The sequence below is a fragment of the Pholcus phalangioides genome, unplaced genomic scaffold (assembly GCF_987345545.1).
Source record: "Pholcus phalangioides strain wild (caught in Gottingen) unplaced genomic scaffold, Ppha-v1.0 ptg000018l_1, whole genome shotgun sequence".
Lineage (NCBI taxonomy): Eukaryota > Metazoa > Arthropoda > Arachnida > Araneae > Pholcidae > Pholcus > Pholcus phalangioides.
Window position 1 is genome coordinate 18,848,476 of NW_028301611.1, and position 144,179 is coordinate 18,992,654.

Here is a 144,179-nt window from a genome sequence, read left to right on the forward strand (position 1 = left end):
CTATTACTTTCTCCCTTTGTATGAAAACATCAACTTCCAACCAAGCCAATCTTTGATCTCTGCACATAAATGAGAATTATTATGCACGTAAACAAAACTATCGCTTCATCAGATTTCGAATCGGAAGAAAAAAAATATCCGATTTCTCTCTCTCCAAATAAAAAATTCAAGATTGCAGGGTTGTTCTTTCTCTCTCTCTTAACATGTGTCCTCGATTGTAGTTAGAAAGTTCATAACCGCTTCTTCTTGGTAATAGAGTAAATGTCGGCCACATGTGTGCAGCTAACGACTTGTATCTGGTCTAAAATCTCGAGCGTGCCTTGAACTCACCCCGGCGTGGAGATGAAAAACCTGATACTCAGTCGACTTATCGACGAAGAAGCGCTCGAAAGTCCAGAGCAGTCAGTTTTTGCTCTCTTTCAGCAGCGCCTTCTACAGATTAATACGGAGACCCGAAACGAGGATGAAATCTCAGAGGAACCGTCCCGGTATCAAAATATAAACGACTCATTAAAACACGTACCGTGAATGAGTCACGAGTGAAAATAGACTTCAAGAACACAGAAAATGTATCTCCGAGAAACAAGGAGCCCAGCTTCCGGAATGTTTCTGGGGTTCTGTCTTCTGTTATCCGCGGCGGCCCCGTCTGTCATTTCCCAGTTGTACATACGAAGTCCTGGCGAGAGGGGTCCGGTCATCAGGCAGTACGCTCTCGGCAAATGTGTCATGACAGACCAGTCTCCCGTTCCCGTGAACACTGGAGGGTACGCCATAGAGATTGCGGACGACCCCGAACAATACGTGCCAGGAGAAACATACAGAGGTGAGTCATGTAGTAATGTCACTTTGAAAGTTTCCTAGACACAATATACGTTCATGTTAAGAGTAGAAGTCACGCAAAATGTCTAGTGAATGATTATGATTTAGTATTTTGATACGTATTTCGTTCATCTCTGTTCGTAGTGACGCTGAGAGGTAATCAAAAGTTCAGTGGCTTCGCGCTCATGGTTAACCCAAAATCCAGAACGGACCCGTTTTTGGATACGTCTCCTTTCCGGGTGAGATTGAAATTCTTGTCTCTCTCTTCTGCGCGATCGGAATATCATAAATGCATTTTCGAATGAATGTGCTTTCAAAGTAATTCATATAATGTTTAACTACTGGAGCGTCCAAACCAAAAGGCATATCTCCGAAAATTCTCACGGGGGGGGGGGGGGCGCAAGAACTGCCAAAATTTTTCAAATTAATTTTTGTAATAAGCTTTCTTGTTTAATTACTTCAATACAAATAGTGCAAGGGTAGACGTGTACCACCTCAGCAAAAATTTTGAAACCTCCTTGTGAATTGTACCGTAAACGCCTGCTTAAACACTGTGAGACGACAACCCTATTCCGGAGTGGTTCAGAAAATTTTCAACTTATTCAACCTGATGCACATGTCTAAAATGGGAAACTAAATTTTTCACGGCACATCTCGACACGTGGAACTGAAATCAGTGCCCTAGCAATTTACGTTGCCTGTGACTTGCCACTTAGTGGGTTGCCGTGTGCGATATAACTGAACAGCTATAACTTGTCTCGCCGAGTAGATTGCATAGTTGTGGTTCTAAGCCTTTCGAAACTCACGGGTCGGTTCGCTCAATGCTCGGTTTTACTCGTGTCAGGGGCCCGGTCAGTGCCATTTTAACGCATGGGCTCACCCGAGCACGGTCCGGGGGGCCTCAGAAAAATTAGAAACGGTTGAAATTTTAGAAAATTTTTCAGGTAGGACCTCAGAAAATTTACTTGGCCCTTGGGCCTATGATGCTCTTAAGACGATCCTGGGCCCGGTACCGGGTCGTCGCCCAGCGGTTGAGAAACACTGCTCTAGATAAAAGAAACATGTTGCGATGATTCCTCGATTCGTTTGTGTAGGAGGGGAAATATTGAGAACCTGTTTCGATGAGTCACCGAGTGATTTGCGTGGGCAGTAAAATATCGAGAACCTGTTTCGACGAGTCACCAAATGCATTGCATGCGTAGTAGAGCACGAAAACTTTTTACGATGAAAATCACCAATTCGCTTGCCGTAGTAAAATACCAATACTCTGCTTGGACGAGCCCCCGAGTGGATTGCATGGGTGCTAGATAGATAGAAGCCTGATTCGAGTAGTCACAAAATGGATTGCGTGGATGGTAGAACATTGATACCGTGTTTTGACAAGTGACCGAGTGGGTTGCGGCGTGGTGTAATGCCAAGAGCCTGTTTCTAAAATCCATAGGTTTCAATAATGGATTGGTACGACGACACTTGATCCATTTCCATGCGCCAGATATGGCATTTACGAACCAATGAGTCTAACATGTGCGCGAGTCAGTGGGACTCGATCAAGCTCACGGGCAGACGAAGGTAAAACCGTGTCGGGATCCCCGCCGGTTCTCGCGGCGGGACGCACCGATGGCCTGGGTCATCCATAATTCGTTGGGGACCCGGAGCCAGAGTGTACACGTTGGGACCCGAAAGATGGTGAACTATGCCCGGGCAGGTCGAAACTAGAGGAAACTCTGGTGGTGGACCGCAGCGGTTCTGACGTGAAAATCGATCGTCGAACCTAGGTATAGGGGCGAAAGATATGGTATTTAAGTTTTGTCCAACGGTTTAGCAGTGTTAGACAAAAATAATGTGCCGGAAGATACAGTCCTTTGGAAAGTTTTCACCTACTCTCAGCAGCGATCTACAAAATGAACGTCATTGTCACGGGAAACCTTGACCCTTTGAGTGAAAGACCTATTTTCTTGTGGGACATTCTCAAATAAATTTACAAATGAATCCCAATACTGCACGTAATAGTAACATGCTTTCAATTCATCATTAGTTATTTAATCATGTTGCATATGCGAGTATGAGTAAAATTAATCATATTCTGTGCTATAAAATGGCAAAGCTTTTCAGAGATGCCTTGTCTAAATTCTCGGACGGTTGTTCGAATGCTGTTGTTCACGCTTCCAGCATCCCGAAGTCCGAGATCCAAGTGATGTACAAGGCGCCATCATCGGGGTCTGGATGCGTTCTGCTCAGGTAAGAACACGTTGATTTTTTACATCTCCTTCAATCCCTACCTCTAGGGGTGGGACAGTAATGCATGCTTGATACATATCTCCTTGAAACCCATTGAATTGATGCATTGGGTCCATTGATTGGAAATTTCGTAAGAACTTGCGAGGTTCTTTTTTTCCCTAGCCTGAGAAGTGTCAAATTGTTTTGTACATCGAAGCTGTATCTTAGTGTTTTATTTGTAATGAACTTAATATGTAACTTTTATTAGTATTGTAATATTTTAGAACATAACTCATACAAATACAAATACAAGGCCATAGCAGGCGAAATGGCCAACAAGGTGGCTAAAAAAAAGTTTCCCATAACAAATATGGATGTCATATATTTCTAAATACAGGAACCCAATTAAAAATACAATTACAAAAACTATAATTAATATATTCACATGATACAATATTGTACAATGCCGGTAAAATGTATTTATGGTTGTCTTATTCTAAGTAAGGATAGCTTCTCGATTTTTCCCAACATGTTCAACGTTTTACTTTTTAAACGTGTCAATTGTGTTAGAATTTACTACCCCCGGGGGTGAGCTATTCCATTTTTTAACAACCCTGTTAGAGAAAAATTCCCAGTGGCACCATAACCTAGAATTGCCCCTTAAAAATCGATACTGTTGTCCCCTTGTCGAAGCGATTGATTGATAATCGTAATAATAACTCGTAGTCCATTTTATCCATCCCATTGAAAATTTTGAAACGATTCAATCATATTCCCCCGACACTTGCGCTCATCCAATGAAAACATATTGAAGAAATAAAGTCTCTCTTCATGCCATAAATTTTTCTCACTGTGAGTGAAGCTCAGTAAGTGTATGATTGCATGAAGTGTAATGATTGAATCCATATCGTTGTGTAGGCCTGTTGCTCTCTGTGACGCGACTTTTTAACGGGGGAGATCGGCTAGCATTCGCGCCTTAAAGTTGGGAAGCACAGAAAACCATATTCAGCCGACCAGCGCTGTGGCAACAGTGGGGTCCGAATCCGTCACTATGACCACTGTGGTCCAGCGGCTGTAGATCTCATACTAGAAAAACAAATATTTGACCACTCAAATCTTTAAAAGATTTTGCGACGTATCATTCAGCTCAGAAAAAACTTCCGTTAACAGCGGGGTAATTAATGCTCCAATATTTCTACATTATTTATGCGTTAATATAAAACTACAATTTTCTTTCAGGGCTGCTGTCCAAGATCTCGTGGGTATATGGCACACTGGTGAGAACGGTCTAGTTAAAGAGCTATGTGAAGCTGGTTAGTGAATGGCTCCTCCCCTCTTACATTTGACAAACTCTCATAGATGAGTCGTAAATTATATATATTTTTCGTACGTTTATGTTGATGCGCACCTCAATTTAATTTATAGATTGAATGCACTGAATTTCTTGTTCTTCTCCAGTCCCCCGAACAGATAATCTCGTGACAGAAGCTGCCACAGAAGAGTGCTGCGCATGCAGCGAGGCCGAATATGACATGACTTTCGAAGGGCTTTGGTCGAAACAGACGCATCCCAAAGACTTTCCTACAAGTAAGTGGCGTAAATTAAAATACAATAGACCGTTCAGGCAATTTCAAGGAAAATAGGGACTGCAGTGCCGTCTTAGCACATGCGCGCACCTGAGCACGGCCCGGGGCCTCAGAAAAATGAAAAGTGGTTGAATTTTTTGAGAATTTGCCTGGTGGAGTTCCAGATAAATCCCTTGGCCAGTGACGTAATACTCTTAAGACGGCCCTAAGGGCTGCTATAGTTAGACTTATGAGATGACGACTACACGTTCACATTTTTAATAAAATTACTTGTTTGGTGATTCATGAAGAATATTGTAATACATTCCAGTCATTGATATTAATGAATATTTTTTTTTCATGTCTTCGCACTAGATGAATGGTTCACGCATTTCTCTGATATCGTCGGTGCGTCCCACTCGGCTGATTTCCACATATTTCAGGAAGGCGGGATGGCATCTGATGGTGTGAGACAAGTTGCCACAACTGGATTCGCGAGGAAACTAGAAAACGAACTGAAATCACAGGTGAGATCTTCACTGGTAGATAGCGTGAGTTTTGGCTTAAGCAAGGTATTGGTTTTTCTCTTGGATCTTTATAATCGAGCAACACATTTGAACTGCATGGTATGCTGCAATGTTTTTCAACCTCTTTCCGTCTACGGCATCCTTTGTACCAAATTTTCTTTTTCTCGGCCCCCATGTTATCCTATGTATCCTCATCCTGGAGGGAAACCTTTTGAGTGAATATTTTCAGAGAATTTATAGTGAAGAAAACAATTATGAATAATGCAGATAGAGATATTCATAAGAGATAAGATAGATATTTATAGTTTATTTGCATCACTTGGTTTCGAGTTCAAGAGTAAAGTTCATCGAGCTTTACTCTTGTGATGTTCTAGACATTTCCGTTTCAAAATCATTGACCTACGGGCTAAGTATATTCTGGGGGCTCCGTGTTCGGTTGAAACTGACAGTTTACAGCATACTTATTCTCTAAAACAGATTGCATCATAAAGGCCCTCCTATGAACGTTTCCGAGGTCATGTCCACATGAGTCGATGCGTTAAGATGGCCCCGATTCTGTAAGCGTTTCTGCTGAAATCTGAAAGTACAGTCGAATCCCGTTATAACGAACGCCAAGAGACCGAAGGAATCACTTCGTTATAACGAAATTTCGTTATAAAAGAATTCCAGGTTACCTGGCGTTGTTCCTATGTAAACTTATTTGGGGGATTAGAAAAGTGTTCGTTTAAACGAGATTTTCGCTATAACGGTATTCGTTAAAACGTGATTCGACTGTAGTAGTCGCATTTTCACACCTTTTTTCACTTGAAAGCTTTATTTCTTCACATATACAGTATATTATTTTCAACGCTCTATCACTCACTTAACTATCATGGCTCCCATTTCACATGATTTTTACCCGTGGATCCCTTAATATCCCAGAACAACGGGGGGGGGGGGTGATTATGTTGACTGTTATAAGCCACTATTGTACAGGAAATTTCGTGTCTTTCTCAATGGAAGGATTGAAATGAAAAGTTATGCAAGGGTTCACTTAGAGAGATTTGGGGGTCGTATATAAGAATTCTACATTTCTTATTCTACTCATTTTTTGGAGGTTGCAACCATCACAGAAAACATCTCGTTTTGCTGGTAATTTCTTATATTTTTCTTCAATTTTAGAATAAACCAGAGAACTCATGATACTTTCGGACATTTTCCGTTGGAACAACCTCGAGTAGTTTATTCATTGCATTTAATCTGTTTTTGTTTTCTTGGAATGAAGCCCGACAAGGTCAAGACAGTCATCAAAGCCTCTGGTCTGTGGTTCCCGAATCTGAACGGGCGAACCTCCGCTTCCTTCAGTGTCGACAGAATCCACCATACAATGTCGGTCTTGTCAATGCTTGGTCCAAGCCCAGATTGGATCGTGGGATTGAGTGGATTGAGCTTGTGTCAGAAGAATTGCTCTTGGACGCCTTCGCACGTCATCGACCTGCACCTATACGACGGTGGAGTCGCTAACGGAGTTAAATATCAAGTATATGACACATTTGATATACAAATTTTCAAAAGTATGCCATTATATTATTTTGATCCTGATATTGTTTTATTATGATTCTGATTCAGAAAGCTTTATTCTTTTTCAGGGTGACAATTCTCCGACAATACCTCAACAGCCGATCCGACGGATAACGTCGACCGACCCAGATACTATCCAATCTCCTTTCTACGACCCGTCCGCCGCGCCACTGAAACCATTCGGGAGATTGCACGTGCGTAGGCAGTCCGTGCGTGAAGGATCGTGCGCTGGAGCCGAAGATTCAAGCGGACCATCGAAGATTGACCCAGTGTTCAAGGTGGCTGAAGGCGAGGACAGACGTAAGTACAATTCTTCCCGTTTTTCTTATTTTATGACAAACGGTACTTCAACGGTAAGGCTATAACAATATGTGCAGTAGCCACCAATTCAAAATAGTCCATGAATAACAATACCATTGACCGATACTCCGTTAAGACTTTTCGATAAACAGTTATAATAATAGTAATAAGAACGAGATTGGCCCAAGACTTCTACCTTGAAGAACACCTGCAAAAAAGTTTTTGCTGTAACCAATGTACACAAACACACTGTTATCGCCACTGCCGTTTTGCTTTCAGTGGGCTGCGTTAGAATAGTGTTGTACTTGTGGAACTAACAAGCTATGTAAGTTCATGTCGTGCATACTCAAGATGTGCGTCCGTCTAACTTCTGAGTCAGAGATGAGAAATTAGCAAATCCAGTGAATGCAAATAATTCTAATTTCGATGTAATAATTCTAATGAGTATAATTAACTGTTACGGGCGTACTGCTTGCTGCTCTCTAGAGTAGTCTACTCTACAAGTCTCCATAGAAGTGAGAAGTCACTTTGGAAAAGTCGTTCTTGCAAAAGCTAATCATTTGCAAGCCCAGTCTATTGACATAGAAACAATTCATTACTTATTTTTGACTACGTCAAATCCTTCAGTGTCGATTGGTCAAAGACTGTAGTTATAAGGCCTATATCTCATGTCTCTATCTAATAAGGTCATTCCATGGCATGCGAAAGCTCAGATGCTTTGAATGAGTCAAGCTCGACAATGGTATTAAACAGTTCCGTCTTAAACTAGTATTAATAGTTTGACATTTGAACAAAATAATCGCCATCGGTTTATACGGAGGAAGTTCATTCCCTGTGCGTTTTTTTAGAGATGCGAGTAACGAATGAATCTTATAGACGTTCGAACAGCAGCACTACTGAATATAGGGTGCATAAGAAAGTCTTTCGACCTTAAATAACTTGAGAACAGACAGAGTTTTTAAAGCTATGTAACTTAGATAGCAACATAATAATGTGACTGCGTCATTCAGATGCAGCAAATAGCCGCACATAATATAATTATAGTTGTAAATATATATATAATAGGTTTGTTAACGGCGCTGAATGGAAGAACTCAGTTATGAAAATTTTTTCACTAAAAAATTATATAATAATACTCCGAAAAGTAATTTTACTACAAGCATCTTTCCATTTGGATGGAAACTCACCGAGAAATCGATGATTGAAATTCTTGACTTTTGCTACTTTTGTGTAGGGAAGGCCGGGGCAAGTTGGCATAGTTTTTAATTTTTGATTTTTCTTTTTTTTTTCCCTGTAGTAATAAATCCTGTTACACAGCAAATGTGACCAATGCTGCGAATAGCGGTACTGCTTGTCTACAAGCTAACGATGAAAATATCACTTAAAATTGTATGCTCATTTCGTTCAAATCTGTTTGAAAATTTTTTATAAACTATGTCACTTTCCTCCAGATGTGGGGCTAGTTGGCATAGCCTTCGAAGTGAGTTGCCATACCATAATGGCTAGTAGGATCCGAGGAATAAGCGTAAGGTAGTGACTATAAAATTTCTATTTCAACACAAAAATTCAGAAAAAAAAATCATTTGCATATCAAGTACCCAGCATTTTCAAGAAGAAAACTGTTGCATATTTGTGTTTAAACCCTTAGGTGGCGCCACTGGAATTTTTGTATGCATATATATCCTTAGTAACCGTGTTGCGGGGCTTACTCTCTCGCACGCTGTTTTGCTTGTTCTTCATTGTCTTCCGCGGTGATGCTTATGTGTGTTCGCGTGCTGTACGTTTTAACTGCACTGTGATTAGTTTCTAATGTATTAATAAGTTCACATTAATGAATTAAACCTCCGATGTGTTTTCCTGCATACACTGTTGTCGAGTGCTGCCTTACCACCCGGTCACTACAAAACGAATGTAAGAGAACAGTTACAAAAAAACCAAAAGAAAACAAAAAAAACCAAGCAATTCATCATTCACAGCTTCATGCACCAAAAAGTAGGTCTATCGCTCACTTGAACTGGTGGTTCTAATTTTCGCACAATTTTGTTACTGTTGTACCAAAATCGATAAGTTGGCATACGGCACGTGCTTTATGCCAACATGCCCGCGAGCTGGGATACCAACTTACCCCAACATGACTCTTCGAACAAGAAAGAGGGTTGTTTCACTGTTCCGCAGAAGATTTATGAAGCACATTTCAGCATTTTCAATACAAAACGTTATTAACCACTCTAACCATCACAACACTTGAAAACGTCTCAACATATTCATGAGCTTCAAGAATTTAGAATAAAAGTAATGGGGGAAAAAATACATAGAAGAGAAAAAAAAAATGAAAAAATACATTTCTAGCTGGAAATCAGGAAACTTGCTGTCCTTCTTCTCTGGGAGCTGTCACCACACTGAAACTACAATGGATGATGCAACATCCTCAGGTGGTTCGACAGTGGCAATACTAGCACCCAGTAGAAAAAAAGAAGCTGTATGTCGACTTGACCCTTATGTGCCCTGGTCTTCCCTACTAAAATGACAAAATCCTAAAAGGGGATAAGGATATGGCTGTCTATATAACAAAAATCAAAAAATTTACACACTGGTATATGTCTACGGGAATTTTTCTTCAAGTGTTATTTATTTTATTTTATGTTTTCAGAATAGTTAGGAAGACGTAAATTTTATCAACTGATTTTCTTGGATTGGGGACGGAAAATAAAGTTTAATTTTTATCCCGCCCCCCTCCAAACGATTATTTTACATTGATCGTGTCGCGGGGCGAACGAACTCGTTACTTTAGCCGTGATGTAAAATTCCAATTTAATATAAATATAATTGAATGATGCTGCGTCGTAATACTATTCAAATTAAATAGTTGAGATTAAAGTTACTGCCAGACATAGTACATAGATTACTTAAGAAATTTAGACTTTATTCACGATATCTAAATAACCATGTTACACAACAATCAAATTACAAATTGAATCACGCTCTACTATTAACTAAACATTGTTAATTAGTATTTTCAGGATACTGGTACGCTCCAATCACCTTAATGAATTAAAGTCACTCACCCATCTTGCTCCATCGAAGCTTGGCCCTTTCCCATTTCCAAGAGAGAGTTTACAACGCGACTATATCATTGGAAAAACTTCACTTTCTCTCTGGCGTAAAGCCTCGTGTGTTCCCAAACCAAGTTGGTGAAGACTTCTGCTATTGGTCGAAGGCAATCGCCTGATTCCTGCAAGGGGTTTTCATTGGCCCAGAGGCACAATGTCTGTCTGGAGAGTTGTGATTGTGTTATGTAATAAGTACTTATTCGGTGCTCAAGTGCGTCTTCCTGGTGAGGGAAAGGAGAGCACACGTGTTGCATCCCATGTATGTATGTATGATGTGTGGTTTGTGGTTTTTCGATGGGAAGGAGAGAGAGGAGATTGTGTGTAAGGTGCACTCGTGACAATTGGGCATAGTCAATCAACAATTCCTGTATTTAAGTTTCACGGCCATAACTGAATTCGTTGGAACGTTATTTCAGCTCCTAAAGGACTTTCTTATTCACCCTGCGCGCTCCGGGTTCATAATTATTTATGCTTCTTTCCTTTTTATGTCCAGTTGAATGCGCAGTGACGAACTGGACGGATTGGACAACATGCTCGGCAACGTGTGGAAAAGGTATCCAGATGCGCACCCGGCAGTACCTCAACCCTGATAAAGCAAGCATGTTCCAGTGCACGACCACCCTCATCGAGAAGCAAATGTGCGAAGCTGTTTGCGTCGGGTTAGTAACAATACGAGCTTTTCCCTCTTAGGAAGGGATTACACTATAAAAGTTTTCTAAAAGTTCTTTTATAAAATTTGAAAAATTCCACCAATAAGATTATGGGTTGCATTTTCTCAAATGTAACCTATGAGCTTTATTGGCTGGATTTTTCAAGTTTTATAAAAGGGAGATTTTATCAAACTTTTATAGTGTAATCCCGGCCTTAGTAATACAGGTATGATTATGCAAATGCCACGACCCAAGTCTTTATTCATGCCCATTTCATTCTATGTTGCATTTTATTAGGGACGTGAGCTGCCGAACTACAGACTGGAGTGACTGGTCGGACTGCAGCGTCGTGTGTGGGAAAGGAACTCGTTCCAGGAGCCGCAGGTATTTCGAAAGCAGGGCCAGAAAACTTTGCAACATGGATCTAGTGGAGAGAGAACCCTGCATGGGCATGAAAGCCGTCTGCGATCCGAGCGCCACGGTACGTTATAATTAATATACAAACACCACCTCGGTCAAAGTAACAACAAGGGTAGGCTGAAATTGATAAAATATCTATTCAATGAGGAAAAGGATAGAAATACACAGGGTGGTCATAAAGTTACTTTGCTTACAGGCTAACACCCTAGCAGCCGAAAAAGTCAACGAATACGAATGAAATTCAAGATCTCTGTGTTTCACAGTATGCGCCCAAGGATGAAAAAAATAAACAAAACCTAACTTTCGCAGTGACTGTTATAGCAACAAAAATTCAAAAGTTCAAATGGCAACACTCACTTTTATGCATTGAAAAGTAATTGGCGCAATAAAGAAACATAAATGTCGTTGGACCGGTACCTTTACCATGATAAATGCTGGCAGTAGACGCAGTCAAAGAAGCATTTGTAAACAACCAATGTAGATCACATTACTGCCTACTGCCGCAGGTAGCCCTCTAACTTCAGAGTTTATCACATCAGCCCCTTGGTGAGATCTTTCTCCTTTATCTGCATCCTGCGCCGGCGTTTATGGTGCTACAGACACCGTTCAAACGCCAATCACTTAGCAATGCATAAAAGTAAGTGTTAGCATTTTCGAATTTTTTGAAATTTTGTTGCTTCAACCATAACCGCGAAAGCTAGGTTTTCGTTTCGCTTACATTCCCAAGCACATACTTTGAAGCACTCATATCTCGAATTTCAGTCGCATGCGTTGCTGCCACTAGCAGCTCGAGTATCCGGCGAAGTTATCTAATGACCCACCCTGTATTTGAATGGGAAACGTGTTTTGAAAACAATGAATAATTCGCATTACCATTACCGTTACAGCCCGACCCACGATGTGCCGTCACTCCATGGTCCGACTGGTCACCTTGCACCGTTACTTGCGGCAAAGGCCTCAAAATACGCACGAGGTTGTACATGAACCCACTCACTTCTGGAACTTGCAACGTGGAGATCATGCAGAATTCTCCGTGCATGGCAGAGAAACCTGACTGCACCGTGGACATCATGGAAGCCAAACGTGAGTAGTTATTACATTAATATATTAAACTTGTCTATGCAAAAAGATTCGATGAACAAATTCGTTTCTGCCCTTATAATATATATATATTTTTTTTCTTTTGATCGCTTGCAGATATATGTATGTTGCCAAAAATTGTCGGTCCATGCCGGGGATATTTCCCAAGGTGGTATTACGATGCCAAGAAAAAGATATGCTCTCAATTCGTGTATGGGGGATGCAGGGGCAACCGCAACAACTTCGAGAGATATTCTGACTGTCAAGGAACTTGTGACGAAATATTCAAAGGTAAACATAAATGTAGATTATACAGGCTCAACCAATGAGGCGCGGACCAAATGTGGCCTTCGGAATCAACCATTGTGACCCGTGACCTGAAACTTAATTTTGTATAAAAACTAAATGACACGTTTCTGATCACTTAAGTGACTCGCCGTGCGATTCCACGTCACTTGAGTGGCACGCGACGTATTTCCAGATCAATCAAGTCGCCCACTACACATCTGCAGATCGCTTGAGTCACTCCTGGTGCAGTACCACATCACTTAAGACGGGCCTGTGGCGCAGTCAGATAACTGGAGTCACCAGCAGTAAATTAATTACTTCAGATAACTAAATTACGGGTAATTTTAGTTATCTGACGTGCAATTCCAGAACACTGAACTAGCCCACGGCATATTTAAAGATCACTTAAGTGACCCTCATCGCAGTACCAGATCACTTTAGTGACCCTCGTCGCAGTACCAGATCACTTTTGTGACACCTCGTCGCAGTACCAGATCACTTTAGTGACCCTCGCCGCAGTATCAGATCACTTAAGTCTCCCGCAGCACATTCCCAGATCACTTCATTGTGTGACGCGTGACACATTTACAGATGACTTGAATGAGCCGCAGTATATTTAAAGATAACTTCAGTGACCAGTGGCGCTGTTCCAAATCACTTATGTGTCCCGCGACACATTTACAGATCATTTAAGTGACCTGCGACACCGTTCCGTATCACTTAGGACTTCCGGGCCACATTCCCAGATCACATAGTTGAGTGACCTGCGACACATTTTCAAATCAATGAAATACCCCGCACTCTCCTAAATTAAGAACATGTTTTGATGCAGATAAAACCTAGACGATTGTTGTTTCTTGGAGCAGGTTTGATATTATTCCAATCTCTATCATTCTTTTCCTTTCAGATATGGTCATTGAACCGCCATCCATCGATGAAGACGAACCCCAGGTCTATCCAGAGGAAGAAAACATGCGTAACATGATATTCAAAATCTTACAACCAGAGTCGCATCGTCTTCCATATTACCAACCCCCCGAAAAGAACATGCGGACAACGAACGACGCAAGAGTGGAGGAGGCGCAACCGAGAAAAGTCATGTCTAACGCGGATCACCTGAGAAGTTACGTCCCGGACACAAATGCACCGAGAAACAAAATCATGTCACAGCCACCGGACACGCTGAACAACAGGAAATTCATGCCACAGCCACCCGACGTGCATTCACCCATGATGAAGAAAAGGAAGTTCATGCCGCAACAGCAGCCGCAGAGTGACCCGTATCCACCGCAGCCAGTGGACTGCATGGCTACCGAGTGGTCGGAATGGAGCCCTTGTTCGCAGAGCTGCGGGAACGGCAAGAAGGAGAGGAGGAGGATGGTCAAGCAGCTTCCGGTAAATGGTGGCAAACCTTGTCCAACTAGACTGGTTCAAAGACGAAGATGCAACTACGACATACCATGCAATTGACGCACTCAAATTCGAACTTTTAAAATTTTACTCATTATTATACGACTTACATTTATTTGTATATTATCAGCTCTGTAAGCACCACGTGACTGTGACCGTCGATTACGCAACTGAGCAGCCAGAATAAAAGTTTGTGCCATGGATAATTTTTTTGAAGGGAAACTTCTTTAGTGACATGAGAGTGAAATTTTGTGAGAGAAATAAAACCCATCACAGAAACTAGAAAATTCTTTCTTTTTCCTCATAACCGGTTCCGTAGAATGACTGATTGTGTGATGAAGTTTCGTGAAGCAGAGGGATTGTGGTGGTCGTGGGTTGTCAATAGAGATTTGGCCGAGTAAGAAAATAAAGTTGGATGGGAGGATGGTTTTGACGCTTATTGTCGGACAAAGACAGTTTATTACTTTTCTCTAACACCCATGACGCCGCTGAAATCGCAGAACGTCCCATTTAGTATGGTGGGCGATGCACACAGTTTGGAAGGAAACAAAATTGGGTTAGAGTGGAGTGGGAAGGAGTGTGCGTTCCCACACATTTCCGCAGCCTAAGGGTAAAACAACCTAGAGGCCGTTCAAGTATTACGTAAGCAAATTTTTAGCCATTTTTTACCCCCCTCCTCTCCCCCCCCCCGTCAGCAAAATTTCGTCATCAGCTCTGCCCCTCTGAGTCCTAACTCATATTTTCACAAAGGGTGGTTGATGACGTAAACATTATCCAAACCCCCCTCCCCCCTTGTCAGCAAATCGGAAACCACCCCCCCCCCCATCGATGATGACGTAATACTTGAGTGACCCCCTAGAAGTTTCACTTTATCGCGAGAGATTCTCACGCAGAATTTTTTCATAAATGTTTCAGCATGAAACATACAGGTTTTCTGATCCGCAACATAAAAAATATTCACGATCACCCATTCCCAAGAAAATAAGCGGATAAAGGCTCTTTGGAGTAGAGGCGCACCATCAAGAGTGGGGGAACCACATTTTTAAACTGTAGGTGGGAAGACGATAGTCCACCTACGCCCTGCCTCCTTGTATCCGCCTATCCCTCAGTAAGGGTCTTCAAAATACAGCCTGCGTGGTCATTTGTGAAACGCGAAGCTTCTGACAGTGCCCTGCCGTAGAAAGATTTTACATATTTGCAGAATCTATAGAAACGCTGGGGGGGGGAGGGGAAAACTGAATAATATAAAAGTATTCTAAAATTGTTAAAAGAAGTGATTTCAAGAGTTCATTATTTTTTTCAGATTCAATGAGAAATAATTTTAGAATTATTAAATTAACATTTGCAGAAATAATTTTAGAATTATTAAATTAACATTTGCAGAAATAATTTTAGAATTATTAAATTAACATTTGCAGAAATAATTTTAGAATTATTAAATTAACATTTGCAGAAATAATTTTAGAATTATTAAATTAACATTTGCAGAAATAATTTTAGAATTATTAAATTAACATTTGCAGAAATAATTTTAGAATTATTAAATTAACATTTGCAGAAATAATTTTAGAATTATTAAATTAACATTTACAGAAATAATTTTAGAATTATTAAATTAATATTTGCAGAAATAATTTTAGAATTAATGAAAAAGTTTCAGAATTAATGTCCAACAAGAATTAATAAGAGAATTACTGTATTGAAAGAAAAAAAATTCTAAATTAATGAAAAACACTGTATTTTCAAAATCATTAAATTAAATTAATAATTAAATAATTATAAAAATAACAATGAAATATAATTAATATTATCAAAATAACAGTTGAAATAATTATTAGAATTAAATTTTTACTTGAAAATTATTGAAAGAAATATTTTCAGAATTATTGAAACAAATATATTTTTTGTGAATTAGTAAAAACACTTTTTCAGGGAATTGATGGGAATTATTTCCATAATTTTCTAAAAGAAGTTTTATTAGAAATAATGAAGATACGCATATTATGAGATACAAATGGGAAATAATTACATGGGATTTCTATATTTAAGAATAAAAAAAAAGTATTTCCGAAACATTGAAATCTCATATTTAATGAAAAAATTGTTAATTATAATAATTTCACTTCAAAAATAACAACGATAGTAATTCTTCAACGGGAAATTCACCGATAACAATTCATCGGAAAGGAAGACATTAATAGACAATTAGTCAAAGGGGCACATTCACTGATCAAAAAAACCATCGATAATAAACCATCGTGTGGATATTAATTCATTGACAGAAAATTTACCGATAAATATTCATCGATTGAAAATTTGTCAAAGCATTCAACGATAATAATTTATCGGCAGGAAATTGTGGACATCAAGTGATCGGTGGTAAATTCATCGATAGCAATTCATTGGTAGTAAATTCTTCAATAAAAAGTCGTCAAGATGAAATTCATCGATAGAAAAATTTTCAACGTTAATACCGATAACATTTCACTGACTCTGGATGCTGATCAGAGGTCCACTTCGAGGTTCGGTCGCCATTAGGTTCTGGTATCTCATGTCCAATGAAAAGTGTACGTATATAAGATGAGCTTTTATGGACACTTTTTTTGTGTATAGCGATAACAGAATTTCGGATCCAAAAATACTAAAATTTCTTTCTCAAACTTGTAACAAAATGAGCTTTTTTTATAAAAAAGATTAGAACAGCGAAATTGTGTACCTACCCACTTACGCACTCACTCATGGCATTTGGTAATAAATGTCAACGATATGTTGTTGAAGTACCAGCGAAAAATCTCAGAAACTGGTATCTTTGTTAAAATTTTTGATATGGGGGGAAATAACACTGAGCTAAAGAGAACGGAAATATTTTCCCGTTCTCTTTAGCCACCCTTCTCCTATTTATTTGATATTCTATTCTATTGGTCAAACTGCAGCAAGGTAAAGAGAAAAAAAACCCAGAATCTTCAATAGCGGACACCTAATCTTTTTAGACAATGTGGAGGTCCTAATTTTTTTCTAAAAAATGTATGTGCAAGCAAAGCACAGGACCATGATATCTATCTATGGTCCTCAGGGAATGTGCTAGTGAATTATTGGAGCCAATCGCATAGATTTACCGGATTGGTGGTGCTAAGGGTATCGTCCCAAGGAAGTGGGAGCTTGCAAATTTGGCCCCTGAATATTTAAGAAGGGTTGTAGAGAGGCTGTGTCCAATTATCATCCAGTGAGTTTGATGATCTCCCTCTCGGAAATTTTGGAAATTGTTATCCAAAAGGAATTGGTGAAGTGAATAGACGAGAATAATCTATTGTCGGATAATCAGCATGGGTTCAGGAAAGAGAATTCATTTGTAACTAACTTCCTTTGCTTCTGTGATCACGTGACTAAGGCTTTGGGTAAGGGCAAATAATATAGATGTTGTTCATATTTATTTCCAGAAGGCATTCAATCGGGTCGAACATGGTAAACTTTTGAAGCGTTCGCATGAGATTGGAGGGAACTTTCTGAATTGGATAGAATCGTGGTTAAGAGATGGATCTCAACCGGTCATGGTGAACGGGGAATTCGCTGATTGGACAGGCGTCACTAGTGGACTTCTTCAAGGAGGTGTCCTTGTCCCCATAGTTTTTAAATTTTTATCGTTAAACTCGATCAGGTTACTATGGGATTGTTGGCAAATTTGCAAATAACGTGAAGCTAATGGAAGTTAGTCGTGAATCAAAGCGATAAGGAGTTACTCCAGACCAACTTAAGCAAGATTGGAGCATGGGCAAATGAATTAAGCATGACATTTAGTGTTGACAAGTGCACGGTAGCTCTTCTCTGCACAAGTCTATGGCCCTCTGTAGGTATGGTCCCCAGTCCAGGTTGAACTAAATCTCGGAAAAGCGGAAGAATGACTTTAGGAGAATGCAAAATGTCCTTTTACAGAATGAAACCGGGCATTTTATTCGATATTTTTGTTCACCGCTGAACAATGCTCAGGCAACCTAAGCCGCTCATCAATAATACCCAAATCAGTGTGATCCTGGTTGCATCCAGAATAATCACACCATTAAATTCGTAAGTGAAACGTGGGTTGTTTAAACTGAAATGAGCGGCATGCACTCTTATCAACACTAAAGGTCATGTGGCAATTCATTATCCCATGTTGCAATCATATTCAAGTTCGTCTGTAACGTATCGCATCGCGCCAATCCCTATCGCTTGGATTCACGACTACTCCTATCAGTTTCACGTCATCTGCGAATTTGCTCACAATCCCATCGATAATCTGATCGAGTTTATCGATAAAAAGGGGAGTAAAGTGTAGGGCCAAGTACACTTCCTTGAGGGATTCTGCTCTTCACACCTGTCCCATCAGAAATTTTCCCGTTCACTATAACCCCGTTGTGACCTATGTCTCTCAACCATGATTCTATTCAATTCAACAAGTTGTTCCCAATCTGAATCACGTGTAAACGCTTCAAGAGTTTACCATGTTGGACCCGATCGAATGCCTTCTGGAAATCAAGTTAAACTTCATTTTGAATAAATTGCTGTTTGAATCTTAGCAAAAAAAGAACTATTCAGTATATATTTTCTTAGTTAGCAAATATCTTTTGCAAGATGTTTGCTTAAAATATAATTTCAAAAAGAATGCCTCTTCAAACCTCTATAGTTGTTTATCGATAAAGGCGCAGACCACAACAATCAACATTTCATAAGGTTTAACTGCAGCTCTAATTGTTTTTATGTCTTTTTGCACCCCTTTGTGCCATATCGCTTTTTAAAATAATAACATGTTTAGGAAAATTAATTATTATTTTGTTCAGAACAGATTTAATTTAGCGGACTACTCACAATGCCTGTGGACCAGTAGGTGCTCGTAATTTTGCAATTTTAACGCTGACAATGCCATGAAATTGCGAAATTCCACCAAAATGAAAAAAATACAATTATAACCTCAAACACTCGGACTACAGGCGTCATAAAATGACATTATTAAAGAAGAGGTTCTGTGAACATTTTTGTACATCGCAGACAGCAATGAAATTTCGTAGATGTTCCGGAAAAGATGATCAAATTACAACACATGCAGTGAGGAACCAGTAAACAGAAAGAGAAGAGAGCTTCTAGATTATTTTTCGTTTATCATCTATTTATTTTATTTGCGTTTCGTCATAATCGGAGAGATGATATTCTTATGACGACGGACTCTTTTCCTCAAAACAAACGCGATTCAAAGTCGTGATAGTGATTTAGATCTTGCTTCTCGTTCTCGTCGGATGGAAGAGTTCTCTCTCCCTCAAAAACAAAATACAGAATCTCTTTTTCTTCGGTTAGAGTAAAAATTGCGTAGAAATTGTGTGCATATGTGAATTTCACACCAGATTCTTCTAAATTTCACGCGTTGCATCATGGATGATTCGTTCGGTTGATACGAGTGAAACTTTTTTGTTAGATCAGTACGACTTTTATTTTTTAGTGTGTGTGTTTTTTTTTTGTTTGTTTTTTTGTCAACATGACGAAGTGTTTCGTCGCTCGGTGTTTTCTGTTTACCGTATTCTCGGGGGTGTGTTTGGCCCTTTATTCGGACATGGAATCACGACTTCTACCTCATACTTTCTCGGGGCGATGCCGGAGACTTTTGCCTGGAATAGCGACACCCGTGAGTCCCGGCAACAATGGATTCCAGATCAGGATTTCTGGGAATCCCGACAAGTACCAACCTGGAGAGTCCTATACAGGTAATGGGAATTTTATGCTTTTTTTTTTTTTGTAAGGAATGAAATTAACATAATTTTTGTTTAACACCCTTTGGAAGCGGGAAAAGTCGGTAAACGCTTTTTTCTCTGCGGGAGCAAAAAAAATTTACCTTTCACTCAGATTTAATTTTTGAAATATGGTCCGCACTCAGACTCAGATGTTTCAAATTCAATACAATCGAAAAAAAAAGTGTTATAAAAACACACCATATCCGTCCCATACAGTTCAAGCAAACCTGTCAGAGTATAGAGAAATAATAATAAAAACCTAGAATATATTATTATACATGCGTTTGCCATCTATACGCCATCTAAAGAATTTCATTAAAAAAACAAAAATTTCAAATCATCACAGGGTAATTGAGCAGACTACTACGCTCATCATCTGTGGGTGATTGGAGTGCTCTCTGATGGTTAATATTCTGCTTTTATACATTGTGCACCAGTGTTTGTGAATGTTTTTGTCAATGATGGCCTCCTTTCGACGTTATATGCTTCTCGTGGTGCCTTATTTAGGATCACCTTCCTTTCATTCGGAAGGACGAGATCATTTCTGCTTATTTAATTTGAGAGAAAATATTAGAAAAAATTATAAATATAAGGTCGATCTATGAATCCTTGGGCTAGAGTTCAGCGAGCTTCCTTCTTGTGTTCTATGCAAGGCTGTCTCAAAATCACTTGTTCTCCGGGAGAATCGATGTTCTAGGCCCCGTAATTATCTGTTAGTACTAGTTTACATATTTACATACTTCCGGAAATCATAGGGTGTAATGGTCCAGATCGGTAAGGAACTCGCCTAAGGTACCAAAGGATACTTAGACATATTGCGAGTTCTATACCCGGTTCGTTCTCGTCAAAAACTCTCCTGACGTGAAGGATCGATAGAAACGGCGACATCACCACAGGAAAAATATGCTACCGCAAGGAGTCCCACACCGAGCTATTAGCGCACCAACCACTCGGTGAGTATGAAAAAAAGTTGCCATTCAAAATCGGCATGAAATTGTAGGTCCCGGTCTAATTAGCCTTCGTGTGCAGAAAATCAACAACGAGGGTTGCGGCAACGAAAGGTGCGGCAAAAATATTTCATGATCGAAAATCGTAGTATAGTCCTCCAACCAAGAGATGAAACTTGAATCGTGATGTGACGGCTACGGCGCGTCATATCACGTCGTACAAGTCTACTGTTTTCTAAAGTGACAAATCTCTATAAAAGCTCAGTCACTGATGAGTTCCTTTTTTTTGGTATGCAATTGTTTTATTGAAAAGAACTGAATAGTCTTTTTTTGAAATATGGCAAATATATTACGACGCAACGAAACAAGACTTAGCCAAGTCTCATGTCCTATAGTTGTAGACTATACCAGATCTCATGACGTAGTCGTTCCTATGGACATGACGGCCCAGGGGCATACTCGGAGGGGCCCCTGTGTGTTAAAATAGTCCTGATTTCATAGGCAGTTCTGGTGGATTCTATGAAAATCACATTTTTTCCATTGCATTTTACAACGGGGAGGGGGTGTCTTAAACTTTTGTGTTCCTTGAACCCCTCCCTCCTCTCTGTGCCAATAAAATGGAGGCCATGAACTCCTTTACGAAATAATATTCAGTATACAGGCTGTTCCAAGTTGTTTGTACAGCACATATCTCTGCAACCATTCACTTCAGAGAAACGTACTTTCAATTACAGAAAAAATTTCAAATGGCGTGCGGTTACTGAAAATACCCCAAGAGGAAAAAATATAAGTGGAAAAAATAAATGGGAAAAATAATTCAACTTTTTACAGTCCCTATGTGCTAAAAACTTCATTTGCGAAAGAAATTTTCATATTATTAAATGCAATATATATTTATCGAGAAATTAAATATATAAAATAACTATGGTTTTGGTAACTTATCACTGTGTTGGCAAGTTTTCATTGGCTCAAAAGTTTTCATTAAATATCAATTACATTTTTAAAAAAATAATTTTGACAATTTACAGAATTTTTACAGCTTCGAATTTAATTTACATGTTTCGCAATTTGTGATCCACGCCCTCAATCATTGGAGGCATTTACTGAAAACGTAAAAAATATGCTCGTTAACATTGCATTTAAAAATGTGAATTTTTTTGTAAATGAATTCTCTCAGAGCCGCGTTCACATTTCATTAATTGGAAGTTATAACATACGGGATCTACATAAAAAGTTAGTTTTTCTACTTATTTTTTCTTAACGTATCCGACCCTTTTAACACATTTTGAGATTTTTAAGTAACTGCACGTCATTTGAAAACTTTTGTAATTGAAAATTACAAAAAAAAATTGACTTCTTGTTACGAAGTCAACGATTGCAGAGATATTTTCTGGACGAACAATTTGCGACAGCTTATATAGTGATGTTAAAACAATGAGTTAATTCTTTTCTAATTCAAGCTTACGGACCTCCCAAGGGGTCCATCGACCTCTCCTTCAGAACCCCTGACGTGAAAGCTTCATTCTTTCACATCAATCTTTTTTTTTTTTCACAGTTCTATGTGGCCTCCTTGGCACAGAGTAATAATACTATAGAGTGCGCGCGAGGGGTTACAATGTGAAGCAAAGATCCGGAGTCACGTGACTCCAGTCGAAAGGCTGGTCAGGGAATCTCGTTGGCAATGCTTTCCTTATGGCTGTTCGTATGACGATCTCCAAGTGCTGTCTTATTTTTCATTAGAATGGTCACCACGTGTGCAGCTTTCGGATGTTCGGAACGGTTTAGGAAAGGAGGAACATTATCCTTTCACAAAGGAATACTTTTTTGCTTATTTCCCTTCTTATAAATTAAAAATTGGAATATTAAATTGACGATGCAATGGATTTCTGACGTAATCTCAGTTTTTAACGACTCCATTTTGGATTTAATTCAATTAAAGTTCCAAGTTTTGGTAAAATTCAAATGTCATGAATCATTATTAAATGTTTTAATAGAATTTTTGGCAATAAATGATTGAAATTGTGAGTTTTATGAAGTTTTAACTGAAATATACGTCTCCGCAAGATTTGGCGAGATTTGGCGAGCTGGTGAGTTCATTCGAGTTTTGCTCAACTTGGAAGAAAATATGCTTTTCAGAAGGATAAATTTATGAAAAATATTCTATTTAAATAGAATGTGAGGAAAACTCCCCCCCCCCCCTGGACAATTGCAGTTTTGCATAAAAATGCATAACAACCTCTAAAAATAATAGTATTTTTACCCCTCTTCGTATCGGTTATGTTTGCATATGCTGATAAATACAGCAAAAGCCAACATGAACTAAGCCGATGAAAAAAAATCTCTCTCTATCTTCGCATTTATTATTAATTTAATTTTTATGGCGAAATATGTGTAGTGCACGCATCTCATACGGGCAGAACGAAGTTGTTGAAATAAAGTGATATTTCAGCATGGATTTTTTCCATATTCATCAAACTTACTAACTTCATTTTGAGAATTATTCGATTCATTCGTAAAAAGTGATAAATGCTACGAAATTCATCAAACTTACTAAAAATATTGGTAATTATGCATATATTTACCAACTATTGTGCATAATTTCTGAAGATAACGCGCACTACGGATTTATCAAATTTACAGTAACATAAACATTATATATTTGTTGTATACAATATTTTGTTTCCTGTGTGTGTATAGATATTTAGAAAGCTATTAAAAACTGTGCCAAAAAAATTTATTTCATGAAATTTATACTGTTTATATTCACTTCCTTCAAATATTATATATTCAATTAAAATTTAAAAACCCATGTGTTAAGAAATTATTAAGAATTATCCCTTAATGGAAAATAAAAAAATTCCGTTTTCCAATATTTGTTTATTTTATAGAATTTATTTTTTCAAATCTGATACTCCCTAAATATTTCACATAAAAATGAGTGAAATTCATTGAAAAAATGAAGGAAAGTTTTCATCAACTTGATCGAATTGAGTCAAATTTCGTTACAGCAACATCCTAGCTTCTGCGAAAACGCGCCAAATGTAATAGCGCAGAACCTGTTCTTTCCCCGAAAATACTGCTCATCTTTTCTTCACGTTCGACAAGTTTTATGAATAGCGTGCGCGGTCTATTTATATCTTAAGTCTATGCTCCTTGGTCACTCACGATGGCTTTCATTCCAATTGATTTTTATCCGTGGCCCTGTCAAAATACCTCAGGGCAGCAAGGGGCTATATGGCACCGATTCGAGAACCGTTCTGTATACGGCTCAGGCTCCATCGTCTAGTGGCAATTTGACAACCAATTGTCACATTGGACACCACGTTTCTCATCCTATGGTCCGCGACTATGCCACAAATGGTCCGTATTCAGATTTGATAATTTATTTCTGAATGAAAATAATTCAATAGTTGTTATTGATATTAGTAATATCCATAAGTGTTCAAAGAAAAGATACGCATTCATATTCGTACTTAGGTTCATCATATGGAAATGACCCTCCTAAATACGAGATATCATTGATTCTAGGGGAAAAAAATGCAATTTACGACAAATTTTCGAATTACGGCTAAAATTGCTGAAGGACTGGTTTACTACAAGTCACAATAAACCAAAATGTATTTCACGATAAAAAAACAACAACACAAAAAACACACATTCAAATGACTAGGTAGCCATATCTCATTGAAAAAAAATACGGAAAACTTTTATCTCGAATACGGTAAAATACGGGACATCGCCAATTCTCAACAAAAACGATGCCATAAGTTGGCAAAATCACCAATTTTTGTTAAAATTGCTGAAATCGAAGGGCTACCAGAAATTGGGGGGAATTGAAAAGTAATGCACGGAGAAAACGATGAACTTCCATTACCTGACAAATATGTGAGATGGAAATTTATATCAATAATTTTCATAATATAATTTTATAAGTTATGACAATTTTTTTTATTCACAATTTTAGTAAATATTACGAATTCAAATAAGCATCGGAAAAAAAAACAGGACAAATCAATAAGAAAATCGAAACTAAAAATGAGAGGAATGTCCCGTAATATGGGACGTAATTTGTCCGTCGAATTCTTTCAAACATTTTAATGGCCCTTGGGTTCAGAAAGGTTGAGAAGCGCTGGTCTGCACACCATTTGTAGTTGACCCGTCTTACTACGAACCCACCAGTTATATAATGAATGAGATTTTTTAGTCATTCTCATTGGACATTCTTTTGTTAGATTCGATATAGCGAACAAAATTTCGGTCCCTTGAAATGCGTTATAACGTTGGTTTCTGACGTGGTGTCATTATTTCAGAAAACTTGTAGCGAGAGAGAGAAACGAATTTTTTTAATTGAAATATATATCGACTGAAACGTGACGTCAACTTTTTCTGTGATTCAATGCCTTGTTATCGTTTGCCCATAAATATTTTCAATTCTTTATGAGGAAACATATAATAACGATAAATCGAGTCGATCATTCGTCGACCCGATTTCAAGTACAATTAACAATGTCGACGTCTATCTTGAAAAATGATGACCATCCCCACTCCCAAGTGAGAGTGAATTGCAGTGACTTTCCCACGAGATTTTGACCTAGAAATCTCACGCAAACATTTACAAACACTTTTGACATTGTATAACATTAATCTACGCTTTTTTGTCGTAAACACACTTTTTTAATCTCGTGTCATCTTGAAATCGCCGATTTTTGGCATGAAATTGAGTCTAGAGAACATTGAAACGGAGCGTGAGGGCATCGTTCTCATTTACTGGGGCATTTCTTTAAATGAAATCATAAATTCATTTTTTTTTAAATTTCATCAAAACGCGAGCCATGAAAATATTAGAAGTAATTGGAAATCCCTAATTTCACGAAGATTATCAAATTTATCTAATCCGTCGAAAAACTGGAGGTATTCAGGAGAAATCTGTATGAAAAATGGTATTTTTTATTACCTGCTTAGTACGAAGGGCTAACGGGGCTGGGACACAATCAGGGGCTATAAATTATTGATTATCACTAATTTTAAAATAACTATTTCTTCAATTTACTATTTATTTTGCTTCTGAATTTTCGTCAATTCTGCAATTATTTATTTTATTAATTTCCAATTAATTTTCATTAATTCTGAAAAGAATTCATTGTATTAGTTCTTAATTTTCAACTATTCTGAAATTCTTTCTTATATTGATTCCGAAACAATATATTTCTTTATTGATTCCGAATTTTCTTCATTTCCGGATGAGGTTATTTTCTGAAACAATTTAATTCTGTAATAAATCTGAAATTATTATTTTTGTATATTTTCATTAATTCTGAATTATTTGTTTTTGTTATTTTGGAATTTTCATTCAAATTTGAAATTATTTATTTTACTCATAATGAAAGCATTGGTTCTGAAACTAGTCGTTGTTTATATTTGTTATTCGTTTTCTTCTGGCTTGAGGCGTAAAAATTGTTTTAAACATTCACACATAGACGGTATTTTGTCATTACATACGTAAGCAACAAGAATAGCAAAACTTTTGCACTTAGAGCTTAAATTGCTAAGTATTGTACATTTTTGAATTTAGAACTTTTTAGCACCCCTTTTTTTTTCTACGAGCCACATCCAAACGATCGTTAATTCCAAGTCATTCATTTGCTAACAAGTATTACGGTAGGGTCTCGATTAGGTGCGTGTAGGGTTACCACACGTCCTCCTGCTTTTCGGAAAACTGTCCTTTTGTCCTTCTTTTCCGGTTTCCGGAATTATTCTTTTTTTCTTGATGAAAATTTTCTTTCCCTCAAACATATATCTTCATTGGTATGAGAATTTTTGTGTTTTTTCCACACGTTCCGGCGCTTTGACTAATCGCCGTGGAAATTCCCTGAATGCAAGAATCGAAGTTGCCTCCAAGTCGGGCGAATGCTATTCTAGCCATGGCCCAACTTGCCCCAGGATTCGAAAAAAACTGCAAACTGCCTCCGGCAACCATTACAAGGCGGCTGGAAGTACTGCCGAGCCTCGGCGGTTTGCATCAAAGTAGCAGGTGACCTGTACTTCGTAGAACAGAAATCCCCCTCTTAACGAAATTAGGAAAGCTTCCATGAATTTCAATAAATGTATCAAAAAAACTAGGAGCTTTGTTGAGGATGTGGGGGCGCCATGGACCCTCCCAGCATTGAAGAGACTCTCAAGAGTAACCTAACTTCATATTTATTAAAAATGAAAACAGTTAACTATGAGAACACGTCTTAGCTGAAAAGGCAGAGCTCGAGTTACAACATTCGTTAGGCATTTTTACACAAGCAGCATGACGTCAGTATAACGTCAGCGATACAAATTTGCATGAGTTCACGCAGAGTTCACAGCACCTCCTAGAGATAGAAAGCCTCTGCACTGTTTGCCATAAAGTTCATTCAGACTACCTAGCATGTTTGCCACATTTTGAAACACGGCATCGTATTTCGTTTCTTCTTATTTTGGCGTAGAATCTTCCTGATTGACTCACAAATACCGCATAGTGATTGGATGTGGGGCATAGAAATCGCCAATTCTGAGCCCGATCATTTCTTTTCCTCTCAACGTTGATACTGGCACGAGCGGGGAATTTTTTTTCCCAGAATATTCTGAGGGAAAATGGACTATTTGTTGATCTCACGAGCACCGTTCCGAGTTCTTCTATATCTAGGAGGTGCTGTCCGGTACCACCACAAAAGAAGTGAAATTTTTGCTATTGTCACACCACCAATTTGACTGTGCGGTGATCATTTATTTTCCTCACAACGATGATACTGGCTCGAGCACGGAATTTTTTCCCTGAATATTCTGAGGGAAAATGAACTACTTACTGACGTCACAAGCAGACTGCGGAGGTGCTGGTTCGCGCCTGTTGCCACACTCTCGTTAATACTCAGTTTCCATTCGTACTGGAATTATTTTTTTCATTAATTCCGGTATTATTTATACTGAATCAATTCTTTGACTATTTCTTTCATTTATTCTGAATTTTAATCAATTCTGGAGTTAAATTTCTTTCACTAATTCTGAATTTTCTTCAATTATTTCTTTCATAAGATACTAATTTTCATTAATTTCGCGATTATCTCTTTCATTAATTTAAAATTGACTTCAATTTCCAATTTTTATCAATTTGAAATTTACATTAAATTTGGTTTTTATTTACATTTATTGCGTGTTCATATTTTTTGTCAGAAATTTCTTTTCCCGTATTCTATACTGAATGTTCTGAATATTCTATACTGAATGTTCTGAATATTCTATACTGAATGTTCTGAATATTCTATACTGAATGTTCTGAATATTCTATACTGAATGTTCTGAATATTCTATACTGAATGTTCTGAATATTCTATACTGAATATTCTATACTGAATGTTCTGAATATTCTATACTGAATGTTCTGAATATTCTATACTGAATGTTCTGAATATTCTATACTGAATGTTCTGAATATTCTATACTGAATATTCTATACTGAATGTTCTGAATATTCTATACTGAATGTTCTGAATATTCTATACTGAATATTCTGAATATTCTATACTGAATGTTCTGAATATTCTATACTGAATGTTCTGAATATTCTATACTGAATATTCTATACTGAATGTTCTGAATATTCTATACTGAATGTTCTGAATATTCTATACTGAATATTCTATACTGAATATTCTATACTGAATATTCTATACTGAATATTCTATACTGAATATTCTATACTGAATATTCTATACTGAATGTTCTGAATATTCTATACTGAATATTCTATACTGAATATTCGATCTCTCTTCGTTGAAAAGTCTAGCGTCAGAGAGCAACAGGTCTACACAATAGTACAATTATTCAATCATTAAACTTCAATCACAGTTAGAAAAATTGATGGCAGATGGCCGCATTACACAGAAACGAACTTCAACACGTATACACCCATTTCGGAATTTACCAATTCGTTAGAAATTCCGTAGAGGAATGTGTACGAGGTACATGTACAGTTAAGTAGTTGCAGTATTCTATACATTCAATAATATTGCATGATTTTTTTGGAAGACCCTCTTCAACAAAATCTGTAATATCGGGGTCTAAAAGGACCTCAAATCATTTCTGAGACCCCGAAATTGTCGACACCTCTTGCCTGGTACTCCCCGCGTCAGTTAAGGCCAGCCTTGCATGAAGAAAAAGTTCAAGACAAATTGTGTGTGACCGAAGGCTCAGTTAAATTCCACTCGAGTTACGTGCATGAAGGGCCGCAGTTTGCCGACGCCTTGCCTAGAGTTTCATCACCCTGCATATAGGGAGACGTCAATTCATATACAGAATCTTCACTATAAAATTATTATTATTATTATTATTATGGTCACGTCATTTCCAACACAGAAGAGGCATGTGTTGCGGGCGTTTGACCTTGCTCGGTCATCTCGCGGTCAAAGGTCGAGTCGCATCAGTCCTTTTCTTTCTGTTTGTGTTTTTTGGCAGTTCTTCTGATCGGGTTGTTTACTCGATTCTAGTAACTGATACGATCATCGTCGTCTTGTGAATCAGTTTATATAGAAATACTTCTTTTTTTTTTTTCTGTGTGTTTTTGCTGGCGAAAATCTTCAACTTCATTTTTGTTTTAATAAGATGCACTCGAGATGTTCCTCAAAATGGACAATCGAACTTTTACTGAGAAATTGAATTTTCTTGATGTTATGCCAAAACTAATATTTGGTACGAATAGTGATTTGTCTCCCCGGGAATGGAACCCGGGTCCCCTTGCATACCGAGCTGACCAATTCACCAGAGGCACACACTTTTCAATTCCTTAGAACACGCATTAGTAGCGTGAAGCGGGGAGTGGAGACATAGCAGCTTCCTTTAACTACAGCAATTTTCGCCGCAGTTGGCGTTTTTTTTGTATTAAGAGATGGTATGTGTGTGTGTTTTCGGCCCGAAATATGACACTGGAGACACATGGCCACCCGGGGGCCATTTCCTGAAGTTAAGAGAGGCTACCAATGCCTGTACTTCAGCGCCTCACGACACAGTGCGTGAAATTAGGAAGGCAGATTCATGTGTCTCCAGTGGTGTAGATGGTAGCATGCTTGCCCGGTATGCAAGAGGCCTGGGTTCGAGTCCCGGCGGAGACGAGATGACTTTTCTTTCCGAGCTCACCTCAGCATAATATCCGGAAAATAACTATTTCCTTGATATCTCTGGCTGAGAAAAAAGCCATCTATATCTCTCTATTCTGAATATTCTATGCTGAGAAATCTGGATGTTATGCCGTGTATTTGTTAGCGCACTTGCCCTGTATGCATAGGGATCCAGGTTCGATTACCGGAAGCGACAAATTACTTTTCTTTCCAAATATTAATATCGCCATAACATTCAGAAAATTCAATTTCTCAGTATATTCCGGGCCAAAAACATACCATCTCTTAATACAATCGAACCTAAACTTGAACCGACTACTTTGCCAAAATTTCGGTGATGGCTAAACTTTTTCTTTCCACTGTATCAAAAGTGATGCCGGAAACTGTTTACCGGTGTTTTTCGTATTGAATCGACGATGGAATTTTAAATCGTGGCTCAACGGCAACGCGTATCTTTGGTTGCATAAACATTACTGCTTTCTTGCTGTTGTGTGTATATTCTGCAGTGATGTTATGTGTAATGAATGAATAATTGTAACATGCCTACACAACGTTACGATTATTCATTTATTACACTTCACTCGCTATGAGTTGAAAAAAAACTCATAGTTTAGAAAATTGATTTCAGATGGCAGCACTACATATAACAAGCATTACACAGAAACTTCATGGAAAGTTCACTATACATACACACACATTCCAACACGTACCGATTCCTTAGAAGTTCCGCAGAGGAATATGGACGGGGTGCATGTCTGGTTCAGTAGTAGTAGTAGTAGTGATGTTATGAGGGTGGACCGTTAACTGTATATGGAACAAATATTAAAACACGTTTCGCTCAACATTAGAGCAATGACCACTTGGATCAGAGTGAAAAGTTCAGTGTTGGGCCACGCTTTTTTGAGGGATCTATGGTATTCCCTTCCAGGACACTACCACTACTTACCGCACATGTACCTCGTAAATACTCTTCTGGGTAATTTCTAACGAATTGGTTACATGCAGGAGCGTGTTGTGTAGGTGTGTATGTTTGCTTCGCTCTAACATATTTTTATTTTCAGAGTTATGCTTATTTCGTGTAGTTCTGGTGTTGCCATATTTCTTACGTATTCTGAAGTGACGTGACAAAAAAAATTTCAGAACAGTGGAACACTTTCGACAACACACAGTCTCACTCTCCTCGAAAATTCAGCCATCTGAAGAAGCTGCCACTTTCACTTCTACGATGGGAGACAGATGGCATCACTTCTCGAACACGAAACATGCACGATTCGGCCATCATCAATGAATTAGGGCCCGTGTATATGTTACTGCCAAAGCCCGAAGTTGGCCACTTCGCGAAGTAACCAGCCAAGTTGACTCGGCAAATGTCCGAAATTCAGACTTTCGCCGGGCTTCTGTCGGCCCCTGTATGTCAATCGCTATATATGGATCACTAAGACATCGATATTCAGATTCCTTTGATCGTTAGGGTTGCCATAGTTAACAACAATTATTATGGTTAGCTATGGCTAATTATAAAGTAAATTGTCATAATTATCACAAAAAAATACGCCAAACCGACGATGATCTCGAATCATAACGATCGGTATAAGGATGTATAGGGATCGATATATGGGGACGTTCAAGTATTACGTCGTCATCGATGGGGGGGAGGGGGTTTCCGATTTGATGACTTTTGATGACAAGGGGGGCAAGGGGGGGGGGGTTTGTATAATGCTTACGTCATCAACCACCCCTTATGAAAATAGGAGTTAGGATTCAGAGGGGCAGAGCTGATGACGAAATTTTGCTGACGGTGGGGGGAGGGGGTCAGCGTTTTGCTGACTTTTCCTGACAAGGGGGGGGGGTCAAAAATAGCTAAAAATTTGCTTTCTTAATACTTGAACGACCCCTATAGAGCCACGGCGAAAGCCTCAAATTTCGGACATTATCAGGGTCAACTGGGCTGGCAGCTTCGCGAAGTGGTCAACTTTGGGCTTTGGCAGCAACATATGCTCACCATACGTTCTGAAATGCACTTATGAATGCGTTAGAAATTCCCCAAAGAAATTTTACCAGATGCATGTATAGTAAGTACAGTAATATAGTGATAGTAGTTGTGACTCTGCTTAAATATGATATCATAAAAGTTTAACAAAAACTCGGAGTTTGTTTTCCCGGGTTCACTGAAGCATTTATATCGCTTACTGATGTATTTAAAAAGCTCAGGAAAAAAAACCCATCTTTCTCTCTCTCTCTCTATAGTCACTACCTGTGGATCATTTGCAGGAGAGGCTGCAAAGTCTTAACTTAAACGCGTCCCGCTGCTGTAAGTGTTATAAGGTAATAGAAAAACCGTATGTCCCCAAACTGTATTGATAGTGTTTTTGCCGGGTTCGGAAGTGTATCGGGGTTCGATCGATTCCCGCCAGAGACCATGTTGACTTTTGTTTCAGAGTTCATATCGGCATTAATATCCGCCATTAATATCTTTTCTTGATGTACTTGCGCTAGGAAAAAACACGCTTTCTCTTTAGAATGTTTCACATCCTCATAGGATATGCCCAAGTTCCCGAAGGTAATGGAGCGTCGAAAGATTTGCTTCTCCCAACTTTGTAATAGAACAGAGTCCCAAAACATTTTCCATAGGGTTTGGTCATACTGCACAGTCTAGTACATCTCGATACTTCATCGTCTTAGTACATCTAAATTCGATTCCGTGTAATGACGTGAAGCTTGCGAGTGTCTGCATATGAAGAAAGTTTAAAAGAGAAGTTTATAATAAGAATGACAAAGAAAAATTAGGGATATTGCACGCACGACAGTATCCAGGGCCGCAACTAGATGCTTGATCACCCGGGGCAAGTGCGCATTTTGGCGCCCCCTTGTAATGTTGAAGGTAAGGCTTGAGAATGAAATTCGCGCCCCCTCTGGCCCAGCGCCCGGGGCACGAGGCCCACCTGCTCCCCACTAGTTGCGTCCCTGGCAGTATCTACCCGTAGAAAAGTCTCGCCACAGAGAGCAACGGGTCTACAACGCTTAAAATTATTGAATCATTACAATTCACTCATAGTTAGAAAAATCGATGGCAGATGGCAGACACAGAAACATATAACACATATACGCACCATTCCAACATGTGCCAATTCGTTAGAAGTTTCGCAGAGGAATATGGACGAGATTCATGTGTGGTTTAGTAGTAGCGTGGATTTAACTTCTAATGGATGGAATCAACTCGTGGAATTAACTTCTATGAGACTTGAAAAATAGCCAGTGTCCATAGAGATGTTAGATTGGTTTTTGTCGCAATGGCCAAGCTGTATCAATGTGTACTGAGACAGAATCTTTGGCCTCATTATGCGAAAAATTAGGCGAAGTCATCCAATGTCCCGACTCCATAAACTGCCGCATTAGACTCTTCGCTGATGATTGTGTCATCTATAAAACAGCGTTCAATCTTTCTGACCAAGAATCTCTCCAACACAACCTTAACATTATTTCCAAATGGTGCTCAACCTGGGAATTACCCCTCAATTTCTCAAAAACTGTTTTTATGAAAGTGACCCGTAAAAGAACCCCTCACGAATTCCCCTATTCTATAAACTCTTTGATCTCTGAGGTTTCCCAATATAAATACCTGGGCATCATAATCTCTTCCAATCTCCGCTGGAACCTTCACGTTGATTATATCTTTAATAAATGTCTCCAAAAACTGTTTTTCCTTCGCCGTAACCTAAAATACTCCACTCGTTATGTTCGTCACTTGTGCTACCAAACATATATTCTCCCTGCCCTCTCCTATGCCTGTGAAGCCTGGGACCCCCACACCCAAACCAACATGGACAAATTAGAATCTATCCAAAATAAGTCCACTCGTTTCATTTTCAACTGTTGGTCTTCATCTGTCTCCATAACGGAACTCAAGCGACAACTCAATATCCAACCGCTCTCCTCTCTTCGACTTATCTCTCGTTTAACTTTTCTTTACAAACTCCTCCATGGGGTTTTTAATATTGACACATCCAACCTTCACATTTCTCTGTTAGACTCAACCATTCCAAAAAATTACAGCCCATCTTTGCCGGCCGCTGTGATGGTCGAGTGGTTATAGTGACGGACTCGCGATGCGAGGGTCCGGGTTCGAACCCCACAGTGGTGGTCGGCTGAAGTTGGTTTTCTGTGGTTCCCAACTTCAAGGCGCGAATGCGAGCCGATCTCCCCGTTAGGAAGTCTCGCCACAGAGAGCAACAGGCCTACAACGTTACAAATATTCAATCGTTACACTTCACTCACAATTTGAAGTATAGATGGCAGCACTGAAATATCATACACAACACTAGCTACACACTCAGACTGTTAGGTGTACACACTCACTTTGTTCCAGACTCTGCCACGAAGCTGGAAGAAATCTCGGCAACGGTATAAGTCCGGTGGTAGAGACCCTGGCGTTCATTCATTCATTCAGCCCATCTTTGCCTCTTCAGATTGTCACAAATTTAGCTTTTTCCCAAGAACTATTATCGACTGGAAAAACCTACCATCAAATATTGTAGATTGCACTACGATTTCCGAATTTTCTCGTACCATCAATCGACACTTTTGCCATATATAATTCCGCATCCTCTTGTATAGGCCTCGGCCAATCAATATTGTACAAATAAATAAATAAAAATGTCTTAAACAGGAGAATGAAAAAAAAAATGGGGGATGAAATATCCGAACGGAATCGCTACAAAATTTTTGCTGGGAGGAGAATGATAAGTATAATTATATTTTGTTTAATTTTAATGATATTGATTATAATTTGATGATAATGAGATTGATTTGATCTGATATTGGTTTTAATTTATTTTAATCAAAGAGAATGAATATAATTTTCATTATCTTTCATTAAAATTACAGCCCGATAAATTATTAACGCGTTAGACCACAAACATCACTTTTTTCTATACTTTACAAATCAATACAATATATATTTTTAATACGAAAAAATATAACTTTCATTTAAATAATATGTACTGTATTCGCGTGATTTTTACTGCACTATTTATTTCGAAACTTTCTTGAAGGACTGTGTGTGTTTCTCTAACGCAATTATAAGGTATCAGATAATAAATTCATAAATAGTTTAAAAATTCATAAAAATTGAAAAGATTTGTATATTTTTCAATGCGGTTTGCGAAAAAGTTATTCTCCAGAGGGGGAAATTTTTTTCGGTGAAGAAAAAAATTAGTCAAAAATTCGTCGAAAGAGGGCGCTGCACGGAAGCTAATCACTGGAAATATGCAGATCTGAGTCCTATAGTATGCAGAGTATATGATTAACACTGCTCTATATCTCGTTACTGGCATTTACATAAGGTTTCCATTGTGATTTTTACTTTGGTGAATCACTATTGGTATCACAGTATTCACGATAGGTGAAGTTGTTTCATCTCAGACACGAATCGCCGGTTGAAGCTTTTCGAACGTTCGGACACATAAGTGATTGAAGATATTATTTTCTTTTGTGCAGCGCCTTCTATCGACAAAAATTCAAACTAATGTTTTTTCTGTATCACAAAAATCCCCTTCGTGAGGCCAACATTTTCGCAAACCGCATTCAAATACAAAAATTCGTTTAAAATTGTATGAATTTTTTAAACTATTTACCTGTGTGTGTGTGTGAAATTATGGGACACTCTGTACATGCATAATAACACTCCATCACAACACTTTTTTGCTTCCAGTTACGCTGCAAGGCTTTCGTTCTCAGCAAGACGTGCAGAAATTCATCGGATTCATGGTGATGGTCGAACCCAAAGAGATCAGCAATGATATTTCGGCAAGACCTAACGTTGGATCGTTCCAGGTAATCTCTTATACGTATTGTTTTCGATACAAAAGAAAGAACCGCACTTTCTTTTCCCCTTGAACACTGGTGCCAACGAACCATAAAATGCAGACAAAATCAAACTAGAGTCGCTGCCATTAACTGCTATTTGTTTTTTTAGCTTTTCGGAGATGCCCTATCAAAATTCTCGGAGGAATGTCCGAACGCCATCGTCCATACGTCCACGATGCCAAAATCCGAAATCAAGGTCCTATGGAAAGCGCCACCTGCTAAAACTGGATGCGTGGTTTTCAAGTGAGTTGTTGTTCGGTTTGTTTAGATAGACTCAATTATATTGCTTGTGGATATATAGTCCTAGAACGCTGCATCCACCATATATGAATAACATACAATATTACATCTGTATGCTGGTGGTCAAATCATGTCACAAAAGGGAAATGTTTTGCAGTAGAGTCGTGTAAAGATCTTTTCTTAGAATGTCTTTCTATGTTTCTACGCAGCTCGATGATTCATTAAGTGAATATAGTCAGCGCTCGATATAACGGCCCCATCCTCGTCCCGTTTGAAACGAACGTTATATTGGGCTGGTCGTTGTATCGGAAGTAAAACATATATGGTAGTCGTTTTATGGAAGCATTTGGGACTTCCTGCCGGTAGTTGTAATGGAATGTTCGTTATAATAAGCGTCGATTGTACATCTGTTATTTATTGAAATAGGACTTGTGGTTCCATGTGTAATGTAACGAACGTATTGCAGATTAATAGCGTTAATCTAATACTAACTTATATGGACGCAGTGCTCTTTTTCTCCGGCATACACAGTACAGAAATATAAATTACATCACAACTTATCAAACTGAGATCAGCTTTCCGGTGAAGCAGGAGCGTATGCAGAAAAACATTTGAATTAACAGAAGTTGGTTAAAATGTGAAACATAATTTCTCTTTCGATATACGAATTTTTTCACAGAAATTTAAGGAGGGGGGCACAACCCCCCTCCCCCCCCCAATCCGTCCCACACCTCTGAGGGGAAGTGATTCGATTGACTGAGATCCATCTCAATAAATGGATAGATGTTGATTATAGAATAGTTTGAATGCGTAATTGAGGATGTAAACGAGCTTGAAGGGCTTGCGGCAATAAGTAAGTGGGCGAGCTCCATTCTTTTTCCATCGGACCACAAAAGAAGTCATCCCCTTTCTTGCCCCCATTGTATACGATGGTGTGTTAGACACACAGAAAACTGATGGAGTTATGTTTGAGTTGTTTTTTTTAAACAAGAAAGTGGTCTTTACTCAAAAGTGCCAAAAATGGAGCTTACTCCTTCTTGATACATGCATTTAAATTATTTTGGCACTTAAATGTTTTCATAAACTCACAATTCGTAATGCATATCTTTCGTCAGGGCCACCGTTCAGGAAACGAAAGACATTTGGTTCATGGATCAAGGAAGTTTGATGAAAGAACTTTGCGAAGATGGTAAGTCATATTGGTGTGTATACTGTATTTGGTTCTTTCCATCTCTCTAAAGCACACTTCCATAGTTTCAGTTCACCTATGCTTACTTTTAGTACTAAGAAACCGCATACATGCACCTCGTAAAATATCCTCTGAGGAACTTCTAATGAATTAGAACACATCGTAATTATGCCCTATGTCAGCATGGAAGTTTTGTTTCTGAGAGAAATGCCTGTTATGCGTTCCATGCCATCTGTCTTTCCATTCTTTAGCAAACTATTCGGCAGGGCAAAGTACCCTGCCGAATAGTTTGCTAAAAATTCTAGAAAAGACTGCTTTAGACAGCTTTTTCTCGGAAAAAAAACTGACTACTCCCAGGGCCGCGACTAGGGGGAAGCAGGCGGGTCTGATGGCCCGGGCACTGGAACAGATGGGGCGCAAATTTTACCCTCTAACCTATTCTTCATCATTATAATGCGGTGGCACAGAATACGTGCTTGTCGCGGCTGACAAAGCGTCTAGTTGCGGCCCTGACACCTCCAAATAAATTCAGCTTGCATAATTTTTTCCTTAATATGCAAAGCACTGAAATTTTATTCCTTTAAGCGGTCGGTCGCCTTCATCTGATTATAATTAAGGGAACATGAAACACAAGAGATGAGGACTATCCCCTAGAGCCTAGACTGCCTTTCTATGGTTTTTTTCTGGAAAGGGGGGTTGTCTTCACACTAATAAGACTTTTTAAGAATATGCAGACTCGCAGCTTCAAATAACATGAAGACACCAGTTTGAATGGTGATGTAGTTTTCTTAAAAATCCATGATGACTCACTCATTCGATACATTTTTTTACATTTGAAATACATATTTTGATTTTTATACGTTGGCACGCGTACAGATCAGGGAAACTGGAACGAACAACCGGAGATAATGACGAAATGTTGCGCTTGTGACGAGGCCAAATACGAACTCACTTTCGAAGGCATTTGGTCGAGGCATACTCATCCCAAAGACTTCCCTCAAAGTGAGACCTTTTTTTGATTATTGCTAAAAAATCTATTTACATAAACGATTCTTCGTGTAATACTGGATAGTTTATGGGATAATCTCGAGAGGATGAATTTTTTCTTTGCTCATATATATACGCAGACGAATGGAAAACTCGGTTTTCGGACATCATCGGTGCCTCTCACTCCGGAGACTTCAGACTGTTCCAGTACGGTGAGAAAGCTTCTGAAGGCATCAAGGAAACCGCCATGACTGGAGACGCCAGAAAACTGGAGTCTGAATTGAAGACAGAGGTGTATTTCTATTTTCCCCCCTTCTTACATCTAGGAGTTCTAGTAAGGCCTTCCTCACACGGAGACACTCAAACTGATCTTCAGTTGCTCGCGGACCGAAAGACTGGTCGACTGAGCGACTCAATTTGCTCATTAATTCATTCTTCCTCACACGGGGCTACTAAAACCTTCATAACTCAGGAGACTGAGGTAAAATAATGCAGTGTTTAGCTTTACCTTCACGCGATCACAGGAATGCTTGTCAATGCTACGTAGAGAGAAGATGGAGGGCAAATTTATCAAACACCTGGCCATTTATTAGTGTATATAGGTTCAAGGAGACATCCTCAATTATACAACAACTGAAAGGGACCACATGCATCTATTACGAAATGTGCGGGGGAGGTTCCGCCATCCACATATGAAACTCATTGCAAACATAAACAGCCATTTCGAAATTACGATACTGAAGTGGCGAGGAGACTGGCACGCGAAGTCACCAGTCATTCGGTAGCGTGGGTGTTTTCTAGTCGCCAATACTTTTTTTTTTTTTTTTTTTTTTTTTTTCGCATTGATACCATATGGCATTCACTGGTGCAATATTGCGCTTTGAAGTGCATTCGTATATTGTTATTGTACATACTGATCTGATTTTTCCTTTCTTTTGTATTACGCTGTATTGCAAATTTTGAGTTTCTTGAACCGTATATGTTTGTTGTTGTTACTTACGTTTGTAAGCCTCGTGGCATACTCTGTGGAACACGGGGAGTTGTTTCTGAAGGACCCAAATAAAAAAAAAAAAAAAAAAAAAATACTCCTACATTCTTGTCTGAGTTGCGCCATAGAAATACACTTGTTGGGTGGCCCAGTCTTTTGGTACCTAGACCAGTTTCCTTCAACCTCCGAAATACCGGGACAGCAGTAAATTCTCGCGGCTACTGCACCTGTCCGTGGAGCAGCGGTTGAAGAACACCGATCAAGGCAACATTATTATCCCTTGTGAGGAAAGCCTAAGAGCTTTTAATTACATGGAAACGATAAAAATATCCATGCATAAACTGCGTTTTCGATCTTTTCTCACAGTCAAACAAGATCAGGACCATCATCAAAGCCAGGGGTTTACAGCATCCTCACCTGACTGGTAAGACGTTCGCTGCGTTCAGGGTCGACAACGTCCACCACCTGATGTCCTTCCTGACGACGCTCATACCGAGTCCGGACTGGATCGTCGGAGTCAGCGCCCTGGAACTGTGTCTCGTAAACTGTTCCTGGGTCACTGAGAAGATTATGAATCTCTACCTGTGGGATGCCGGTGTAGCTGGTGGAGTGAAGTATGAGGTGCGTAATACTTTCCTAGGCTTCTTATCAGGAAAACTGGACGCTTGTGGCATGAGGAACTCCAATGCAATTGGTTACTCATTGCCAAATCTTCCCAGTACAGTAAGACCTGCCACTTTGAACACCTCTGTACCCTGAACACCTCCCTAACTTGGACAGGATTAAATGGAACCGATATCCGATGGAACCATAGATATCCGATTTAGACAGATTTTACTGTATGTTGATTAATACAATCTATGCATGAACTCACAGAGGTGATTGGCGAGTTTTCATACAAAAACTCACAAACATCCGTGGGATTTTGCAGATTAAATTTATTTTGATCCAGACATAATCTTAGAAATTAATTTAGCCATGCGTCACATGAACGAGTCCAGGTTCAATGATACACAGGCTTTATATTGCTTGGTATAGTTTGTTTTTTTTTTTTGTTACTTTTTGGTTACAGTTTTTTTTGACGCAACTTGATTAAGCCTATCACGTAAGGGGTTTTAATAGCAAATAAAAAAATTTGGTGCTCCCTATTTGCATTATCGGCGATTATTATAAAAAACTTGTTTCCTTGTTGCGCATGTTATAAAAAGGAGAAGAATGAGGAAAGGAAGAAATAGAAGGGGAAAAAGTACGGTAGATAAGATCTAGAGTTAATCTATCTTATCTGGAGAGAAAAATAGAGCACTTTTTCGCCCTCACCCTTCCCTATGTGTTCTCTTCTCCCCTCTTTAATGTATGTGTATTAAGAAGATGTATTATGTGTATGAGAAAAAAATCCCCACACAGTAGTATGGGAAGAAAATAACTTCCGTTCATAGGGTTACAATGAATGAAAAAAAGAGGTTAAAATTCAGGGAAGGGCTGGGAATATATTTCTTCCACTTGCGTTTGGAAAAGATATTTCGCTCATGATCGTTAAGGGCTCTTTACTTGGTCTCAGGTATCAAACCAGTTTATTTTTTTCAGCGCTACGTCATAAAATCCTCTCTTGTATCAAACGTATTTTTATTAGGGAGATACAGTGCCATCGATGCCACAAGAGAAAATTCACAGAATCACATCCTCCAATCCCAACACGGAAGCGTCACCATTCTACGATCCTTCGGGAAACCAAATGAAACCCGTGGCTCGACTCATAGTGACTAGGCAGAGAGTTTATGAGAAAGAATGCAAGGACTACCAGGTACAAACGACACCTTTCTACCCGACGTACGGTGACAGCGCAAAGCGTAAGCATGTTTCTTTACTTCTTTCCGATTTATACAGTCATTTTGTTATATGAAGGCTTTCTTATAATTCCAAAAAATGTATACTTTCATTGTACTCAATTGTTATTGGATGATTTTTTTGAGTTGACAACTAAGATTGAGTTTTGAATTGAAGAATATTTTCATTTTTCTATTACCGTAGAGGAAAATTTGTCCCGTTTTTATCAGTCCTTCTTACATGAATGGAAATGATAGAATTCGAAACGTTAACTATTTATATATTTTTTTGGTTTCCTTCCTAGCGGAATGTCGAGTATCTGAGTGGTCGGAATGGACGCCCTGCAGCGTTTCCTGTGGTCGAGGAATTCAGATTCGGTCCAGGCACTACTATAATCGCATGGAGGCAGAAATGCTGTCGTGTGAGAAACCGCTGGTCGAACAGAAGCAGTGTGAAGCCCTCTGCATTGGGTGAGCTATCAAAAACTTCAATAAATGTTTTCGTTATTATGTTTTGTCATAACTTTAAACTTTCGGAAATTCATGATAACTGATAAGTATGCTAACATACTAGAACCAGTCACACCGATAGTGAGGCTTTGAAAAGTTTTCATAAGAGAATTCTGATCATCCATTACCAACTCCAGCTGGCATGAAAGTGTCAACGATGACTGACACACACACACATAAAAGAACTTTTATCAAAATTTTATAGTGTAATTCTGGTTTCAGGGTTAAATATCTTACGTAATTATCCATAACCAGCTACTATGTTGACTATAAAAGCGTTGCGAACATAGTAACTGGTATTGTGGTGCATGAAATTTACACCGCGGGCACTATGGAAATAAAAAAAAACACATAGTACAATGTAATATATTGTTCATTTCGATGCAGTACACCGGTTTTGAACGAAGAATAATTTTTCTTCAAGAATTATAAAAGATAGTTTTTATTTTATTCGATAGATGACACCATTTCCGATCTCAACGGTTTTTCTTCTCGTGTACGATAATAGAGCTTTTTTTCGTTTATCACTGGAACAATTGCTACCCTCTGCACGGAAATAAGAAAAAATGTGCATCGCGAAATATTCCATTGCTTAGGGGGTCATTCAAGTTATTACGTCAGTATCGACGAGAGGGAGGGGGTTTGCTGACAATTGATGACGGGGGGAGGGGGTTTGGATGATGCTTATGTCATCAACCACCCTTTATGAAGATATAATATATTCTTAATGGCATCTTATTCGGTGCGCCAAAAACGGAAAAAAAAATTCGGTAGTTATTGGGCACCTGAACTAACATTCTCCCTATTGATAAGTCCCCTAAAGAGCCACTTTAGTGATCTCTAAATGTTTCACGGATCCTTTCCGTGCTCAGGAAATGTGTACGGGCCGCTTAAGTGCTTGGAACTGTGCCACGCAACACTCAAGTGATCCGTAATTATGTCGCGGATCATATAAGTAATCTGAGATTGTTCCGCGGGTAACTCGAGTGATTTAGAACCGCACTGGGGGCCGCTTAAATGCTCTGAAACTGTGCCAAAAACGGAAAAACCATTCGATAGTTATTGGGCACCTGAACTAGCATTCTCCCTATTGATAAGTCCCTTACAGAGTCGCTTTAGTCATCTCTAAATGTTTCGCGCATCCTTCAAGTGCTCAGGAAATGCGTCCAGGCCGCTTAAGTGCTCTGGAACTGTGCCACGCATCACTCAAGTGATCCGTAATTATGCCACGGATCGCTTACGTAATTTTGGAAGGTTCCGCAAGTAACTTCAGTGATGTAGAACCACACTGGGTGGTTCTTAAGTGCACACTTAAGTGCTCTAAACTGTGTCATATGTCACTTGAGGGATCTCTAAATGAACCACGGATCGTTTAAGTGTTCTGGAACTGTGTTGCAGGTTACATAAGTAATCTTTGAATGTGCCACGGGCCTACTTCAGTGATCTTAAAAATGTGCCACGGGCCACTTAAATGCTCTGGAATTATGCCACGGGTCATTTAAGTGGTTTATAAATGTTCCGCTTATTTCATTTTTACAAAATTAGGTTTGAAGGCAAGCCACATCAGATAAACTTCAGGGTAACATTTGGTCCGCGGGTCACGGGTCTTTTCATATATATCTTAAAGGATGGGTCGCAATGCAATACGATATAATACAAGAAATACGATAAACACGTTGGGGTAAATCGGGAAGCTATCCATGCTTAGAATAAGACAACCATAAGTATTCTTTATGGACATTGTATAATTTTTATCACGTGTGTATATTGCTTTTAATTTTTATTAATTGCATTTATGAAATATATGACGTCCATATTTTTTTGGGCATCTTTTCTCAGCCACCTCGTTGGGCATTTTGCCTGTTGTGGCGTTGTATTTGTATTTGTATTACTGAATTTCTTAAAGAGAAATTTTGAGTTCTTACCCTCCAAATAGCATTGGAATTAACTCAAATGATAACGAAATTTTATTTTTAAAGAAAATTTTCCGTCTGGGGGGAGAGGCGCAAGAGCCCCCTACGCCCCCCTCCCGCGTACGTTTTTGATCGCACCAATATGCGTTAGGAGGTAGGTCGCAGTGCTGGCGAAGTTTTGCTGACAGGGGGGGGGGTGAAAAATGGCTAAACATTTGCTGACGTAACACTTGAACGGTCCTTTATTAGTTTCAACGCACTTTTCTTAGATTTAGTTAACCGAAAAGTTTTTTTTTGTTTTTGAAATTTTGCTGCATACACATAAAAACATAGTAACTGGTATTGTGGTACATAAAATGTACTTTGGTGTGGAGCATAAAAATTAACAATGCATATGTTGTATCATACCGTATGTAGTTGATTTTTTATGCTGCATACCGGTTTTAAATGAAGGACGAATTTCACTGCAGGAATTAAAACAGTTTCTCTTCTTATTCGATAGATAGCAGTAGGTCCCTACTCAATGCATTTTCTTTCTTGCATAATAACAAAGCGTATTATTGTGCAACGCTATAGCATTTTGTTGTTACACTGGAATAATTGTCGCAATATATAATATATAACATTTACATCACAAATTATTGCATTGCAAGTTAGTTCCAAGTATATTTTCATATTCAGTTGACTAAAAAGAAATTTTGAAGCAAGTAAAAAAAACATATTATCAGTTATTTTTAAGCATAAAATTTGCATAGTTATTAGAATAAACTAATAATATGTAATATAACATATATACTAAATGTTGTTCATTTTGCTACTGCACGCCAGTTTAAATGAACAATCAATTTGAAGTCAAAAAATATAAGAAATAGTTTTGTTTTCATTCGATAGGTGGCAGCAGGGGACTGCTCAACGCTTTTCATTCCTTGATCATTTTGTTGATACAATCAAACCAGTGCCGTTATCTACAAGAAATGGAGAATATGTACATCGCAAAATGTTGTATTACCCGTTAGTTTCAAATACATATATATTATTTTTGCAATGTATCATAAAGTAATTGCTGAAATTCTGCAGCAAACATGAAAACGTAGTTACCGATATTGTCGCGCATAGAATTTACATCGGTGTTGAGCATAAAAACAAACAATATATTGTTTAATACCACATATATTGTTCATTTTGATGCTGTAAACCGGTTTTAAATGATCAAAAAATTTTGCACGATACCTATAACAGATAGTTTATTATTAATTCGATATGTTCAGGCTTAACGCTGTTTATCGCATGTATAATAGCGGTTTTATGGCAGAGCATGGAACAGAGAGAATAGGTTCCGGGAACGAGATTTGTACCTGTATGCATATAAATAGCATATCATTGCGTTTCAATTGTCCTCATATTCCCCTTAATTTGTATTTGTTTCATTTAGCCTTGGAAAACGCATGTGCGAATTGCTTTTCCTTTTTTCTTTCATGGAAGCATTTCCAGTAAATGCACCTTGTCGTTCCTTTTTATATTGATCGAATATTTTTTATTCTTAATTCCCCAGGAATATTAGTTGTTCAACTTCAGAATGGAGCGACTGGTCCTACTGCAGCGTCACCTGCGGTAAAGGCGTCAAGACCAAGACCAGGCGATACCTGGACATGAGAGCCCGAACGGCTTGCGCTCTGAAACTCATGGAGAAAGAGTCTTGTATAGCTCCAAGGCCTTTCTGCGAACTTGAAATCAACGTAAGCATGTTCGTTCTTGTGCGATGCAATTGCTAAATATTCTGAATACATCTACGTGGTTAATTTAACTTGAAATTCGTGCGGTTTCTCTTGCAGTTGGATCCGTTGTGTTCGGTAACGCAGTGGACGGAGTGGTCACCGTGTTCGTCGAGGTGCGGCAAGGGAGTCAAGATGCGGACCAGGGCGTTCATGAATACAGCGGCGTACAAGACATGCAGCGTTATACTCGCACAGAACACCACTTGTGAGGTCGAAAGTCCTGAATGTTCGAAAAATATAGAAGAGGCAAAAAGTAACTTAGTGGAAACAAATTTTTTCCAATTCCATCTGCATAATTATGTACAGAAATGTGATATTCCATCATAACCGATAAATACCATCAATTTTTCAGATATTGATCGAATTTTCATCACCTATTTTCTATATTCATCTATACATAAGATGTTTAGTTTTTTACTCTTACACGTTTGGAGAATTTTGTTTTGCAGCTGTAAAGAACCATCTATATAGTATCTTCTGTATAGAACAAACTATGTGGAAAAGAGGGAGGGTGTACTAATTCGCAATATTTGCAGTTCATCTTTTGCCGTTTTCTACCGCTGTGACCGGTCCATTTTCAAAAAACAATTTATTATCTATATAAAATCGCATTCCTTTATTTGACCTCTCATAAAGTAATCCGTTTTCCGTCTCTAGTTGGCCTAGAATACATGTCTCTATGCTCTTTTTGGCTGTCTGTCATCTTTGTATAATATTTTGCTTGCAATAAGTCAGGGCTGGTTGCAAAATTTTGTTGAATATTTTCCTTTTCATTTGCTCTTCAGAATCATTCTACTGTACCCGGCTAAAATTGTTCCATGCAATATTTTGCCTCTCTCAATTATTCTGCGCATTTCATTTCTCATTCGTTGTCCAAGTTATTTCTTATCTGAAGTAAGCATGACCTCGCCCCAGTGCGTGTATCTTTTCTTAAAGTACATCTGGATTATTGCTGATAGTAAGAATGTCATCGGTAAAAACGTAAATAATTAAGTAGCTTTGATTTCTAGATTCCATTCCTCTGTCCCAGTCCAGTTTTCTGAATACTTTTTCCAACACTTGGGTGGAATAGTATCACCCTGTCTGGATCCTTTCCCAAATTTAATCTTTTCTTTTCCTCTATTAAAACGAATGGATGCAGTTGCTATGAGATACCTTCTCAATAATATCAATGTAAATCTTCTCTACCTCATTTTATAGAAGCAGGAGTTCTTAGCAATGTTCTTGAGAAGCTTTCAGGGAGTTACGGGGCCTTGGATGAGAAAACAAATGACTCATTATCTTTGCATTGTACTCTTATACTAAATATCACCCAGACCTTCATTTTATTGGGAAAAGAAATCGCAGGCTTTTATTTTATTGGTATAAGAAGTCCGTAGAACTGTAGGGCAAAAACCCTAGTTGTCGAGATTTACCAACAGTGAATGCGAAGGCAGAGGCAAAAGCTTTCTCAAAGTCAATATGAAGGTCAAACACATTAATAATTCATATTCTTTGTGTCTCTTCTATGAGCTCTCTCATTGTATGTTGTACACTGTACCGAATCTACATAGGCAACCTGATTGTCCGTTTGGATGATCGATGATCTGCATCCAATAAAGATTCTGTACCAAATACTTTACACATACCGTGCGACACATACTCGTCACCATGTATATAAAAATGACAATTAATTAAATTTTTTTTATGCTTTGTATAAAACCGATTTATAAGTCATTTACAATTTCTTTTTCGATCCCTATAGAGATATGCTTACTACCAATGGACACGGGTCCTTGCCGTGGATATTCTCCCAGATGGTACTACGACGCTAAAATCAACGGTTGCTTGCAGTTCATCTATGGAGGCTGCAAGGGAAACAGGAACATGTTTCAGACATACAAGGAGTGTCAAAAGAACTGTGAAATGCTTCTCAGAGGCAAGTTTAGTGGAGAAAATGTTGATTTTTCAGTATCTTTCGTCAGTACTTATTTCGAGAAACATTTTGAATTGCTGAATCGTAATTGATTTCTCTGTTTCTGAAGGCGACAGGAACCCGATCCCTAATCCCTTGATGCGATCACCGCCGAAGCCGATCCCGATCCAGCACAGCATGGCGCCTTCTTCTTCTTCGCCAGCTCTTGGAGGATCGGCTCTTTCACCGATGCAACGTAATCTGGACTGCATCGTATCTGAATGGTCCGAATGGTCTTTATGTTCTCAGACCTGCGGTAAGGGCAGGAAGGAGCGGAGGAGGACAATCGTCAGGCCGCCAGAGAATGCCGGAAGATCTTGCCCGACTAAAATGATCCAGAAGAGGAAATGCAAAAACAATCCGCCCTGCCGTGAGCGCAGACAATATTTTGCACTACATTTTTCCCCTTAATATTTCCTGTTTTCTTTTTCTTTTTTTTTTTAATTCACCTATATACAGTGTCTATATCCACACCATCATATGAATCTTTAAATATAACCCTGATGTTTTCCAGGATTTTAAAATAATACATATTATTAGACACAGTCATTTTGATTATATAAAAAACATAATTTCTGCCATTGGTTGGAACAAAATAAGAAAATGTAGTTATTTTCGATTTAGAAACTATTTCCCATTTCCAAAACGCAAATATGAAAAGAAACGCCAGTGTCTTACGTTAATGATGGATAAATGCTAGAAAATCTAAGTAAAAACTACTTTGTTAATCACCATTGCCTCTTAAATCAAAACAAAATGTGATTTGCAGAATGAGTAAAAGGTAGAATTCACCAAATAAGACGTGTCTATTCGCAAATGTCGCCAAACAGCACATCTCAATTTGGCTAACCTTTTTTCCCGTTCGGTCGTAAATATCTTTGTCTGATTCTCCGAATTGTTACAAATAGTAAAAAGGGAGCGAGTACCCTGCAGGAACTAATCCTATTTGGAAACCCAATTTATATCACGTTAAAAGGAAAGAAACTCCTGAATTTTAACTTCAGTTTCAAAAGAGGATAAATTTTCGGTGATTAAAAATGAAACGATGAATTTATAATTTTGATAACTGTGTCATATCAATAATGTGTTAATTTATGATTACTATAACATTGGATTATTGATGTCTGATCTCATTTCATTGCTTATTTTCAAATACGATTTTGTCATTGTAACTAAATTAAAAACAAAAGACTATACCTGATGTAGCATAAGTCGGTGCTTTCCTTGTAAGATAGTAACACATACTTGGGACCCATGATCCTCGACCTACACACGGACAGAAGAGTTTGTTTGAAAATCTACTAATCAAATTTAATCATAAGACAATTGATTTGTTTATTCTATTTCTTACTGATAGCTGATGGAATAGAAGATGACGAAAGCCCGGATATATCTGGTAATTAGGCTGAAATTATTATTTATAATGAGGGTTTTCTAATAGCTGGTTAAAACGTATCAATTAACAATTGAACAGTTTTGACAACATTGAAAGACAAGGAACAACCCCCTTACTGACTTATTCATAATCTGGGCAGCCAAGCAAAAATCACCTGTCAATAACATGATAAGTTTACCGAGCTTTAGCTCAGGGATATATCGTCTCCCTCATGCCAGAAGCATGAATATGCAAATTTGCAAAATGTGGGAAATGTTTGAATGTTTGCTCTACCCATGTTACTCTACGAGTGTCATTTCCCTAAAATGTTTTGCAGCATGCATTTGAATAAGGGTTAACATTCGCGTTTCTGACAAAACAAATCATCCAACCAACTGATAAAAAAAAAAATGAAAATTTTCACATTTGTTCTAGCATGAGTGTGATGATATATACTACGATTACTACTTAACCGTACACACATCGGTTCAACGGGTCAACGGTTTGTCGGTAATTTGCGGCAGAGGAATTGCTTAAGCGTTCACCGTGAATATCTCGGTACTGACAAGAAAGTTCAAGCATTTGCAATTCTAACCTCAAAATATGAATGGAAGGTGGCAGCACCAGCATATCAAGAAACAAACATAATTCCTTCTTGATTATTGCGTTAGGACTACACATATACATGCACACTATACTTACCTGTAAGTACTCATTATAAATATATACGGAATTTATACTCGTTATAAATTTCGTATAGGAATGTGTACGAGGTTCATGAAGGGTTTTGTAGAAGTAGTACAGAAGCCCCCCCCCCCGGCATGCTAACACCAGTACTATAGTTGCTCAGAAGAAAAAAAAGTATGCGCAAGGTCTTCATAGGGTACATTGATTTCAAAAATGGTGTCTGATTTATTCTGTTATCGAAGCTCAGGAAAATATGATTAACTGACTCCAATAGGTGTTGACACAGAAGGGTTTTCTTTTAGGTTGACAATTGTAGGCTTCAATTTTTTAACCTTTAACCGGCATTGACGAGATATCGCGCCTCCTTAAAAGCTTCCTATTTTAGCATCAACAAGCGCTGACATTTTGTTAAATTAATTTCTCAGCTGAAAATTTTTTCGTAAACCCCCTTTTCAGTATTTTCCGTATTTCCCCGTATATCAGTTTTGCTCCTGCGGAAAATCGGAAGAGCAAGCCTACTGCATGAAAAAGATGTGACATTTCTTAGTGGGGCGGGGGGTTAAGTGATTTGCTTCGCAACCTTGCGACTGAAAGTGTTAACAGGTATGTTTAGAAAGTGAAAAGTTCAATACAAGAATCTTCTGCTGCTTCTGACAAAAGGTTTCATAATAATATTATTATGTTGAACTCCTATCTAATATTATTAGATAGAAGTTTCTATATGAGTGTTCTCTATATGCTATATCCTCTTCTATTTTCGAAGGTGAAGACGAATGCATCCTCAACAACTGGTCTGAATGGACGCCGTGTTCTAAGACATGTGGCAAAACGGGAACCAAACAGAGGACCAAAACCGTGAAGCAGTTGCCTGAAGATCCCAAAACGGCGCTTTCGTGCACTCCCAAAACGGAGAGGAAATACTGCGTTTTCCCAGCATGCCCCGTGTATTAAGAACACCTACGTTTTTTAAAACGTAAGTGAGGACACCTGCCAAAAACGACTGTGGAATCATCAGTCGAAATTATAATGTTTTTCATCACTCACTAAAATAGATTATTTGCAGCTTACCTTTGTGATGGTTTTCATTGACGTTTTTAGTCTCTGTCTAACACTGGGTCGAGCACAATGAGCCCCCCTGGGCTTACTTTGCTAAAAGTACCCCCCCCCCCAAATTCACATGCTTACTCTCGAAAATCATGTTACCGAATTTCGTTATCAAGAGCGAGGCTCTTATGCATTTGAGGCTCCCAAAAATTATATGTTAAGACTGCCATGACGCTTCTACATTTTTGCAATGTTACTGCACAATATTAAGCTTCATAGCATAAAATATACAGGGTGGACATAAAATACCTTTGCCGATATACGATCCCCTACTTGCCGCAAAACATTAACGAATACAAATGAAATGTGAGATGTTTGTGTTAAAATGTATGCGCGCTCGAGGATGAAGAGAAAACAAATGCCAAGCTGTCAACGGTGACACTCATAGCAAAATTTTAAGGAATTCAAATGGCAACACTCACTTTTGTATCTTGCTTAGTGTATGCGCAGTGAAAAATCATGAACGTCCTCGGAATTGCATCTGTAGCATCATAAACGCCGACATAGGGCACAGACATAGAAACTTGTGGAAACAATCAATGAAGATCATATTGCTACTGCAGGTAGTGTCCCTCCGAGGGATTAGCACACCAATCATTTGGTGAGGTTTTCTTCATCTTTCTTTGTCTGCGGCTTGTGCTGGTGTTTATGATGCTACAGGTACCGGCCCACAACGTCATTCACTGTTTTTTCATAGCTGCGATTACTCAGCAATGCATGAAAACAGGTGTGCCATTTGAATTTTTCGACACTTTATTGCTACGACCGTAACCGTGAGAGATATGGGTTCGTATTTCTCCTCATTCTTGAGCGCATACTTTGAAACATAAGTATCTTGTATTTTATTCGCATTCGTTGAATTTTTTTGGCCGTTAGAGGGCTTGTATATCGGCAAAGTTATTTTACGACCACCCTGTTTACTGCACCTATCACAGTGCTCTGAATTTGAACAGCAAATAATTTATTTTATTCCTTTGAATGTAAGCAGCTGTGAGAAACGAACCTTTTTTTTCCACTCATCAACATGTGTATGTGGTTCTTTGTTCATTTCTTTCAAATTGAGCACAATTCCGATCTATCGCCATGAGCACTTTACTACCGATTGAGTTGTGAAGGAAGTGTGAGTACGTGTATCTACCAGTCCGAGTGCGTATATAGTTTTGTGTGTGGATTTTTAGTGGTGCCATCCATATTACGAATTATGAGTGAAGTGTGATGCTTTGAATGTATGTACTGTTGTAGGCCCGTTGCTCTCTGTGGCAAGACTTTTTAACACGGAGATCGGCTAAATTCTGAATTTTTGTCAACTCTGAAATTATTTGTCTCAGAAATTTTCAATTTTCATGTACTGGAACTATATGTTCAAACTCATTTTTCATTTCTAACTGAATCCCGAATTTTAATTTGTTTTCAGACAATTTTCCTTTTTCTCGGTCCTGATTTTTTCTTAGTTTGGGAGAGTTATTTCCTTCATAAATTGAATTTTTATTTCAATTCTAAATTATAATCAACACAAAATTTTCATTAACTTTTGTGTTAATTTACGTTTAATTATATCTATATATTTTTTGTATGGATATGTATTTCGGCACTTCTGTAAAATCTGCTATAATGGATGAATTTTTGGACGTCGATTCCCCTTTTCCCCCACGAATTATATAAAATCCGAGTCTAAGGGGCTGCGAAATTGTTAAGACGCACTTTTAATTTCACACGGGGCCCCTGTAGTGATGAGGGCGGCCCTGATCAAAAGACGGGTTACAGGTTGCTTTGTGTTCCAGCACGTATTCCAAGAATTACAGACAAATTTGATCCAAGGGCAAAGGGGTCAATGAAAAACCATTCCAAAACAGTTCATACTAAACTCGAAACTCATGTAATTTTTCCGTATAGAAGCGTATAATATTCCGAAATGCAGTATGATATTATCATGAAATTGACATTGAATATTAAATTATGAATAAATGACAGAATAGTGATCTCTACGCATTTTGTTTTCATTTCAGGACCAGACTTTACAGCGTCCATAGTGCCACAGAACGTACCATATCTGTCAGAAATGAAATTATCTTGGAAGAAAAGGCATTAAACAATCACAACAATATCTAAAAGGAACAATCTAATCTAAAACAACGTTTTCAGTAACCGAATGATAGCAAAGTACAACAATAAAGGATGTATATAAATAAAGACTAGTGATATAATAAAATATAAGAGGGTGGTTGTTTTGTATGACTTCAATTTTGTTAGTCCAGCTCAGTATGGTATTTTCGGAAACGATCCAAAGCTACGTATACGCTCTTTTCTATTACCTACTTCCAAACCTTCCTAACCTATGGGTCGTAAATCAAACTTGGGTCGCAGGGTCTCCCGAGGTGCATCGTACAGCCAGATGTTCTTGAGCTACTAAACCGCACATGCATTTCATCCATATTCCTCTGCGGGACTTCCAACGAATTGGTACATAGAAACGGAATTACCTTTTGGGTTAGATAAGATTATTCATTAGATAAGTTAGATTCATCAGATTAATGAATTTGCACATGTGTTGGAATGTGCGTATACGTAATGTAAACCTACCGTGAAGTTTGTTTCCGTGTAATGCTTGTTGTGTGTAGTGCTGCCATCTTCCATCGATTTTTCTAACTATGAAGTGTGATGATTTAATAATTGCATAGTTTTAGTCTTTGATTTTTAAGCTATGGGTAACGACCCAAATTTTATTCGCAGGGACTTCCGAGATAGGTCGCTTAAATCAGCACCTCCTAGAGATAGAAAGCCTCCGCAGTCTGCTTGTGACGTTAGTAAGTAGTCCATTTTCCCTCAGAATATTCGGGGGGAAAAATTCCCTGCTCGTGCCAGTATCATCGTTGTGAGGAAAAGTAATGATCGGGCTCAGAATTGGCGATTTCTATGCCCCACATCCAATCACAATGCGGTATTTGTGAGTCAATCAGGAAGATTCTACGCCAAAATAAAAAGAAACGAAACAGGATGCTGTGTTTCAAAATGTGGCAAGCTTGCTAGGTAGTCTGAATGACGTTTATCGCAAACAGTGCAGAGGCCTTCTATCTCTAGGAGGTGCTGCTTAAATCCACTAAAAGCCAGGGGCTCTTAAGCCATGGGTCCAGCCCCTATCTGATTCACTGGAGCTTCCGAGATGGGTCGTATAAATCGACTTACGGGCAGAGATTCCCGAGCTATGGATCACGACCCAAATATGATTCGAAATGGATTCCTAGTTGAGTCACATTAACCTATTTACAGTCCCGTTATTGTGTCAGTGACTTCACGAATTTCGAAGAACAAACAGTTCCCATGGGATGCGAGACTGATCCGGTTGTTGACTTTGGGTCACGGTTGACAAGGGGGTAAGAACTCCTGTTCTCTAGAGCAAGGGTCCTTCGTGGCCAACCGACCCTTTATGCTCATAAGGACTCAGTAACGTTGAAATGACATGACAATGATGTCATGACAAATTTTAACAGATTATGTGTATGAGATGTGTTAAAACAAGTTAACCCATACCCGACGAATATGTTTCGCCACGCGGGGGTTCACCGGAGGGAACATTTATTTTCTCACTGTAAAAAAAAAAATTACATTCTATCCCAGGAGGCACCACTACCATCTCGCGAGCAGGAATTTCGTACTTCTGTGGTTGACAATAAGTACTTTACATTAAATGAAACATTAGCATATAATTATAAATGAGTTATGTATGCAGTGATGAAATGTGTACATAGTGTTCTATTGCATCATTTTTTTCCATTATTTGCTTGATAATCAAGTAAACTGTTTAATGAGCAGGCTTGAAATTTTAAATACACCGGTTTCCAAACTAATCACAATTTTAGCCAACAGGTGACGCCCCGGCCATTTTATTTCACGACTTGCAAGACGACGGTTTCGAAGACATTGCAATTTTGGTTTGACCCATGCCTCAGAAGGACAAGACCACTCTACGTGTGGCGCCATCTCTATTGTGAAAATTTTGCCAAATTCCACAAACCGGTGTATTTAAAATTCCAAGATCGTCCATCAAAAAAAGCGAACTACAGTACTTGTTTTATCTTTCGCTCCGTCACTGTTTCCAAATTATGTCATCTCGAAGTTAAGGAGCCCTTGCTTAAACACCCTGTTCCACGATAACGCTGTATATCATTGGATTTTTATAAAAGAAAAACGTTAATTATAACATTTTAAAAAAATAGGAGACACGCAGTGTAGCATTATGTATCACTGATTAGATTTGTCGAAGAAGCTGTTCTAGAGAAAATGGCTAGAAAATTAAAATGGATGATTATACGTGTATCGTGCTTCTGGTAGCTAATTACCAGTCGGTCATAATGACCGCGTATATTGATTGGACGGTAATTACATACTCAATGTAATGGGCTTGAAATGAGAATTTATTTCCCAAAAACACACTGATTCAAATTACAAACATAATAAACTTAGGTATATATAACAACCATTTTTTTTTTACTATTAATTTCTTTATTAATGTTCTCGAAGTACTCTCGAACACCATTGTTGCCATTATCAGGGTTAGTTTTCCAAAAAAGATTAGGTGAGGAAGTGTTTTTAAAATGAAATTTTCTCACCTTATATAAAAAAAGAAGAGCAGGAAGTTATTGTAAAACAGACTGAATTTATTAAACTTGATCACGCGTGATTGGTCGCAGGCGGTCGAATATCATCGTTTTGGTTTAGTTTTAGTGCAACTTTTAGGAAAGGCAAAATTTTATTGATTTGGACACACGTGTGGCGGAGCCCCTTTATTAATCTGTAACAGCGCCGCAGGTCAGTTCAGTAAAGGGGTCATTCAAGTATTACGTCGGCATCGATGGTGGAGGAGAGGGTTTCCGATTTGCTGACTTTCGATGACAAGGGGGGATGGAGGTTTGGGTGATGCTTACGTCATCAACCACCCTTTATGAAGATATGAAATATTCTTAATAACATCTCATTCGGTGCGCCAAAAACGGAAAAAAACCTTTCGATAGTTAGTTATTGGGCACCTTAATTAACATTCTCCCTATTGATAAGTCCCCCTACAGAGCCACTTTAGTGATCTCTAAATGTTTCACGGATCCTTCAAGTGCTCTGGAAATGTGTCCGTGCCGCTTAAGTGCTCTAAGACTGTGCCACATGTCACTCAAGGGACATGTGCCACGGATCATTTAAGTGTTCTGGAACTGTGTCGCCGGTAACTTCTTTGAATGTGAAAGTGATCTTTGAGGCCTACTTCAGTGATCTTTGAGGCCTACTTCAGTGATCTTTGAGGCCTACTTCAGTGATCTGAATATGTGCCACGGGCCACTTGAATGCTCTAGAATTGTGCCACGGGCCAGCGATTTGTAAATGCGCCGCTTAGTTCATTTTTACAAAATTAGGTTTCAGGGGGCAAGCCACATCAGATAATTTTCAGGGCCAAATTTGGTCCTCGTGTCAAGGCTTTACCATATATGGCTTGAAGGTTGGGTCGCAATGAATTTCTTAAAGAGAAATTTTGAGTTCTTACCCTTCAAATAGCTTTGAAATTAACAAAAATTGATTATAATAACATAAAGGTATTTTCTTTCGAAATTTTAATTTTTTTTAAATTTTTGCATTAAATAAATATTTTTTTTTTGATCTGGGGGGGGGTCGCACGATTCCCTATGCCCCCCCCCTACCGCGTACGTTTCTAATCCCACCAATATGAGTTAGGAGGTAGGGGCAGTGCTGACGGAGGAGAGGGGGGGTCAGAGTTTTGCTGACCTTTGCTGACAAGGGTGGAAAGGGATCAAAAATGGTTAAAAAATTGCTGACGTAATACTTTAACGGCACCTAATCTGTAAATGCGCCACGTGTCACTCAAGTGGTCTTCAAATGTGCCGCGGGCTACTAAAGTTTGATCTGGTTATTTTCCGCGGAGCACTTGAGTGATGTGGTGAATGGAGCTCAGGGCATTTAACAATAGAACGGCCGGAGCAGTCATTTTGACAGTTTTTGATTTTGAAAACTCTATAATCTCGACAGTATTCAACGTACGCGCTCTATTTTTGGTGACACTTCATAATTTTTGTACTTGTCTCTGTGTACGAAAATTTGAAGCCATTGGAACTTTTGTTCGGGAGATATCGATGGTTTATACCTAGAACGCGGCCAAGAGCAGTCATACATTCTGTGACCGCTGTATGTAAATTGTATATGTTTTCTTGTTGTGTGGTGGGCGTTGATGTAAACTTTTGCTTTTAGGTTTATTCCCCATCATTCTTTGATGGCACACACAGCAGAGCCGTCTTAAGAGCACCGTGGACCCCTTCAGGCCAAGTGGCTTTACAGAGGCCCTACCTTGTAAACTCTAGAAAATTCCGACCAGATCTAATTTTTGTGAGGCCCCCTCTTTTCCTTAGGCCCCCGGGTGGGCCCATGCGTTAAGACGGTACTGACACACAGCGCAGCATATATTCACGAGTAACGTATCAAGGAGAAAAAATAAATGAAATAATGCTCTTTGTTTTGCATGGTACTACTGGGCAATCTAAAATGTCTATCGGCAGGGACAGTATGTGCATCCACAATAAAAGCACCATACCTTATTCAGCTATAGCCTCTGTTATCAATGTTGAGGAGACTTTTTTCAGCCTGGTAAGCTGAGTTTCTGTTTTAGTTTGACATTTCATAACTCTCCATGCCACTATCTGCTTTGAAAGCTTCCTAGGAAAGATAGGTTCACTTACAGTGCGTAAAAATGGTACTTAGAAGAAGGATGCATTAGAACAAAAAACTCTGGTTTTATCAGTGCTGAATGATATTTCGGACAATAAATCTGAGGCTGAGGACACTCACGAAGCAAACTCTGACAACGAAGATCATGATTTTCTGCTTTGTTTACCCGAAAGAGAAAGTAGTGATTCTGGAAGATACTGGTCTGTGTGAATCAGATAATGCTGACGAAAAAGACAAAGAGGGGCCGTTCAAGTATTACGTCATCATCGATGGGGGGGGGGGGGTTCCGATTTGCTGACTTTTGATGACAGGGGGGGGGCGGCTTTGGATAATGCTTACGTCAGCAACCACCCTTTATGAAAATATGAGTGAGGATTCAGAGGGGCAGAGCTGATGACGAAATTTTGCTGACAAGGTGGGGGAGGAGGTTTGACTGACTTTTGCTGACAAGGGGGGGGGGGTCAAAAATGGCTAAAACTTTGCTTACGTAATACTTGAACGGCCCCAGATGTATTTTTTTTTAATTGTATATTTTTCATAAGTTAATTTTGTAGTATGGAATTTTAATAGCGCCCTACGTTTTCCTCGATAGTGCAAATTTGCAGTGGCGTAATAGCATATGTTATCCTATAGCGTGCGCGAACAGCTACATAAAGTGAATAAAAAAGACCGTGATATACATATAAAAATGTGTGCATCATCAAAATGGAGCAATGTACGGTGTGATGAAAATGCAATGTTTATCTTTCTTTTTTCATGATAAATCTTGTCCTCAGTTGCCCTTTCCATATTTATAGTTGGAAAGTCATTTCATGGACACCCTGTTATCTTAGAAAAACGCAAATTTCTTCAAAATTAACTAATTAACCGTGTGGGATAATGTTTGCTGTTTTTTAATGTAAAAATTCAGTGTGATTGAATATGTGGCACTAACAAGAAGCAGCAGTCAAAATGACTGCTCGCGGCCCTTTTAGGTATAATGTATAGTCCGGCCCTTCTAGTGTTAAGCGATCTAGGAATGTGGTTTGGGACATTTAAGAGATCTGGGAATGCGGGCCGGGACATTTAAGGAATTACATTAAAAAGTAAAAAATATCACGCTAACCGAGGATCCCACTTGGACTACTTACCAAATTTGAAATCTCGGTTACTCAGCGGAAAGAGAAATATACCTCTGTGTCCAAGTCAAATATCCGGATTGGCTGCTTGCGAAATCGATTCGCATGGGGCCAATCAGTGCGTTATAGAAGATTTACACGCAGGCACTCAGCTTCATTCTGGTCACGACGTTTGACTTTGACACACGTATATACTTTCTTTTATCTGAGCAACTGAGAGTTAAGATTTGGTAACCATCGAGGTCGAATCGTCGGTCAGCATAATATCTTTTATCCTCTGATGACGACACCCGTGGCGTGTCGAAATGCATTTATGACTTTTGTATTTTCCTTGCACTGTATTTGCCTTTTTCATTGGTGATTTTTCTGAGTATTATCAGGCAAATTTTACCTATACTCTCTCGTCCATGAAAAAATATCCCTTTCTCGTATTTCACGAATCCCTCCGGGAGAATCGTTTCGTGTCTCTCCCATTAGATGGCGCTACCGACCACGTCTCCGGAACCCAGGGATCCCGTTTGACGTCACCGGGAAAAAGGATGTGGATACCGGGGAAACGATAGAGGAGAAGAGAAGAGGATACCTAAGAGTAGTGCGCGTGTGTGTGTGTGTGATCTTCCTGCTCTTCTTCTTGGACATCTTCTTTTCGTTTTATCGACGTGTACGGGATGGAAACCGCAATCTTGGCGACGGGCACTGCCATGACATTCTACCATAGAAGCAAAACCCAACAATCTTCGTGAGAGGAGAACTCTTTGATATTTTTAAATACAACAGGCCATTGTGTCCGATGTGAAATGCTCATCTCATCCCATGAATGCGACATTTCTCCGAAGAGCAGCGGCACGATCTTGAAAATTCGAGGTAATTTTGCATCTCTCTCTCTTTCTGTGGTTTGTGTTGCAATAACACAAACGCAAACACCACAATTAGGAAAATATTTGTTTGTGAGCGGTCGGAACTGTGACCCTCGGATTATTGCACTCTATCCATTGGGGGGGGGGGGTCTCCCACCTTTTGACATGGCAAAAGAACTTTCTCACGTAGAAGTGTTATTTATATATTCATTTCATCTGATTATGTATGCTATCAAACAAAATTATGCCCATATTAAATTTTTCCTGTCTCTAATACTTAAGTTTTTATAAATTTTCAAAAAAGATGCACGAAAAACAGCTTGTGAGTATGATGGAATTGCACGAAAGAAATGTAATTTAATGAAAATTAATTCAAAAATATATACATATGAAGAAAACTGTCCAGTGTTCATGAAATGAAGCAAAATATTTAGATTTCATTAACTCTCAATTTAATAAGCCAAGTATTTATGAGTAAATATATTTTCGGTTTTTTTTTTTTTTAACTAAACAGTTTCTTTTTTAGTCAATTTTTGTTCAATTTTATTGATGTCATGTTATTTTATCATTCGCGCAAGCTGTTATTTTTATATAATGCGTTTTTTTTTTGAAAATTTGTAACAAATTAAGTATTGGAGGTATATAAAATTTTATACACATATAGGATAGGATATGCAATCACATATATATGCCCTAAAAATTTGAAATAAATCGATGGGAATAAAAGTTTTAATAATATTTCTATATTCAAGTTTTTCAAACATGTTGAAAGGTAAAAGAACCTTTAAGCATGTGGCAAAAACACGTCAATCACTATTTCGCCATTTGCATGGATCTCCAAAATTGTTTATTTGACTTATTAGATATGGTACGAGATCTCCTATTTATTGCAATCCAAACATCAATCTAACGCAGCGTTCCTCAGCCTATTACACTATAAAAGTTTGACATAAAATATCTTTTATAAAATTTAAAAATCCAACAAATAAAGCTCATAAGTTGCATTCGAGCAAATGCAACCAATAATCTTATTGGTTAAATTTTTCAAGTTTTATTAAAGGACTTTTATAAAACTTTTATAGTGTAATACCGGCCTTATTCATGCCATGTCACTCTTCCTTTGGTCCATATTTTCTTGCCGTGGCTCCCCCGTCTTATCCAGGGCATCCTACTCTCATCTATGAACGAGAATTTTTCATGTACTTATCGAATTGAATTGAATTACAATCACATTTATATTGACCAAAATTTTTATAAATAAGATCTCTGGAACCCTGCGCCAGGGACGGATCCACAGGGGGGGGGGGGGGATCATCCCTCATAAGAATCGAATTATCAGGGGAAGATAGGTCTGCGTAAAATACGGGACTATACAACGAGCCTACACAATAAATCGAACCTCTCGACACTTCCCACTGGGTCCACGCCTGCCCTGGTTTCAGTCAGCTTTCATCTTTTGGGTGTTTTATGCATAGTCGTCTCAGTATCGCGGGTCCTGTCGCAAAAGGATTTTTTGGGGTCCCGTGCGTACTGTACATATATACATACATACATTTGAAAAGTATACTATCAAATCTGATCATGTAGGCCCCGTATGGATGTGGAGCCTCAGATCAGGCCCACAAAAGCCTACTAGTCGTAATGGCCCTGGTCCTGGTCTCTGCTGGATTCTGGAAGTATAGTTACATCATTTTTTACCATATTTCACTTGAAAGCTTTATTTCTTTACAGCTCTCTATGCCCCCCCCCCGGTCGTGGCTTCCCCCGTTCTTCTGATTTTCACCCTTGCCCCTCTCCTTTGAATATCCCAGGATCAAATAGGGCGGGTACTGATCTAAGATGTATGTAAATTAGATTATAAACAGCTGAATAATCCTTTATCATCGTCTATTGCGAACTCCCAACCCGTTTACTCTACGGAAAAATTGGAATTTTATGTTTTTTTTTATAATTTCATAGAAAGTCGAATAAATTTATAGTATGTGATTTCGCAAATGCATTACAATGAAACCTCGACATAACGGTACGCTGCTGAGCAAGAAAAAGAAGTCGTCGTAGAAGAGTTATCGTTATATCGAGAAATAGTACCATCATCAGCCACACAAACCGCCAAATTTATACTAAGATTGGCATATTTTCTGAATTGGCGCTATTGGAGCCACCATGAAAAATGCATTTATTGGCAACAGAGAAATTCTAATTGATTAGTTCGTTAATAAAATTTAATTGGTGGTTTCACACTGCGAAGTGTTTTACCGGGGGAGCACTTCTCTGTCTTCTACACAGAGAGTAGCTAACATTAAGTGTTTCCGCAGGGTAGACAGTGCAAAATACCGACGTTATTAAACACCCTCGAAAATGCCAAGTCTGTGGGAAGGAATTTCAAATCAACTCAAATTTTATTCATTTTCAACATATTTAAAAATATATTGAATATGATTTGGAGTAAAATATAGAAAATATTGTAATGTTTCAAAATCTCCAAATGAAATATGTGTGTCTTATACACTCTATAACAATATATATATTTTGGAGATTATAATATCCTTCTATAATATAAAAGAGGGATATGTAATAGTTGTCTGTCAAATGACGAAGCCGGTATATGTATGTGTATGTTACTGCAAAATCCCGAATTGGCCAATTTCGCGATGTGGCCGGTAATCCCTGGCGAAAGATCGATAACAAAAGAATGATTCGGGATCATCCACAAGTTGGCGTATTTTTTCGTGATAATTATGTCCACGTTGTTATGACAACCCATAAAGACACAGTCACGATGCGGTAATCATTTTTTTTCTCCAAAATTTGGCAGAAAAAAATGTTTGTGTAATTATTTTTTGTATTGTTTTTCTCTCAAATTTCACTATTTTTTCTCTTGTCACATGGAGCTAATTCAATACAGCTGCTATGTATGGACATTTATCAGGCATAGGCGATTAAAATAATAAATTTGGCTCCCCCCGGGCAGTCTTATATCAGCACATTAAGCTTTGGCCTCCGGTCACTTCACGAAATGGCCGGCGAAGTCCGAATCATTTCTGCAATTCGGACTTTGGCCAAAACCCTTCTCCAATTCGTGAAGGTTGGTTTTCTGCTGCTTGAGACATGAATGAGAGCCCATCTTCCTGTTAAAAGTATCGCCATAGAGAGCAACAGGACTACAAACGGGACAAATATTCAATTATTACACTTCACTCCACTGATGGCGACACTGAAAAAAATCAGAGACACAACACTAGATACGTGCTCAGACTGTTAGGTACACAGACTCCTACTTTCGGCACAACTCACTAGGTAGTAAATTGCCCATGGCGATAGACCTGAGTTGTGCTCGGTTTGAAAGAAAGAAAGGCCCCGTTTCGAATTGGCCCGCGCTCCGGGCTTTGGCAGTAACATATCTATGAATTGGCATCATCATCATCATCATGCCCCCCCCAAGCTTTCGTTATCGTTCATCCCCTCCCAGCTTTTCATGTCTATTTCCCCCCCCCCCATGAAACGCATACTTTTAATATAAAAGATAAATTACTATTTGACCGTAAAGAAGGGGTGACCGCATCTGAGGAGGGGACTGTTTAGAGTGTTTTACTTTATACCGTCCCTCCTCACGCCAGAAGCACGAATGTACAATGTCTTTGGAAAAAAAATAACGTGTTAGATGTAAACGTGTTTGAATGTTTACATTACCCATGTTACTCTATGGAAGTTATATTCCTAAAATATTTTGTACCATGTGTTTCAATAGGGATATACATACGCGTTTCAGCCAAAACTTAAATAGCAAAATAAGGTATCCACCCAGCTGATAAACAAAGAGAAATAAAAATTGCATATTCGTCCTTTAGCATGATTGCGACGATACGAGGTCTGTAAGAAAATAGTTAAATTCAGTAAATCATCAAATCAGAGGATTCACCGCACAGTCAAATTGGGGGGTGTGACAATAGCAAAAATGTCACTTCTTTTGTAGTGGTACCGGACAGCACCTCCTAGAGATAGAAGGACTCGGCACGGTGCTCGTGAGGTCAGCAAATAGTCCATTTTCCCTCAGAATATTCTGGGAAAAAAATTTCCCCGCTCGTGCCAGTATCAACGTTGAGAGGGAAAAAATGATCGGGCTCAAAATTGGCAATTTCTATGCCCCATAACCAATCACCACGCGGTATTTGTGAGCCAACCAGGAAGATTCTACGCCAAAATAAGAAGAAACGAAATAGGATGGTGCGGTTCAAAATGTGGCAAACTTGCTTGGAAGTCTTAATGACGTTGCAGATGAACTTGGCAACCCGTGCGGAGGCCTATCTCCAGGAGGTGTTGTACCGGGGCTTTTCAAATGAGGCAACTTTATTTTGTGTCATTGTTGCTCAGGATTTAGTGTGTAATTTTTTATTAAAATTAATTCAAATTTCACAGAATGTCTCTGTACGTGAGAATGGAAATTGTCTCGGTGACGATAATCAACCCGCACTTGAGGTGAGAATCTTCTTGGCACTAAGTCGTAGTAGATGCCGTTTTTTTTATTCAGACGGGTTAAAAATTGCCAAAAAGGAAGGAATATGAAATGCAAAAGAATAAAAAAAATATATATAAAACCAAACAGTTTTGTCCAAAGATAATAAGTGAAACAATATAGAGTTTGAAACTAATTGCGAAAATTGTCTCCTGTAGGTTTCAGCCCTATATACCCCGGTAGCGAGCTATGACTGTGGTTCATTATAGGGCTCGTGTGAATAAAATGGTGCCGCGTGATGTGCAAAAAATATTGAATCTATTTTTTTAGAATTTAATACCAATTTTGGCTCGTAATTCTTAATTTTTTATTCTTGTTAATGCACAGATACTTCGGCTTACGATCATCAGAGATATTAACAAGATAATGTTCAATGTAGCAACTCGTGTAAGCAGGATGGGGGCATAGAGACCGGCGCCCCCCCCCCCCCCCCCACCATTGATCAAAAATTATAATTATCTTTGAATGTTTTTTTGTAAAAATGAAATTCATATCGAAATCAAATACTTTATATGCTATTTTGATGATTTTTTGATAATTTTGTATGATTTTCAATGGTCTTCTACGGCCTCCTTGTTCCAATCCCCTCTTCAAAATTCAATCTTGTGTACGATCCTTGCTTCGAGACACAGTTACAGAGTATATTAAGCCCCAATCCTACGTGCCAAATCGTGCCAATCCAATCAAGCACGTGTCCCGTTTGCCCATTCGAGAAACAAGCGCTGTCTTCACTAACGGATAATCACATGCGAGTCAAGAGTGCACAATCACAGAATGCACGACTGTAACTCAGATTCATGCGCTTCATTTGGATCATGATTTCATAATCCTCAATACAAGATTGCTAATCGTAATGAAACTAATTTTTGAAATTATAATCGTAATATATAATTCCCAGCCCAAATTATAATTTGGGCTGGGAATCGATAAAATTTAAACTAGTCAATAAAAAAATATATAATCGATTAATCGAATATTTTTTGTGACACTATATAATATTAATAGGTACTATAAAAACATACTTTATTCATTTCAAACTCGCCTATTCGGTAGATGTTAACAAATATAGGAATAGGTTAATAAATTAAATTTAATATGCTGCACATATATTTTGTCAAAACCTGGAATTTCTTCTCTTTGATCGTGTCTTTTTTTTAAACGGTTATTTTTGGTTATTATTCATAGATTTCGAAATTAATTTCGATTATACTTGTCGCTTGTTTTCCTAGAAACTCCTCTCGAATGGTACCTGTGAGGAGATGCTTCTAATGCTTCCAAGAATACGAAAAACTACTGTTCATAGTGGAGACAATAAATTTTGTTCGTCTCTTAAAACTCCAATTAAACTCAATTTGAAACTGAAATCATCAGTTTTCGTTGAATCTAATTTGATCAAAATATTGATTCAAATATTTTTAAATATGGTCACTTATCCAAAATGTTGTGTATAGAACATGTTTTATATGGTTTACGAATTCACCGACTAACAATTCACCGACAACAGTTCGATGAGAGTCAGAAAGCGAGGGAGTGAGCGATTGAGTGAGTGATTGAGTGAGCGACCGAGCTACTGAATCAGTGAGTGAGTGAGCTACTGAGTGGATGAGTGATCTAGTGAGTAAGTGAGTGAGTGAGCTACTGAGTTTATGAGTGACCTAGTAAGTGAGTGAGCTACTGAGTGGATGAGTGAGCTACTGAGTGGATGAGTGACCTAGTAAGTGAGTGAGCTACTGAGTGGATGAGTGAGCTACTGACTGGATGAGTGAGCTACTGAGTGGATGAGTGACCTAGTAAGTGAGTGAGCTACTGAGTGGATGAGTGACCTAGTAAGTGAGTGAGCTACTGAGTGGATGAGTGACCTAGTGAGTAAGTGAGTGACCCAGTGAATAAGTTTTAATTTATTTAATAATAGATTTTTTAATCATTTGTGCACTACTAGGTTAAAACTAATTCACTCACTCCCTCACTCACTCACTCACTCACTCACTCACATACTCACTAGGTCACTCATTCACTCACATACTCACTAGGTCACTCATTCACTCACATACTCACTAGGTCACTCATTCACTCACATACTCACTAGGTCACTCATTCACTCACATACTCACTAGGTCACTCATTCACTCACATACTCACTAGGTCACTCACTCATCTACATACTCATTAGGTCACTCACTCATCTACATACTCATTAGGTCACTCACTCATCTGCATACTCATTAGGTCACTCACTCACATACTCATTAGGTCACTCACTCACTCCTGTCTCACTGACTCAGTAACTCAATCGCTCACTCCCACGCTAACTGACTCGCATCGAACTGTTGTCGGTGAATTTTCCTAGCGGTGAATTTTCCTGGCGGTGAATTTTCCGGCGATGAATTTTCCGGCGGTGAATTTCATGGCGGTGAATTGTTGGTCGGTGAATTTTCCGGCGGTGAATTTTCCTAGCGGTGAATTTTCCGGCGATGAATTTTCCGGCGGTGAATTTTCCGGCGGTGAATTTCATGGCGGTGAATTTTTGGTCGGTGAATTTTCCGGCGGTGAATTTTCCTAGCGGTGAATTATCCGGCGGTGAATTGTTGTCGGTGAATTGCTGGCGGTGAATTTTCCGGACACGGTTTTATATAAGACATCTAATTGGGGTTTTTTCTTCAAAAATATCAAGTAACATTCCAAACTTTTAATAAAAGTTTTAATCGAATTGATCGAATCGATTAACTCAACTAAAATTTTTAACTGCGGTTAGCAATTAATCGATTAACTGACCTGATTAATCGATCAATCGGACCAGCCCTACTTATAATCATTATAATCATAATCACCCATCATTATAATCATAATCACCCATCATTATAATCATAACCCCAATGGTTATGATCATAATGACGGCTAATCTTCAAGGCTCGTAGAAAACTCCGACGACTACTTGAAGCTAATTTTACATTCCCTGCTTAAGTTGGGGCGGTAAACTTTGAGTAATTTAAATATTGCATTATTTTCTTCGATAAACTTACATAAACCCATCAGCTCATTTTTACAGTTCATTTAGGATAACGAATGGTATATACTCGGCCCCTTTTCATACTCAGTACACGCCAATACATGATCATATACAGGTTCATGTGGAACTCGTTAAAATAAAATATTTGAAACGAGTCCAAATGTATGTTTCTGGCTGCCAAATCGAGACGCAACATTTATTCCCGTTAAATAAATTGCTCAGAAATGGACAAAATAAATGGCATCGCATCAAAGTTTGCCGGAATCTTCACTGGATCGGGACAGTAGTGGAAATGAATCTTGATCTTGAATAAATATGTTTTTAGTTGAACATCGTAGTTTCGGGACTTTGCAGTAAGACTGATATAGGTCTTCAGTGAATGTGTGCTGCACAATTTTACCAAATGAATTCCAATTTTAGAGTATTGTATCACTTTTTTGAACAGTTCTGTATATCGTGTTGATTGAATGATTTAATTTATATAGACAAATGAACATTTTATTGATTTGCCGTGCTGATTGGGATGGGATGCCGCTTACGTTACTGAATATTTAACATGCATCTCTTACGACACTTGCTGATTCTAATCTAAGTCGTATTGACACCGTAATATGTAAGATATGTGAGCTTCTTTTTTTTTTTTTACATTCTTTAATGCCATAAGGTCGACTGAGATAACAGGAATTGGCTTTTTTACTTAGTTCAGTTCAATCGAGCTCCTACGTCGGAGAATTCAACGAAACTTCTTGAAAATATGTCAGATGGATTTTTGAATCATTCACTTTTTTTTAGGGTTTCTTCAGTTTTCTTTTTACAGAATTAATCTTACCTTTAGTGAAACCTGACGCTTGTTGTGCTTTAAAATCATTCATAAAATGATGATACATTAACGAAAAAAGTGTAAACAACAAAGGAAAAAAATTCATTTAAACCATGGAAATCCCAAACATTTTATTATTATGGTGCACAAAGCTAATTAAGACCTTCTTAGTTTGCAGAAAACTTAGAATATTGATTAGCAAATCTGGTCTGTAGGAAAATCACAATATGATAACAACCCTTACCCCTACCCTCCCCCCCCCCCGTTAATGCCTAACGGCATTATATGAGGCAAATGAGAAGGGAGATGGGAATTTTCTCCGTCTATAAAACTTGAGAGGGAAAAACAGAACTTCTTCACTTTCGAAGATACTTCAATTTTCACGTTGGGCCATTGAAGCGTAAATGTGGTAACGGTTCTTCTTCCAAATTTTGCTTCCTAACGCGAGTCTCAACTTCGGTTAGTTGTTCAACGAACATCTTTACTGACTTTTTATTTGCGGATACGACGAGAACCAGTCACAAACCTTTGATACTGAAATGTTTTTTGACATTTTTAGGTCTATTAAATTTCGTGCTTCCTCTATTTCGAGACGCCTATCTTGTAAGTCTATAGAAGCTGCAAGTGCTTTATCTCTTTCTTTGCATAGTACCACAACTGATAAAGTAAAATAAAGTCAATGCAAATAGGTAACTGGGTTAGTGTAAATGCAATTGGGTTCCACTTTCATCAGTACAGTGAAAACGTGGAAAAAGTATGAACCTCTTATTCTTACTTTACCTTGAAAGGTATTTTACTTATATTTTTAAATGAGAGATAAAATAGTAAGAAGGAAGAAAAAATAATAATCGATATTAGGCCAACTCGAACTTTCGGAGATATTCTAAATGTAAAGGGCACAACAGGTAGTACCTTGACTAAAAAACTTAAGCTCCTTGTAGCCTTGTATCAGCAGCTAACGTACCAATTACATTTCCACCGAATCATAGAGTAAGTATGAAAGAAATGGACCGTTTTCTCTCAGAAGCTAACTGAATTTTACAAATCAAGTGTGATTCCATCACCCCAAATTTCCATTTACCTCAGTGTACCTTGATCTTCTCGGATGGTTAGTTTGGTACACATATCGCGGACTCTGAATTCAGTTACTTCGGGATGGTATGGTAATTCTCGTTAGTAAGTGCATTGAGTTTTCTATCGCCTCTCCTTGTGATTCCGGGTATGCGGCGAGCCCAAGGCGAATTCACAACACACACACAGTCGGTTCTCTGATATTTTCTCCAAAGAAAGCTCACCATTCTTTGAGCACAGTTAAACAATCCTGAAACTTCTCTTTTAGGAAATACGTCTTCCAACATGGGAATTATCACCTTTTTAGATCATCATCAAGGTATCTCTTGGAAGCCATCTCATAACGCTTCAGATAAAGCTATAATGCATTTAATAATGCCATAATGCATTTAATAATGCCATAATGCATTTAATTTAATAATGCCATAATACATTTAATTTAAAAAATCCCGTTGCATTTATTTTTCATGCATTGTCTGGTTACCCTGAAACTAGGAAAACACTATTTCATTTGCATGTTCCGAGCCAACATACTTTTTTAAAACATTGTTATTGAACAATGTGTTTTATATCCTATCGAATCCCATTTCCGACCAATGTGTTGCTCGAAAACTCTTTGCCCGGGTGTTTCCAGTTCGTGAATCACAGCGCCCGAATGGCGTGGCGGTACGATGCTCGTCTACCACTGTGAAGGTTGCCGTTAGTTCCCGGATTCGAACCGGAGAAGAATATAGGTAAGATATTTTCTCTACTGAGACGACCACAGATAGATGGCGCTTTCACATTTCCAACCCAACTCCTTAATGGCGGTAAATTATAGTATAGCGATATGGCAGGAGTCACTGTTTCGTGAAGAAGATCATAAATCGATTTTCATGGTCACATCGGTATTAAATTTACGACTTTCTTTCTATACATGCTATTTACCCATTTTGACTGGCTTTGCATTTGCGCAACGCTTCGTTTAAATTTTTTTTTCAATTAATTGTTATTAAAATTTTCGATGAAACACCAATTTTCAGTAATTAAAGATTTCAATGATTGCCATAATTTTTTTTAATTCGTTTACAAAGAAATTTAATTTTTCATGGTTTTTTTAAAAATGAAATTTTTGGAAATTTTATCTCTTGAATTAAGATCTGGAATTTTTTTTTACATGACAAAATAAACAGAAATAATTTTTTTGAAAATAGAAAAAATATTTTTTTTTGTTAATTTTTTTTTATCACGTGATACACTAGGTTTCCCAATATCACAGTCACCAATTAATTAATTGATTTACATCAATTAAGAAGTTTATTAATTGTATATTTCCATTAATTACAAAGAAAAACATGGTAAATTAATATCCAATTTTTTTTTTTTGAAACTTCTCAAACATGTTATTTAAGCCACATAGAAAAATTATACACGTTGCCATACATAGAAAATATTGTGCAATTTGGTCATGGATCTGAAAAGCGGTGAAAAATGGGTTAACTGTAAAAAAAACTTATCAACTCGAAATAAAAAATTGAGCATTTAAGGGTTAAACGTATCATCGGTAGTGCGTACGCACATGATCTAACACTTTTTGCCACGGGTTTTGACTCGATATGGCATTTATATGGCACGGGGCTCAAAAACAACTGGCATGATAGGCTTAGGATTCTTACTCTACCCGAGTTCGCGAATCGATATGACGAGAAAGGGATTTAAGAAAGAAAACACACGTTGTCCGCTCAAATGCAATAAGATCTTCGAGGATAGCAAGCATTAAAGGCTTTGTATTTTGTCTTGTCACGAGCTTTCGACGGCAAAATGTCACGAAAAAGAAAGGGAACACCTTAATGATTCCGCTTGACGTACAAATTGAACAAGACCGGTGACGTAAGATCTGAAGAGATAATGATGTTACGACTCTCCATTACATTACATAAAATACGGCTACTTTCCGATATATATATATATACAGGGTTACCAAAATAAAACTTATCTTTTACACAGGATTTTATAGGGCGCGTTCAACTGATCGAAATCAGACCGAATTCGGTCAGCCTTTTACTACTGAAACTTTTTCACCGGAACACCTTTTGTGGGCGGAATTAAATCCCTTGCTGGGCCGCATTTGGCTTACGGGCTGGAAATTGGGCAGTCGTGATGTCGGGGAACGGGTACAGTTTTGAAAAAGTACAAACTATTTGCCTGAATGTAATCCATAGAATTTACACAAGTTTTCTTATGAATTTTTAGAAGTATGGACGCTTACTCTGCAATTTTATGACTACACGCGCCTTCTAAGCGTTTGTAGGGTACACTTTATACGCCTTTCCAGTGGGGGGGGGGGGGGTTCATGAAGCCTGCAATGTCTGATATTCCTCCTTCGTGTAGTATGGCTATGTAACTTGACAATGTATGACTCTTCTCATCTTCTTCGCATATTATGAAACTGTAATTTTGCCAACGCATGACATATTCTGCATCCATCGTATAGTACGGCCATGTAATTTGAAAATTCATAATATACTCTATCTCCTCCGTGCAATTTGACAAAGTATGACACATTCTCCCTCCTCCGCTTTATCTGTCAATGCATGGTACATCCTCCTTTCTCCATGTTACTTGATGTGATAAATTTAAATATTTTTATTGGAATTACATGAAATTTACGTTCAAATTCATAAAAAATATATAACATGTTCTGCCTTCCTCCTCTAGTACGGCCATGTAGTTTTAACATTCTCTCCTTCATGCAGTACGGCCATGCACTTTTGACATTCTGTTCTATGCGTAGTACGGCCATGTAATTTTGACATTCTCTCCTCTGTATAATACGGCCATGTGATTTTAAAATATAGTAGCACAAATCATGAGTTTTTGAAACGATGTGAAATGTTTTAATCAATCTTATTCCACTTTTTTATCGATACATTTCAGAAATTCCACGGCTTACAAAGATGAAGAGTGACCCATCAACAGCCAAACTGGGTTGCAGCATCTAACACACTCGGTGTCGATGTGGTACTAGCAGCCACGGCGAATCATGTTGAGGTTGTTGTTCTTCTTGTTAATTTGTGCCACTAAAGAACTTTTGGCCCGAGGCTTCTCAATAAAGAAATACAACATCGGTGCGGTGCTCGAAATCGGCAACCAGACAGCCGACTTCGTACAAGCGGTCACAAACGTCAACAGCAATGGACACATTCTGCCTCCGGATGTCACCCTGGATCCAATTTCTGTTTCTATGGAGAGGAACCCGATACGTACCGCGCAGAACGTGTGCGAGAGGCTCATAGCCAACGAGGTAAGCAATAATAATCCCAACGTGCGTGTATTGCGTTGCAATGGTAAAAAGCTCCTATCAAGGTGAATCCTTAGGGAAATACATTTCAACCTCTTTTACAGCCATGCACCGGTGAAAACAGTTGAAAAGTTTTTCGGACCAAATAGAAAAACAGTTTGTGGAGCGGCAAGAAGTAAATAAGTTATCAAATAACTTGCGCATCGCTAAGAAATACGTAATTTGTAAGAATAATTTATGGACACGCTAAAAATGAGTAAATAGGAGGAATAATTTCAGTACATTTTTAAAAATATCACGTAATTAGCTGATATAATTTTCCGACTGGCAAATATAGGTAAGTTGGAGGAATAGTTTGTGAAAGTATGTAAATAAGACATTAAAAAAATGCATAAATAGGAGAAATCTGTGGTGTTTGGCCAGAACATGATAACTCCAAAATCACATTTTTGAGATATAAGCATTTCCATTGCCATTCAAAAATCAAAAATAAAGCATACACATAAATACAAATGAAAATATCATACATCAGAATGTTGTTCAGTCATACGCATGCATTTGTGCATTTATCTCACTTCTAATTAATAATACTTACTACTAGTTCAAAAAGCCATTTTTTGGAGATATCATGTTCTGACCGAACACCACAGAAATATTTCGCAGACCAGGTAAAAATACGTAAATAAGAGTAATAATTTGCCGACAGGCTAAAATTATTGAGTAGGAGGAATAATTTCCAACCGGCAAAAAACACAAAAGTAGGAAGATAATTTGTGGAGTAGCAAAAAAATAGATAAACAGAAAGAATGATTTGAGTGCATGCATTAAAGAAACACAGAAATAGGATGGAATAATTTGTGGACCAGCAAAAAAATCCATATACAAGAGAGGAATAATTTGCAGATCGATTAAAAATAGGTAAAGGGGAGAAATAGTTTTATAGTTTGCAGATGTGGGCTAAAAATACATAAATAGGGGAATAATTTGAGTACGCAAAGGAAAATAATTTGAAGACGCTCAAAAACTAAAAAATACATACATAAGAGAAATAATTTGCGGACATGCTTCTGGAATTTCGCCAACATTCTGTGGAAAATTTATCTCTCTCTGAAGTTTTTTATTCAGCCGCGGCCGAGGATATATCTAACGGAGAACTTTTTTGGTGAATTTTCGGGAATATAACGCCAGAAAATCCCGGATAGTTTATGACGGCCCAGGAATGTTTCCATTTCCCAAAAAAAATTTGTTACAAATAACTTTTAAAAAGTTTCTGATTTCAAAGTTCATTCTTCCGGAAACTTGATATTTACTTCCGCTTCCGCTTAATTTAATTATTACTGATAAAGTTAATTCAATTTTCACTAATGAGGCAGCGACCCATTAACTCTCAGCGGTGTATCTTCATTCTCGTATTCGGATCGCAAAATAATAGAAGAATGATTCAGAAAGGTCTACGTCGTCTGTGGAACAAAGATAACGCATTGGTTAACTGCTAATAGCTTTAGCTGCTGCTGGTTATAGTTAAAAAGAGGAGGAGTTTAAAGTCCAATTATTAAAAACCTATTGAGCAACTGGGGAAGGGGGCCTATTCAAGTAATACCTGAATAGAATTTCGGCAATTTCCCCCCCCCCATCCCCCTGCCAGCGAAACTAGTCCAATGCCTCCTAGACTGGTACTGCTCTCCTATCCAGGAGACTTCACTGACCCCAGAGGAGAACGAAGGGGAATTAGGGGTGGGTTGGGGGGACTTTGCCCCAGGACGTATATAATTGAAATACTTCTGTAAAAATATATAAATATTGGAGAAAATATACCTTTATATATTATTTTAATCAATTTCTGTTAATTTAAAATGCATTTTGGAAACTGGTAAGTTATAATTACACACTAATTACACTTCTAATTACACTTCTAATTACACTATATTTTCACACCCGAAACTGGTACGAGGTGATTTCTGAATACATTTTGAACGTTTTTTAAACGGGAAATCATATCTCTACAATGATCGGTTGATGAGATAAAGGACTTACAGGACATCCTGTATAATTCAAACGGTAGTTATTCTAATTCTGTTCATTTTTATGAATTAATGGAATAATTCAAGTGCGTTAGTTTCCGTCATTTTTAACTACGGCGATGCATAATAACTAAGATGTCTTGTTCAGGTTTATGCAGTGATCATCAGTCACCCGACGGCTGGCGACTTATCTCCAGCTGCTGTTTCATATACATGCGGTTTTTATAACATTCCCGTCATTGGTATCAGTTCCAGGGACTCGTCGTTATCCGACAAGGTACGTGCTTCAATTTTATCAACTTCAATTAATCATTTTCTGACTAATTACTGTCTATTTACGCACACGAGAGGGCATCGATTCTTCTTTCGTATTTTTCGTCAGAAGTTATCAATTGGAAAAGGTATTTTTAGTACCAGCAATATATACGCTCGTACTTTGAAGCCAGCTCTATCTTCCTATAACGACGTATAAAGTACCCTAACCAGACTACATCCATCTATACAGTTACGAGGACACAAATACTACTACTCACCCATACATGCACATCGGTGATTATTTGAATTTCTACCGATTGGCACATGCCGGAACGTATATTCTAAACGTACGGGTTGTTCTGAAGTATCTATATTGTCAAAGTTATGCGCGTTTCGTATTTTACAGGTGTTGCTATTTGACTTTCATACTTTGCTGTGAAATTTGCAGTTGTCTGAATTTTCTTGTTATGTAGCCATCGTGATGGAAGTCTGCCGGTTCTCGACAGAGAGTTTTTCCACATAGGAGACCTGCTCCTATTCACGATTCAAGGTTAGAAAACCAACTCTAGCCGACTACTAATGTGCCTGCCACCAAAGAGGATTCGAATCTGGGTCCTTGCGATGAGTGTGTCCAACACGACATCCACACGACCGCATAGCAGCGATGGCCTCAACTGAATACTTGATCAGTAGAGCAGCAAGAGTGCATTTTGGCACTCTCCACCACAATTCTGAAGTGATCAAATTAATGCAAAAGGTGAATTCGGAGACGAAGGAACCAGATCCACGCACACGTATCCTGTTTTAGTAGCAGGATTCAGATCGTATGATTCTTGAATGGGAAGAAAACTTTTCAGGTCGTAGTAATATTTATTGTATGCAAACAAATTTTGTGTCATGGTACGTTTTCACTATCTTCAAAACCTTGCAAAGATGTTTCCAACTGGATTTCTTCATTGAATGCTTTGCTGAACGATATACGGAACCAGATTCTGAACTGCTTCACCAACTATTGCTGGACGATCACTATAGTATAAACTACTTATACTACGTTGCAACAACCTTATACTGTTTCTTTGTGGGGGAGGGGGAAATACATTCCTGCACACATCTATCTTTGAGGACATCCGACGTCTCTATAAAAGGACGTGAGGTGGGTTGTGACCGGTCATTCAGGATAGTCCATTCAAGTCATAATGGAGGAGGGTTGTTTATTTTCGTGCTCGAATAAAAATTACATTTTGTTATGTGAATATTAGGACATCACAGGCAATTTATTCAATAGATGGTAACATTACCGGGACTCTTAACTGAACAGTTCGTTCCGGGAGAAGAGTTCACGAAATCGTCCCAAAGGTGGCCTTCCAGAGTCTCGGATGGACTAGGGAAATTGTCTACTTCTTCACAGAGCACGGGCCATTTCCCTCGTACCTTCACCAATTTGTAAACGTGCTCATAGTACTTGTAAGTGCGGAAGTGAAGGGAATGTGGCACATATGCCACGGAGTGCAAATATACCGAAATTTTTCGCTTTGGGAAATTCTCTGAGGCAAACAAAACTCTATGGAGACAACATCTTCTTCACTAGACGTCCTGCTGTCAGAAAATCGCCAAACTTGTTCGTTTCATTGAAGACAATCGTGATTCCATGATTCCCCCACACCTGAGGTGTCAACTGACAGATCCGGATGCTGATTCCTCGTCAAATTCTGATGAAGATTTCTTACCATAAACAATCGGCAGTGACGTTAGGCCGATTTCCGTCACTACATGCTATATACTGGTGAGTTTGTGATGAACAATGGAAACTCTCTTCTTGGTCCATACCCTTTCCTGTTCGAATAAGTAATTTCTGAATTGCCAACCGAATCTTATATGCGGAGTTTTTGTCCCACATTTACGTTTTGTCGGTCTTTCAAACGTTCTACTAAATGATTCTTATGTATTTCGAACATCTTTCGATACATTAATTTGCAAACATTTCAGTTGTGTCAGTGTTTTTTAGTTGTATCACGAGTAACCTTTGTGAAAGTTCGAATGGAAAGTGATTTGAATGTGATCATGCAGCAAGTGTAATTTTCGAATTTTAGACGGAATTTTATATACAGAGTTTTAGGCGTATATTGATGTTTGGTCGACCCTTCGTCATATTTGTATTTTTGTTTGCATAAAAAAGCATTTTTTGTACGTTGTATTTGTTGCATCAATGGTCATCATGTACCATTCGAAATTATTTTGTATCTTTTTATAATTGCATTGTTGTCTATATGCTCATATGTGTATGTATAACTAGTTTTTCGTTGGCCCCACTCGTGGCCAGTTAGCGATGTGCGTCCGTGCACCTGTCCATGTTCCCACATACCTATATATTGATATACAGTTTTATGTACAAGTGGAAGTGGGAAAAGGGGTGAAATTGTGGGAGAGGTCCAACTGCTGGATGGCTTGTCGCTGTCTGGCCTGGTGTGGGTGGCTTGTTGGTCTTGGACATCGATGGATTTTTTCACCGTGGCTCACGTGCCCTGAGACGGACCAGCTTATATCCCCTAGGGGGACGGAGCGGGGGTCACGGTTGGTCTGGTGGTGGTCTTTCGGGATCATATATTGTGAAACGTTTTATTCGGAAACGCTCTTGAAACAAAACGGGACGCAAAAAGGTATTTCCTACCTGGAGTAACAGTGAACATATGCTTTCGTAATTACTCGCGATGAATCTGCGTAAATGTTACGATGCATGCAGCAACGAGCACGTGTGATCGAGTCTATTTTTATAGCAACGCTCCATGAAGTGCGGTAATGAGTACCATGATTCGCACGCGTGTTACGCTCGCGAAAAGAGAAGCAAATGGTTCATTAACACCCTAAAATTCCAGCGTAAAAAAGCACAGAAACTCCTCTTATTCATTCATTACGAAGAAGAGCACAAATCGAGACACCATCGTGTGACGTGATGGATGACATCCTGGCAGTTCTCAATCATGGCGCTCTTTTTTTACTAACATAAACACATACATTCCGTATATAAATCGAGGTAATTACGTTATTTTTACGAATAATTATATTGAAACAAATAAAAACATTGAATCTTTTCACGTCCGAATTGAAAAATTCCCATTTAAAATTTAATTAAAATTTGAGAGTCAGCGAAATTGAACTACAACTTTGAGGGATCTGACTAGCGGTCTCTACTGCTCCAAATGCTTTGAAGTTCCTTCTTATTGGGGTTTTATGCATGAACATTTTGGGTCCCTTGGGTAAAGTGATGTTCTGAGGCGCCATACTTCAGCTGGTGGAAGTAACAACCTACATATTTACATACTTACATTCGAAAATCATTGTAGCAGATCATGTAGGCCCCCAATGGTCACGGGCTATTTCCACATACGCCTGTAGGTTAAGATGACCCTGGTTCTATGGGCGACTCTAATGGATTCTGAAAGTAGTAATATTTTCTCCCACCGTATTCCTCTTCAAAGCTCTAATTGTTCACAGCTCCTTGTGGCCCCGTCCACCAACCCCTCGTTGTGACTCCCCTTTCATCAGATTTCCACCCGTGGCCGCCTCAGAATATCTCAGAATATCCCAGAACTACGGGGGGGGGAGCTGCCTATTTGGCCCCAGGCTGAGAATTACTGGTTTAGATAAAAAGGACATATTGGAAAAAAAAAAGAATTTATGAAACGTTTTCGAAGCCAGAGCGCCACCTATAATTGGATCTTGTGCTAATTTTTGAATTCAACAAATTGCCACCGCAGATGTCCTAAACTGATTTTATTTGGAACTGTGGAACACTCTCAAGAGCAGCACTTCATGTTGGAAAGATTTAATGGGATTAATTATTGCGATTGGATATAATCCCGGGCTTCTTAACTTTTTTTTCAGCAGGGATCTAAAATCAACAACAAGATCAGCTTTGCGACCCATGGAACTGTTTATATTTCGAAATTAATGAAACCAGTCACGCAATAAGTGCATTTATAACAGGGCTGTAAGTGGATTTGTATGGCCAATCTTGGAAGCCCCTGAGAATCAGATTTTTTGGTCATGACCTATATCTTGAGAATCCTTGGCTGTAAATGGATCTATACGACCCATCTCGGAAGCTCTCACGAATCAAGTGCGGGTTGTGACCTATAGCTCGAGGCTGTTAGTGGACCTAAACAACCCATCTGTGAACCCTCTCGAATCGAGATTGGGTCGTGACCACGTCATAAGAATGGTTGTAAGTGGATTTGTAAGACTCATCTACGAAGGTTTTTAACAACTGGCTGTTGCGAAGATATATTTTGGAAAGAGAGAAAATTCTCTCTTTAATCTTTCCTTGGAACTCGTGTACACTGAAAGGGACCGTACATGGACGGCCGGACCAGACTCAGGCCAAGCTCACAACTGCTGCCGCTGCCACCAGATGGCGACTTATACAAGGATGACGTCACTCTCCGCTACCATACGAAGGTAGTAGGTCGTTCTCCCGGAAAGTGAAAGAACGTGGATTCGATTCCCCGCAGGGGCAATTGAATTTTCCCTCTTTCCAAAATATATCTTCGCAACAGCCAGTTGTTAAAAACCTTCGTATAGTAGTGGAGAGTGACGTCATCCTCGTATAAGACTCATCTATATAGGCAGCGTCTGTGTATCATGAATTATAGCTCGAGTATCCTTGTTGGACTATCAGAAATTTCTTGGAATATGGACTGAGCTGTTATGTTCGATTGGCCAACTCAAGAATCCCTGGCTATAAGTGGATTGGTGCGATCCATCTCGGAAGACCCCATGAATCGAGTTTGTATGGTGATCTAAAATCCCCGGCTGTGAGTGGATTCGTAAGACTCTTCTCGGAATTTCGTGCGAATCAAATTTGGGTTGGTAGAAATAGCTTAAGAGCCCCTGGCTGTAAATGAATTCGTACGACCCCTCTCGGAAACCCCTCGTGACCCGCTAAGATAACCAATGAAACTTCGATGCATCTGTTCGTTTTCATTCGGTCTTGCTTTTCATTAGAATGGATGCTCATGTATTCTCTTCATCCAACCAAAATAGGGCTCACCTTCTCTTGCAATCAATAAAGGCATATGCGTAAATGCCAATGAACCGTGTGGATAGGGGAATTTTCATTTCCTGCAGCTTGTTTCATTCTTGCAGCCGTTTACAGAATAAAAAAGAAAAAAATTCTCTCTTTCTCTCCCGAACCCGGTTTTTTTAGGGAGATAAAACATGATTTGTGCATGTTTCCATGGCAACTGATCCGGAAGTTTTTCCAGGGCGCATTTTAAGGACGTTTTTCTGGATATTCCGGAATCCAAAATTATATTCCCCTTTCTCATCTTCATATAGCTCTTTTCGGCATTTTTTACTTACTTATTTATTTTTTTGCATATAAATGTCATGCTACTCGTTGTCGCATCTTGATATTTGCCTGCTGCAGGGTTCGATGAAGGCGCGGATCCAGGACGATGTGACAGGAGGAGCGAATTGTGTAAGTTCTTTTGTCATCAGGCTCGGGAGAGCGATCGTTCCCATCGCCCTCCATCTTCTGGATCTGTGCTTAAGCGAAGTCATGCATCTTCAGCTGCGAATGGAACCGAGGTGGACATCTTTAGCTGCGAATGAAGACGGGCAAATATCTTCAGGCTGTAAATGGAATGTAGGCAGGCACCTTCAGCTACGAATTAAGCTGAGGCAAATATCTTCAGCTCTGAATATAAAGCAAAGGCAGACATCTTCAGCCGTGAATAAAGAGAAGGCAGAAATCTTCAGCTGTGGAGAAAGACAAGGCAGGCATCTTCAGGTGTGAATGGAATGTATGCGGGCACTTTGAGATGCGAATGAAGCCGAGGCAAATATCTTTAGCTGTGAATATAGCAAAGGCAGACATCTTCAGCTGTGAATAGAGAGAAGGCAGACATCTTTAGCTGTAAATGGAGTGAATACAGACATCTTTAGCTGTGAAGAGAGCGATGGCAGACATCTTCAGACATGAGTTTTTCATCAACTCATAGCGATTGAAGTGTACTGGATGAATAATTATACAGTTGTAGGCCTGTTGCTCTCTTCGGCGAGACTTTTTTTAACGGGAAGATCGGCTCGTATTCGCACCTCGAAGTTGGGAACCACAGAAAACCAACTTCAGCCGACCACCACTACGGTGACGGTGCGATTTGAAAATAGATCCTCGCGTTGCGAGCCCGTCACTATGACTACTCGACCACCACAGCGGTGCTCAAACTGTCTGCAACCGCAACCTGTATACAAACAATATTTTTCCTACGTCCCTAAAGTATCGTTATTCAGACGCTGTGGTGGTCATAGCAACAGACTCATAAACACCCCACCGTCGTTACAGTGTTGTTCCGTTGAAGTTGGTTTGCTGTGGTTTTCAACCTAGATGCGCAAATGTGGGACGATCTCCCCGTGTTAAAAAGTATTGCCTCAGAGAGCAACAGGCCTACAGCGATACAATTATTCGATCATTACACTTCACTCGCAGTTAGAAAAACTGATGGCACCACTAGCATAACAAGCATTGCACAGAAACAAACTTCACGTCAGGTTCACCACACGAACACGTGCAACATGTATCAACTCGTTAGAAGTTCCGTAGAGGAATGTCGGCGAGTTGCTTGTGGGGTTTAGCAGCAGTAGTAGCAGCAATCATCGTTATAGACAAGATTTCCTGTTTTACTTTTTCTCAACCCTTTTATAGTGACGGAAAAGTACGAAGAACTTCATGAACCTGCGGAAATGGAAGAAATAATTTGTGAACCGCAGGAAAAAAAAAACTTCCACACGACGGAAACAGAAATGAGAATTAATTGTTAAAAAATAGACAATACTTTTCATAATAAATCTTAAATTAGAAATTGTTGTTATAAGCTGAACATATGCACTGTGTTTCTTTGTTTAAAATTTTATATGAAGTTAGTAAAGTTAATACGGCAATGCTAAACTTCGGTGATCTTTACTGAAGCCTGTGTGAGATAAATTATGAAAAATATAGATAATGTTAAAAAATACTTTGAAATGTTGTTAAAACAAATAGTAATGGTCCACGGTTTTATAAAAACGGAAACTAAAAACGAAATTGTTTCTTCCAAAGAGTTCACCTCTTTTCCAATTCCCAACAGATGAAAGTAATACGGCCAATAACGTCTTCAATCAACTTATTTCAACAAATTTACAGGCATTTTCGTAACAACTTATGAATTTAAAAAAATTATTCAGTTAAGCAAAATTATAATTGAAAATTAAATACAAAAAAAATATAATCTCTATTCAGAAATTAAATTTCTGAAGTAAATAAATGTATATAATACATAACATTAATTAACACTAACTAAAAGTAATGAATCAAAAATTGAAGAAAAAAAATAAGTTAATTAAAAGACTCATTTCGGGCAGATAAATCCTTTTTTTCTTCCTTCTTAATTAATAGAAATTAGAGGGAGGAGGGGTTTAGGGACCTGTCTCAAGAAATGTTTTACAAAAAACATTTGATATCTACGCATGCGCAGTGAATATAGCATACCTGACCATAAAACTCAACCTGTGTGAAGTATTCTAAAGAACCCTACACATGGTAGAATTTTTTACAATACATTAAAACGAATGTAGTTAAATGTTGAAAACTGCTCGTCATGCTTGTTGTTGTTAGGTACCAGCGACATGTGTGTTGTGTGAAAGGTGCACATTTTGAATCGCTTTTTATGCGAATGCAACGGGGGACTGCTGGAATTACCCACTATGTACAGCCTACTTATAGTGGCGCCATCTATCGGCGCCATCTGTAACTAAAATTCTGACGTTTCTATATCAGATTCTCTCTTACGGTTTTTTTAAATACGCATAGGGGCCGTTCAAGTATTACGTAAGCAAAATTTTTAGTCATTTTTGATCCCCCTTCCCCCCTTTTGTCAGCAAAAGTCAGTAAAACGCTGACCCCCTTCCCCCCCTCCTGTCAGTGAAATTTCGTCATCAGCTCTGCCCCTCTGAATCACTACTCATATTTTCATAAAGGGTGGTCGATGACGTAAGCATTACCCAATCCCCCCTTGTCATCAAAAGTCAGCAAATCGAAAACCCCCTCCCTCCCTCCCCCCCCCCCACATCGATGATGACGTAGTACTTGAATGGCCCCATACCACTGATTTCATGCTTCTAATCTATCACCGTTTCCGTGTGATTTATTTTCAAAGTTAGGGGTCCTTCGTGAAACACCCTGTAGCTACACAGTACATGAACACCAAATTTCTAATTACGTTCGGAATAAAAAGAAATACAGGAAATTTTCGACCATATTGTCATAAGCCACCTTACGTACCTTCAGCATTGTTTTTGAGATACAGGGTGGGCAAAAAGTCTGTAGAAACTTTAAAAGCTCATAAAAACCGGAAAAATAACCGAAATAAAAAACGGTTTGCAGGGTTAGCATTTCTAAGGTCACGGGAACTTTTTTAAGACAGGAAAAAAATATAACCAATAACAGGCGATAGGTGGCACTGACGTACACAAGTCAAAGAAAAGACACGCAAATAACGAACAGAATGCCGCCAAATCGTTTATTACAGCAGTATGTGTTCCACATGACCACCTCCACCACTACAAGGGATAACACATTGCAAGCGAGACACAAATTCAGCAACGGCAGAGTACAGAAGGTCCGGATGTATGCACACCTCTCAGTGGATCCCATCTTTCAGTTCCGACAGATTGGATGGACCGGATCGATACACCCAGGACCGATGAAGAGTTTTTCCACCCATTACTGGCTTGTCATTTCTGTCTTTTGTGTTTTCTACCTCCCTTAAAAGTTTGCACGCTACGAGTTTTGAATCACCCTGTATACACCAATAAGGGGTCATTCAAGTATTACGTCAGCATGGAGGGGGGGTTTCGGATTTGCTGACTTTTGATGACAGGGGGGGGGGCAGGGGGTGAAAAATGGTTGAAAATCTGCTTACGTAATACTTGAATAGCCCCTAAAACTCAATATGATGAATTAAAATTCATAGCTCGTTAGAAATGATGAGAAATCAGAAGCGCTGAGAGAATGACAAAAACTGTGATAAGTGGATGAACACACGAGATCTGCTGCAATCTCTTCCATACTCTTTCCACTCTACATCAGAAGCTATGAAATTTAGTATTTCCCCCTAGCAGTTGAAATTTTAGTTTGTAATGAATTATAGAAATATATTATATGTTCCCAGTGATGGTCTCCTCCTAACCAGATCATGGGCCTTCGCTCTGTCTCAATGAAGAGGTCTTAGCTTGTGGTCGAAGACCTAGGACATGCTGGAAGCTGTTCATGTTTGGGTTGCGAACCTAACGTGAAGTATGTTTCTGTGTAATGCTTGTTATGTGCAGTGCTGCCATCTGCCGCCAATTTCTCTATGAGTGAAGTGTGATGGTTGAATAATTGTATCGTTGTAGGCCTGTTTCACTGATTAATTTCTCTGTGACGAGAAATAATCAGTGATGGTCTGGCAATGATATCGAAGAATGGAGATGGCTGACCGGTATAGATTGAGTTGTGTACAAGTTTGAAGTCGGCCTCAAGGCGACGCCATTTCAATTTCTATTCGATTCCTCTGTTTGGTGTTTATTATTCCTACTTAACTCTAAATACACCTCGTACGCATTCCTCTGCGGAATTTCTAACGAATCGGCACATGCTGGAATGTGTGTTCTGAGTGTACGTGTGGACCAAACGTATTAATGTTGTTGAGTTGCGCTTGTTTCTTGTTCGTGATGCCATCTGCCTTCCATTTCCTGAAGTAAAGATGGAAATGAATTTTCATGTTATGCAAGTATAGTGCTGTAGGTCTGCCTGCTCTCTTCGGAAAAGCATTTTCAAATGGGAGGCCGACTCGCATTCGCATCTCGAAGCTGAAAAACCGCAGAAAACCTGGTTCAGCCGTCCATCACTGTGTAGGTCAACGAGATTCGAACCAGGAATCTCAAGACGAGACTCCAGCACGATGCCGACACAGCGTGGTTTTTATTACTGACACTTTTAAATATGTTTTCCTCCACATGAGAATAGAAATTTCAAAAACATGGTTCTCTCGATCATAAGCACGTTACATTGAGTAATAAAAACATTTTTTTTTTTCTCGAGTGCTTCTTAACACGTAATTTATAAATTGCTATTGATGACTTTAGAGCAACAAATCGCCAAAATGTTTATGAAGATATAATTTCAGATATGTAAGAAGACTCTTTGAAACTTTGTCTCCTAATTAACAAACAGTTCATAAATCAAACTCTCAAGAGAAAACAAAGACTAAACGGTGGCAATCAATTTTCATTAACAATGGCGTTAATAAATATCCAGAACTAAAAATTACAAATTTCTTTGAACTAAAGATTTTGATGCGAGAGTGATTTCATTGCCATTAATGGATGTGTATCATATTTTCAGTGTATTTTAGGACGTTATTATTATAAAAGTGTGAAATGTCGAGTCGCCATGACGATAGGGATTCGATCGGATTTGACCTTGAAGTAGAATTTTCTGGATCGGGGAGCTCAGCGTCCCGATTGGTTGCTATTCATAGCACAAAAGCACATCTTTTCTCCTCCTTTTCTGGCATTCTTTGCACTGGAATAGGGAGGAAATGACATTCATTCATTCATGGTAAAAAAGAAAGGATCACGAGAAGAGAGAATTTTTGGGAGATGAAACACAAACAATGTAGGAGTTATCTTTCTCGGTGTGATGTATCTGTGATGTAGCCGAGACAAAAGATAAATCACGTTCTCGTAAAACAACTGCATTGTATTTTTCGATCTGCGAAAGACAACGCAATTTCGTGGAGAAAATTCTAGAAAATCTCAGCGTTGTTACTGCTTTTACTCTCTTTCCATCAGGAGAAATAGAAAGAAAGATGCTATACACACACATAAACATTTTTGTACTAGCTGAATCCGTGTTGAATTTTTAAAGCAACCCAACGAGACTTGACGTGTGAAGGCAATCTTATAATGGATAGATACGCTTACATGGGCGGAGTTGATATAACATAATATCAATAGATTATCTGGATATTATGCCGAAGTAAACATGGGGGGAAAAAAAGTGTCGTTCTGTCCACCAGGAATCGAACTCAGGATCACTTGCATACCGGGCAAGCATACTGACCATTATACTACAGAGAGATGATATTTTTTTCTCTTAAAACACTCACATTAGCGTGACTTACTGAGTAGAGACGTCTTGAGGAGTCTCTATCTACTCAGCAAGTCACAGTAGTGTGCGTGTTTTAAATAAAAAAAGGACCGTCACTCTGAGGTATATTGGTCAGTGTGCTTTACCGATATGTAAGAGGTCTCCGGGTCAGTCGCGTGACAGAACGCGACACTATTTTTCCAAGTTCAAATAAAATCGGCATAATATTCAGATAGCCTGTTTATTTCCTGTATCTTGGCGGAGCAAAAATCATCATATATCTTCTTCCAGGATGTTGTACTGTAGGCGAGTGTCAACAGTTGTTTTGCCTACTACTGCGGTGCAGAGCTGTCTTTATTCCATCACAAACTCCGTGATGCAGATGAATGATATTCTGGGTCCCCTACCTGATTGAAAATATCAGAAATTTTTACATAATTACACAGCTCAAAATAATAATGGGGAGTGCATTGTTTATTTAAACTCGCATTTACTCATATTTATTAAAATTTAGTTTGATGAATAACTCTTGTGACAACACTCTTTGTGAATACCTAGCAATATTTTTTTTTGTATATTTTGTTAATTGAAATGTTTAAAAATTACAATTAAATAAAAACATTTTCCCTAATTGTCTTGAGCAATATATTTTAAAAAATCGTAGTGGCAGATTTTTAGAATCACTGAGGCCGTACATGCACCTGAGGTCCCCGAGTTATGCCCAGATAGGTCCATGCATATAGAGGGCTTTCCTACTATGGACATTTTATCTGCGGTGGGACCTGGGATGGTCTCTTTATTTTTTGTTTTTCCACGCTGTAAATTAACTGTAGAGGTGCCCGTGAGAAGTCTTAGCTGGGGGGGATGACACCAAAGATACCGGCCTAGGGGGCTCCTGCTTCAGGATGTGAGACCATGAGCACCAGAATAATTTCCTTGGATATAATATATATATTTATTATGTACGTCCTGGACTATGCAAAGTGGGATATGCTACCAAGTTTCACAGAGGATCAAGATCTACACTACTGGTTCTCAACCGGGAACCATGTAACCCTTTTGCGGCTCTGAGATATTTCAAGGAGGCCACTGGACAAATATCTAGTGGCAGTGTACTGAATCCACTTCGAAATCCTGTTTCTTTTGGTTGGGCTTCGTCCAATTTGGATTCATGCCTATATGCCAGCACTTTGGTGAAGATTTTATAAATTACTCATAAGAGACATTGGTCCATAATTCTTGATGTCCTCTTTTTCACCCTATTTGTAAAGAACCATAATTGCATTATTCCAATCTTCAGGCACATCCGATTTTATTGAGACAATTTGTGAACAAAGCAGCTAGCATACTGGCAAATTCTTCTCCTGCTTCTTTAATAATGTCTATTGAAATCCCATCTTCACCTGGGCATTTCCATTTTTTTCATATATCTTATAACCTTGTAGACTTCTTTCAGCACAGGTACTACTTGTACAAAATCTGCTCCAATTTCTTTTCTTCCTGCTCCCTTTTCTCTGCTCGATCCTGTTCTTCATGTTTGTATAGAGTATTACAAAATTCCTCAACAATACTAATAATTTCATGTCCATCTTTTGTAATGACTCTGTCTATCCTTTTTAGTGCGAAAATTTCCTTTCTCCCAACACACACCGTTTTCGTTTTGCTGATTTTAAGCTCCTATTATCTTCCAGTGCTTTCTTTACAATATCGCAATTAAACTTCCTGACGTCTTCTGTAATCAGCTTTCGTACTGTCTTGCAAAGTTCTCCATATTCCACTTTTGATTTAGGGTCATTCTTCTTAATCTTAAATTCTCTCCGGTCTTTCATAAGTTTCTTTGTTTCTTCTGCTATTTTCTTCACCGGTTTGATTTCTTTTTCTCTCCAGCGACTTCTTTTGCTACTTCTTTTAAGGTAGTGGTCTAAGTTTTGTTCATCGTGGTGACATCTTGTCCATCTTCAGTGGTGTTATATAGCTTTGTCATATTGATGACAGTTTTTTTGTATTTTTGATAAATTTCGCTCTTTCCACTCTAGTGTTAAGCATTATTCTACATCTCACTAGTCGATGATCGCTTCCTGTTTTGAATTTGTTGAGAACACTGCAGTCTTGGATCATATGCTTCTGATTAGATAGGATGTAGTCGATCTCGCTTGTTGTTCCAGTTGGGTTTCTCCAGGTTCACTTTATTTGGGGTTTCTTAAAAAACGAATTCATGATGCATAACTGTTCGCTCTCTGAAAATTCGACGAGTCTGTTCTGTTGTGTCCTCTAGTGTTTGTAATCTTCCAACATTTTTCGTATACACTGTACCCATGAATAAAGTGGTAATATTTGTTTGTTTTCCTCTATTTTTATGGCAGAACCTGCACACATCTTTCATGAGAACGATCCCGCCGTATTCGAGCCAAGCCGACGTGTGGATAGAAATCCTGAAGTTCCTCAAGTACAAGTGCGTTACTTTCATTCACAGTTCGGATAATGACGGACGGTCAACTCTCGGAAGGTTCCAAAACTTGGCCGATACCCCGAACATCAAGGTGAGAAAATTTCACTTCTGCCAGTAAATTGCTGTATGGCGATGTAACCAGAGTTAGAGTGCGGTAAACTAGTAGTCGCTTCCATTAAGGGATGACTCATAACAATGATCATCAGTACTTTTTTACAGAAAAGAATAAATAGGTATTCTCTAAAGTAAAAGTGCTTATAATAAATAAAAAGGAAAAAAAAATCTGAAATGTATTTAGTGTTACACATAATATAATTACTGTTGCTTTCTGATTATAGAAAAAATTTATTAAGCTCTGGGACGGACCGATTGGGTCCCTAGGAGATACCGATGTATGTTTTGTTTTGCTCTATTGTCTTATTTTGTATATTATTTGTATTTGTGTGTGTTATTTTGCAAAAAAAAAAATTGGTTGAAGCTTTTAATATTGGATTCAAACACTGAATATTATCAGAATTTCTTCATCGGGATTGTTTTCGTCTATGATATTTTTATTTTGCTGGTTGTTTCAAGACTAACCAGGAAGGGTCCCAAGGTGTCATCCTGAAAAAAATTAATATATATATACAGTATATAAAAAAATTAACTATATACATCTCACCAAAAAAAGAATAAAAACATAAAAATTAGCGGCGGAATGCAATTCTAAAGCGCAAAAAATTATTAAAAATTATGACAGTTGGCTACTCATCGCCTCTTGTACTTCTTGGCGATGTCTATATAAAAAAAACTTCTTTTCACTTTCTTTTCTCTAACTTCTCTGTTTCTAGGAGAAAAACTAGTAATATCTCTTTGCTTTCCCTTTCTTTGTCTGAACTGTACTTGATCTAAGACGCCTTTATATACGTTACCATTATTAAAGGGGCTCTAACTTAATCATGTGTTGTTTGAATGGCGTCTGGCGTCACTGGAAACCTAGAATAGCGGAATTTTCAAAGTCATTCTTGGCCTCTATTGGCGTTCAAATTACAATATATTCACTTTTTTTTCTTTTTTTGAGTGACCCGTAATAATCCCGCCGGATTTTGTTTATATTTCTGTGCATCTTCAAATGAGTAGAATCAGTGGTAATTTTTTCAAAAAATTTTGAAGACGTCACATTGAAACTCTTTCTTGTAAGATGATACATTTACTGTTTTATTTGTATTTGTTCAGATTAACACTTATTGTTAACAACAATCCCAAATGTCAAGACCCTGTAGGTTTATTCATTTCAAGATGTGTTGTCATATTTAGACATTTCAATTAGGGTTTCGATTCCCGACATGTTGGAGCCTTCGTTAATCGGGAACGGGAAATTGTATTCCCGAGAATTCGGGGAATCGCTAATTTATGGTGGAACCCCGTTTATACGACTCTAATTTATACGACGCGTTCTAGAGTTCCTAAGAAGTGCAACGAGCAACGACGAAGGCACTGGAGGATGTGACAAAAAAATGTTTGCAATCCGCATTTCAATTATTGTATTAACAATTGCAAAAATACATGATTGTACAGGGTAGGTAGTTCGAAGGAAACATCAAATAAACAGATTCTTATCACAAGAAACACGCGCCACCTATTTCATCAGCTTGGACAGGCTTTATTAACCTCAGTCGAGACAAAATTTTCAACATTTTGCAACAGATGGTTCCCCAATTCGCATCCAAAGACCACGCGGACGCAGCAAATACAAAGGCGAACTCTTCGGACGACAAGACGTAAACATCACCCCTCCACGAGTCATTCGTGTGAATTCTGACCACGGGGTCCTGATGACGGCTCTCTATTGATACTACTTGGATTGAGTGAGAGGGAGGAGTGCGTCTTCTTGACAACAAATTTTTTATCACGGTTTTTGCCGGGGATGGTGGGTATAATTTTTTGCCGAATTTCAATTTATATCTTTGGGTTATCGAATTAGTTTCGAAATAGATTTATCGAACTTTTCATTTTTCCGAACACTTTTCGGTTCCGATGTGTTCGGATAATCGAGGCTCTACTGCACTTAGATTTTTTTTTCTTCACCAACATTCCAACAATATTTAAATTAAGTAAGCTTACCTTTTTTTAGTATATAATTCTGTCTTTTGGTAATTTCTTAAAGTAGGTTAAGTGAAAATCTCATAGATGCATTTTAACATCATGTAACTTACATAAATGTAAATCAGAACCAAGTAATTCATCTTGTGAGCTATAATGATGTAGCAAGTGCATAAAGATTGGCCGAACCTGTAAATTAGAGATAAATATCCAAATTTACAATTAGAAGTAAAAATATAAGAGCACGTTATATCATCTAATCCTATCTCCATTTTAGGTCGAAGACATTATCGAATACGAGCCAGGTATCACCGAAATCAGCCAGAAACTAGAAGAAGCCCAAGGACGTTACTGCAGAGTGTTCATTCTTTATGCGAAGTGAGTACCTGGAGTCGTATAAACAATTGCACGAGAGATTCATAAAACCTATCAGAATCCACAAAACATTTATATCCAGCTTCTCCTTTATGTTACAATCGAACAGTAAATACTCTCAGAGAACGTAATAGTTGTTTATTTTTACAGCACCCAGGATGCAGAGAGAATATTCCGAGAAGTGGAGAGGCTGAATATGACTGCACCAGGATACGTCTGGATCGTCTCCGAACAAGCACTTGAAGCGTCCAACAAGCCGGATGGTGAGATAACCTTTCGGTTTAACTGATGTAGCGTGGAATTCGTTAAATTACTCTTTCCACTGTTACGAATTTGAATGTTACAGAATGGGCTCTCTGCAAGTGATATCCGTCAATTGAGAAGCTAAATTGAGGATTTTGTACTATAACTTAGGTTGGCCGTGTACTGGGAATAACACTAGAGACCACAACTGATACATATTGAGTCAGACATTTCGGGGCGACTGACATCGCCCACTCAAGGCGTCTTTGTATACGCTACTGTTACATCCTCCGTATTAGCGTGTTTGTTAGTGATGTATAGAAAATGTTGAAAACTTTTCGAAAACTTTTTAATGATTCGAAAAACTCATTTAGAGAACCTATACTTTTTGAGATTCTTTACGTGGTGATAAGTCTGGTGCAAACTTTAACGAGGTGCGGTAGCCTAGGTCGATAAGATGCTCCCCCCGAAGTATCAAAGGATGTTTAGAGGTGTCGCGATATTCGTGGTTTCTGAGAAAACAAAACTAACTGAACAGAAACCTCCAAGAACTCCACCGCTGCAATGGAGATGGTACGCGTAAAGACAAGCAATTCCTCTAATACAGAATTTTCTCTACGGTCGTAAATGACTTACTTTTTTATTGCATCTTAACATAGAATGTAAGCCACTGGTGCCAAAATAAAGAAATAAAGATCCTAAAGTAACCCTGGGAGTGAAAGGGGAAAAAACACATGCAGACACATTTTCGGAGACAAAAAAACACATATTATTTCCCTCTGCAATTGCCTATGCGTTAGAGCAGAGGTCTTCAAAATTTTTCTAGTCACAAGCACTGCCTGTACTCACCATCAAAAGAAGAGCATCCTTACAGTAAGTTTGATGTACGAATGCATGAAATTAGGATGATTTCAATCCTTGAATGCAATGTGTACAAGTTGCTTGATTAGAATTTTTGATCAAGTGCTCGCGTGCTCGAAATCGGACACGAGCATCGAGTACTCTGGGTGGTTCAAGGAGCACCGTGGTGCTCGCGAGCAACGGGTTGAAGATGCCTGTGTTAGAGGAAGAAATTATATCCCTTTCACACTTCGCGTATGGAATTTCCTTTCCGCTCCTCGTGATATGAGCAAGGTTGCCACATTTTGGCGGTTCTGAAGTTGAATTATTCACGTATATCTCGAATAAGTTAATTGCGATCATGGGTTACATTGTGAGAATTGTTTATTTTGACTATCACCATTCTCATTTTAGCGGTAGAGCTCTGGGACACCCTGTTTTGCCATAAATTTATTGAATAACTAACTACCTATCATATACAACACGTTTCTTTCCCCCCCCCCTTCTACAGGAATCTTAGGTCTGAACCTTGCGAATGCCACTAATGAGGCAGCTCACATACGGGATAGCGTTTTCATAATAGCCCGAGCATTCCGTGAACTTTACTACAAGGAAAAGATAACAACAGCACCGAAAGACTGCGGCACGATGGGCAAAGATTGGGAGACCGGGCTCAAATATTTAGGGTACGTATCTCCCACACTAACTTGTTACTGAAATAACAAAGTGCTATTCAGGAAGGTTTTGAATGGTGTAGCTATAATAAACATGCAATAAAACATGTAACCTGTAGTAAACATGAACAACTAATGTTGAAATAGTGAGCGATTTTGATGAAGAAAAATTATTTCAAGTGAATTTTCCACGTTCATTCTTCAAAAACAGGTACCTGAAACAACAGACACTAGATCCAGGTCACACGGGCATGGTAGCTTTCGATGACAAAGGAGACAGGATAGACAGTGACTACGACATCATAAACATTGTCGGTGGCGAGACCGTTGGTGTCGGACAATATTATTGTTCTAGAGTAAGTGGAAGACATTCTATAATTTTCTTTCGAGAAATCTATCCATGCATCTCTCGATTAAGGCTAATCAAATCAGTTTGGTTTCTTTTGCAGACGGACAGGAAAATGATTCTGGATCTCAACGTTTCGCTGGTCACGTGGCCTGGTAGCGAAACCAAGCAGCCTCGAGGATATATCGTCCCAACTCATCTGAAGGTAAAAAAATTATGGCTTGTTAACTACGGAATTTTTTCCAGATACCTTGTGTACATTAAAAACAACCGGTTAAACAGAAAAACTGCAACGAAACAACGTCCATATCCCTCTAACGAATCGGTAGATGTCGGAATGGGTTGTGAACGTATAGTGAACCTTTCGTGAAGTTTGTTTCTGTAGAATGCGTGTTAAGTGCTGCTTCTCAATAGCTGCTATCTGTCTTTCAAACTTCGAAGTAAAAAAGTTGGCTGATTGTTTTTGCGTGTGCCATGCGCGAATTTGTTGAACGCTGCAGGCCTGATTCCTCTCTGTGGAGAGACCTTTTTTAAATAAGAGATCGGCTCGCATTTGCTTCTAGAAGTTGAAAGACTACAAAAACCAACTTCAGCCGACCACCACTATGCCGTCAGCGTGGTTCGAACCGTATTTTCGTGCTGCATTTTCTAGACCTTGTCATAACAGATGATGGGAGATTATTGCAATAATTTACAAAAGTTTCCTAATTACGGGGGGCGCATTCGTAAATCGCGAGGCCCTTTTTATATATATTCCAAACAGGTATGAGAATAGCCCGAAGATGTTTTTCACATCATTCCAGACCTTCCATACGAGATCTATTACTAGACTAAGATAAGCTCCAGCCAGTCTATTAGTAATAACTACGCAAAGTTCTGTTCCTAAGAAACCATGGGGTGACATTGAAAAAAGCCTAATGAATGCGAAAACTGAATTTGATGTATAGTTATACCTCTGCTAACGAAATCAATTCGTTCCGGAATTCTTAACGGGTTTTTTTTTTCCCACCCAGGTAGTAACTGTGGCAGAGAAACCGTTCACTTGGATACGGCTGGTCGATGACGAAGACGAATGCAACGAAGACGAAATACCCTGTCCAAAGAAAAACAAAACTGATGGTATAGAGCTGAGAACAACTTTGTCTAAAGACGGAATTACACTATAAAAGTTTGATAAAAGATCTTTTACAGAACTTGGAAAAACAACTAATAAGCCTATCGGTTAAATTCACTGGAATGTAACCGATACGCTTGATGGTTGAATTTCAAATCTTATAAAAGAATTTTCTAAAACTTTTATGTTGTAATATCCAGGTTTTTTTAATTATTTTTTTAATTTTTTAATTCCTCTCTCTACTCCCTTACCCTAACCCTCTATTATTCCGTATATATTTGAACGTAAATGTCAAATATATGCTCAAAAAAACAATTATACCAATTTTTTTGGCACTTTAGAAAGCACATATTTTGGTTTGATTTCATTACAAAATATAACTATAGGTTGATTCTAAAAAGAGGTGATATAAGACGCCTAAACAAGCATTTTTCATCATAGAATGTGTGGTCAAATTGCAATAGCAAAGGTGGTAGAGAGGGGTTATTAGGTTTTTTTCGGGTTTTATATAGCATACAGAGTGAATCCGATCTATTCTTCCAAACAAAAGGAGCTGATGGTCAAGCCCAAGTGGATCATGAAACACCACACCAACCCTGTCCTATCTCAAACCGTTTTCGCGTTATGGTGGATAACACTGGGGAATAAAATTTTTATTGTATTCGTACAAGTACTTGATCTTACCTAATTCGAATATGCTGCTTTCAAATATGAATTCAATTTTTCCCTGTAAGCTCTAGAGTTTTTTCAAAATAACATTTTTAGTTTACTTTTTCTGGAACTTTGCAAGCAAGAGAAGTTGCGCTTATAACTCTTGCGTTTGTGGGCTTTATGACGTCAATCTTGTTTGATGCTCCAGCAGTAGGTAGCGCTCTTCCATCGTCTCGAAATCTTGATTAATGGGCTCTTCCTGTGTTCATCACTTACAGCCCCAAGATTCTTGGGGAATTGATCAATGGTGACAAAACAGGACATGAAGCTTTACACCCATGTTGCACCCAAACTCATGAAAAGCCAACAGCATTCTAGTGACCAGAATCTCATAGCTATCTGCCTTTCTGTTACCAAGAAAATTTTGTATAACTGCCTTAAAAGACAGCCGCTGACTTCTCCTTTTCATTCATTTTCGAGACAAATTCAGGATCACGCACAAGGGCATGAATTTGAGATCAATCGAACACACCTGCTTTGATCTCGAAAAACAAACCAGGAAAAAAGATTAAATTATGTATTAAAAACATTCACCATCAATATTAAATGCCTTGACAAGCTGCTTCATCAATTGAAGCTTGAAGTGAAGTGGTGGAAAAACAATCATCTCTCGGTTAACAATTGGATCACTCACATTGTTTGGCATGCCTGCTTTCGGTGTTTTACCGATAGGCTTGTAAGATCGATGACTCCATGAGAATCAGAAGTATAAATTTAATTTTTAATTGTATTAAACATATTTGCTAAATTATAACATGATGAGAATCGATTCCTCGACACGAGGTACCGACGTGTCTCGACTCCGGCGGGTGTAGATAACTCATAAAAAAAAAACCAAGTGCCGTCGTCGAGTTGTACACTTCGTACAAAAAAAGGGGAAAATATGGACTGAGTATGGAAGTACACTATGGTACGGCGCCGCCATCTGACGAGTGAGATATGAACTGAGGGCGGCGGCACACCACAGGCTAAATTTGGGTCCAGTGCTTGTTTCGCGCTGGCTGTCTCACATGTAAAGAAAGCATGGAAATTTCGCGACTCCTTTCTGTTGACCAAGTAGGATGTAAACCATTTTCAGGTCTATACAAATGGTCCAATTATGCTCGGGATATTTCAGGAAGTCGATGACCATTTTAATGTCGTCATGCGCTTCTCGCAAATACTCTAAATGGCCGACTGTTACCACTCCATACACATTACCATTATGCCAATAGTACACATTTCAGATTGCCCTTACTGCTTTACTAAAATAACCCCCTCACTCTCTGCTGCACTGTAGAAAGTGATACAAAATTTTCCAAGAAAACTCGGGCTATCGTGACAGTAAACTAACTGCTCATCTTCCGAAAATTAGGCCAGAAAGTCCTGGTGTTTTTCGGAAAAAAGAAACTTTTGTAGAGGAATCAAGTAGATTCTTTTGCTGTAAACTGCAACAACTTAGCTAGTGTAAGTCGGTAGTCAATAGCCCTGGATCTTTGGCCAAATATCAGAATATAATATCAAACTGCATAAAAGCTAGAGCTCGCAGAGAGAAATCGATTTCAGATTTGAAATCGGCGGTAAGAAAATAACTTAGATCAGTTGAAAAATCTCATGCAACAGAAAAAAAAAATGCTTTCTAGTGTAATTTTTCCAATTGGAAATACGCCTCTAGGATCAACGGTTTGCCAGTAAAATGCGGCACGAGGAGAATTAAGTAATCATCCTTGTAATAAGTAAAATTCTTTTTTTTTTCATCTAGAAAGAGTTAATTCCTTGCCAGCGTCGTTTTTTGAGAGCTACTGAAATTTTACGATTTCGGAGATTTATAAAGTGGCACCAAATTGTGGAAATTGGAAATAAAATGGGAGGAAACACCTATTCAACTTTTCTTCAAGAAATTTTATCTATTCATAGATAACAGTAAAAAATCAAAGCAAAATCTGTATTTTACCATTAATAAGTTAATTTAATTATTAATTAATTAAAAAATCCACTCTATTTAATTAAACTGCTCTAAAAAAAGTATTTACATCAGTTAAAAAACTATGTTTTATGGGGGGGTTGAAGTTTTGGAATTTAATAGGTTTTTCATATTGACATCGGGCACATCGATGGATAGTAATGCTGTGAGAACTTCACTAGTGAATCCACTCATTTATTTTAACAGGAGCCGATTACATGTTCTGCTGCAGAGGATACTGCATAGACTTGCTGAAATCTCTAGCATGGAGCCTTAACTTTACTTACACGCTGTATCAGGTTGAAGACGGAATGTACGGAAGCTTTGATTATGTAAGTGTCTTGAAGATATTTATGATGCCCCCCCACACCTACCTTCCCCCCCCCCAACCATCTACTTTGGTTTGGAAAAAGAAATTCAACATGATATCTATATATGTATATAAAATAACATGTCTTGACTGACTGACTGATTCATCATGGCCGAGCTGAAATCGATGAAGGTATAAATATCAAATTTAATCGAAAGTTTTGTTTCGTGACGTATGGACTCAGTAAGAAGTGGTTTTCCGAAATTCGACCACCAACGGGATGTTGGGGAGAGGGGTGTTTCAATGGGGGGGTGTAACACTGTCTGCGTCTCGCGGTGTTACATACCTCGAGACGCAGACAGTGTTCTGACAGTGTTCGTACAGTTTCTGACGCCTCGACAGACTTTGGAAATAATAGAGCCGCCGACATGAAGGGCTCCTGCTAAAAACGGGGTCTTTTTCCCTGTAGTCGAGTGTGAGAAGGAAGTTGGAGGTCGAGGTTAGAGAGAAAACGAGAAAGGACCTGGTGGTGAAATGGACGATCAGAACTGAGATGGATCCGAAAGATTTGGTGGTGAGTGCCGTATCAATATGGTCGGAATTATCTCTCTCTCTCAATTAAAGAATTTCGAGTCATTTATCACTTATCGAGATACTTAATCATTTATTATTCGGCATGTCAAGATGGCTTATTCTCAATAGTAATAGAACATGTTGGATGTGGATCTCTTTGAATAACCCTTATTTTATTTGATAATTTACTAAATTAATTTCTTATTGTTAACCCCTCTGTGTGAATTCTATTAATTTTTGATGACCACTTTCTTTGTTGACGGACGCTAAAACACAACGCAAAAAGATTCCTAAATCGTAAATTCAATTGTTTTCCCTTTTTATGCCCATTCACCAATCGACACCGTCACGGGGGGCATATGGAGAAATCACGCCGGGCCGAAACCGCCGAAGCTAGGAATATCAAATTTGGTCGGCATTCTTGTATTATAATGTAAAGACTCACTCTGAGAAGGGATTTTTCAAAATTCAACCCCCTACGGGGAATGGGCGGGCTCAAATAATCATCAGTGAGCCGAAATCGCTGAAGCCATAAATACGAAATTTAGTCAGCATTATATTTTTATAACATAGATACCCCCCATTAAGACGGGATTTCTGAAAATTCATCTGCCAAGCGGCTTAAATATTATATGGAGGAATCATCACCGAGAGTAATTTCCAGATTTCCAAATCCACGCACGCAAAGCCGCGGGTAACGGCTGGTCTATAATGTATCTTTCTTTTGCACGAATAGGTAAATGGATCGAACAAAAAGGTTTGGACAGGGATGGTCGGAGAACTTGTCTACGGCAATGCCGATATGGTCGTAGCTCCTCTGACAATAAACCCAGAGCGATCACAAGCCATCGAATTCTCGAAACCCTTCAAATACCAAGGCATCACTATTCTCGAGAAAAAGGTAAGCATTTTTAGACTCTTATTTTCAAATATTCAGTATTTGTATGGATTGGTATAAGCGAAGAGAAGTAGAAGTAGTAGTACTTCTACGTTTGTAGAAGCACGCTAGCATCACACGTATTCCTACCTTGACAGCATCCCAAAAGCTCGACGCTGGCGTCTTTCTTGCAACCGTTCCAGAAGACCCTGTGGGTTCTGGTCATGGTGTCGGTTCACGTTGTCGCGCTAGCACTGTATCTACTGGATCGCTTCAGCCCGTTCGGAAGGTATAAACTTCCGGGAAGTGACGCTACGGAAGAGGACGCCCTTAACTTGTCGAGTGCTGTGTGGTTCTCCTGGGGTGTTTTGCTGAACAGTGGAATCGGAGAAGGTACCATGATCTATATTTAATTTTTTTTTACTCCGTGTGTGTACGCGGCCGCACCAATTGATTGGCATGATATGGCGTCACTGATATAATACAGTATGTTGGTTGCTTAAGTAACGTATACTTTATATGCATTTACTTGTTTTATGATTTCCCCTTAGGTACACCTCGCAGTTTCAGCGCCCGCGTACTAGGTATGGTGTGGGCAGGCTTCGCTATGATCGTTGTAGCATCTTACACTGCCAATTTGGCAGCTTTCCTCGTGTTGGATCGCCCTGAAACGTCATTGACCGGAATCAATGACGCCAGAGTAAGTCTATACCCAAATGTAAAAATTCCAGTGTTGCTTTTAAAAACGTATTTCAATTTAATGTAGCTAGCTATAATACAGGGCTCCCCAACGGGTATGCGAGGCCAGATTTTTGCAGAATGCCACTGTATTCAGAGAACCACCATGTTGCATATCAAAATGCTTATCTCGAAGATAACATAGCAATCTGCAAAAACCAGATGCTGAGTACCCATTGGGACACCCTATACCCGTCATCATCACGCAGCGTGATATTAAAGTTCTGTTTGCATCTTGCTAAGGAAATTCTTGCATCACTTTTTTACAGCTTCGAAACCCTATGGACAATTTTAAGTACGCTACTGTCAAAGGCAGCTCGGTAGACATGTATTTTAGAAGACAAGTTGAACTTTCAAATATGTACCGGACCATGGAAGGCAAGAACTATGACAGCGCCGAGGAAGCCATCGCCGCCGTAAAGTCCGAGTAAGTTTTAATTTGACTTAATATGTCTAGGTTCATAAGATTTCATGTGAGAAGGTATTAAGTATGTCATATTCGGAAGTTAATGGTATAGTTCAGTGGTTCCCAATCTGTGGTGGGCCTTTCCTTGGAAGGGAGGCTACGTACCGAGCTATTCAAGGGAACGCAAAACGTTATCACCTACGACGGGAAAAAAAAGAGTCAAGAAATAAACTGCAAATCACCGGTTATTGCACGATATGCCGTGATTTATATGAGCTTCCTACGTATTTCTGTGGGTGTGTGTACTTTTCCACGCATTTCTATGCTCAAACTCCTGGGCATTTCCAATGGCGCGCAAGCCTCCAGCGCATTTCTAGGGGGTATGTAAGAATGGTTCGTTCAAAGTCTGTAGGTACCATCAAATGCAATTCTCGTGGTGCACATGACTTTTGCTCATTACTAGGGGCTACAAGCCCCTTTGTTCATTTCTAGGGGGTATAGACCACTTCATTTACATGCACATGTCTCTGCGCATTTGTAGATGTGCACTCGTCTTCTGCGCATTTGTAGATGTGCACTCGTCTTCTGCGCATTTCCATAGGTTCACACTTTTTCTCCTCACTTCTACATACCCATACGCCTTTAACGCATTTCAAGAAAGCACGTGGTTTCCGCACACTTCTATGAGTGCACACGGCTTCTAAGCATTTCTATGGATACACACATTTTCTGCACTCGTCTACCGGTGCACAATGCATCTATGCATTTTGAGAGGAGAACACGTTTCTGCGCATTCAAAGTACACAGGCTTTCTGTGCACGTCTATGATTGCACACACCTTCTACGCATTTCTAAGGATGCGCATGTCTTCATCGCATTTCTTGCAGTACGCATTTCCACGGGTGCATAAGCCTTCTCACAACCCATTTCTAGGGATACGTCACCCTCGAACGAATTTTTAGAGGTAAGTCAACATCTTCAGCATTTCTAAGGATACGCAACGCATAAATCTTTCATATTTCTAGACATAATGCATTTCTACTACACTTTTTTTGCTAGGGTTGGGGACTTCAAGCATACAAAAGGTTGGAGGAACCACTAATATAGTTAATAGTAATCCCTGAGTAAAATATAAGGCATATTTTGATGAAACTTTCAATGTGTACATGAAAGTCTCTTCTTCGACAGTGGCTTGAGTGCTTTCATATGGGACTCGTCGAGGCTAGAGTACGAAGCTGCGCAAGACTGCAACCTCGTGACGGCCGGCGAACAGTTTGGTCGCTCCGGTTATGGTATCGGACTCCAAAAGCATAGTCTATGGGCCGACCAAGTGACTTTGGCGTTGCTCAACATGCACGAAAGTAAGTCCGCTAAATCAATTTCAATCTTCACAAAAGTGAAGGAAATAAATTAATTACCACTAATTGAATCGTCAGGTTTAAGAAAGAAACAAAAAAACCAAAATTCATTAATATTCAATTCAATCTGATTCATTAATTCTGAAATTATTTTTCATTAATTCTGAAATTATTCCTTTTCATTAATTCTGAAATTATTCCTTTTCATTAATTCTGAAATTATTCCTTTTCATTAATTCTGAAATTATTCCTTTTCATTAATTCTGAAATTATTCCTTTTCATTAATTCTGAAATTATTCCTTTTCATTAATTCTGAAATTATTCCTTTTCATTAATTCTGAAATTATTCCTTTTCATTAATTCTGAAATTATTCCTTTTCATTAATTCTGAAATTATTCCTTTTCATTAATTCTGAAATTATTCCTTTTCATTAATTCTGGAATTATTTCTTTCATTTATTCTAGATTCATTTCCTCCACGAATTCCGAAATTCTTTCATTAATTCCAGAATTGTATGTTTTTAAACATTTTCTGAGAAAGATCGTAAGATGCATTGCAGACTCCGGCTCAAAAGGCAGATATAGGAACAACATTTTTGTGGTTATTGAGAAAAATGAAAACCTTACCACTTACACAGTTGTTTTTTTTTTCCGATTTCTCAAAAACCTGATTTTTGTATTAAGTCCCTTCTTAAATTTCGCGATTCAATCTCATATGCAATGCATCACTCCGCTTTCAACACATTAAGTGAACTGCGTGCGGTCATTCACTGAATTCCAACATTATGTCGAGTAGTTGATGAACACGTTCGTTTCCTATACGCAGGTGGTTATATGGAAGAACTGGACAACAGATGGATTCTACAGGGAAGTGATAAATGCGAGAAGAACGAGAAATTTCCAGCTACCCTCGGACTCAAGAACATGGCAGGTTGGTATAGCAATCGATATAAGAAGCCGATCACAAGGTTTCCAACTCTGTTTTTATAAAAGTCTTACAATACGATATATGTCAGGGAGAAGCTATTCTATGCATATCAAGCTTAATGAAAATGACAGTTCTATCGTTACTGTACAAAATACAGGGACTATGACAGCTGCATAGTTAAAGTTTCACTCTGAAACCCATTTAAAATGAAAATTAATGGACCAAAAATGTCCACACTTGGAAATACAGTAATACGAGGTTTGTTCAAAAACTATCCGACCACAGTTTTTCGTGCTTAAACCAATGAAATTACGATAACGTCGTTTGGTGCACATATGTCAGCGATCCTGATGCGGATGAATGAATTTTTTACCGCCCTTCAGAAGCTACCAGTCACCGGCAGACAGCTCGTTGAATGATGTAGTCTAAGTGAAAGCCCTTTGCATTTTCGTTGTTGACAAAATGGCAGGAAAAACTTGAACAAAGCTAATGCATTGAATTTTGTGTGAAGCTCGGAGATTCCCGAGTGAAAACAATGCGCAAGATTCGACAGAACTTCATAGACGAAGAGATTGGCACCGCACCGATAGAAGAGTGGTACAACCGCTTCAAAGATGGGCACACATCAATGGAGAGTGAAGTACGTTTGTTGGTAGACCCTCAGCCTCTAAAATTTAGATCGTTACTGAGTAAATGAGGAATCTCCGCATGGGATCCGTTTATTTTGACTGACGATTCGGTCTTTAGAATATGCAATGTCAAAGTCATGCTGATTGTCTTCCTTGATTCCGATGGCGTGGTCCATCACGAGTGCCCACCACACGGCACAACCATCACAAAGGAGTACTATCAAGAGGTTCTGCGTTGCAACTGGCCGCTTCATCACGATTAATGCAATAGGCTTTGTTCAAGATCTTCCTGTTATTTTATCAAAAATATAAATGCGACACGGTGCTCACTTACACTTCCTCACTCGTCGGCAGTCTTTCTTTCTTTCAAACCGAGCACAACACAGTTCTATCGCCATGGGCAATTTACTATCTAGTGAGTTACGCCAGAAATGTAAATGTGTGGTGACGGTGGGACTCGAACCCGGGTTTCCGCAATGTACCCGGGTCCTCGCTTGTATCGTACATGTTCATTATTTATTTATGGCGTATGCGACGTGCGTATCTCTCTGTAAGCACCTGCCCACTGTAACCTCAATTTTGTGTCTGCTTGCCCACTGGTGGTCTTTTGGTGCTTCGTACTCCGGGCGTCGCATGCAGTCATCATAATCACCACCACCTGTGGGTGACCAGCTTATATCCCCTATGGGGACAGAGCGGGGGATAGTGGTCGGATTCTCGTCCCCGCGATGCGAGTCCGTCACTATGACAACTCGACCACCACAGCGGCACTCGTCTTTTGGTGACTAGCAGCTATTGCAAGCAGGAGAAAACTCACGCATGCGCTCTTGGATTACTTACATACACAAACAAAATCATGCCTCCCTATCTTCGTTGGTTCACGCACGAAAAACTATGGTCGGATACTTTTTGAACAAACCACGTATAAAAGAGAACATGGTATCCTGAAAAAAAAATTCCAAACTTCATTACCATAAGAGAAATTGTGTTTATCAATTATTGAGGACCAGGGATTTATGTTATATTAACAACTCCCCCCCCCCCGACAGTATTTATGCAAATTCACAATGGCTAACCATATGAAAAGTTTCAACCATGGCAGAATTCGACAACAGATGAATTCTACGGGGGCTTCAGAAGATCTATGTTACTCTTGGCAAAAGGGTTATTTTAAAAGGCGCCATTTTTATCATGATAATATCATGAATTCTTTTGCAGCTGCAAAAATGCAATCCAGTCACATAAACCTCGTTACCCTCCGCTTGGTGTGATTTCTAGGACTAATTATTATTCTTTGAAGGATTAAAAGTCTCGTGACCTCATTTATAATTTTATCTAAATTTTAGAAGCTTTTCGTTCATTAGTTTTCACTTTTTAAGGGTTCCAAAAGTAAAACTCCAATTATTATCATCCTGAATATCATATCATATAAACTGAAGAGCCAAAAAAACTGGTACAGGCATGCGTATGCAAATAAAGAGATATGGAACCAATCAGAGTACGGCGCTGCGGTCGGCAACGCCTATATAACACAACAAGTGTCTGGCATAGTTGTTAGATCGGTTACTGCTGCTACGATGGCAGGTTATCGAGATTTAAGTGAGTTTGAACGTGGTGTTATAGTGGGCGCACGAGAGACGGGACATAGCATCTCCGAGGTAGCGATGAAATTTGGATTTTCACGTACGACCATTTCACGAGTGTACCGTGAATATCGGGAATCCGGTAAAAAATTAAATCTACGACATCGCTGCGGCCGGAAAAAGATCATGCAAGAACGGGACCAACGACGACTGACGAGAATCATTAAACGTGACAGACGTGCAACCCTTCCGCAAATTGCTGCAGATTTCAATGGTGGGCCATTAACAAGTGTCAGCGTGCGAACCATTCAACGAAACATGATCGATGTGGGCTTTCGGAGCCGAAGGCCCACTAGTGTACCCCTGATGACTGCACGACACAAAGCTTTACGCCTGGGCCCGACAACACCGACATTGGACTGTTGAGGACTGGAAGCACGTTGCCTGGTCTGACGAGTCTCGGTTCCAATTGCTTCGAGCTGATGGACGTGTACGGGTATGGAGACAACCTCGTGAATCCATGGACCCTACATGTCAACAGGGGACTGTTCAACCTGGTGGAGGCTCTGTGATGGTATGGGGCGTGTGCAGTTGGCGTGATATGGGACCCCTGATACGTCTAGATACGACTCTGACAGGTGACAGGTACGTAAGCATCCTGTCTGATCACCTGCACCCATTCATGTCCATTGTGCATTCCGACGGACTTGGACAATTTCAGCAGGACAATGCGACACCCCACACGTCCAGAATTGCTACAAAGTGGCTCCAGGAACACTCTTCTGACTTTAGACACTTCCGCTGGCCACCTAAATCCTCAGACATGAACATTATTGAACATATCTGGGATGTCTTGCAACGTGCTGTTCAAAAGAGATCTCCACCCCCTCTTATTTCTACGGATTTATGGACAGCCCTGCAGGATTCATGGTGTCAATTACCTCCAGCACTACTTCAGACATTAGTCGAGTCCATGCCACGTCGTGTTGCGGCACTTCTGCAGGCTCGCGGGGGCCCTACACGATATTAGGCAGGTGAACCAGTTTTTTTGGCTCATTCAGTGTATTGTGGGGGGATCCATTTATGTGTCCACTCTCCAAATTATTCACGAAATCACATTTTCATGAAATATATACTACGATAATTCCATGTGAACGATGTGAACGAATTCCTGTATCTTTTTATCCAAACGATAGGAGTCTTTATACTGGTCGGGTTTGGGATAGTCGCTGGAATCATGTTGATCATCATAGAGATAATTTACAAGAAGCATCAAACCAGGAAGCAGAGGAGACTCGAACTGGCGCGACACGCGGCTGACAAATGGAGAGGTGCTGTAGAGGTAAGTCTCTCGGATGAACAAAACGGGTGTCTGTCTCATGTTGTAATTACTTCTATACTGAAGGAAAAAAACGAATAACTTTCAAGTTGACAATTAGTAAAATTTTAGAGTTAGTTTAGAGTTAGTTACAAAAAATTTTCAGGTATAAAAATTTTAGGTATAAAAAACTATTTTTTGTATTTTAATACATATACAACCCCTTTTTAAATGAATGACAAACTAAGATAATTATACAGAAGACTATATGGTCTTCCTAATACCTTAGAAATATTGGGTTTGAGCAGCACCTCCTGGAAATAAAAGGCCTCTGCACTGTTTGACATAAACACCATTCAGACTACCTAGCAAGTTTGCCACATTTTGGCACACAGCATCCTCTTTCGTAAGCCAGCACGTCCTAGAGATAGAAGGCCTCCGCACTCTGCTTGTGCCGTCAATAAGTAGTCTATTTTCGCTCTCAGAATATTCAGGGAAAAAAAATTCCCTGCTCGTGCTAGTATCAATGTTGTGAGAAAAAGAAATGATAGAGCTCAGAATTGGCGATTTCTATGCCCCCTCATCCAATCACTATGCGGCTTTTGTGAGGCAATCAGGAAGGTTCGACGCCAAAATAAGAAGAAACGAAATACGATGCTATGTGGCAAACTTGCTTGGTAGTCTGAATGACGTTTATGGTAAACACTGCAGAAGCCTTCTATCTCTAGGAGGTGTTGTTTGAGCCCTTCCAATTCCCTAGGGGGACTGGGTGCCTGCCAGGAAACCCAAATCGTTTGTTCGTCTATAAAGTAACAATGCCTTCCATCACACTAAGCTTAAACAGTATTTATATACATGATGAGGTGCAAAAGACCATTCATGCCCGGCGAATCAGATTAAAAACTAAAACGCGGCTGCAAACATGAGATGGCAGCAGTGGTTCCAGTGTAGCAATAATGTTAAAAAAAAAAAACCGTCCGATTGGTGTGGTGATAAGATGCTCGTCTACCACCGTGACGGTTGCATGTCACGATCCCGGGTTTGAATCTGAGGGAGGATATAGATAAGATATTTTCCCTAACGAACTTGAGGCGACCACCAATAGACAGCGTTTTCAATTCCAACCCATCTGGCAATAATGGCAGTAAATTGTAATATAGCGATATGCCCATAGTTGGTGTTTGGTGAAGTAGTGCAACAAAAATGTGCCGTATTTATTATATATGAGGGGAAAAAAAAGTTTCGCTGGGATTCCTGCTGCCACCTATCAAACAAAAATAAAACTATCTGTTAATAATTCTTGAAGTAAAATAGGTGTTTCATTTAAAACCGGTGTGAAGCATCGAAATGAATACTTGGTATGATATGTATGCATTTTTTTTGTTTTTTTTTTATGCTCCACACCAGCGTAAATTTTATGCACCATAGTACAGGTTGCTATGCTTTCATGTTTGCAGAGCTTCAACAATTATTTTTCGTTACCGAATTTAATTTAAATTGAAAAAAAAAACCCGGCATCAGAATATCTCTTGCGGTGAAAAACCCGCTACGGTGTGCAATTTTCTTCATTTCTTGGGGAAAATTTCGTATTCCTTAACTGTTTGAACAGAGTACTATTATTGATAGTTACTATTACGTCGATACGACATTGTGAAGTAAATTACTATGGAACTAACCATCAGATGTACCAAAAGAAAATGAGAAGTTCTTTAGCCAAATGGCTGAACCCATCTACTGGAGATAATCCATGACATATTACAAGACTGTGTTTAGTCACTGCCTAGCACTAATGAGTTGCAAATATCGTGATTTATTAGATTTTATGACGCACATACTTATTATTGCTAACCAGCTTTTCATGTGTTCTTGCTTTCAGGATTCTGTCCTTTTTTTTGTGGTCCATCGTATACCTTTGTTATAATTATTTGGTTTGATAACATTATACACTCTACATTGCCAAAAGTATAATATTAACCTCTCTCGGGAGAACATAAAGGGAAAATTTTTTTCGTTTTTCCCCGTGTTTTAAATTCCAGCGTCAATGTTATCTATTTCATCATCTTGAAGGTAGTAGCGTCAATTCGTCATCGCTGCACTAGCTGAAAACGCTTTTGGCAATGTATTGTACGTATGGAATTTGAAGTGGTTTCTTTTTTCTCTCTCTCTCTTTTTGTTTTCTCCCGATTGAGTCCCCGATCGTGATTCCACAGAAATCCTCGACACCTCCTCGATCCTCGATTTCCTTTATCGCCAAGAACTTGGGCAGCACGACCGAGGTAAGCACGGATCAGCCCTTTTCTGGAATGATGCTGATGATGATGCTGATGCTGAATCTCCTTCGCATGATGATTAACCTAGACCATCTCTTCTGACGATGAAGAGCAAAATTTAAATAAGCAAAACATTTTAAATTGTGTCAATATACAAATGATTTTTAATTTCTATTCTAATATTAACAGATTTCTATTCAGAGTTCATCTCTATTTCACGGTTACAATGTTTAATAATACCATTCTCAATGCAAACACAAATACAAAAACAACGCCACAACAGGCAAAACGCCCAACGAGGTGGCTGATAAAAAGATGCCATTAATGAGAACTTAATCGCAAAAAAAAATGCATCTTTCACTTAACGAAAAGAATATCAATGCACAATTAAAAATAATGCGCTTAGACCCCTCTCTACTAGAAAAACTACTGCGTGAATCGCTATAAAAATTTCGTACACGTGCAATTATGGTTTTTAAACATTGGATAATTTCCTTGTGGACACCACAATATCAATGAGAAAGCTGTTGGAGTGATATTCTTATATATGACTCCTTATATAACACTCCATTCAGTCGCTTGATCAAGGGGTTGATACGAGCATTTGAGGCCTAATACACAAGACACTCAATGCAGAAGATTGTGCTGACAAAGAAGATGTAAATGCAGGATCCAATTTCTCAAAAATAGTTGTCTAACCGTAAAAAACTACCAACTGCTATCAAATCGTCTTTTAGGAAAAAATAATGTTCATTCGTTCACATTATGTTTGAATTTTATACAAATTATTGCTGTAAACAAAAATGTGTTTTTCTTATATATAAGTTGCGTACGTTATTAAAAACATCTAATATTTCTCAAACTTTTCATGTTATTTCAAGAATTTTTTGAATTAGGACAATTTTTTTTTTTTTAATTGTATTCTGAATGTTTGAATACAATTTCTGGGGTTGCCTGGATGTGCCCTCATAAATTACTCTAAGAAGAGGGAAAAATGGTCAAGATAGGGAAGAATATACCGCTTCTGAATGGAACTACATTGCGTATAGGGGTATAGGGAACAAACATTGCTTACTATGTTTCAACTTCAACGCGTTTGAGGTAGAAGTTGTCCGATTGAGCTTAAATTTTGCACAGATCGGTTTTTTTTGTTGTTGATTAAAACAAGATTAAGGGGATGAGATCAGTAAAATTTCAGTTATATTAAGTTTTTTCATAATAATTAGAAGGTCTTTCCTAGCAGTTTCTTCTAACGTTTCCGTTAGTTCAAGTCCTTCAGCTTCAATATCCAATAACGTGAGTTTGGGAGCTGATCTTCCTATTTTTCCTTTTACTGAGCCAACCTGACAAAATCGACTTCATCTCCTTCTAATCCTTCCTCTAATAATGCATTCACTTCCTCCAAGTTCAATTTATTTAAACTCTTCCCCCATCCTTGCTTCTATGTCCCTTGTAGCTTCTAGTTCTTCCGAGTATAAATTCAGGTATTGGCTATCCCTTTCTGCTGAAGCAAGTCTCTGTATCAGATTCTCTATCTTCCTTTCCAACAACTCTTTCTCAACCTTATTCTAGCGTTCTCTTCAGTTTCCTTCTCTATCTGTCCCCCTTTACCTTCCTGTGATGACTTTCTGCCACAACTTTTTTCAGTCTTTCTATCTCTTTAAGTCCTATCTGGTAAGTCCTTTCTAGTACTCACAATCCCCTGTTGGTAAAATGCTTCCATTTTCTCAGCTTCATTCCTCCTCACATGTTTACTTTCTTCTCCTAATTCGTTTTAACTCAGTTCATCTATCCTAGCTCAATTCTTGAGCAAATTTTTCTAAGATACTTTTTTGACTACACAGATCATAGACCTGATTTTTTAACTCCTCATTCTCTCGTTCTTTCTCACCTTTGACACGTTCGAGGCTTCTCTTTAAAGCATCAATGTGAGCTTTCAACTCCTCTTTCTCATTGGCCAATCTGACCCACATTTAATTTACGGTTTTTCAACTTTTGTTTTGCTGACTGCAATCCTTCTTTTTTGGTTTGGGATGCACCTTTTTCTTTTAAGTCGTTGACTTGTTTCACCAGGTGGCCTCTCACTCGTTCTAGATCACTAACAAGTTTATTTTATTCATCCACAGTTTTGGCAATCTTCTTGAATTCCAGAAGTATCTCTTTCAACTCAGACATCAATTCGACCTTTTTGATTTTTTAGAGGTGGCGTATGTACTGAACCTCCTCTTCCAATTTCAACACCTTCTTCAATGCTTTCAAAGGTTCCTTAGTTTTAGGACCAAGTACTTCTGCACCTGCTATTGTCTTTCACAAGTTTCGTCGGTAGTAACCGACTTCTGCGCCACCTCCCCCGTCGGTTGTCCCAAATGTCACCCGACGCAAACCACGAGGAAGAAGGGGTAGGTTTACCTACAGTATTTACAAGTATGCAAATTAAGATCAATCTCTACTTTTCAGACAAAAGAAAACCTTCCAACGGAAGTAAAAAGCCCTTTATAACTAATCCGCTTTGGGAAACACAATCTTAGAAAACATATGACGCTTTGGCCATAGGATAGGAGAAATGATAAATGGAAATGAATAAAAAAACGGACAACAGAATGTTTTGTAGGTTTTTTTTCCCCATAAAACATTGACAAAAATCTTCACATTATCTCTTAGCTCTGTGGCACCCTGCTCTTTTCATTATATCCAATACAAATTTAATATTATGTTATCCTCACCGTATTCCAGCAAATACTAAGGGTTGTCTTTATACATACGAAATTTGTTTGTGATTCGATCAGTAGTTTTTCCAATACGGAGGTGTAAAAAATCTCATCTTTAATGTTGATCGTTTGTACCTGACCGTCACAGTAACATGCATGTACATGAATTTTCGAAGTTTAACAAATCAGAGTTCGTTCTACAAATATTCGAAACATCGATTCGCTTCGGCTTTCTTGATAGCCGATGATGGAAAACTGCCTCGTGTTAGTAGAGTAGCTCTCAGTGCGATTCTGAAAGAAACGAAGCACACAAGTTGAATAAGTTCAGAACATCCTGTTTAAAATATTCAATTTGTCAGAAAACAGTGACAGCTCGCTGGTTTTTAGTTCTGAAATGAAATTTCAACTTTAGGCTAAAATTGCTTAAGACTGACATTTAACTGCAACAAAAATTCATCAGACACCTTTATTTTCCGAATTGAAGTAGGTGGAACGGAAACGAGCATCGTGTATGCCCACTGAAGTTCCTTGCATGCCTCCTCATCATCCCAATAATAATTATTGCATGTAAGATAATATGTTTGATGTTATTTATCATGGATGCGCTAGTAGCATGTGTCAAATTTTACAACAGCCTGGGTGAAATAAAATATTAAGTCATTCCCTAATGTTGGTTTTTCCACGGTCGAAGAGAGGATTTCATGTCATGGATGAATTATTACGAATTTTCGGGGTGCGATATCATTTCTATATGAAAGAGTTCATTGTGTATAAGAGTAAGGAGAGATATCGGTCTGTAGATAGCTGTGTGACAGTGGTGCGTGATTGAAGTGTCACGTGTTGCATTTTACGGTTTCCTTCAGGCCATCGCATTCGATAACCATCGCGCCACAGAGCACTAATATCGTCACTAGATCTTTGAAGGGGGTGAAATTCCAGCCTAAAGGCGAACTTCCCTAGGACTTCGTTGTTCAGTTCATTCTTGTCTGGTAATTGCGGATGAGAAATATTTTGAATATCTTTAACATCTCTACTGCCACCAAGGAATCCATGATCATGCATGGCATTGATGTTTCGTGCAAATACGGCCACGTAATGTCCCTGATGGAAATCATAAAGCATAAAATGACGCACACACTTTTTTGGATGTCGCCAGCTTTTGCCATGTGTCACTGAGACATATTTACAGTGCAATCAAACATTTTTACAATCTTTACATTGTTTCGAGTGAAGGAGAAATTCGAAGTGTCGAGATTGGTTGCAATAAGTGACAGAGATAGTATATCACTATTAGTGGAGTTCTTGGCGATGTTATAGAGAGACGAAGGCATAATGACAATTTTTCTCCTAAATCCAAAACAATAAAAATTAAAAAGAAGTGTCTTATTCGAAAATTTTTAATAATGGTGGTGTATTGCCAACCTCTGATCGACCACGTGAGGCAGCAGAAAAAACGGTAGCCAAAAGGGTAAGAAACATCCCCAAGAACTCCGCCGAAAGTGACGTGATGCTTTCCTTCGTTGCTCATCGCGACCAATCACGAGGGCTAAACTTTTCTCTCACTCATATCAATTCAAGGTTTGTTAATATGCGTCAATGTCACACAATCTATTGCATAACTGACATGCCCAACGCACGGATGAATAATGAACTCTTTTATACAGTGCAGATCTCGTGACATTAAAGGATTTAGGATTTGCTTCGTCAGATGAATGAAATCCTCTCCTTGGCCGTGCAAAGAGACGACATTTCCCTTCGGATGACCCAATAACCAGCACTTTTTTGAGCTTTTGGTGATGCATAAATTCTAGTTATGAATATCAATCGTGCATATTTGATTCGCTAAAACAAAAACACCCGGCAAGTCCCTTCTTTTTATTATTATAATTACATTATTTTAAATCCAGTTTTCCGTGTTAATTACACCATCCGAAAGGAATACAAGGAAAGTTATAGATTTTGTTATTTATTTACTTTTTTTGGGCAACAGGTTGTGCTGCCCACGTTCTGCAAGTGCCTTTATTAATTTTACTGTTAATTGCTTGATCAGAGATTTCATTGCATTATTCTCCCAGTATTTGTTTCTTGCATGATATTGAAGTACTTTTTTTTGCGGGATATTTCGTATCTTATGTACCATGTGAATATTTTTCAGAGAGAGAAATATATTTTATATTTAATTAATTTTCCACTTATTCCCCGTTGATTATGTTCATACTGTGCAACTTTCCCCTTATGGTACGGGTTTCGACAACCAACGCCAAACCCGATCACTATTGCTGGATGCATTTAACAGAGCTATCAGCCTCACATGAGGAAATTTTGTTGAAGCAGGTCGTAATTAAAAACACGGACATTGTGATTGTGGTTTGACGAATGGCGTTCCCACTCTATTTGGTAGAAGAAGAACCCGTGTATGGGGAAAAATGTATCGAAACATGAATCATCTGTTTCAACAAGAGACATCACAAACTGGAACTGATTAAGTGATGGTATCAGGTGCACTTAATTATCACTCAATCGGTACCTTACTCTGTGCTCAGATAGAAAAAATATTATAAGTCACTTTTCCCAAAAAAATGAGTTGATTGCATTCCAGAGTTTCGTTCGTTAAAATCTTGGAAGGTGGCAAAATTTCGTCTTTCTCTTTCAGTTTACGAGAAAACAACGGCGACTAATTGCAATAAGTCGAAAAGCCACAGTATTATTGCATGTTGACAAAATATTATTTACAAATTTTCCATAGTGAAATTTTTAAACAAAGTGACTTATAACACTTTCGCATCTAAGACTTAATGCATCATCTGTGATTAGTAAAAGCAGCGCGTGCACACCGTTCCAAACACCAGACTGATCCTATTTTTGTGTTGCATTAGTGCTGATTAGTACGACCTCTCTCTATTCGACAATATCTGCAACCCGAAGAGGATCAATAGCCCTAACTCGGACTTGTGTAACCATCCCAATCAAGGTAAATCTCTTCCCGTTACAAGGGCGAAGTATCTCGGCATAGGTTTAATGGACAAATGCGTTCGAACTCTCCCTTTCCTTTTCCCCTCATCGAGACACTTCATTTTGAACGGGAATTACTTCCTATAAGCCGAAATTAATTTTCCCTTTTTTACATCGGTGTTATTTCCTTTTCTTGCTCCGTGCGGTTTGACGAGTAAACCTATTGTTATGGGAGGGGTTCTGTGGGAAGAAAGAAGTAAACTTTCTTCTCCTTATCTTTATTCCCTCTATTTTCTGAACAATAACAAAGATATATCAATTTCTGAGATGTATTGCTGGTACTTGATCTATGTATCATTCAAATTAGTTGTCAAAAGCTTGTTCTTAAGGAGTCTAAAGAAACATGGAATCGATTCACCTCATTGCTGTTATGATAGGCATTCGAAGACACCGTATTTGAGAGATCTTTCTATCGGACAGTTCGAAAAAGAAACGGCGTTAATATCTTACTTAGTTCAAGAACATTTGCAACACATGTTTGACCTCTTTTATCTCTATACTTTCGTGAATAACTTGCTGTGGGGTTTGCTTGACACTCTCGTTTTTTCTTATGAGACAGAATAGATAGGAATTTGCAGGATTCATGTAAAGACCAACAATCACGCCAGCAATTCAGATCAGTGGTGACATTACCTTCTCCAATAATAGTGTACAACTTGTCTTCCTTGAACGTTCTCAAACGTCCAGTAACAACGATATTACACACTGACACATTAGACATAACTCAATCCTTCATCATCGGACTTCTGCCCCAGACGTAGTAAACCTATTGAATGGGTGTAGCTGCAATAGGCCAATATTTTTATCTATTTTAGTAGGAATTTTCCGCATATATCATATTGATCAAGATAGAACCAGACACGATGAATCTGAGCTCGTTTGACTTCCAGGTTGCCACGATCGGATAATCTGAATCATTGAATCGAACTCCATTGAATCGTTTTAATTTTGCAAAACTTCCTTGTGCGCAAATGCAATTGACTCATTGTGAATTTTGTTCCAGAAGAAAAAGACACTGCGTGCGACTCTTCAGGCTCAAAAACGTCTGAAGGCCAACGGGATGGAAGCGTACACCATTGAAAAGGGAATGATGGGACTGATGGCACAGAAACCACCGATCAACCCGACAAGCATCATCGGCAGGCCACGAGCCCTACCGAACCCACCGTCTTCGCCCATCACCACGAATTTCCAGAGACTGGCGGTTGAGAAACCGAAGCCACCGAAACAGAAGGAACAGCTGCTCGGCACCAGGTCGCAACCGACACCGTCTTCGCTGGACATGGACATTCGACACTTGCCACCGCCTCCGCCGCCGCCATCCTCGTCGCCGGCCGTACGTATGAGAGGCGGCCGAGTAGCCTATTCGCTAAGGAACGAACAGGCATTCACCAGCAGCAGCGATTCCTTCGACATCCCGGTTTAGAAGACGTACAAGGATGAAAAACAAAAACACAAGAGTGGCACCATCTAGCATGAACAGTTGATATAATTGTAAAAAATAAAGATGTATAAGAGCATTCGACTTCAAAAAAAACAAAATATTTTGCCAATATAAGGAACAAAAAGAAAACTTTTAGATCTTGCGCCTCAATTCGTTAGAGGTGCTTCAGCAATACTATTATAATGAACAAGAAAAATCCATCTTAAACTAATATACTTAAGGGAAACTTTTTATACACACCAAATAAAATTTCTAGCAATTCATATATAACTTCGACATATCCAGATTAAACCGACATTGATACGCGTACTGGATGTACACACAACGCGACGTGCACGAAAATCAAATCAGTGATTTTCTTCGAGCGCCCCAATCATGTGGCCGATTCTCTGATTTTGGTATTCCCAAAGTCTGATCTGATTCTTTCCCAAATTATGGTATGTTGCCTTGAAGTGGCGACAAACTTGTGTGGAGGGTGTTATTGCGCATCAAGAGGAACAAAAATTGCCATAGAGCATGGTATCGCAAACCAGTCGGTGAAAATCGTAAAAATACTCATGAAGGGTGTAACGTCGAGTGGGACAAAAAAGGCCAGTATAATAAGTAGAAAAAACAATTACTTGACAGCATGATTCAAACACAGCCTGTGGTGTACAAAATAAGGTACAATAATAACCACAAAATAACTGAAATAAATAAGTACAAAAACCCTTTACACTTGACAGAATGATTACAATACAGCCTGTGTGCAGCACAGTTCAATGTCGTTAAAGTAGACGAAGAGAAATGATTACAGGAGATGTTGACACCACAGGCTGTGTTGTGATCATGCTGCCAAGTAATTGTTTTTTCTCCTTATTATTGGCCTTTTTTGTCCCACTCGACGTCACACCCTTCATAAGTATTTTTTGCGATTTTCACCGACTAAAGGTGGTTTGCGATACCATGCTCTATGGCAATGTTTGTTCCTCTTTATGTGTATATAATAATCTTCGCCTATCACCCCTCTGAGTTTGTCGCCACTTCAAGGCAACACCCTGTATGCGAAAATACAAAAAAAAAAAGCTATTTCGCTGATGAACCCCAACCTTAGATGTTCAGTCGAAAAATAACAGAAAAAACTTCATTCTCTGAAATTTACCGATGAGGAAATTTCTTGGGTAACTTGCAAGTTTATAGACCTATTTATTTCAATTATTTATTGATGCAGGGCTTTCTTTCAATGTATTGCACACCGGAAAGAATAACGTCACAAGGGGTCATTCAAGTATTACGTCAGCATCGAGGTGGAGGGGGTTTCTGATTTGCTGACTTTTGATCATTTGATCATTTTTGTCGCACCACGGTCATTTTCTGCACACGAGGGCTAATTAGACCGGGACCTACAATTTATTGCCGATTCCGAACGGCAGGCTTGGTTTTTTTTATACTCATCGAGAGGTTGGTGCGCTAACCCCTCGATGGGGGACTCCCTGCGGTAGCAATATTCTGACTTTTGATGACAAGGCGGGAGGGGGGGTTTGAATGTTGTTCACGTCATCAACCACCCTTTTTAAAGATATGAAATATTCTAAGTAGTGGCTGACGAGATTTTGGTGACGGGGGGGGGGGGGGGGGGTGTCAGTGTTTTGCTGACTTTTGTTTAAGAGGGAGGGGGTCAACAATGGCTAAAAATCGGCTGACATAATACTTGAAAGGCCCCCAACTCAAAAATTCATGAATTTGAGTTAATTCCATATACAAAACAGAATTTTTTTTTCTCTAAAAGTGAGTAATATTGACATTCCAATAGTTATACAACTGGCCGCTAAGCAGCAAAAGCTTGATTCAAGTAAACAGCCTTTTGCATTTTGAAAAAGTGAAGTTCATTTTAGTTGTTCTGCAAATTTCAAGTTTTTCGAGTTGCGACGTTATCCCTACCGATTTGCGATTTGTTACAGGCTTAGCATCACACACAACAGTTATTTCCGTACCATTTTTCTCGATTGGTCGATGTACAATTCGGTGGTGTTTGGTCAGAACATGATATCTCCAAAAAATGGCTTTTTGATCTAGTAGTAATTCTTGTTAATTACAACTGATTAGAAGTGAGATAAATGCCCAAATACATGCGTACGGCTAAACAACATGCGGATGTATGATATTTTCATTTGTATTTGTCTGTGTGTATGCTTTATTTTTGATTTTTAAATGACAATGAAAATGCTTATATGTCAAAAATGTGATTTTGGAGTTATCACATGTTCTGACCAAACACCACAGAATTTTGGGGTTAAAAACATTTCTTATCCTTGAATAAGCACATCTTTTCCCATTTCGTTAATTATAAGAAAAATCAAGCATAAAGTACAATTATGACCCATTTCGTATGGATTCCCAACTTACAGCCCATGTCATTTTTAAACAAATGAGCAACAGCTATAAATGCGAATTGGCACTTTTATATAAACACCACATTTAAAAACACACAAATGACTTTATAGTGTGCCACTCGTTTGCATACACCGTCGACAAATATGCTAAAAATTACAAAGGAATACCAAATCTATGATCGAATGTTTTTTTAGCGGAACTGAGAAGCTTTTATAGTTGCATGCCATAGCGGTGCGCTGTTATGTACGTCGTCGTACAGTTACATTATTAATGGTATTGCAGTGGCGTAGGTTATAGCTTTAAAATAAGAGATTATATTAAAACAAAATTGCGGGCTTTTCTTTTTAGTGGAATATATCTTGTTATATGTTAATGCAGGTTTGTGATTTTGTTCATGCTATTTTCATTGTTTTATTGTATTTCTTGCTGTTGCGCCCTAAGATCCTACAGCAATGTGTTCTTCAACCTTTTTTTTATAAGCTGTAACTGGTGGAAGTAGAAGTAGGTGAAAAATTTTTGCGTACCGATGGAAACGGGAGAAATAACTTGGAAACTGCCAAAATAATGACATGAATAGGAGAAATAATTTGTGAACCAGATAAAAAATGAATAAATGAGACAATAATTTGCGGACAGGCAAAAAATAAATAAATTTGAGGAGCATAAGCAATTTGCAGATCCCCCTTCAAATACAGTGAAACCCCTCTTTACGAACACATCCTCAGATGCGGTCACTTCTCTTTTACGCCCAAACAATATTTTCTCCTTGTGTAATAAAAGTATGCATTCCAAAAATTTCAAACCCCCGGTTAACGGTTACCCCCTCTATTAGGGACGAAAGTTTTTTGTCCCACCGGTGTCTGCAAAAGAGAGGTTTTACTGTAATGAAGTAACTGGAGAAATAATTCGAGGACCGGCTCAAAATAAATAAATAGGAGAAATAATTTGGGGACAGGCAAAAAAAATGAACAAATATGTGAAATAGTTTGAGAACCGGCAAAAACTTAATAAAAAGGGAGAAATAATTTCAGGGCAGGCAAAAAATAAATAAATAGGAAAAATAATTCGAAAACCACAAAAAAAAAAAAAAAGAGAAATTTGAAGAAACATTTTACGGCCCGCAAAAAGGCCTGGATTACACTATAAAAGTTTTCTAAAAAGTTCTTTTATAAAATTCGAAAAATTCCACCTATAAGATTATCGGTTGCATTTGCTCGAATGTAACCTATGAGCTTTATTGGTTAGATTTTTCAAATTTTATTAAAGGGATTTTATCAAACTTTTATAGTGTAATCCCGGCCAAATATAGAAGAAATAATTTGCTGACTCCGGCAAAAAAAGCGAATAAATAGGAGAAATAATTTGAGAACAGAAGAAAAAATGAGAGAAATAGTAACCGAGGGGGAAGACCAGCAAAAAATAATAATAATAAACAGGAGAAATAATTTGAGCACCGGCAAAAAAATAAATGCAATAAATAACTAGTGGAATGGGTAAAAATAAATAGATAAATGCGATAAATAATTTGTTGACTGACAAAAAGCATAAATACCTTAAATTATGAAACATCAAAGAAAATAAATAAACGGGAGAAAAATCGAGAATTATGGAAGCGGGCTGTATGAATAGGGCGAAATTTTCTTTTGCGGACCGTTTCCGTGCCCGCGGACTACCGGTTGAAGAACACTATCATGTGCAGCACGAGTCATTTTTCCTCATTTATCGCTGTTCGTGGTTATCGTCACTGCGCATGTTTTACACTATAAAATATATATATGATGAATATATACAATTGTTGCGTAATCTGTTGAAGTTTTGAAATTGGTATACTCACATATATTCATACACACGTGGATCATTCGTCACGTGGGGATTGGTCCGGTGAGCCTCTAGGAAATGAACGAAACGTAATTTTTATGTTCACGTTTTCGCTTCTTAATGTCATCGTGACATGAATATGTAATGATGTATATTTCGGATTTTTGTTTGGTTTCATGTCTTTCGCTTCAATGTAGCTTTGAGTTTCCGTTTGAATAAAAGACATTTTTCATTTCGTTGACGTTATTCACTGTAATTTAGTATTTTCCTTCCACAAAAACGGTAAAATTATTCAAGTAAACGTGATTCGTGGCAACTAAAATATTTGAATTTAGCAACGAGATACAATTCGGTACCTGCTTTGTAAGTCACGTGGTCATAATTGAAAAGACAAATTTAAACGGAACTAGTTTCCCTACACATTGTTGTCAAATGAATAAGAAGTCAGATGTTCGCCGTATGCTAATGGAATTCTCATTAATCTTGTCATTGGCAATTAAAACTGTCAATGTTCATGCAAATTACCGAAATGGTGAAACGTCTCTTGCGGTTAATGCTAATGGTTCGAAACATTTTCTTGGCAATAATTAGTAAAGAGTTCACAGAGAATAGTACTTTGAACAAAAAAGAGTGAAATTTCTAAATTGTGTGATCAAACAATTTCCCATCGTAATGAAACTCAATTTGAATAAATTAGAATAGAATCGATGAAGATTTTAGTGTCAAATAACAAAATTTCTCTTTCACTCATACAAATACAATACAAATACAACGCCACAACAGGCAAAATGCCCAACGAGGTGGCTGATAAAAAGATGCCCATAAAAATATGGTTGTCACATATTTCAAAAATACAGCAACTCAATTAAAAATGCAATTAACACAAATTATAAACAATATATACACATGATAAAGTACAATGCCCATAAAGAATACTTATGGTTGTCTTATTCTAAGAATGGATAGCTTCTCGATTTACCCCAACATGTTTATCGTATTTCTTTTTAAACGTGTCAATTGTGTTACAATTTACTACCTCCGGGGGTAAGCTATTCCATTTATTAACAACCCTATTAGAGAAAAATTCCCTGCGACACCATAACCTTGCATTGTCCCTCACCAATCGATACTGGTGTCCCCTTGTAAAAGCAGTCGATTGGCGGTGTACTAAGAGTTCATGGTCCATCCTATCCATCCCATTGAAAATTTTGAACACTTCGATCATATCTCCTCGACACCTGCGTTCATCCAATGTAAACATATTCAAAAAATGAAGTCTCTCTTCATAACTCAAGCCCTGTGTGCCAATAAGGACACGCGTAGCTCTTCTCTGCACCCCTTCAACCAAGTCTATGTCCCTCTGTAGGTATGGTCTCCAAAACCTTACAGCATACTCCAGTCCAGGACGAACTAAGCCTCGAAAAAGCGGAAGAATGACTTTAGGAGACCTTTTTGAAAATGAGACCAAGCATTCTATTCGATTTTTTGGCCACCGCTGAACAATGTTCAGAAAACCTAAGCCGCTCGTCAATGAGAATTCCCAAATCGGTGACCCTAGTTGCATCCGGGATAGTGACACCATTCAACTCGTAAGAGAACCGTGGGTTGTTCGAACCAAAATGAGCGACCATGCACTTATCTACGCTAAACGTCACGCTCCATTCATTTGCCCATGCTGCAATCCTGTTTAAGTTGGTCTGCAGCAACTCCCTATCGCTTTCATTCCCGATTACCCCCATTAGCTTCACATCATCTGCGAATTTGCTAGTAATCCCATCGATACCCTGATCGAGTTTATCGATAAAAAGTGAAAAAAGTATGGGGCCAAGGACACTTCCCTGAGGAACTCCACTTGTGACGTCTGTCCAACCAGAGAATTCCCCGTTCACCATAACTCGTTGCGACCTATCTCTTAACCACGATTCTATCCAATTCAGCAAGTTTCCCCCTATTCTAATCGCGTGTAAACGCTTCAAGAGTTTGCCATGTTGGACCAGATCGAATGCCTTCTGGAAATCAAGGTAAACAACGTCGACATTTTTGCTCTTACCCAAAGCCTTAGTCACGTAATCATAGAAGCAAAGGAGGTTAGTTTTACATGACTTCCCCTTCCTGAACCCACGCTGATTATCCGACAATACATTATTCTCGTCTATCCACTTCACAAACTGCCTTTTGATGATAATTTCCAAAATTTTCGAGAGGGAGCTGGTCAAACTCACTGGACGATAATTTGACACCACTTCTCTACTACCCTTCTTAAATATCGGAACAACGTTAGCCAGTTTCCAATCTCTCGGGACGATACCCTCAGCAACCCTACCCCTGTATATCTGTGCGACTGGCCCCAACAATTCATTAGCACCTTCCCTGAGAACCCTTGGATAGATATCATCTGGTCCTGGTGATCACATGAACGGGTCAAATTCGATAGTCATGCTGTATATTATCTCGAGAATCACAGAAGTATTGTCACAAATTTCAAAAATTTGTGGAGCACAGTGTATATAAACATCAAATCCAACAACATATAAGACTTAAAATACCTAAGACCAAAACGACTGCCAAACGCTATGATTGAAATAAAGTAGCAGTTAAAATTAAATTGGCGATGTCTTAAAATTCGAAAGACTCTAAGGTTTAAAAAACGTTGCGAAGAAATGACTTACGTAAATGAACTCAAAGGAGAAAAACAATTTCTGTTGAAATCACAAATGAAATCCATCAATAAATTATGAATTTAAAAGTTTAAATTTTTTTTAAAGTTTCATTAAAAGTTTTCCTCATTTAAACGTTTTGAGAACGAATGCTCAGAAAGTACGCAGTGTAGATAGACTCTAACCCTTTAATTGGGTTGGTGCATGATCTTGGATTCCCATGCTTTCCTATGGGAAAAATTCCCTGGCTTTAAGCTACATTTAAAATTTTCTATTCACTTTAGGCCATCAATTGTTTTTTTTTTCGAATTGTGTGGATATTTTTTATACCATTTTGAGAGAGATGAGATTTTTTAGGAGTTTTTTTTTCTCGAATATGTACTTCAACAATTTCTTTAAAAAATCACCAAAATTACCCCTATTTTGTACCATTAAATTTTGTAAAGTAATTTAATCAGAAATTCTCTCGTTAATATCTCAGTGCTGAGACACACAAAGATTCAAGATATTTGAACGAGCGTTGTTGAATCAAATGCATCTTATCTCTGACAAAGAAAAACACAGTTTTGAGAAAAGAACATTATAGTGGAAAACATTAGCATATGCAGGGTGTTCTGTTAATGGGCCGACAAACTCAGAGGGTTGTTAGTAGGCATCAAGGGGAACAAAAATTGGAATGGAACGTGATGTCGCAAACCACTTTGAGAAGGTGGAAATCGTGAAAAACGCATGCAGGTTTCGACGTCACGCTGGAACGACAAAAAGTACAATAATAACTACAAAAAGATTTATTTGATTAATTATTACAAGAGTTGTTGGAAGTGGCGGCCGCTCTACAACGACGAAAAAACGCGCTCGAAGATACCAGGCATGCTTTTGATGTCGTCCGCAGCGCGTGATCCTACCCCCAGCGCATGCGTTTCGCGACGCTGCTTACGTCAGATATGGCGAGCGAAAACCCAAGAACGCATTCAGCGATCAACTGACATCCAGCTTTCGTCTCCTCTGGTCTCAGAGCCTGCGTGCGTTTTTTGTGATTTTCACCCCCCTCAACGTTGTTTGAGACTGACAACCCTCTAAGTTTGTCGGTCCATTAACTGAACGCCATGTATAATTCCGGTCAACAGTTTAGCTACAGTCATGAAATTTAGTCAGAAATTATTTCATGACATAGAAACTACATTGAAAGGGTTTTTTTTTTCGAAATTCCACCCCTAAGGGGGTCATAAGAGGGTTCCAAGGTAACATATAGAAATCACGCAGAGCCGGGACGGCTGAAATTCATGAAATTCGGTCAGAAGTTCTATTCCGTGATGTAAAGACTAACTAAGAAGGGTTTTTTTTTCGAAATTCGACCCCCTAAAGGGATCATATGGAGAAATCGCACCGAGCCGAGGCCACTGAAGCTATAAATATGAAATTTGGTCAGTATTTTTGTATTGTAATGTAAAATTCACTGAGAAGTAAATGTAAATTTCACAAAAAAGCATTTAAATTTAATATAAATTTTAATGAAATAGTACAGTGTTTCCTAAAACCTCTTTCTGAACCAAAGGACCAGTAAAATGTGTGAAACAATTCGACGGACCATTTTCTTCCCGTATTACGGGACATTTCAGTATTTTTGGTGGCTCTGAATTTCTTTTTATACACTTGTCCCGTTTTTTACAATGACGTTTATTTAAATTTATCATATTCACTAAAATCAATAATAAACAGCGTTTTTATAGCTTATGATAATTTTGGGTAGAAATACAAATATTCATCTTGCATTGGCAACGTTTTTGAAATAATTGGCGACGTCTCCTATTTTACAGTAATCAGTCATTTGAATGGTTTTTTTTTTACTACGATTTGTGAACCTACCTTTTATTTCCCCTATCCTTCACCCCTTTACCCCTTTTTGCAGTAATGGATATTGCTATAATGGCAATTACAACAATTGATTTATGAATTTTTCATCCAGTTAGAATTGAATGATCAAGTCTGCCTGCGGACCATAGGTTGAGAAACGCTGAGACAGCATCTATAAATATATTTTCTTGTGATATTTTAATTTTTTTATAAGAATATTAAAATACTGTATGTTAGTAACTTTGAATCGTCGTGGGCTTTATGTCAGTGATTCCCAACCGGTGTGCACCGGCACACCTAGGGTGCCGCGAGATATTATGGAGATGCATAAAAATATTATGGTCCACTTAAGGTCTTAAAATAAATTAAGTCGAATTAATTACTCTCATCCCAATTTCACATTAATGATTAATCGAACAAAACTCTATTGATGTATTTTTACTGTGATTTTTTTTGTAGTAAACTATTCTGTATCTAAGGAAGGGTGCCTCCAAGTTTTTAATATTATTCCCATGGCCCCACATGGGGGGGGGGGGCTGACAGGCTAGCCCTGGGGCCCGGGACGGTTATCATAATTTTTTTTTCACGTTATAAATTAACTACAGAAGGAGTCCTTTAAAAGTCTGACCGAGGGGCCCGCGAAAGATCCCAGTCTAGGGGCTCCGCTACAGGATGTGGGGGGGGGCATGATTATTCCCAAGGGTGCCGCGAACTTCAAAAGGTTGGGAAACGTTGCTCTATGTCATAGGCGTTCGCAGAATTTTCTCAAGGGGGGTGGTTCGTTTTTTTCTGGGGGAGGGGGTTACGTGTTTTCCCGCAAAATAACACAAAAATCTCGGCTTGAGGGGGGAGGGGGTGTTAGAACCCCAAAACCCTCCTTTGCGTACGCCTATGTCCAGCCCTACGCGCGCCTAAATGGAGATGAAGTTTCCGCAATTGATGGGATGAATCATATTTCGAACGACTTTTCAGTTGAGGGGGAGCAAAAGTCTTCTCTCATGAAGTGTTCGTGGGAGTAAAAAAAAAATTCAGTACAATTTCGTCAACTATTGAAACGAATCTGTTGCTGAATTTTATTTTGTGGCTGTTTTTAGTGAGTTTGAAATTTAAAAAAAAAGAAAGAAAAAAAAAAAAAAACAAAGAAAATCGCGATGCAAATATTGGTTTATGGTGCCATCTATCGGGTAAATGCCTCTAGCAAAACCTAGCCCAAACTTGAAATATGGCGACTTTTCCTGCTCGACTCATGAAAGAAACAAATCTATAAATTTAAAAAAAAACGCGTTTTTTTTTTCTTTTTCATGGGCTCTGGATATTTCGAAAATTTTCTTGAAGTTCAAGTTATCGATTTGCCTGTTTTTGCCTCAAAAAATTCTTTAATAAAGCTGTGGAATTTCATCAATGGAATTTATGGGCCATGATTAATTTCAAAATACCCTAAACTGCATGGATTGATTGAAAGATGCAGTGGAATATTAAAAGACAACACGGAGACATTAATTTTCATTTTCGTACTTGAAATGTTATAAATAAAAAGTTGAAATTAATGTTAATGCGTGAATATCCACCTAAAGAGTGGGCCTGGCTAATTATTTTATATTCAATTTTCTGGGCTTCGTATCTCTAAGCGAATTCAATATTTCAAAAATCGAGAATTCAATTCAATTTTTAAAATTATTGATGTGGCTGGACATCCCACTAAATTTCCGCATTTCTACGGTAAAGTCGGCAATTTTAACATTGATTTCTATTAGGGGTCATCCTGTTCTTGTCCCTCAAAGTGAGGATGATTATGACGTCTATTAGAGAAGCCTCATCCCAAAAAACTCGCATTTGTTTATTACTGATTAAATTAGAAACGTACAAATGAAGAATTATCAAAATACCATACGCGTAGACCACAGACACTATAAAACAACACTATAATCACTATAAACATTGACAACACTATGAAATAAACAACACCGTGAATTATTCACTTAAAATAGCAAAATAAACAACCGCAAAATTTGATACACAGCAGGTACTGGAAAGTATTAGAGCCGTGACATCACGCAGTAGCTCCGAAACCACGCCTTCAGAGCCAAGACGGCAAGTGCAACTTCATAGGGATTAAACAGCCCTTACTACAGGCATCTTCAACCCGTTGCTCGCGAGCACCACGGTGCTCCCTGGAACATCCAGAGTCCTCGATGCTCGTATCAGATTTCGTGCTCACGCGCACACACTTGGTCAAAGTTAAAATTAATAACTTTGTACAAATTGGATTTAAGGATTGAAATCAATCCTGATTTCATGCATTCGTATGTCGAACTTCCCGTAAGGGTGCTCTTCTTTTGATGATGGATACAGGTAGTGACTAGAAAAAGGTTGAAGACCTCTGCCTTACTATATAGCTCTGAGTGCATCTCTGAGCCTTGAATGACAGGAGTGCTCGACACGAAATCTACCCAGGTAGGACATATTTTTGGTGTGGCCGACCAGCCCGCCCCTCCCGATAAATCCAAAAAAATTCCTGACGTAAAAAGAAAATTCATCTTTTCATCAAAAATTTGGCGCCCCTTCTAAAGCATGAAGCAATTATTTTCCCTATATGTTTTCAATAATGTTTTCTCGCCCTTTCCTCAGATTTGCCCTCCTTGCTAGGACAGGCAGAAATAACTTTCTTTAATTGTTTTTGACCAAAAAATTTTCTTTGCCCTTTCATCTCAAATCTGGCGCCCCCTCGCCACCCCCCCCCCCACAGCAGACACCAATTACTGCCTTGGATTGGGTGAAAAAGAAAATCGCCCTTTCACCTCGGATTTGGTGCCCGAGATGTTCTAGTCACATCTCGTAAAAGTATGTACAAGTCACTTGTATAATCAAAATGCTTTAGCAAAATTGACATATTGGACGCGCGAGCATGGTTGCACAAAATGTTTACAAATGCATGCTTGTCAAGTTTACGTCTGTAGCCAACTTGAGGAATAATATACGAGTGCGTACACCGGGTCATGCCAAAGCCTTCTATAGCAGAAAGCCTCCGCGCGAAACTTTGACGTCACTGAAGTTGTCCACTTCACCTGTAGCCATTGGATAAAGCAGACCAACGTATGCGAAATTTTTACTTATTTTTTGCAGTATATCCAATGACTATAGGTGAAATAGGTGATTTCAGTGACGTCACGAGCTTCGTGCGGAGGCTTTCCGCTGTAGAAGGTGTTGGAAATGCCTAGATGGCCACGTGCAGCGTTGCTAAGATCTCGCTGGTTATATCGGCAGTTCTGTCTGGGGCCCAAGTTGAGGACCGCAGCCTTATATAATCAGATAATGCATCTTCAAGGAGAAATGCGTTGTCAGACGATTTAAACGCCAGTGTTATCGTTGTCATCAATGATAACACTGGCATTTGTGTTTTAAAAATAAACAAATTTTGGTGGTCGCCGTTTCATCCAAACAACGTGTGACGAGAAAAAACGATGAAAGACGTTGTTGCGTCGAACTTTGGATTCGGGAAACCACTTGAACCTTATTTTATAAATAAACAAATCGATATTAAAGTTTTTGGTTTTCGGGGGTTGCCATATTATATACTCTTCTTCTTTTCTGGCGAGTTTCGGCGCATTTATCATTTGAATTGTGCGACTTTTTATCATATTCAAGGTTAAATTGGCCCGGGAACGAGAGTTACTGCACAATTTTCAGCGAAATACTTTGGGGACCAGCAAAAAATTGATGCACGGGTGGAAAAATTTGAAAACCGGGAAAATATTGATATACGGCAGAAATAATTTGTGAACCGGCAAAAAATAATCTTAGGAGAAAAAAAAAATAAGTAGGAGAAATAATTTGAAGATTGCCAAAAGTGAGTAAGAGAGAAAATGAATAAGAGATAACAATTCTGTTGACAGCAGGATGTATCAATATACAGGGTGTCCTGTGAAAGTTAGCGCGGCCTTTATCTCATCAACTGCCCGTCGTAAACGTATGATTCCAATCAACAAAAATTATCAACAGGCATTCAAAAATTACCCTGTACCAGTTTTGAGAGTGAAAATACAGTGTGTAACAAAATTAAAAAAAAATCTAAATTTTTATACAGTCCCCTGTGTTCTAACTTCCAATTAAAAAGTTGTTGTCCTGTTTCTCTTGGTGGCAATAAAAAAAAACATGTTTCTAAGTGAAATAGTAACTTCCAACACGAGAAACGGAGGAAAGTTGAGGGGAAACAGCATTAAAAATGCGGATAAGCCGTTTAACTAGCATTTGATGTTCAACTTCCCTCCGTTTTCTAATTTGTAATACTAGTGATACCCGATGTTAGGGTATTTTGACGTCGTCAGGGTATTTAATCATCACCATAATCACCGTTTTCTTCCAAAAAATGCCCCACGAAACGATACTCCTTGCTGATACCACGTGCACCCTAAAGTGCCGCGGCATACTTCAAGAGAATCAGTATAATGCAATGTTTCTCAACTGCCGATCCCTAACATCAGTCAAACTTGGATCATGAATGATTCACCGTTTCATTTCTCCTAATTTATTTCCTGTTAGTTGAGTGTGTGACCGGGCAGGGCCGCAACTAGATACTTTGTCAGCCGGGACAAGCACTCACTTTGGCACCCCGTGTAATGTACATTAGAAGGATCAGTTGAAGCAGAGATTCTTAAACTATTGGGTCCCAACAAAAACTTGGGTCGCAGGGCTTCCGAGTTGCCTCGTACAAATCCATTTACAGCCGGGGATTCTTGAGCCAGGACCAAGACTTGATTCGCATGGGTCACCGAAATGGGTCGTACAAGTCCAGTCATAAATGCACTTATTGCGTCACTGATTCCACTAATTTTGAAAAACAAACAGTTTCACGGGTCGTGAAGCTGAACTTGTTGATTGTGGGTCGCGGCTGAGAAAAGGTTTAGAATCCCTGAGTTAAAGGGTGAATTCAGAGCTTTTTCTGATCCAGACCCATCTGTTTCAGACTAGTTGCTACCGCACGACCGGGCCTTCCACTTGCAAAAAAAAAACCGGCCCACGGGCTTCTAAAGGTTAATAACCGCTGGTCTAACGCAGTGGTTCACAACCTTTTTCAGCCCGTGGCCTTCTTTGGACCATTTCTTTTGTGCCCCCATATTTTTTCTGTGCCCCCATATTTTTTTTGTGCCCCCTCCCAGCCTGATCCAAGGGCAAGACCCTTTATACTTATCGAATTGAATTTAATAAAAACTAAATAGAAAAAATTAATAAAATTTTAAAGTAAGATCTACCTCTGGAACCGAATTATATGGGAAAAATATGTCTCAGTGAAAAAATACAAGGAACGATCCAATGGACCTACACAATGAATCGACCCTTCCGACACACCACCCTAAGCTTCCTTCTTGTGGCGGTAATATGCATTATCATCTCAACATCATGGGTCCTCAGGCAAAGTGAGGTTTTGGGGGGATGCTTATCTGGAAGTAACAGGTTACGCATTTACAGTCGATCCCGTTTTTAACGTTTAATCCTTGTAACGATTCCCCCCCCCCACCACTTATAACTTTTTTTCCCCGCTTATTACAACACATTTACGTGGTCTCAACTTTAAACTAATTCTCATCAAGATTCACCGCTTAAAACGTTTTCCCGCTTACGACGTTTTTTCATGACGGTTTTTTGAAAAACATTACAAGTAGAACCCACTGTACGTACTTTCATTTGAAAATCGTACTATCAGATCTCATTGCGTAGTCCCGTTTGGATATAAAGCGCTGGTTCATGCCCGGAACTCAATGGGTTGAGATGGCCCTTATATATGGGCAGCTCTATTGGATTCTGACACAGCGGTCACATTTATTTTTCTTTCACCATATTCCACTAGAAAGCGTTAATCCTCTTATAGACGTTGAATAATTTATTTTTTGTCTATGATTTCTTTGCCTCTCTCAGAGGCCCCCTTCACCCCTTGTCATGCCTCTCTCCCCCTTCATTTAATTTTCACCCGTGCCCCCCCAGAATATCACAAGATCGCAAGGGGTACCATATGGCCCCAGGTTGAGAGCCATCGGTCTAATGAATTGGCAAGCTTTCTTAGATCTTTCTAACCTAGTTATGCATGGCCTTAATATATCTCCTGGAATCGCTGCAGAATAGCCATCAACGTCATCGTAAGAGCCCGCGCTCGATCGAGCCTTTTGATGCCATTCTCAGAAAATAATCTAGAATAATTATAATGAATTTATAAAAAAAAAACAAATAAATCACGTCGCCAAAAATGGCTGCCGAACATATGGCGTCAAAATATTCTCTCCGACGTCGTATTACATCTCAAACCACTTCTCTCACCAGTAATGGCGTCGACATTTAAAAAAACAAAAACAAAAAAAGGAAAAGAGAGTAAGGAGATAGGAAAAAACTCTCGTCACCGATACATTTATAAGAGAAAAGTAAAAACAAAATGGCTGCCTGCACATGTATATCAGATTTCTAAAGGATGTCACGTGTCCACCAATTGACGCCATCCTCCGACATCCATTTTTTTTGTTTTTTCAGTAACCCTTTTTTTGTGTGTGTGTGTCTTGTTTTAATGTTTGCTCAGGAGCATCGCTTCATCGTGGTACTCACTGGATGGAGGAGAAGAGATCGCGATAATATTCGCGAGAGTGAGCGAGAACAAAATATCGCGGAGTTTGTTTTTTTTTTGTGGGAATCAAGATGGCAGGTTCGTCCATCGCCGAAGACAGGATCTCGCAGTCTTCGCTCAGGATGAAGAAAAAGAAAAGGAAAACCAAGAGATGTATGGTGAGTGCATCCTCTAAGACATTTTATTAAAATTTTTAAGCCGGTTAATAAAATCTGGCCTCATGCGCGCGCGCGTACCGCTGATTACCTTTCGGACTCTGGTTCCGCGGAACCTAGGTTGGGAACAAGGCTCTGAGAATGTTAGTTAAAAAGATCATTTAGACTTAAAACGTGGTCGGAAAAAAACGGACTAGGACAAATTTCCTGAGAGTTTTGAGTGTCCGTGTGTTAGAGTGATGTCACTTTTTGCCGTATTAAATTCCAAAAAATTTAATGCACTTGCAATTTAATGTCATTTAAGACAACGTTCAAACCTATTCCCGCCGGTCCGCGGTTGTAAAGAGGTTGAATGCTGAACTTCAACCTTTTTACAACCGCAGACCCGAAAAGAAAAAAGGAGAAACAATTTCCCGACCAGACAAAAACATAAATAAATCGGAGAAAAAACATTTGCGGACCGGCAGGGATGTATAAGAGAAAGGATTTGCGGACCGGTAAAAAATAAAATTAACAAAAGAAATGATTAGTGATACGGCAAAAAATACATAAATAGGGGAAATAATTTTCGGACCGATTAAAAATTCATAGGAGAAATACTATGAGGAAAGACAAGAAATGGATAAATAGGAGAAATAATTTGAGGACCAGTAAAAATAGTAAATAGGAGAAATTATTTCAGTAAAAATAGTAAATAGGAGAAATTATTTCAGTAAAAATAGTAAATAGGAGAAATAATATTAAAACCGGTAAAACATAGATAAGTAGAAGAAATAATTTGAGGACCTGTAAAACAGATAAACAAGAGAGAGATAGTATGAGAACCAGCAAAAAGTTGATAAATACGAGAAATAATATGAGAGAGAGAGGACCGGAATATAAAATTAATACGGAAAATAGAAGTGATTTTTGCGGACTGGCAAAAAATGAGTTCAGTAAATGGGAGAAGTAATTTCTGTTTACCGGCCAAAAATGAATACACTAAATACGAGGAATGATTTGCGGGCCAGCAAAAAATGAGAGCAGTAAATACGAGAAATATTTTGCAGACCGGCAAGTAGACCTTCTTACGGCTATATGACAGATATAAAAACCAATACAGAAAGATAGTATAATATTTGAATTGAATGTAAAATCATGTAGCGTCCGCATGTATCGGGTGAAACATCTTGCGGACCAGCGGGTGAAGAACGCTGATCTATTCCAGTGGTTCTCAACCGGGGACCATATGGCCCCCTTGTGGTACTGGGATACTTCAAGGGGGCCACGTAAGAAAATGGAGAAAGGGGCCATGACAGGTGGTTTGGAGAGCTGAGAAGAAAAATTAAGGTGTGAAGAAATAAAGATTTTATATTAGTGACTAACACTTACAGTGAGAGATAGAATCCAACAAAACCACCCATAAAACCACGGCCTTCTTTAGGGCACTAACCGCCTACATTTTGCAACAAGTTCCCTAAGATGGGGTTTTTCTCAAGTCCCCGGCTAAATTTTTCAGACCCCCTTCCCTATTTGAAATTTATTGTATGAAAAAAAATTATGAAACCATATTAGGCCCCGGGCTGTAGCTCTGTCAGTCCCACTCTATGAGGGGCCTCATGCCATAAGTGACCCCACCTTATGATATTTTGTATAGTACAATTAATTTTGAAAATAAGTATTACATATGTAGGCTGTTTATTTCCAACTAAAGTATGGGACTACCATATCACTTTGCCTAAGGAGAGGGGGGGGGGGGCCCAAGATATTGAGACGGTCCTGATAGAACTCGGACTTGCGGGGAGATCAATAAATTCTAGGCTAGTGGTCTGGAGGCCAATTTTCTTTGCAAAATTTTCGTTCAGTATAAATTCACTGAAAAAAATCATTTCAATACGTATAAAGTGTCTTGCTTCTAGATGAGAGTTGAAAACTCTGGGTAAGACAGGGGAGCCACGACAAAAAAATATGGTTCAAAGGGGGCCACGGGCAAAAAAGGGTTAAGAAACACTGATATATTCGATAATATTTCTCCTGATCGTTCAGTTAATTTGGTGTTATTGTGTCTGTTTGCAGTTCCTGAGAAACAATTGGTTCGTGATCGTGCTGGTACTGTGCACAGTCCTCGGATACGTCCTAGGACTGATTCTAAAGTCTCAGAACCTGTCGGCGAGAGTCGTGGACCTGATCGGTTTTCCCGGTCAACTCGTCCTCAGAGCATTCCTGATGATCATCGTGCCGCTTCTGTTCTGCAGCCTCGTACTCGGTAATGAAATGCTGATTTGATCTTTGTTTGTATAATTAACCAAGTAATTAAGGACATTAGTTACACATACTCGTTACAGATGCGTGTCCTAGATTCAGTGAATCCGTATTCATCCAGACGGGGGTAACTTATGAGAGCGTTACCGTTCTACGGATTTACAACCGGATTTTCGTCCTAGGACAGGAAGGACGCAATTAAGGTCGCTTTATTTTCTCTTGCCTGTGTAAGACCTATAACTAACAATAAAACAGGATTGCTCGTCGCAAAACCTGCATTGAAAATTGCTGAAATAAGTCCCATACAACATAATTGCGGAAATTTGTGTACTTGCCACTGTGTCTAGAACTTCTGAGCATTTTGAAATGTCCCCGAAGTAATTTTCCAGACTTTATAGCCAATCTATCAGACTATGCTGTTATTTTGACTTCTATTCAGTATAATATGCTTTACAGCAGTGTTTCCCGAACAGTTTGATGTCACGGATCCCCTTTAGTGAAGGTCAACAGGCAGTACGGACCTCTGTAGCGTCGGTCAATTTCCACACGCCGCCTTCTAATAAAATTCAATAATGAAGTTTTTTTTTTTATAATTTGCATATCATAACTTCATGCAATGATAGAAAATGATCCAGCAGACCCCTTACATGGTACTTACGGATCCCCGGTGGCCCTCGGACTACAGACTGGGAAGAACCAGCTATACATAAAATATTTCATCAACAGGTTAATACAAATAAATATACATGGCCAAAACAGGCAAAACGCCCAACGAGACAGCCGGAATAAAAGCGCCAATACAAATATGGATGTCATATATGTAATAGCAGCAATTATAAAACCGAAAACTATGCAGATGTATTGCAAAATACAATACACTGCCTATAAAAAAGTTATAGTAATATGGTCATATATATTAAAAAGTAAATATGGTCGTCTTCATCTAAGTATGGATAGCTTCTCGATTTACCCCAGTATGTTTATCGTATTTCTTTTTAAACGTGTCAATTGCGTTAGAATCCACGATCCCCGGGGTTGAGCCATTCCATTTATTCGCAACCCTATTGGAGAAAAATTCCCTTGCGACACCACAACCTGGAGTTGTCAATTACCAATCGATACTGATGTCCCCTTGTCGAAAAAGTCGATTGACGGCGTAATAATAACTTATGGTCCATCCTATCCATCCTATTCAAAATTATAAATACTTCGATCATGTCTCCCCGACACCTGCGTACTCCTAATGTAAACATATTCATGAAATCAAATCTCTCTTCTTAACTCAAGGCTTGTGTACCAACAAGAGCACGCGTAGCTCTTCTCTGCACCCCCCCCCCCAACCAAGTCTATATCCCTCTGTAGGTAAAGTCTCCAAAACCTGACGGCATACTCCAATCCAGGACGAACTAAGCCCGGAAAAGTAGAAGGATCACATTAGGACAACGCGAAGAGAACTTTTTTCGACAATGAAACCAAGCATTCTGCACGCTTCCTTGACCACTGCTGAACAGTGTTCAGAAAGTCTAAGCCGCTCGTTAATAAGAATAGCCAGATCGGTGATCCTAGTTGAGTCTGGAATAATAACACCATTCAACTCGTAAATCAAACGTGGGTTGTTCGAACCAAAATGAGTGACCATGCACTTGTGAAAGCTAAACTTCGTGCTAGATTCATTTGCCCATGTTCCAATCCTGTTCAAGTAGATTTGGAGCAACTCCCTATCGCTTTGATTCCCAACTACCCCCATTAGCTTCACGTCATCTGCGAATTTGCTAACAATCATATCGATACTCTGACGGAGTTTATCGATAAAAAGTGAAAAAAGTATGGGGCCAAGGACACTTCCTTGAGGAACTCCACTTGTGATGCCTGTCCACCCAGAGAATTCCCCGTTCACCATAACTCGTTGTGACCCATCTCTCAACCATGATTCTATCCAATTCAGCAAGTTGCCCCCAATTCCAATCTCGTGTAAACGCTTCAAGAGTTTAAAATGTTGGACCCGGTCGAATGCCTTCTGGAAATCAAGGTAAACAACATCTACATTTTTGCCCTTACCCAAAGCCTTCGTCACGTGATCTAGAAGCAAAGGAGGTTAGTCACACATGACTTCCCCTTCCTGAACCCATGCTGATTAACCGACAATACATTATTCTCGTCTATCCACTTCGCCAATTGCTTTTTGATAATAATTTCCAAAATTTTTGAGGCGGAGCTCGTCAAACCCACTGGATGATAATTTAACACAGCCTCTCTACAACCCTACTTAAATATCGGAACCACATTCAGATATTTGACATCCATATTTTTTATAGGCGCCTTTTTTTCAACCACCTCGTAGGGCAATTTGCCTGTTGTGGCTTTTGTGTTTGCATTTGTATTTATCTTATCCACACACATTATGCGGTTTCCCATCCTTTCTATTCATTTCTTCTCTTCCTTTTCTTCTATTCGTTTTCTTTCCCCCTTCTTCGTCCTTTTTCTGACGCGCGGTTAGGTTAGAACAAGGTTACCAGATTTATCGCCGATTCGTTTAATAAAGTTCCGAATTTTCCCCCAACATCTTGTACGTGAAAGGGTTAAAGAATTAATGGTTTGAGACATTTGTTGAATACCTTTCTGTTTCGGACGATCAAAAAACGTAAATTAGAATTTATAATTTTACATAATCACTGACTTTCACAGTATGACTTTGGATTAGTAAGCTAAGTAGGTGGTGTAAAATTGCATTTTAGATATATGTCCTCAATTTCTTTTTGTATACAGTGTGTATAGTGTACAAATTTTATACGAATGTTATGTGCTCCCGAAGGAGTGTCCAGCCTGAGGAAAGGAGGAGATGCGAGGATGGTGGTGATTACGATCGGATTGTTCCTGTCATTGTCTAGTTTCTGTTCAATCATGGGAGCCACGGTCGGCCATCTCGTACATCCTGGACAGAAAGTCACCGAAAATACCGCGGTGGAACAACAGACGTTGATGTCCGGTAGGAAAGGAGTCATCTTGGATTCTATGCTGGATTTGCTCAGGTAAGGATATTCGAATTTGTATGGTATTCGTATCATAAAATTCTTTTTTTTTTGCAACCTTGTTGTTGTTTGTGTCGGGTTGTCCACAATGATGCCAATCTTCTAGAGCTATTTTCAGATCTAGTTTTACGTGTTTTATATAATCAAGACATTGGGTCGGGTGATGGCGATTGTTCACGAGATTCAATCTTCGGTGATAAGTTGTCTCTGTAAAATACATTAACTCAGGCATATTTATTTTGTTAGGAATGCGGTACCGAACAACATCATAGAAGCCACTTTCATGAAGGTAAGTAAGTAAAATCACCTCTCGCAGATGTCGAAAGTCCTTTGGTGCTGTTGACAGACGAGATTGAACCTTTAAATCTGGCGATGGTTGGTTTTTCAGGAGTACACGCACGTCGAAATTAAAAAGAGCTCCAACTGGAGTTCCGACGATGGCAACGGGACCACCACGGTAATCTTCGAAAAGAGCATCCGCAAGAAATCCGGAATCAATTTCATGGGTGAGTGGGAATTCAAAATCGTAAACTATAATACTTCATGTACTAATTGATATCCATGAATGATAAAAGACGTATACACAGTCGCGAGTCACACTAATGCGATCACCTGCACATTTTCCAGAAAAGTGGATGTGTGTAGTCCGAGCCGCAGTAACATTGCCTGCATATGATCTAAAAGATGTTGAAAGCATGGACGTAAAAACGTTATTAAAAATACTAGTTCTGGAACATATTGGAAGTTAGAGGCTCAAACCCAATATTTTGATATGTATTATGGAGATGATGGTAAACATTTTTTGGGGGAGAGAGCGGCACAATGGCGTACGCAAGGGGAGATTCATTAATCGTATGCAATCCCTGTCCAAAATAAGAAATGGTCACAATAGTATGTGATCGTGAAAAATTCAAGTGGTGACCCGGCCGGGTGTGTTTCTCCCCATGGCACGGCACGCGCTCGTTAAGCACCTTCCCTCCCTCTGAGCCACGAAGCCCTAAACCCCGGCAGCCCCAATCGGGGCAGTCTCAAATTACGGATTATAAAATCGCAAATTGGCCGTACCGAGTAATCTAGTCAGTATGGACGTAAGTTATCAAATGAGTGAGCGAATGTGGCCAAGTGGGTGAGTAAATGAGCAATTGAGTGAACCAAAGAACGAGTGAGCACGAGAATGACAGAGTGAGCAAGCAAGTGATTTAGCCAGCGAGTGAGCAGGTGAGTAACCCAATGAGTGAGCCACTCTAGTAGCGAGGTGAAAAATTGTTTTCATACTTAAACCTTATATAACTTCTCTCGCTCTTTAGATATATACCCTCGTGAAGACATCTAACCGTGTCTCAATAGTTGAAGGTCCCCTTTCATAGATAATTTCAATTGTCCACTCGAAGTAATATTAAGTTTTAGATGGTAACATTTTCGACCATTATATATTCCCTCTGTCAAAATATATAGTTTCATTTGAAGGAGTTGAAAAACCACACTGTATGTATATTATATACGTTTCACCTACAGGTCTGCTGATGTTCGGCGTCTTGTTCGGATCGGCTCTGGCAGCATCTGGCAGCAAAGGTGAGCAGCTACATCAAGTCATGGTCCAACTCAACGACGTCGTCATGAAAATCATGGGCTATTACCTGAGGTCATTAAATAGTTTCAGTCATTATATACAGCAGTGTTTCCCAACCTGTGGCCCGCGGGACCATTCTTCTTCCATTTACTACCATTGCATAATTGACACTTTTTGTGCTGTGAAATTGTAATTTTTCAATTTTTTAAGGAACGAAAATTAGAAAAAACAATCTATTTTGTATTTTTTATGAGGGGAGGGGCCTCGCGTAAAATCAATCTTCGGGGTGGCGACATCAGAAAGGGTGGGAAACACTGATATACAAGGTGTCCCGTAAGTCCTGTTTCGGCTTTTATATCATCAACCGTTGTTCGTAGGATGGCTCTAATTTCAAAAATGCTCAAAATGTGTTCAAAAATCACTTTGTACCAGTTTCGAGAGAGAGAAAAAAAAGGAGGGCTTTGTAAAATAAATTAATCTTAATATTCCCACAGTTCCCTTGTTCTCTAATTTCCAATTAGAAAGTTGTTGCCCTGTCTTTTCTGAGGGCAACTTAAAAGAGATTCCTGTTACAAAATGAGATACGAGTCGCTGAGATATTTGAATTCAAATCTCGGAGAAAGGTTGAGAAAGAACAGCATAAAAACTAACGGCAAACGCTTCTTTCCCTCATATCTATGCTGCTTTTTCCCCAAATTTTCTTCGGAGATTTCCAATTCAAATATCTTAGTGAATACTACACTTAGAAACGTGGATATTTTTTCTTTTTTTGTTGGCCTCAGAAGAGACCGGTAAACAACTTTCTAATTGGAATTTGGAGGACAAGGGAGACCATATAAAAAATTTAGATTATTTTTCTTGTATTGCACACTGTATTTTCACCATTGAAACTGTTACAGAATTATTTCTGAACACACTTCGATCGTTTCTTAAATTAAAACCATATCTCTACGACGCACGGGTGATGGAATAAAGGCCGAATTAGAACTTACAGGACACCCTGTATATACGTTACAATATATCGGCATTGAACGCGGCTCTATTAGTCGTTTTCTTTTTCATCCATTGGTCGGTCACTCACGACCATATAGAAGTTTTTGAGTTAAACTTTTTTTACTGAATAATAATTTCGATTATGATGATAATAATAATAATCGATTATGATGTCATTCTCCGCTATCCATACGAAGGTTTTCAACAGCTGGCTGATGCGAAGATATAATTAGGAAAGAGAGAAAATTCAACTGCCCTTGCGGGGAATCGGACCCACGTCCTTTGACTTTCCGGTTGAACGGCCTAAAGTAGAGGCAACGAATACCTTAATCTTTCCTTACAGCTCGTGTGCGACCATCCATGTACGGTCCCGTTCAGTGCACACGAGCCCCAAAGAAATATTGAGATATTCGGTTGCCTACGTAGTTAAGTGGTCTAGTGATCTAGGCTTTCTCAACCGCCGTGCCGCGGTCCGGTACCGGGTCCTGACATCAGTCAAACCGGGCCATAAATAACTCACCGATTCATTTTTACCTATTTATACCCCCATTAGGCGTGCTTATGACCGGGCCTTCCACTAACATAAAAGAAATTAACCAGGTCGCGGGCTGACAAATGTTGAGAACCACTGATCTAGCACGTTCACCCGGAAAGCGAAAGGACGTGGGTTCGATTCCCAGCAGGGGCACAGTTGAATCTTTTTTTCTCTTGCCTAAATATATCTTCGCATCAGCCAGCTGTTAAAAACCTTCGTAAGAGTTTGTTGTCTTTGGTACAGCTTGCTTCCTATCGGGATGTTCTTCTGGATGTGCAAGGAAGGGCTCGAGAGCACGTCCCCGGAACTGTTGCTCAGTTACCTTGGTGTGTTCCTAGCGACGGCCTTCGGGTGCATTGCTTTCCACCAGTTCGTGCTGTTACCGTCTCTTTATCTTATTATCGTCCGGAAAAACCCTATCGCCTTCCACCTGAACATGCTGCCTGCCATTCTGACGGCCTTTGGAACTTGCTCCAGGTGAGTTTTTCCCCGCAAACTAGTTTCATCGCAGCAAGTGATTTGTATGCGTCATGGGTGCACAAAGTTTTCAGCTTTTCGTCCATTTTTGTACAGAAATACTATTGCGGACCTTTCACCAGCTTATTACCTACTTCGTCGAGAGCCTAATATTGATGGCAATGTTTTTTGGTACATTCTTTTGATAGATGTAGGCTTCGTGAGCATTGATCGATATTCGCTCTCCACTTAATTTCAATTTAATTCGCGGATATCAACTGAGACTTAGTGATGTCGATCCACTTAATTGTATTTCTCGTAAGTATTACACACTTTGCTTCCACGTTTTATATCGAATTTAGAAAAAAATCGTATTTTTTATATTTATCGTATTTTTTAGTTTGTGCACCCATGGCATATGTATTCGTTTAATTTTGAACTTTTCGTGATTCTAAATAATGTATGTCATAGTTTGGGTTTATTGTGGTTAGCTTGTGAACGTGTTCAGTTGCCGTCATTGATATTTACAGTTGAGCTAATCCGTGCCATTTCTTATTCTTTTTTTTTCAAACCGTCCCTAATCCCGGTCCATCTCCATTAGGCAATTTACTACCGTTTTAATTGGTTACCATTAAAATTTATATTTCTTTATTGATATGAGTGTTTTGAATCCCCCCTCCCCCACACGCATTCACCAATAGCCATCGAAATTCCCAGAATTTTTTCTGTTTTTTTTAGTGGTTCTGTTTTAGAGTTGAATAAAATTTTTATAGTGGCCGGTTTTATATATATATATATCTGTCGCAATAGTGGCGCCATCTATTGGGAAAATTGGTATATGTGACGTCACGGTCTTTGGATCTAGTAACCCTAACTATAATGGTTTACCAGTCAAACCAGAACTATTAGAGGTAGTGTTTTCGATGTTTGACGTACGGTTACAGGATTCCGAAACTAAGAAGTCCAGAGAGTAATCTTTTTAATAATTAAAAAGAAATGAGAACTCTCTCGTGCCTGCGCACTCTCGAGAATTTCACAACAGATGGCGCCTCCGTGTCAAAAGGGAACAAGAAATATTTTCGAACCGAACCGAAGTGCATTTAATATGTATAGGCTACAGTATTTTTTTCTTTAGCGAGGTGTACTTGATGGTGAACGACGCTAAGACACTGACAGCGTTCAACCTTGTATTGATTTTACATAAGCAATTAAGTCTTTGTCCACCATTTAAGCAGAAAACGGCAAAACTTGCTCCTCTTTCTCAACGACCCCCCCCCCCCCCGGATAGTTGAAATGGTCTACGTCCATTCAAGGGAGTCTATTATTTTAATACACCAGTTACCCATTATAGGGCCGGGGGCTGCCTACTGAAATTACTGTACAATACATACGTTATACGTAGTATTCCTGGGGGGGGGGGAGAGAAAGAGGGTCCCTCAAGAAGTAAATTCGAAAATTTTCATTGTCTCGGATTATCCGGAAACTCGAACTTTCGGGGCTTCGATTTTCGAGACTCTACTGTATGTACATTATTCCGTGACTTATTGAACTTTTAAATGTTAAATGACTTTTGGATCACCGCGTACATTCTCCAGTCAGGGCCGTTATCAAAGGGAGAGGAGGGGAAACGGCTCAGGTACAAACTTTTACACCAACGTCAATTTATGATTCACCAACAGCGCCAAAAATCCCGGTTCGTAACTCGATTATTGTGTTGTATTTGAAATCCGTAAACTAAAGAAATGTTTATGTTTGCTTGTTTGTTCCCTTGTATAGCGCCGCGACGTTACCAGCGACGATCCGATGCGCCGAAGAAGCCAACAGGATCAACCGATGCGTCACGAGATTCGTCCTACCCTTGGGAATGGTGATACACATGAACGGGATCACTTATTACGCAGCTCTCGCAACCATATTCCTGGCTCAACTGGAAGGCATCACTGTCGGGACATCAGAGACCATTATGCTGTGGTAAGGTGCAAGGGCGGCTTGAACGAGGGTGCAAGGGGTGCGGTGCATCCGTGCGGCAGGTAGTAGGGGGCGGCAGCTTATGTTACAAAAGAAATTTTGAATATTTCCAGTAGTAAAAATTCACATGATATATCGCGTTTGAGCAATATCTTCACGACGAAAATGTTGAGAACAGACAGGACCCGGGACCGTAATACTAGAAACAAGAGTATACTCTGTCACAAGTGGGGCAAGTGTGTGCATTTAGGTGTGTGCCCCCCCCCCCAGATATTTTTCTGGGAACGTTCAAATAAATGCGAAGGAAAAATCTGCCTTCTTACTTTGCGCTACTCTGGACAACCAGAAGCGAATTTGAATAAATTTCTTAATAAAACTAGACGAGCTGTACTTCCTGTTTACGGGCACTGACGTCGGGGCCGGGGGTGCTGTGGGTAGCAAGAATTTATTGCACGGGTTTGAGTACGCCCCTCCCCCCAAGAACTGGTTCAGAAATCACAATTTTCTTCATAAAGCTTAAGACGATTATCCACAGGTTTCGAAATACTTCCGGCGCCCCTGTTTTATGGGATAAGTGTAAGTAACGGTTATGTCCCTTATAAGGGCAGGCCTCCAGCCCGGGACGATTTTCTAGTCATTTCTCTTTTTTCACGCTATAAATTCATTATAGAGAGGTCACCAAGGGTCTCATCCTTTGGGCCCCGCTGTAGGGTGTGGGGGGGGAGGCCTCGGTAATGATGATGATGACTCATCAACTAGAGATGTAATGAGGATCAACATATCTGGCGTAATTAATAGTGACAAAATAATCTTGGACCTAAATGCGTGACAGTTACTTTAAAAACGGAACATATGGTAACCGACATTTTGTTAGGTAAACAGAGGTGTGTGTGTGACTTTATACTAAAAATATCAGGTTTTTCACAGGGTGAACTAGGCTAAAGCCCTGCCACGGTTGGCTTTAAATGGGGCACATGCCGCTTTGCACCCGGATGGCAGATAATCTTAAGCCGCCCCTGGTAAGGTGATCATATCAACACATATTCGCTCTACTAGATAGATGTACGATAGAGAAATCTCATTGTTTATAATGTTTTCTCGTAGTTTGACAACGATACTACTTGGAATCGCGGCACCCGGCACCGTCGGCGCCGGGAACCCGGTCATGCTGTTGACCGCGTTGGCTGCTGCTGGCATCGAGAAACCGCAGTTCATATCGCTGGTACTCTCCATGGATTGGTTGATGTAAGTTATTTCAATTTATCTTTTATGATTCCCAACCCTTTATGCTTCGAGTGCATCCCTAAAGGTGCGTAGGAGGCTTGCGTACCTCTAGAAATGCGTAGAAGAGATTCCGTTGACATGCATAAGAGACGTACGTACCATACATCTATAAATGCATAAAAGTCATGCGCATGCCTCGAAATGCGTAGAAGACGAGAAGTGCATACCATAGATATGTTTAGGCCTGTAAACCCACATGAACGCGTAGCAAGCGTACGTACCCCTCCCCCAGGTACGCTTGCGAACCTTTAGAAATGCATAGGTGTACGTAACCCTAGAAATGAGTATGTACAGTCGATCCCGCTTATAACATTCCACTTTCCCGCTTGGTACGACTTATTTTCGTGGTCTAAACTCTAAATAACCCTCATTAAAATTTCCCGTTTAAAGCGTTTTCTAATGAATGTTTTTTTTAAAAATATTGTAAGCGGGATCCACTGTATGTTACTGCCAAAGACCGAAAATGGCCAATTTCGTTAAAAATATTGACCCGGACAGTTCGCGAAGTGGCTGGAGTTCCTTGGACAAAGTCCGATAACAAAAGACATGATTCGGGATCATCGTCAAGTTGGCTTAGTTCTCGTGGTTATTATGTCCACGTTACTTATGGTAACCCCAACAACAAGCAGTCACAATGCGGTAATCATTTTCTTTTTCCTCCAAAATTTGGCAGAAAATCTAACGGAGCTGCTATATATAGCCATGTATCACACGTTAGAGATGATAAAAAAATCTATTTGGTTCCTACCAGGCCGTCTTACATCAGCTCATCGAGCTTTGGCCAGGGATCTCCGGCCACTTCGCGAAATGGCTGGCCAAAATCCGAATCATTTCTGCAATTTTCACTTCAATACTCTTGGCCGATTCGTGTGTTGGCCACATTTCGGGCTTTGGCGGTGATATTTCTATACAGTCGAATCCCGTTTTAACGAATACCGTTATAGCGAAAATCTCGTTTTAACGAACACTTTTCTAATCCCCCTATATAAGCTTACATGAGAACAATGCTAGGTAACCTGGAATTCCTTTATAACGCAATTTCGTTTTAACGAAGTGATTTCTCCGGTCTCCTGGAGTTCGTTGTAATGGGATTCGACTGTATTTATCTATTTCGTATTAGGTAGATCTCTTGTAGCGGGATGTATAAAGGTAGTTGGTTATACAGGGTATCCTGTAAATGGTAATGCGGCCTCTATCTCATCAGCCGTCCGTCGTAAAGGTATACATTCAATGGAAAAAAAATGGCGCTCAAAAATCGTCCTGTACCAGTTTTGTAAGATTGAAAATACAATGTGTCACAAAATAAACAAATCTAAATTTTTATTCGGTCTGCCCCCCCACCCCGTCCTCCAACATTGATGTTGAAAATGGTTGCCCTGTATCTCCCGAGGCCAACAAAAAAAAAATTTCCAAGATTCACTTAGGGGCCATTCAAGTATTACGTAAGCAGATATTTAGCAATTTTTGACCCTCCCCCCTTGTCAGCAAAATTTCGACAGTAGCTTAGAATATTTCATATCTTCAAAAAGGGGTGGTTGATGACGTAAGCAACCTTCAAACCCCCCCCCCGTCATCAAAAGTCAGCAAATCCGAAACCCCCCCTCGATGCTGACGTAATACTTGAATGACCCCTTACAAACGTGGGTTGTTTTTTTTTCTCTCAGGAGAGACAGGGCAAAAGTTTTCTAATTGGAAGTTAGAGGACAAGGGGGACTGTACTGAGACGTGACTGAAAAAAGTTAAGAACCCCCTGATAAAGCTCGGGTTCGAGTGCTAATCATTCATCGTGTACCGGGTGACAGCAACAATGCTATTCAACAAATAGCTCATTCTCAATCCTGAGGGAAATCTTGAAACAATGCGCTTCTGTAGCATTGAAACGGCAGTCTGTTGAAGATCATTCGAACTGCCGATTTCACTCCGATAAGACACGTTCGCGTCTGAACTGCAAGGAAAGGCTTTTCTTTGAGGCCTAACCTAGGCTGAAGTAAGTATAGCAGTTTCTTGGGTCTGGGATTGACATGGTTAGGTGGCTTTGGAGGGATTTCCCCAATGTTTCGGTTCGATGTTCTTGTGGCTTGTTGTCCTCCCTGTTAGATTGGGCTCAGCTCTGCGGATCAACGAGGTACCGAGTTTCTTCACCTCCTGGCTGGTTGAGTCGAGAACCCCTTCGTGTTCTCGAATATCTCTCGCATCATTGGAGGTGTCAGTTGCTCAGCCACTTACACTTAACATCGTCGTGGCAATGGTAACACGGGCTAGTGCTTTCTAGTCACTGTGCCACTTGGTGCCGGGTTTTGAGGTGGTGGGTTTTGATCCAGAGCTGAGCTGAAATCATTTCAATAAAAACTAAACGTAAATGTACGCATTTAAAATACAGGATCTCGTTTCCGAGACCGATTATACATCCGCTAAATGGACCTTGAGACTTTTGTCCGAGGGCCCCGTGATATAGTTTAGAACAGTGTTTCTTAACCTTTTTTTGGCCGTGGCCCCCTTTGAACCAGATTTTTTTCTCGTGGCTCCCCTGCCCTAAACAGAGTTTTCGACCCTCATTTAGAAGCAAGATCCTTTATATGTATTGAATTGATTTTTTCAGTGAATTATACTGAACGAAAATTTTGCACATAAGATTGGCCTCCAGATCACTGGCCTAGAATTTACTAAGCTCCCCGCTAGTTCG

General features: G+C 39.0%; 3 protein-coding genes across 4 annotated transcripts in view; all 3 read left to right on the top strand.

Annotated features, from left to right (window-relative positions):
* Positions 1-429: 429 nt before the first annotated feature.
* Positions 430-52,417, top strand: LOC149071798 (uncharacterized). Its single transcript, XM_089248015.1, is given in 28 exon segments — positions 430-823; positions 964-1,058; positions 2,924-3,057; positions 4,276-4,349; positions 4,495-4,623; positions 4,977-5,128; positions 6,393-6,647; positions 6,757-6,988; positions 10,592-10,757; positions 11,046-11,229; positions 12,056-12,251; positions 12,366-12,539; positions 13,444-14,003; positions 19,414-19,675; positions 35,497-35,618; positions 35,761-35,894; positions 37,007-37,080; positions 37,957-38,082; positions 38,208-38,359; positions 39,422-39,676; positions 40,686-40,902; positions 41,184-41,349; positions 44,854-45,329; positions 46,821-46,994; positions 47,101-47,400; positions 48,388-48,426; positions 49,856-50,065; positions 52,203-52,417. Coding segments are annotated over 27 exon segments (5,292 nt in total). The 5' UTR covers positions 430-567; the 3' UTR covers positions 50,044-50,065; positions 52,203-52,417.
* A 5,898-nt stretch (positions 52,418-58,315) lies between these two features.
* On the top strand, positions 58,316-114,516 carry Nmdar1 (glutamate ionotropic receptor NMDA type subunit 1). Of its 2 annotated transcripts, none has more exons than XM_089247628.1 (19): positions 58,316-58,898; positions 71,219-71,585; positions 73,752-73,880; positions 87,389-87,565; positions 89,834-89,934; positions 90,082-90,194; positions 91,526-91,700; positions 91,900-92,044; positions 92,138-92,239; positions 93,048-93,153; positions 96,009-96,133; positions 97,421-97,585; positions 97,720-97,954; positions 98,113-98,261; positions 98,569-98,726; positions 99,894-100,066; positions 100,891-100,995; positions 104,401-104,546; positions 113,519-114,516. In XM_089247628.1, exons 2-19 carry the CDS (start codon positions 71,325-71,327, stop codon positions 113,936-113,938), a joined length of 2,985 nt encoding a protein of 994 aa, XP_089103754.1. In that variant the 5' UTR covers positions 58,316-58,898; positions 71,219-71,324; the 3' UTR covers positions 113,939-114,516. The 2 variants fall into 2 exon arrangements, with proteins under 2 accessions (XP_089103754.1, XP_089103752.1); XM_089247626.1 differs by having other exon boundaries at positions 58,317-58,898; positions 113,516-114,515.
* Positions 114,517-129,057: 14,541 nt separating this feature from the next.
* The window catches only part of LOC149071800 (excitatory amino acid transporter 3-like), a 17,125-nt gene continuing 2,003 nt past the window's right edge, over positions 129,058-144,179 (top strand). The window contains exons 1-9 of the mRNA XM_089247636.1: positions 129,058-129,423; positions 131,476-131,665; positions 134,474-134,690; positions 134,937-134,979; positions 135,079-135,196; positions 136,206-136,332; positions 138,032-138,265; positions 140,021-140,215; positions 141,317-141,457. Coding sequence (XP_089103762.1) covers positions 129,337-129,423; positions 131,476-131,665; positions 134,474-134,690; positions 134,937-134,979; positions 135,079-135,196; positions 136,206-136,332; positions 138,032-138,265; positions 140,021-140,215; positions 141,317-141,457 — 1,352 coding nt within the window. The 5' untranslated portion in view covers positions 129,058-129,336. The remainder of the gene's footprint in view (positions 129,424-131,475; positions 131,666-134,473; positions 134,691-134,936; positions 134,980-135,078; positions 135,197-136,205; positions 136,333-138,031; positions 138,266-140,020; positions 140,216-141,316; positions 141,458-144,179) is intronic.

Bases quoted from the DNA above. Each gene is read 5' to 3' on its own strand.
- Nmdar1 (XM_089247626.1), top strand. From the start codon at position 71,325: ATGTTGAGGTTGTTGTTCTTCTTGTTAATTTGTGCCACTAAAGAACTT. The intron at 90,195-91,525 runs GTGAGATAACCT...CCCCTTCTACAG, and splicing joins AGCGTCCAACAAGCCGGATG to GAATCTTAGGTCTGAACCTT. The intron at 92,045-92,137 runs GTAAGTGGAAGA...TTTCTTTTGCAG, and splicing joins GACAATATTATTGTTCTAGA to ACGGACAGGAAAATGATTCT.